The 144,179-nt window shown below is 40.9% G+C and overlaps 3 protein-coding genes and 1 non-coding gene across 9 annotated transcripts; 2 read left to right on the top strand and 2 right to left on the bottom strand.

Annotated features, from left to right (window-relative positions):
- The first annotated feature begins 8,625 nt into the window (after window positions 1–8,625).
- On the top strand, window positions 8,626–69,851 carry LRRC34 (leucine rich repeat containing 34). Its single transcript, XM_066241892.1, has 11 exons — window positions 8,626–8,698; window positions 46,770–46,890; window positions 47,387–47,505; window positions 47,603–47,667; window positions 48,634–48,717; window positions 52,485–52,613; window positions 54,844–54,939; window positions 66,047–66,201; window positions 66,590–66,745; window positions 67,348–67,474; window positions 69,586–69,851. Exons 2-11 carry the CDS (start codon window positions 46,817–46,819, stop codon window positions 69,787–69,789), a joined length of 1,209 nt encoding a protein of 402 aa, XP_066097989.1. The 5' UTR covers window positions 8,626–8,698; window positions 46,770–46,816; the 3' UTR covers window positions 69,790–69,851.
- A 10,850-nt stretch (window positions 69,852–80,701) lies between these two features.
- MYNN (myoneurin) lies at window positions 80,702–97,844 on the bottom strand. Of its 6 annotated transcripts, none has more exons than XM_066241818.1 (8): window positions 97,661–97,837; window positions 96,087–96,383; window positions 89,914–90,704; window positions 89,026–89,185; window positions 86,623–86,801; window positions 85,645–85,728; window positions 84,516–84,602; window positions 80,702–82,282 (listed from the first exon to the last, which is right to left on the bottom strand). In XM_066241818.1, the coding sequence occupies exons 1-8, from the start codon at window positions 97,705–97,707 to the stop codon at window positions 82,020–82,022; spliced, it is 1,908 nt and encodes a 635-aa protein (XP_066097915.1). In that variant the 5' UTR covers window positions 97,708–97,837; the 3' UTR covers window positions 80,702–82,019. The 6 variants fall into 6 exon arrangements, with proteins under 6 accessions (XP_066097915.1, XP_066097913.1, XP_066097912.1 ...); XM_066241816.1 differs by lacking the exon at window positions 97,661–97,837 and adding an exon at window positions 97,294–97,650; XM_066241815.1 differs by lacking the exon at window positions 97,661–97,837 and adding an exon at window positions 97,391–97,649.
- Window positions 97,845–99,245: 1,401 nt separating this feature from the next.
- Window positions 99,246–99,318, bottom strand: TRNAV-AAC (transfer RNA valine (anticodon AAC)). The gene has a single exon. It is a non-coding gene; the product is annotated as a tRNA-Val (tRNA).
- Window positions 99,319–100,627: 1,309 nt separating this feature from the next.
- On the top strand, window positions 100,628–102,494 carry ACTRT3 (actin related protein T3). The gene is made up of 2 exons (XM_066241709.1): window positions 100,628–100,944; window positions 101,511–102,494. The coding sequence occupies exons 1-2, from the start codon at window positions 100,745–100,747 to the stop codon at window positions 102,427–102,429; spliced, it is 1,119 nt and encodes a 372-aa protein (XP_066097806.1). The 5' UTR covers window positions 100,628–100,744; the 3' UTR covers window positions 102,430–102,494.
- Window positions 102,495–144,179: the final 41,685 nt, after the last annotated feature.

Below are 144,179 nucleotides of genomic sequence, written 5' to 3' on the forward strand. Positions count from 1 at the left end.
GAAACCTTTGATTCTAGGAAACTCAGGTAAGTCAGTAGCTTTGTGAGCACTGAATGAGTGGGTTTTGGAGTCCAGTGTGTGTTTTTACTTGCCCGCCGGGTGCAAGCTAGGATTAAAGATGATGGCCCACCAGTTCTTGACTCCGTTGTTTCATTACCAACTGTCTGAATCCAATGTGAACCTGCATTGGCCAGGCGGCTGTGATGGTAGTCATGGCTACTGGCTTTACACCTAGCCTGACCAGGTAGCACAGTGGATAGAGGGTTGAGTAGGGACACTGAGGACCCAGGTTCAAAACTCTGAGGTCATTGGCTTGAGTGTGGGCTCATCTGGTTTCAAAATAGACTCACTAGCTTGAGTGTGGGGTCGCTGCCTTAAGCATGACATCATAGCCATGGTTGCTGGCTTGAGCCAAAGGTCACTGGCTTGAGCAAGGGGTCACTGGCTCAGCTGGAGCTCCCCCTCCCCATCAAGGCATATATGAGAAGGCAATCAATGAACAACTAAGGTGCTGCAAGTATAAGTTGATGCTTCTCATCTCTTTCTCTCTCTCTCTCTCTCTTTTTGTGACAGATAGAGACAGACAGGAAGGGAGAGAGACAAGAAGCATCAACTCTTTGTTGCAGCACCTTAGCTATTCATTGACTGCTCTCACATATGTGCCTTGACCATGGGGCTACAGCAGACCGAGTGACCCCTTGCTTGAGCCAGAGACTTTGATCTCAAGCTGATGAGATATGCTCAAACCAGATGAGCCCGCGCTCAAGTTGGCGACGTTGGGGTCTCAAACCTGGGTCCTCTACATCCCAGTCCGATGCTCTATCCACTGTGCCACCGCCTGGTCAGGCCTCATCTCTCTTCCTTCCTGTCTCTCTCTCTCTTTCTCTCTGTCTCTCTCACTCTCACTAAAAAAATAAAATAAAATAAAAAATAAAAAAAAATGCAAAAGACCTAGAATTGCAAGAGACAATCTTGATTGATAAGAAAAATTGGCAGACTTACACTACTAGGTTTATAAAGCCTATAAATCTACAATGTTAATATTGTATTAAGGAAGATTAAGTCCTTGATCATTGAGACACACACTCAGTGCCTAAGGGAGAATGCAGAGAAGACACACGCATGGTGGTGGCCAAGTTAATTGCAGCATCTTTGACTTGACTGGTAGCTGGGGGGCTTTCCTGTTGGAGTACTGGGCTCTCATCCAGTACAGAGGCCCAGTCCCTAGATGGAAGGGATACATTTCTAGCCCCATACTTAATATTAACGATGCATACAATATAACAGTGTGTGGTTCAGGGTCATGTTACTATATACCTAACCTCAAAAAGAGCTCTGGGATGGTGTTTCTTTATGTTATTTAATGAAAGGAAAAGATTTGTCTGACCAGGCAGTGGCGCAGTGGATAGAGTGTCGGACTGGGATGTGGAGGACCCAGGTTCGAGACCTCGAGGTCACCAGCTTGAGCATGGGTTCACCTGGTTTGAGCAAAAGCTCACCAGCTTGGACCCAAGGTCGCTGGCTTGAGCAAGGGGTTACTCGGTCTGCTGTAGCCCTATGGTCAAGGCACATATGAGAAAGCAATCAATGAACAACTAGTGTCGCAACAAAAAACTGATGGTTGATGCTTTTCCTCTCTCTCCATTCCTATCTGTCTGTCCCTATCTATCCCTCTCTCTGCCTCTGTAAAAAAAAAAAAAAAAGAAAAAGAAAAAAAGATTTATCATTCATTAAATTGTCTAAAACTGCCTGATCAGGCAGTGGCGCAATGGATAGAGCGTTGGACTGGGATGTGGAAGGACCCAGGTTCGAGACCCTGAAGTCACCAGCTTGAGCGCAGGCTCATCTGGCTTGAGCAAAAAGCTCACCAGCTTGGACCCAGAGTTGCTGGCTCCAGCAAGGGGTTACTCAGTCTGCTGAAGGCCCGCAGTCAAGGCACATATGAGAATGCAATCAATGAACAACTAAGAAGTCGCAACGCGCAATGAAAAACTAATGATTGATGCTTCTCATCTCTCCGTTCCTGTCTGTCCCTGTCTATCCGTCTCTCTGACTCTCTCTCTGTCTCTGTAAAAAAAAAAAAAATTGTCTAAAACTATAAGTCTCCAGAATTTTTTTCATTTGGTCATCCAACAGATTAATACTATTCATTCCTATAGGATAAAAATCTTCAGTTTCCTCAATACAAACTACTAAAATGCACTTAGTTAATCTATAGTTTTCAGACTGTGGTGATAATATAAATAAAAATAAAGAACACCTAGTGTAACACACAGAAACTCAATTTCTTGAACATGACCCTTTCTTCTTTTTTGTTCATCCACTCCCTTCCTTAACCAGTAAGCCTTAGGACATCAGATTCTAGTCAGCATTAAACTATCTTGAGAACAAAGCCTCAGGTGTGTCGACCACTGAAATAGTTTCAGTCTAGCTAAAGATAACATCTTGACTTCAGATGTGTTTCAGCCCTTGCTCCTGGAAAGCAGAAAGACCCTAGGGACCACAACCTTATGATACCAGAGAGAACAATGAATGCCATGGCTGACATCAGGACCTGATAAAATGATCAACTACTCCCTATCCTAGCCCCAATCAATCAGTAGAGCCCACGACCTCATTTCATTAGCCACCAGGATTAATGATTTTCCCCTTATATATAACCCATCCTCTGAAAGCCATTGGTAGCTAGGTCTCTGAGCATTAGATTACCTGTAATTCCAGGTTTAGTGCCATTTCCTAAACCTTTTAAAAAATGTTTATTCTATTGTTTTAAGAGAGAGAGAGGAAGGGAGAGAGAGAGAGAGAGAAAGAGAGAGAGAGAGAGAGAGAAAGAGAGGAGACAGGAACATAGATCTGTTCCTGTAAGTGCCCTGGCTAAGGATAGAACTGGCAACCTCTGTGCTTCAGGATGGTGCTCCAACCAACTGTTATCAGGCCGGGCACAAACCTTACCTTCTGACTGCAAACTTCTGTTTGAGCTTTACTGGGCTTTGATGTGCACAAGCAAAAGGACACCTTTAGTCAGTAAACCAGGACGCTTATATGCTCTAGGCTTTACTTATATTAACTCATTTAATCCTCACCAGAACCCCAAGAAGGAGGCACCATTATGATTCCTATTTTACAGATAAACTAAATAACTAAAAGCGCTCTTCTCAGAACATTGTAGGAAGTTGGAGCAGAAGCAGAGAATCTGGCTTAACCTCACAAAGGTTCTTAGCATCATTTGTTCACATCAAGCCTGGTTTTTATTAGAATAATAATTCTTGGGTGTGAGATTTCAGGCTTGATTTTTCCTTCGCAGCCTGCCAGCAGTCACCTGGGGGAAATCCATGTGGACTAGCCATCCTGATTAGGGTTAACACAGTGTGTCTGGGCTTTCAGACACATAAAATAATTATTTATCCTAATATTCATCTTTCTACATGATGAAACCTGACTAGAATGTCTGAATGTGTGTGTATATATACTATCTCACCTAAATCAGATATTCCATATGTATCTGGAACCAATTTGATGACCCTCTGAAGGCTATTTGTATTGTATATCATTAGTGGACTTAATAAAAGGAGGTATGGGGACACTTTGTAAAGTATATGATTGTCTAACCACTATTCTGTACACCTGAAACTAATACAAAATAATATCTAAAATAAACAAATAAGTAAATAAATGGAGGTTGTATGACCAGGATTTGCAACAACTTTGCAGTAATGCAGCCACAGTGAATAAGAATGGGGAAGATTGATTCTTTATTGGCTATTTTTCTCCCTAGAAGTTGATACCTGGACCTCGTCAAAGTAATGTATTACAACCCAATATTACTGTGCTGTTTCTAAGTAGAATAATTTGTTGCATCATCATTGTGAGGAATCGTGATTGGACAGTTTAGTAATTAGCCCTACTTTATGTAACTTTAATGCCTGAGAAAACCATTTAAGAAAATTATCAACCCTTTCAAATTTACATCAAGTGTTGATATTTTTGTTTCCATGTCTAATTACACACATACAGGATTGTAAAGATTTGGGTCCTGGCCCTGGCCGGTTGGCTCAGTGGTAGAGCGTCGGCCTGGAGTGCGGGGGACCTGGGTTCGATTCCCGGCCAGGGCACATAAGAGAGGCACCCATTTGCTTCTCCACCCCCCACCCCCTCCTTCCTCTCTGTCTCTCTCTTCTCCTCCCGCAGCCAAGGCTCCACTGGAGCGGGGATGGCCCCGGCTCTGGGGATGGCTCCTTGGCCTTGCCCCAGGCGCTAGAGTGGCTCTGGTCACGGCAGAGCGACGCCCCGGAGGGGCAGAGCATCGCCCCCTGGTGGGCAGAGCGTCGCCCCTGGTGGGCGTGCCCGGTGGATCTCGGTCGGGCGCATGCGGGAGTCTGACTGTCTCTCCCCGTTTCTAGCTTAAACAAAAAAAAAAAAAAAAAAAGATTTGGGTCCTGAGGTTAATATGCTGTGTGACTCTCTTTGATTATATTTCTAGTTAAAATTCTTTTAAGATTTTGCTTAAAACTTCACCTGGAGCTTCTTTTCCTTTAATACAGACAAGCTAAAAGTATCCTTAATTGACCTAGGACTAGAAAATCATGTAATGATTAACAGTACCCTTTGCTTTGATAAAAATTTCTTGGAGACTATAAAATACCTTGAAAAAATTTTGTCTCGCCTGACCAGGTGGTGGTGCAGTGGATAGAGTGTCAGACTGGGATGTGGAGGACCCAGGTTTGAGACCCCAAGGTCGCCAGTGCGGGCTCATCTGGTTTGAGCAAAGCTCACCAGCTTGGACCCAAGGTTGCTGGCTCGAGCAAGGGGGTTACTCGATCTGCTGAAGGCCCGCGGTCGAGGCACATATGAGAGAGCAATCAATGAACAACTAAGGTGTCACAACGTGCAATGAAAAACTAATGATTGATGCTTCTCATCTCTCCGTTCCTGTCTGTCTATCCCTCTCTCTGACTCTCTCTCTGTCTTTGTAAAAAAAAATTAAAAAAAAAAAAGAGAAAAAATTTTGTCTCCTTTCAACCAATGCTGAACTGAAGTTCCATATAAACTTCAGAGATCAAAGAAAAACTATAAGCAAGCACCCAGGATATGTGCTTCCAGCCCCACTGTCACCAAATTATTGTTTTGAAATAGCTTCTCAGGACTCCTTTCCTTTAAATAGACTCAAAAGTTGCATCCTATCTGTTTTAAAAAATAGGCCCTGGCCGGTTGGCTCAGTAGTAGAGCGTCGGCCTGGCGTGCGGAAGTCCCAGGTTCGATTCTGGCCAGGGCACACAGGAGAAGCACCCATCTGCTTCTCCACCCCTCCCCCTCTCCTTCCTCTCTGTCTCTCTCTTCCCCTCCCGCAGCCGAGGCTCCATTGGAGCAAAGATGGCCCGGGCGCTGGGGATGGCTCCTTGGCCTCTGCCCCAGGCACTAGAGTGGCTCTGGTCGCAACAGAGCGACGCCCTGGAGGGGCAGAGCATCGCCCCCTGGTGGGCAGAGCATTGCCCCTGGTGGGCGTGCGGGGTGGATCCCGGTCAGGTGCATGCGGGAGTCTGTCTGACTGTCTCTCCTTATTTCCAGCTTCGGAAAAATACAAAAAAAAAAAAAAAAAAAGTTTCATCCTCAGTCCCTTGCCCCTACCATCAAACTGTACATCAAATAACTCTTTGACAAAACCTTTTTTTTTTCTTTTGTTTTTAGAATTTGTTTTGTTTTTCCAATGTTACTTGTATCATGAACAGGAAAGTTTTGGGTACTATTTCACTGTTAATCTCTGACATTATTTTCTCCTCTCATCAGAAAATAAAGAGTGTAAGCTTTTTCCACAACTCACTCTTTTATCAATGGGTCAAAATTATTTTTAATATAAAAAAATATTCACTTTTCCATCTGCATATTCAGCATCTAAATATTTATGCATGATCAACATCAAAAGTCAGCATTTCAAATACTCGTCAGAAAATCCAACCACCAATTTGTTCTGTTCCAGCACTTGCTAGCACCTCCGTTAAGCCATCTGATAGCTATTAAAAAAGAGAAGGTAATGGATATGTTAAATATTCCCCTGGATCTGCTGAGTTCTATCTCTATATTATTAGGAAACACCTTACCTAGACTCTGTTATCATAGTTGAACACCATGCTGTTAGCTTCCTAAATAGAGTTACAATAAAAGAAACAATTATTTGAAAAATATTTCTGTCCTAAATAAATTTAATTAAAACATATTTCGGCCCTGGCCGGTTGGCTCAGTGGTAGAGCGTTGGCCTGGCGTGCGGAAGTCCCGGTTCGATTCCTGGCCAGGGCACACAGGAGAAGCGCCCATCTGCTTCTCCACCCCTCCCCCTCTCCTTCCTCTCTGTCTCTCTCTTCCCCTCCCATAGCCAAGGCTCCATTGGAGCAAAGATGGCCCGGGCGCTGGGGATGGCTCCATGGCCTCTGCCTCAGGCGCTAGAATGGCTCTGGTCGCAACAGAGCGACGCACCAGATGGGCAGAGCATCGCCCCCTGGTGGGCATGCCGGGTGGATCCCGGTGGAGCGCATGTGGGAGTCTGTCTGCCTCCCTGTTTCCAGCTTCAGAAAAATACAAAAATAAATAAATAAATACCCCCCCCCCCATATTTCTGGAACTTCTCCAAAACTGAAGTCAAAGACATGTCTATTAAGTTACTTATATAAAGGTATATCCAGTAAACTTTCTTACTACAGGATGACAGAAAGAAATGGAAATGCTGCCTTTCATTAAAGCAAGGGGACTGCATATCCTCACATGTTCTCTTTGGTCTGACTTCCAGAAAGCTCAGATTCAAGTTAAACCTTTACACTGGGTTCCTGACACATAAGCACCCAATGAATCCACTTAAATTTCTTTGAAGTGAGCTCAGCAACATCTATCTACCCCTCAGTGATTTTCAAGGGGAGTCATTTTCCCCCATAACCACATCCTTCTTCCACCTGGAAGTCATTGTGGGTAATGAGAAATGTACTGATAGAAGTGAGTTTGTACAGGTGGTCTTTATCTTTTTGACCATCTGTTTAATATGCATTTTTGACACTGCAGGTTGTATTTCTGTGTAAATACAGTTTTTGTTTTGCTGAGGCAGCTAGGGAGAATAGTTCTATAGGTGCTGTTTGTCTGGTTAAAGCAGCCCTTTTCTCTTAATTCTGTTCTGACCTGTTCATTTGTCACTCTCTAAAACAAAAGTCTGATTCTGTACTTCTTATTCCCTTGGAAGACAATCCCTTTCTTCCCCTGAGAAGAAATTAATTAACTAATCTTCAACCTATCTTTATGCTCCCTATCTTCTTATCACAAAACACTGAGGCATGGGGAGGGCAGATGCTGCTGGACTGGACTGCACTCCTACTTGGGTATTTTAAGCCTTCTCTCAGTAGCAATTAAGGTAAATGAACACATAATCGTCTGTTTTCTATCATCATCATCATGTTTAACCTGAAGAAATGATATTTCAAGTGATGTTTAAAATTTGTGGCAACACAGTGTTTCAAGAGACCCTTGCCTTGCCCAGTATAATTCCTTGGCAGGGGAATGCTGGTCTGGACTTGCCTAGTGGGGCAGCATGAGGGAGAAAGGATTCAGACACTGTTTTTTACCTTGAATTGTGTTCATAAACAGCCTGATTTCACTTGGAGGACCTGTTTGGCTCCAGAGTCCTCTACAAAGCCCTGGATTTCCTTCTCTGGGGTCTTCGGCAACCCCAAACAGAAGGCCTGCCCTTCTCCCCTCCTTCCTATTCACCTTCCCATATCCAAGTACAAAATCCTCATCATGTTACCCTGTATCTATCTCTGGGTTTTGTCCCTTTCTCCTCATTCTCCCACGTCCAGTCTTAGCGGAGGCCTTATCAAACCTGTCCTGGGCTACTGCATCTGCTTCAGGTATCCATATACCCTGGATCGTGTCAAGTCCATACTCCATCTGCTGTTCCAGACCTGAGGGCTCCCAGTGCCCTGCTCCATAACAGATGGAGGATGCCTAGGGCTCCACGTGGACCTGGTCCTGCCTGTGCCCCCACTCTGTACTCATCTGGGCAATCCAAGTACCTACAAGTCTCCGGAACACATCCAGCAGTTCTGCCCTCTGGCAGGTTCACTCCACCAGTCAGGATGTTACCTCCTCCAAGAAGCCTTCCCTAACGTTCCTCACCCCTCTACAAGACTGATCTACATGCCTCTTTATACTCCCTTAGCTCCTCTGTACAGCCCTCTCTGTGCTGGTGCTACCATCTCTTTCTGCACTTGGCCTCCACAGATACGTGCACACTTCCTGGAGGGGACTGTGTCATAATCATCCTTGTAGTCCCAACCTGACATCAGTGCCCCCTAAACCTGGAAAACTTCTCCCTACAAAGTTGCCCCCCCCCTTGTGTGTCTTTAACCCTGGGGAAGGAGGGGCGGTGATCTGGACCCAGATGCGGGGACCAACAGCCTCCAATCTCACTGCAGTGCGCTCAGAGTCCTGGGGTCTACCAGAGCAGCCTCGGCCACACACCCCATCCCCGCACCGCGCCGCACTCCCGGCCAGAGCGCAGGCGTGTGGTCGTCATGACAACGCCACGGCTGCGGCCCTCAGGGTCAGGGAGGCATGCGGTCGGGCTCCGAGAAGGCCCCTGGGGCCAGCTCCCCGTCTTCGGCTCGAGTCCCCATTCGGAGCCCTATCCCTACTCTGGCCTGGACCCAGGCCTCCGGGAGCGGTAAGGAATAGGGTGTCCTTCGTCGCCTGAAACGCGCTAGGGACGCGGGAGCCAGAACTGTGAGGTCGCACAGGCGAAACGCGCAAGGGACGCGGGAGCCAAGCTGTGAGGTCGCACAGGCGAAACGCGCAAGGGACGCGGGAGCCAAGCTGTGAGGTCGCACAGGCTGACTGCTCTGAGCGGCTGCAGCCGGAGGCAGCTGGTGGGGGGCTGTGCGGAGAAGTGGGAGGAGAGCCCCCTGTCCCAACGACGGGTCTGCCCTTTGCGCTATAGGCTGTCCTGAAGGAGGTGTGTCTGTCGGGCTGTTGCTTTGCCCTTAGGCCTCCGGGAAGGGTGACTGTGTGCTCTTCTCTGGCCCCTTTTTGTGGAAGCTCCAGAGATCAGGGCCCAGGTGGGCAAGAGGTCTTGAGACCGCTCTGACGTGATACCTCTGTGCCACCTACGTTTTGAATATTTCTGAGCCCATGAATTATCCCATGCAAAGTAGAAACACCCTCTTCCTCCTCACAGTTTACATTTTGGACGCTTGCTTTAAAAACGAGTGCTTATATGTTTAGGACTATGCTAGAAGCCTTAAGAGATGAACATTGTTATGCTCTGACTTTAGCATAAGAAGGACATTTAAGCTTAGGGAGTTTATGTATTGCAATAATTCGTTCTAGCTCACAGCCGATTCTGCATAAGTGCCCAAGTCTGACTGCTTTTGACCCTTGGATTTCCCAGTAGTTGGCTGTTCCAGAATAGGAGGGTGTTGGACAGATAAAATATATTATGCTCACTTTGTTAAAGATGGTGCTGCCCATGTGGAAGTCCGTCGCCCAGGTGATGGTATTGGTTGCCCTTCTTGCTTGGGATGGGCGTGATTATATATATATAATTTTTTTTTTTCTATTTTTCCGAAGCTGGAAATGGGGAGAAACAGACAGACTCCTGCATGCGCCCGACCGGGATCCACCCGGCACGCCCACCAGGGGGCGACGCTCTGCCCACCAGGGGGCGATGTTCTGCCCCTCCGGGGCATTGCTCTGTTGCGACCAGAGCCACTCCAGCGCCTGGGGCAGAGGCCGAGGAGCCATCCCCAGCGCCAGGGCCATCTTTGCTCCAATGGAGCCTCGCTGTGGGAGGGGAAGAGAGAGACAGAGAGGAAGGAGAGGGGGAGGGGTGGAGAAGCAGATGGGCGCTTCTCCTGTGTGCCCTGGCCAGGAATCGAACCGGGACTTCCGCACGCCAGGCCGACGCTCTACCACTGAGCCAACCGGCCAGGGCCAACGGCGTGATTATATTAATGTGTGTTGGGGGTGGGCTGTGAGCGGGAGCTTGCTCTTTCTCCATTCCTGAGTTTAGCATTAGAGAGGAGAGCAGAGAAAGGCGATAGAGAACAGAGGTGAATAAGGCTGGTGAGGTACAAACCTTTGATTCTAGGAAACTCGGATAAGTCAGTAGCTTTTTTTTTTTTTTTTTCATTTTTCTGAAGCTGGAAACAGGGAGAGAAAGTCAGACAGACTCCCGCATGCGCCCGACCGGGATCCACCCGGCACGCCCACCAGGGGGCTATGCTCTGCCCATCCTGGGCGTCGCCATGTTGCGACCAGAGCCACTCTCGCGCCTGGGGCAGAGGCCACAGAGCCATCCCCAGCGCCCGGGCCATCTTTGCTCCAATGGAGCCTTGGCTGCGGGAGGGGAGGAAAGCGTGGCGGAGGGGTGGAAAAGCAAATGGGCGCTTCTCCTGTGTGCCCTGGCCGGGAATTGAACCCGGGTCCTCCGCACGCTAGGCCAATGCTCTACCGCTGAGCCAACCGGCCAGGGTAAGTCAGTAGCTTTGTGAGCACTGAATGAGTGGGTTTTGGAGCCCAGTGTGTGTTTTTACTTGCCCACCGGGTGCAAGCTAGAATTAAAGGTAGTGGCCCACCAGCCCTTGGCTCTGTTGTTTCATTAACTTCTGTCCGAATCTAATGCAAACCTGCATGGGCCAGGCAGCTGTGATGGTGGCCGTGGCTACTGGCTTTACAGAGGGCATAGAGGACCAACTCCAAAATGAGCTTTTGCTAGAAATTTTAAAACGTGCTTCCCAGTGAAAGTTGTTTGGAATTTAAGGCTTAGGCATGGATGAAAAATGAAATTTGGATTAGGTTCTTGACATTTTCCTGTGTAGCTGATTAATTCCTATTTTTGCTTTATAATTTGAAGGTTGATTTATTATTTTTCTTCTACAGTAAAGGAAATAAATTATTGGTGCCATAAAATCCTGACACACACTGCATAGGTGAATTTCCAATAAAAAAGAGTAGCTGAAAAATAGAACAGACTTTTAAATTCTTTCAATCCATGGCCAGGTAATTAAATAACTATGCTTGCAATTTAAGATTTCTTCATTCACAGAAACATAAGTCTTAAGTCTGGCTCATTTCTTCCTGTCCTGGGTGTGTTGTTGCGGCCAGCCAGGTGAGGACAGGCACTGAACCTCAGATCCTCAGGGCAATCCTTTCCAAATTTCAATACCCAGGAAGGTATAGCCAGGAGGGAGGAAAGAAGCTGAGTGGGAGCCCAGGTCCAAGTCAATCTGTTTGAGATCTACTGACTTTGTTTCCTGTCCAGGACATGAAGTGACAGTTTCTCGATTGCATGTGAATCATGGTCACATATGTCTGGGATATGTATCTTTATCATCCCCTCCAAGCTCAACAAACTGAAGAGTCTTTATGTACCTGCGTGTTTTAAATGTCCTGAGAAGTGTTCTGGATAAGGGCCTGTTTAGCTTTATTTAATTTAGTACTTCTCAAATTTATGTGACCATAAATAGCATTGTAACTAGAACATCTTTGATTATCTTGTAGGTTAAAATTCTTCAGAACACGGTTTAGGAAATATTGTGCTAAAATATTATTTAAATACATGAAAATTTCCTAAAATAAAGTGAAGGATTTTCTATGTACATCTATCCACAAGACAGAAATTATGCTGACATTAAATTTTTTTAGGGAGTACCTAATGATTAGGGAAAACTCATAATATGTTAACTGAAAACAAAAAGTGTTGGTCAAATAAGTTTGTAAATTGATATATATGTTTGCTCGCTTATAGTTTGCATTGTGTGTGAAGGACAGGTTGTAAGCAGGCCGGGTGTTATAGTCTGAGGCTTAATTTTAAGACTAAGCTTTTCCCCACACCCTTGACTGTTGCATGATGTGGGTAGTGCACTCTTATGAGGAATCCCATTATGCCTCAGATAAGTGACTTTATCAGAGACTTCTTTGTTTGTGTATTGGATTAAAGGTTTTGATTTTTATACTATAAAGTGAGTCAGACCGGGAGCTTGCTCTCTCTCAATTCCTGCTGTCACCATTGCAGGGGCCTCCCTGATCCCTTGCCCTTCATGGGAAAAGCAGGTTTTCTGCTTTTCCCTTGTCTTCTCTTGTGGCTTGCCTGTCTTGGTGAGACACCAATAAACAGAATGGCCCACCATGCATGTTTGCCTGAATCCAATAAGAACCTGCATGTGAATGGCCATGATGGAGGCTCCTGGCCATATAACTGGCATAGTTTGCGGCAGGATTCGGAAATTGGTGTGGGGCTGCCACCCTTGAGGGGTGGGGTAGAGCAGTGGTCCCCAAACTTTTTTGGGCCATGAACCGGTTTAATGTCAGAAAATATTTTCACGAACCAGCCTTTAGGGTGGGACGGATAAATGTATCACGTGATCAAGACAAGCATCAAGAGTGAGTCTGAGGATCCCATTGATCGCCAGGGTTGATTCGGCTGATCTGGCTGGCTAGGCGGGTGTCCCCATCCTCCGCTCCATGTGCGTCCCTCCTGAAGCTGTGCGCTCGGTCAAAGAGGACGACCTTCTCTGCTAGAGGAGAGGACTGTTCTTTGGTCAAGGGTATACGAGTAGCTGCGCTCCCCTGCTAGAACCTCCAAACAAGTCTCAAGAGTGAGTCTGAGACAAATGTAACAGAGGGAATTTGATCATCTTTTAAAAATAAAACATTGTTCAGACTTAAATATAAATAAAATGGAAATAATGTAAGTTATTTATTCTTTCTCTGCAGACCGGTACCAAATGGCCCACGGACTGGTACTGGTCCGGGGGTTGGGGACCACTGGGGTAGAGGACTAGTTGCTACTCTGGCTCCCCATGGCTGTCCTTTTAGGGGCTGGGGGTTGGGTGTTCTTTACACAAGATGAAACCAGGAGTTCTGTGCGAGAAGCTGCCCGAAGGTCAAAAGCTTCAGTATGAATTGCAAATCAAATGGGAGAAAAGGCTAGAATTGGAGTGAGCACTGGAGAAGGAATTACGGGTTCACAAGTTGCAGTTTGCCCTGGAAGCTGAATGTTTGCACTGGCTGTTGTTGGAGAAACAACTGCAGATTCAAGAGCTCGGGTTTCAGCTTCTGGCCAAAAGCCAGCAGCCACAGGAGCCTAAACGGTCACCAAAGGAGCAGCAGCATCCGTGCCGGTGGATTGGCTTTGAGTCAGCGGAGCAGGAGCTTGCAACTCCTCTTCTGAGGATGAGAAGGCTCAGGCTGAAGCTGCCATGTGCACACTCAGAGCCCGCGCAGTGGTCGCCAAGAAGGTAAAAACCCAGCAGCAAAGAGTCCCTCGGGGCAGCCACAGCCTCCTGCCCAGGTACTGGAACACTCTGTGGTCCGGCTCTATACCCAGGCAGAGCTGATGGAGTTGGGGGCACAATTTAGGCAGAAACCTACTGAATTCCTGGTAGCCTGGTTACTACGATTATGGGACATAGGGGTGGATGGCATCATGCTCTCCGGAACAGAGACGGAGAAATTGGCCGCCATTACCACACACTCCTCCTTGAGGTAGCATCTTCAGAACTGCCATGGCAACCCAGAAGACCATACCCCATTAGAATGGGTGATGGCCGCCATTCGTATGGTCTGGCAGAATGCTGGAGAATTGCCAGGGGCAATGAGTCGGTAGCAGTGCTACAGTGAGTTAGTAAAGGTCCTTCAGGAACTAGATATGAAGAATGCTGTTTTCAACCTTGGGTCCCGTGGGCCAGATGAGAAAGTGTTTACAGCAAAAATGAGGAAATTTGTCCTTGCTAGCACCCCGTCATCCCTTTTTGGGTCACTTGTGGCTATCTTGGACCCCTATGTGGGGCAGCCCATCAATGCAGTTACACAGATGGTAGCAGATTTGGGAGAGCTGGAGGCCACTCAGGATCATAAAGCTGTTGCCCCCCCAACTAACAAGGGAGACGGCCCTGTAAAGGTCACCTAAACACAGATGTGGGTAGATTTGATTGCGGCTGGAGCAGATAAGGGGAAATTGGATGGCCAGTCTAATAAAATTCTTTTGGAGCTTTGGCAGCAGCTTAAACCAGAACAGAAGTTCCAGCCACTGAAACAAAAGGCCCCAACAGCTACCAATAAAATTTTTTTTTTTTTTTTTATAATTTTATTTTTTTAATGGGGTGACATCAATAAATCAGGATACATATATTCAAAGATAACAAGTCCAGGTTATCTTGTCGTTCAATTATGTTGCATACCCACCACCCAAAGTCAGATTGTCCTCTGTCACCTTCTATCTTGTTTTCTTTGTGCCCCTCCCCACCCCCTATCCCTCTCCCATTCCCCCCTCCCCCCGTAACCACCACACTCTTATCAATGTCTCTTAGTTTCACTATTATGTCCCACCTACGTATGGAATAATACAGTTCCTGTTTTTTTCTGATTTACTTATTTCGCTTCGTATCATGTTATCAAGATCCCACCATTTTGCTGTAAATGTTCCGATGTCATCATTTCTTATGGCTGAGTAGTATTCCATAGTGTATATGTGCCACATCTTCTTTATCCAGTCATCTATTGATGGGCTTTTTGGTTGTTTCCATGTCCTGGCCACTGTGAACAATGCTGCAATAAACATGGGGCAGCATGTGTCTTTACGTATCAATGTTTCTGAGTTTTGGGGATATATACCCAGTAGAGGGATTGCTGGGTCATAAGGTAGTTCTATTTGCAGTTTTTTGAGGAACCACCATACTTTCTTCCATAATGGTTGTACTACTTTACATTCCCACCAACAGTGAATGAGGGTTCCTTTTTCTCCACAGCCTCTCCAACATTTGCTATTACCTGACTTGCTAATAACAGCTAATCGAACAGGTGTGAGGTGGTATCTCATTGCTGTTTTGATTTGCATTTCTCTAATAGCTAAAGAAGATGAGCATCTTTTCATATATCTGTTGGCCATTTGTATTTCTTCCTGGGAGAAGTGTCTATTCATATCCTCTTCCCATTTTTTTATTGGATTGTTTGTTTGTTTGTTGTTGAGTTTTATGAGTTCTTTGTATATTTTGGATATTAGGCCCTTATCTGAGCTGTTGTTTGAAAATATCATTTCCCATTTAGTTAGCTTTCTGTTTATTTTGTTATCAGTTTCCCTTGCTGAGCAAAAACTTCTTAGTCTGATGTAGTCCCATTCATTAATTTTTGCCTTCACTTCTCTTGCCATTGGAGTCAAATTCATAAAATGCTCTTTAAAACCCAGGTCCATGAGTTGAGTACCTATGTCTTCTTCTATGTACTTAATTGTTTCAGGTCTTATGTTTAGATCTTTGATCTATTTTGAGTTAATTCTTGTACAGGGGGAGAGACTGTAGTCGAGTTTCATTCTTTTGCATGTGGCTTTCCAGTTTTCCCAGCACCATTTATTGAAGAGGCTTTCTTTTCTCCATTGTGTGTTGTTGGCCCCTTTATCAAAAATTATTTGACTATATATATGTGGTTTTATTTCTGGACTTTCTATTCTGTTCCATTGGTCTGAGTGTCTATTTTTCTGCCAATACCATGCTGTTTTGATTGTCGTGGCCCTATAATAGAGTTTGAAGTCAGGTATTGTTATGCCCCCAGCTTCATTCTTTTTCTTTAGGATTGCTTTGGCTATTCGGGGTTTTTTATAGTTCCATATAAATCTGATGATTTTTTGCTCTATTTCTTTAAAAAATGTCATTGGAATTTTGATGGGAATTGCATTAAATTTGTATATTGCTTTGGGTAATATAGCCATCTTGATTATATTTATTCTTCCTAGCCAAGAACAAGGTATATTCTTCCATCTCATTATATCTTTTTCGATTTCCCTTAACAATGGTTTATAGTTTTCATTATATAAGTCCTTTACATTCTTTGTTATGTTTATTCCTAAGTATTTTATTTTTTTTGTTGCAATCGTGAAGGGGATTATTCTTTTCAGTTCCTTCTCAGTTGTTTCATTGTTGGCATATAGAAAGGCTATTGACTTCTGTATGTTAATTTTGTATCCTGCGACCTTACTGTATTGGCTTATTGTTTCTAGTAGTCTTTTTGTGGATTCTTTGGGGTTTTCGATGTATAGGATCATATCATCTGCAAAAAGTGATACCTTTACTTCTTCTTTTCCGATATGGATGCCTTTTATTTCTTTGTCTTGTCTGATTGCTCTGGCTAGAACCTCTAGTACCACATTAAATAAGAGTGGAGAGAGTGGACAACCCTGTCTTGTTCCTGATTTAAGGGGGAAAGCCTTCAGTTTAGTGCCATTTAATATGATGTTAGCTGATGGTTTATCATATATGGCCTTTATCATGTTGAGATATTTTCCTTCTATACCCATTTTGTTGAGAGTCTTAAACATAAAATTGTGTTGTATTTTATCGAAAGCCTTTTCTGCGTCTATTGATAAGATCATGTGGTTTTTGTTCTTTGTTTTGTTGATATGGTGTATTACATTAACCGTTTTACGTATGTTGAACCATCCTTGAGATTCTGGGATGAATCCCACTTGATCATGATGTATTATTTTTTTAATATGTTGTTGTATTCGATTTGCCAGTATTTTGTTTAGTATTTTAGCATCTGTATTCATTAGAGATATTGGTCTGTAGTTTTCTTTTTTTGTGCCATCCTTGCCTGGTTTTGGGATGAGGGTTATGTTAGCCTCATAAAATGTGTTTGGAAGTATTGCTTCTTCTTCAATTTTTTGGAAGACTTTGAGTAGAATAGGAACCAAGTCTTCTTTGAATGTTTGATAAAATTCGCTGGTATAGCCGTCAGGGCCTGGACTTTTATTTTTGGGGAGGTTTTTAATGGTTTTTTCTATTTCTTCTCTACTGATAGGTCTGTTTAGGCTTTCTGCTTCTTCTTGACTCAGTCTAGGAAGGTTGTATTGTTCTAGGAATTTATCCATTTCTTCTAGGTTGTTGAATTTAGTGGCATAAAGTTTTTCATAGTATTCTACAATAATTCTTTGTATATCTACGGTGTCCGTGGTGATTTCTCCTCTTTCATTTTGGATTTTGTTTATATGAGTTCTTTCTCTTTTTTCCTTGGTAAGTCTTGCCAAGGGTTTGTCAATTTTGTTGATCTTTTCAAAGAACCAGCTCTTTGTTCTATTAATTTTTTCTATAGTTTTTCTGTTCTCTAATTCATTTATTTCTGCTCTGATTTTTATTATCTCCTTTCTTCGGCTGGTTTTGGGTTGTCTTTGTTCTTCTTTTTCTAGTTCCTTAAGGTGGGAAGTTAAGTGGTTCACTTGGGCTCTCTCTTGTTTGTTCATATATGCCTGAAGCGATATGAACTTCCCTCTTATCACTGCTTTTGCTGCATCCCATAGATTCTGATATGTCGTATTGTCATTTTCATTAGTCTGTATATATCTTTTGATCTCTGCACTTATTTCTTCTTTGACCCATTCATTTTTTAAAAGTATGTTGTTTAGTTTCCACATTTTTGTGGGATTTTTTTCCTCTTTTTTGCAGTTGAATTCTAGTTTCAAGGCTTTATGATCAGAAAATATGCTTGGTACAACTTCAATTTTTCTGAATTTGCTGATGTTGTTTTTGTGGCCCAACATATGGTCAATTCTTGAGAATGATCCATGTACACTGGAGAAAAATGTATACTCAGTCACTTTGGGATGAAATGTCCTGTAGATGTCTATCATATCCAGGTGCTCTAGTGTTTTGTTTAAGGCCACTATGTCTTTGTTGATTCTCTGTTTGGATGACCGATCTAGAGCCGTCAGCGGTGTATTGAGGTCTCCAAGTATGATTGTATTTTTGTCAGTTTTTGTTTTAAGATCAATAAGTAGCTGTCTTATATATTTTGGTGCTCCTTGGTTTGGTGCATATATATTAAGAATTGTTATGTCTTCTTGATTCAGTGTCCCCTTAGCTATTATGAAATGGCCATTTTTGTCTCTGAGTACTTTTCCTGTCTTGTAGTCAGCATTATCCGATATGAGTATTGCTACACCTGCTTTTTTTTGGATGTTATTTGCTTGGAGTATTGTTTTCCAGCCTTTCACTTTGAATTTGTTTTTATCCTTGTTACTTAGATGAGTTTCCTGTAGGCAGCATACAGTTGGATTTTCTTTTTTAATCCATTCTGCTACTCTGTGCCTTTTTATTGGTGAGTTTAATCCGTTTACATTTAGTGTAATTATTGACACTTGTGAGTTCCCTATTGCCATTTTATATCTTGCTTTCTGTTAGTTTTGTGTCTTGTTTGATCCTTCTCTTTCGTTTTTCTATCTTTTGTTTTTATTTGGTTGTATTCCATACATCTCTCCTCTGTTGCTATCTTTTTTATCTCATGTGCTTCTGTGGTGGTTTTTTTCAATGGTGGTTACCTTTGAGTAATGAAAAGGGTCCCTACCCTGTTCATTGTAGCAAACTATTTTGTGAGTACTTTTGCACTCCATCGTCCTTTGCTACTGTTAATCTCCGTCTTCTCCCCCTCTTTCTTTTTGTTGTTGTCACAGTTTAAATTTGGTTTTATTGTGTTCTTCTTGGAGCTTTTACTTGTGGCTCTGTTTTTTTTTTGTTCTTTGTATCTGATTGGAGAACCCCCTTTAGTAATTCCTGGAGTGGGGGTTTTCTGATGATAAATTCCCTCATCTTTTCTGTATCTGTGAATGTTTTTATTTCTCCTTCGTATTTGAAGGATAGCTTGATGGGTATAGTATTCGTGGCTGAAAGTTCCTCTCTTTCAGGACTTTAAATATTGGGGTCCACTCTCTTCTAGCTTGTAGAGTTTCTGCTGAGAAATCTGATGATAATCTAATGGGCCTTCCTTTATATGTTGTATTCTTCTTTTCCCTGGCTGCCTTGAGAATTTTTTCTTTGCTGTTGGTTTGTATCAATTTCATTATGATATGCCTTGGAGTAGGTTTGTTGGGGTTAAGAAAACTTGGAGTTCTGTTTGCTTCTTGAACTTGAGGCTTTAGTTCTTTCCACAGGCTTGGGAAGTTCTCATCAATTATTTGTTTAAGTATGTTCTCCATTCCATTTTCTCTCTCTTCTCCCTCTGATATACCTATTATTCTTATGTTATTCTTTTTGATGGAGTCAGATAATTCTTGTAGGGCTATCTCATTTTTTTTAATTTTTGAGTCTCTTTCTTCTTCTCTCTGTTGTGCCTCAAGTTGCTTGTCTTCTATTTCACTAATCCTCTCTTCTATCTGACCTGTTCTATTAGCTAAGCTTGTTAGTTTGTTTTTCAGCTCGTGAATTGAGTTTTTCATCTCTGTTTGATTTGTTTTTATAGTTTCAATTTCCTTGGACATATATTCTTTGTGTTCATGGAGTTGTTTTCTGAGCTCCCTATATTGCCTTTCTGTGTTTTCTTGTATATCTCGGAGGATTTTTAGTATTTCTATCTTGAATTCTCTGTCATTTAGCTCCAAGGCTTCCAATATATTAAATTTTTTCTCCATAGATTTTTCCTCATCTAGCTGTGTTACCTCTCTTTCTTTTGTATCCATGATATTCGATTTTCTCTTCCTTAATGGCATCTGAGGGTGGTTTTGTTGATAGTATTAATGAGATTTAATAAAGAATAAAAAGTTAAAAAAAAATAAAAAAATAACAAATCGAAAAGAGTTGTTTTTTTTAAAAAAAAATTAATAATGAAATAAAGAAAAATAAAATAAAATAAAAATTTTTAAAAAATGGAAATTATTCCCCCCCCCTCCTTTTTTCCTCTCCTCTCCTCTCCTCTCCCCTCTTTCTTGAGAAAATCTTATGGTGGACTGTGAGTTATAACAAACAATGCCTGTGATGGAGGGCCTGAATTGGGGAAAAGTAATAAAGGGGCAAAAAAGAGAGAAAGAAAAAAAAAAAAAAAGGAAAAAAAAAAAAAAAAAAAAAAAAAAGAGCGTATGGACCCACAAAAAGCAAATAAGGAAAAAATTTGGGTCAAGAATAAAATGATTTGCTTTTAGGTGTTGGTTTTCTAAGAGTTATGATGAGAGGAATAAGAGGAAAACGGAAAAATGGGGGGACAAATTAAAAACTTACTATTATATTTAGTGGAACAAGAACTAGATAATATGGAGAGCCAGGGATGGGAGCACTGCTAGTGAGTTAAAAAGGTGAAGTAAAAACCCCCCAAAATGCCACAAACATAGGTTTGAGTCCCAGATAAGATAATTTGTTTGTTATTGAGGTTTGAATGAGAGGAGATGTAAAGGAGAAAGGAAGAAACTAATATAGAGGGAGAAAAGAAAGAGAGAGAGAGAAAAAAAGAGGGAACCACTAAAAGAAGAAAAAAGAAAGGAGAGAGAGAGAGAGTTAAGGGTTTTGGAGTGCAACCCTCATAGAGAGAAAGGAAGAGAAGAGAAATGATAATGGGAGATGTAACACTTATGGGTAGTGTAGTTCAAGGAGAGGAGAGAGTAAGACCGGTAGAGAGTTAATCGGCCAAATTGGAGGAGGAAAAAAAAGTCTCAAGAATGAAGATAAGAGAAACAAACGAACAAATATAATAAAATGGGATAGGTTATAAAGTCTGCAGATTATTCTTGATTTTGAGAGGTTATCTTCTTGCTTTTTCTTTTCTCTCCCTCTTCCTGGTCGGTGACTCTGTACCCCGGGTTCTGCCCCTTTGGCACGCTCAGGTAGAGGTTTGCAGTTGATAAGTCTCTATGGCAATGTCATATATTGTGCTTTAGTCTCGTTGGGAGTCGAGGCTCATTAGCATTTATAGGCTCTGACAGTGAGAGAGTCCGTGTTCCTGGAGCCTTTCTCCTAGTCTTTCCTTCCTCAATTAGTAGCCTGATAATCCAGCTATGGGGTTGCTGCTGCCTCTGCCTGGATAGTAAGCGGCTCAAAGAGCTGGCAACTCCCCACTCTATTTCCACTCAGCACAGGGCTCTGGGTAAGGCTCAGTCAGTCAGAGCTGCTAGCATAATCAGGCGGGCTTTCCGCCCACTCGAAGACCTCTGGCTCTGCCACTCTATCCGGTAACACAAGCGGGCGCCCACTTCCGGGGTGCTTGGAGGAAACTCTCACTCACTGTCTGCAACCAGGATATCCGGCCAGCAGTCTCACGCTCTGAGTGAAACCCCCAACCGCAGGGAAAAGTTGCAGCGTTGAAATTGAGTCTCGCTCCGTCCCCGTGCGCGGCTTTTGCAAGGCGCTGGGGCGGCCCGAGATTCTGCTTTGGCCACCACAAAGGCCCCTGACTCTGCCCCTCTGTGCGATAACACGGGCGCGCACTGCGGAGGCACTCGGAGGAATCGCTCACTCCTTATCTGCGTGCGCACACCAGGATATGAGGCCGGCCGCGGTTCCCTCTGAGTGAAACAGCCTCCAGCACGGAAAATCTCCACCTTTGGAATTAGTTCTCACTCCCTCCCGCGCGTGGCTCTCCCAGGGCGCTGGGGCTGCCCAGAGACGCTGCCCTCAGCCCACAGAAAGGCCTCTGACCCTGCCTCTCCGTGGGGCAACACGGGAACCCACTTCCAGGGCTTAGGAAGAAATCTCTCTCCCACTAACTGCGCACCGACCAGGAGACCGGGTAAAATGGCCGCTCCGCTTGTCTTTCTTTGTTTGGGTTTGGCGCGAGTGTTAGCTTGTATTGCCCGGGTTGCCACAGGATCAGATTTTCCTCGGCTTGGATCTCCGAGCCACAGTCTGGTTCGGCTGTTTGTGCTGCGGCGGCCTGGATCTATTCACCCCCTTTGCCCGCCTCAGTTTCTATATTCACAGTTACCAGAGAAAGCCGCCCTGTTTAGGTTAGTGAGGAAGGCGGAGCATTTCTTACTCCCTATTTCCTTCGGGGTTTGGTTATATATTTAGCCAATTTTTCACTCAATCATACCTTTGGGTGTATTGCGAAGAATCTGGAAGCTCCAAGTATAGGTTTTTCTGTTTCTGGTTGAAGATCTTGTTGAGTTTTGGGGGAGATTTATCGGTATTGCTTCCTACCCTGCCATTACTCTGACGTCATCTCCCCCAATAAAATTTTTGATGCGAGGGCAGCTTGGTTACAAGATTATATGATAGAGACGGCCGAGGGAGAGAACTCCCAAAACCCATTTTACCAGTTTGAATAGGAAAAGGGCTGAGGGACCCATCTAATGGGGATGGGCGGGGACCGGAGGCCACACCAGGCTATCCACTGGTCCCCTTCCAATGTACAATGGGTGTTGGCCTTGGTGGATACAAGTGCAGAATGTTCCATCCTCTGTGGGAACCCACAGCAGTTTGCTGGGACCCCAGTGACCATTGATGGTTATGGGGGCCAAACTATTCAAATGAAGTCAGTAACTATTCCATTGGGGATAGGAAGACTGCCTCCTAAGCCATATAAGGTGCATGTATCTCCTATTCCTGAATATATTTGAGGGTAGATGTCTTGCAAGGACTGTGGTTGGTTGGAAACTACAGCCTGGGAGTTCCAGCTGTGGATCAGGGTTGTGAAGGCAGTATTGCGGGACACGCATTACATTTCCCTTTGCAATTACCCATCCCTCAGCGTGTGACTAACACCAAGCAGTGCCACCTGCCACATGGTTATGAAGAAGTCACAGGGACAATCCTCGAACTAGAAAAGGTGGGGACCATCCGGCAGCACACAGTCCTTACAACTCCCCGGTATGGCCTGTGCGCAAACCAGACGGAACCTGGAGAATGACAGTGGATTACAGAGAACTTAATAATGTTGTTCCCCCTTTGCACACTGCTGTTCCCTCGATAGCTAACATGATGGATTGGGTAAGCCATGAGTTGGGAACATACCACTTTGTGGCAGATTTGGCCAATGCTTTTTTCTCTATTGATACAGCTGCAGAGATTCAAGACCAATTTGCCTTCAGCTGGGAAGGGAGACAGTGGACCTTTACATGTGTTACCCCAGGTCTATTTGCATAGCCCCACCTTGTGCCATGGGCTGGTGGCTGCTGACCTGGCTAAATGGAAACAGCCAGGAGCAGTTCACATGTACTATTATATTGATGACATTATGTTAACTAGTGACTGTCTTCCAGAATTGCAGCCAGCAGTCCCTACCCTGCTGTCCCATTTGAAAGCATGTGGCTGGGCAGTCAATGAGAACAAATTACAAGGACCTGGGTTCTCTGTTAAATTCTTGGGGGTTGTCTGGTCGGGTAAGACAAAAGTTATCCCTGACACAGTTAGATAAAATTCAAGCATACCCCATGCCCACTACGGTAAAACAGTTACAGGAATTCTTAGGTTTGTTGGGGTATTGGTGAGCATTTACACCCCATTTGGCTCAGTTACTATGCCTCTTGTACAATGTTATTTGGAAAGGGGTTCATTGAGATTGGACTGAGCAGGCACAAGGTTCATTTGCAGCAGCTAAGAGATCTGTCAAGGTGGCACAGGCCTTGAATGTGTTTGATCCTGCCAGGCCCTGTGAGCTGTATGTTCATGTAACCTCAGAGGGGTTTGGATGGGGCTTGTGGCAATGCACAGAATGCTTATGGCAACCTATTGGGTTTTGGTCCCAATTGTGGAAAGGCGCTGAAGTCCGTTACTCATTAGTGGAAAAGCAGCTGGCAGCTGTGTATGCTGCCCTCCTGGCCACTGAGAGTATTACAACCACAGCTCCAGTTACAGTAAAGACAACAGACCCTATTGCAGGATGGGTGAGAGATTGGGCAACCAAACCACATAGTGGCATGGCCCTATGTCAACCCTGGCCAAGCGGGGCGCCTACCTGCAACAACACTGTGCTCTTAGCACCAGCCCATTGAGGGCAGAACTGCAGGAAGTCTTGGGTCCAGTCACTATGCAATCTTAAGAGTCAGGTGCAGCTGGGGCTCAGGAGGCAGAACCCAAAGTCAGTCCCTACCAGGAGGGGCGGGTGCCCATCCCCGAGGATGCCTGGTATACTGATGGTTCCAGCAGGGGCCAACCTGCCAAATGGACGGCTATAATCTTCCATCCGGCCACTGAGACTATTTGGATGGACACGGGTACTGGCCAAAGCAGCCAATGGGCAGAATTAAGAGCTGTTTGGCTAGATGCTCATAATGAAACTTCACCTCTGGTGATCTGTACTGACAGCTGGGCTGTCTATTGTGGACTGACCCTTTGGATTGCTACTTGGCATATTAACCAGTTGGTGGTAATTCACCGTCCACTATGGGGTCAGGCCATGTGGCAGGACTTATGGGAAATAGGACACCAGAAGCAGGTGACAGTGTACCATGTCACGGGCATGCCCCTCTAGCCCATCCTGGGAATAATGAGGTAGATATGTTGGCAAGGGTGTGATGGTTGGAGACTGTACCTGCAGGTGATGTGGCACAGTGGCTCCACCAGCACCTGCTCCATGCGGGACAGAAAATTATGTGGGCTATGGTTAAGGCGTGGAACTTGCCTGTGTCCTATGCAGAGGTACTTGCAGCCTGTGAGCAATGTGCAGTATGTTCCAAAAAGCACCCTATGAGACCACTGGTGTCACCTGGACAGATCCAGAGGGGTCATGTTCCACTGACACGATGGCAGATAGACATCATTGGACCCTTACCAAAGTCAGAAGGGTACCAGTATGCAGTCACTTGTGTAGATACTGCCACCGGGCTGCTTGCTGCTTACCCCACCCGTAACCCTGACCAGAGGGCAGTCATACAGGCTCTGGACCACCTGAGTGCTGCATACGGGCAACCGCTGGTCCTTGAAAGTGACAATGGTACCCGCTTCACTGGTTCAATGGTGAGGCAATGGGCTCAAGAGCTGGGGGTGGACTGGAAGTACCATGTTCCCCACCACCCCCAGGCTGCTGGTATCATTGAGCAGAATAATGGACTCCTAAAGCAGGGACTATGACAGGAGGGGAACACCAGCTCCCTTACTGGATGGATATGCTGCTCCGGATTTTGAATGAGAGACCTGACGGGGAGCCCAGCTCCAGTAGAGGCTCTCCTTCATCAGGCAGCTGCCCTCATTCAGTTGCAGATACGCACCAAAGACATTTTACTCAAGCCAGGTTTTGGACAGCAGGGCAACGTGCTCTTTCCTGCCCCAACAGCACTTCTTAAAGGCCAACAGCTGCAAGGAACTTGGCCCTGGACTGTACATGCCCCCATCTGAGATGGGTGGCCTTGTTGGCACCATGGGGAAAGGGGCTAGAGATAGACTTCCAGTTAACTCCTTGGGCAACCAGCACCTGGCCACCTAAGTAAGATGTGTATTACCCCTTGAGTGCTCAGGGTGACAGCATTATGAAGGGCACCTTCATAATTTCTTTATGGCCAATAATGAGTTCTCCTATTTTACTACACATAGAACTGTTGGAATCCATGGGAACCTGAAAGACCAGAGTAACAGGCTTTATTGAAAGGAAGAAAGGAACCCTACCAGGCACTTCTCCCAGGGAGAAGAGCACCAGTTACAGACTAGGGGTGGATTATATAGTGTTTGGGAGAGCCTGAGGGGATACTGAAGCAAAAGTCCTGGTATGTTCGCTTTTACGGTTTGAAGATTTCAGCTTTCTGGAATGCTCCTTCTTGGGGCAGGTTGACCAGCATCTTGGAATTCTTCTGTCTCAGGGGCGATAGTCCAGTAAGGGTGACGGATGTCTGACAGATAAGCAGAACATCAAGAGGGCAGTTTGGAATACATGTATCTATCATTTCTCAACTCTGTGGTTACATATAAAAGAAAGACAGTTATTAATTTTATAATATAAGGTAAGGGGTGATGAGGAGAAAGGGGAGAAAAAATTGGAAAATTATTGCTTCTTCTGGAGAGAACTCAAGAAGAGAACTTTGCCAAGCCAAGTCCCCCATCCAGTTAAGGAGGTCAATTTTCATGCTGTGAGGTCTGAACCAGGCAATGTCTCCGAAAACCTGAGTGAGGAAGTAAAAAAAAAAATTACGAGGTAATAATTATTAGTTGCTTGCTGTCAGTGCCAAGTGAACAGAGTGACATGGTGATACATGGTCTCCTGGGTGAGCCTCATGAGACGTGCTGGTCTGGTTCCTCTCGAATGGGAGGACATGTGGAGATTTGTAAAGACAGGGAACCTGTTGGTGTAAGTATTTAGAAGGACTGAATATGTGTGGTTTAAAAGGAAGGGGGTTTGGAGAACATTCAGGAGGGAACTTCTTGGGCTGAGGGGCAGCTTCTTTCTGCTGACATCCCTACCTATTTGATATTTCCCTTGTGAAGTTCTCCTTGGAGTATTGGGGAATAGGAGTGTAGGAGCATTTGATTGTAGCTAATCCTAGGGATTTCTCCATCTGGGCCTGTAGGAACTTGATAAAGAAGGGGGCACATATTTGGAGATCAAGAATGCAGAGATAAGGAGGGTTGTATCTCTTATAAGGGGGTGACAGTTCTTCCATGGTAAAGTTAGAGATATTTTTTCTTGGCAGCCCTGGAGAGAGCAGTTAGCTTGAGCTAAATGTTTCATGTCCGTTTGTAGGCTCTTCTTCAGCCAAGAAGACCCAGCGATCTTGTCCCCTTACTATGTGAAGGGTAAAAAGACTGAGAAGCATTAAGAGGTGAATGCTATTCATTCTCCTAGTTCTTCTAGGGTATGGGAGAGCTTTAGGGTTAGGGGACCTGTAGGGGTTGAAAGATAGGATTTAGGAGGTTTGCTGATACAGGATTTCAGATTTTTCTGTTTTGCGAGGGTAGGTTTCAGGGTTGATGTGTAGGGTTAGGTAGATTTTTCCAATTTTCTGATTGGTGAAGGTCTGCATGTAATTCTATAAGAAACTAGTGAGCAAATGTAAGAGGCAGGGTCCAAAAGTTAGAAAAATAAATAGGAGAGTGAATGGACCAATGAAAGGCAATAGTCAAGACACCCAGTTTGTGTGAAACCACTGATTCCATGTTTACGAATTCGCTGGGCTTCAGAGAGAGAGAGAGAGAGAGAGAGAGCGCAAATAGGAATAAGACAGGGAAGTGGCCAGTCCCCCTGCCCCTAGACCTACTTCTGTAGAGATTCCTAAAGCAACCAGAAGAAGGATTACCTGTACAGCTCATTTGGTCCTTAGATTGATGGGTAGTGTACTAGGAATTGAAAAAGGCTCATGGAGTGGGATTAGGTTGATATTTAGGGTGAGATAGATTAGGGTACAGGTTTCTGTCCAATTAGTAGGGAGACATATAGGTGTTATGCTGTTTTTCTACTTTAGCAACAGTGGAAATTGTCAGGATCACGGTGTGTAGACCTGTACACATGAAAGTCAGTCCTTGGGTGATGTAATGCTGGAAGCGCCTCTTGGACAATCTTTAAATAGTTTGATGAATAACCTGTAAATTTTGCAAGTACTTAGGGAAAGGGTGGTTACATTCTACTACTTTGCAGTTAGAGTTTAAGTCCTAGTGGCCACTGCTTCTAGTTGGAATTAGCAGCAGGTCCCAGCCCACAATAGGCATGGGGCATTGAGACAAGAGGAATAAAAGAGATATTATACATTAAATAAAGTAACAAACTCAGACTGTCAATACCCACAGTAGAGATCTTTGAGGAATAAATAAAATTCAAATATTCAGGCAAGGCATAGTAGATGGCCCTTGTGTTTACAAGAAATGAGATCAGCTTATCTGCTACTTGGAAGAAATACCTTAGGCTCCTGAACGATGTCCTTGGGCATTCAGTGGCCATTTCCAGCATGCTGGGCAAGGTCAGGCCACAGGTAGCTGGAGCAGGGCTAGAAGAGACTGAACCCTCCCTCCATGGAGCAAGGGGGCAGCTTACCTTCTCGTGTCCCTCTTTCCACAGCACAGATGTGTAAACCAGTGGGGCTGGGAAGCCTGGCAGGCTTCAGTTCAACGACCTTTCATTCCACTCTGGAGCAGGGCCCTGATGCAATTCTATGAAACCCTTTAGGGTGCTGGAGCCTTTAAGAGCATATGCCAAAAGCTGGTATTTCCTGACTTCTTTTGGGCCTTATTTGCCTTTTCTGTTACTTCCTTGGCCATTATAGACCTTAAAAGCCATGCTCAGAAGATCTCACTGAGGGGCTTGACTAAGAGAGCAAAATTGGAAATCCAGTGTTTAAAGAAGCCTATTAGACTGAGGAAGGAAAGGATTTGATATGTGGTGGTAGGTGGTTGGAGACTACAGAGGATCTGAGTTAGAGCTAGGGTGAGACCTCAGGTAGTGGGGGTTAAAGTGATGCCCAGATAGACTACGAACTGAGAGTGAAGTTGATTCTTAGCAGAGAAGACATGATATTCCTTCACAGTGAGGAAGTTAGGAAGGGTGGAGGTGTGTCTCCTTGAGGCAGGCAGGGAAGGGCTGCAGGGGAGTAGGTTATCTACATATTGTAAGAGAGTACTAGTTTTGAGATTGCATACTGCTAAATTCTGAGCTAGTGCCTGCTGAAACAGGTGTGGGCTGTTTTTGATCCCCTGGGGTAAGACAGTCCATGTAAAGGTAAAACAGAAAGTAAGAGTCAGGGTGTTGAAGAATGGTTTTGAGGTCTAGGACCCTGAAGTGAGTGGTGTTTGAGGGAATGTGTGACAATAACTTGTAGAGATTAGGGACCACTGGATGGAGGGGAACTATCACCTCATTGATTAAATGTAAGGCTTGTACAAGGCAATAAGCCCCTAAAGGTTTTCAAATAGCAAGGATTGGGGTATTGCAGGGAGAGTCCATGGGATGAGTAAGCCTGGTTTAAGAGGCAGGTAATTATTGGTTTAAGGCCTTAGGAACAGACACAGTTACACATTAAACAAAGACTTCACATATTATGAATTAAGAAATTTAAATGAGCGTGCTTTACTTGTTTCAGTTTTAAATTATACTAGAGATATTTTCTGACAAAGAGACAAGACGGATTACTTATATAGCTTAATATACAATTCTGTTTTTTAAGTTTTTTGAGATGGCAGGGAGTTGCCAGCATAGAGGGGAGGAAGAGAGAAAGCAGACAGATGATAAATCAGAAAAAAACAAGAACTGCAGGATTCCATACATTGGTCGGACATAAAAAATGAGTCTAAGAGACATGGACAAGAGTGTGGTGGTTATGGGGGGCGGGGGGAGGGAAGGAGGGAGAGAGGGAGAGGGAGGGGGAGGGGTACAAAGAAAACTAGATAGAAGATGATGGAGGACAATCTCTCTTTGGGTGATGGGTATACAACAGAATTGAATGACAAGATAACCTGGACATGTTTTCTTTGAATATATGTACCCTGATTTATTTTTTTTTATTTTATTTTATTTTTTTTTACAAGGACAGAGAGAAAGAGTCAGAGAGAGGGACAGACAGGAACGAAGAGAGATGAGAAGCATCAATCATCAGATTTTCATTGTGACACCTTAGTTGCTCATTGATTGCTTTCTCATATGTGCCTTGACCGTGGGGCTACAGCAGACTGAGTAACCCCTTGCTGGAGCCAGGGACCTTGGGTTCAAGCTGGTGAGCTTTGCTCAAGCCAGATGAGCCCACGCTGAAGCTGGCAACCTCGGGGTCTCGAACCTGGGTCCTCCGCATCCCAGTCTGACACTCTATCCACTGCGCCACCGCCTGGTCAGGCTGTACCCTGATTTATTGATGTCACCCCATTAAAATAAAAATTTATTCATAAAAAAAAAGAAAGCAGACGGATGGACAGTGTGAGCAGCTGGATGGAAAAGAAGGAGGGTCAGAATCTGCAGGAGAAGGAGGAGGAGTGTAAAGTATTGGTGTGGTGCCACATGGTCAGAGAAGTCAAAAAAGATTTAGAGCTCTGAGGAGAGGGGAGAGGATGAGAAGTGTAAAGCCAGAAACCATGGCCACCATCACAGCAGCCTGGCCCATGCAGGTTCGCATTGGATTCGGATAGTCGGTAAAGAAACAACGGAGCCAAAAACTGGTGGGCCATTAGCTTTAATTCTAGCTTGCACTCAGTGGGCAAGTAAAAACACACACTGGGCTCCAAAACCCACTCACATTCAGTGCTCACAAAGCTACTGACTTATCCGAGTTTCCTAGAATCAAAGGTTTCTAGCTCACCAGACTTAATTCACCTCTGTTCCCCATCTCCTTCCTTCTCCCAGCACAAACTCTGCACAAACTGGCTTCTCACTCAACACTCCGCCATCTTGGCTGCTTCTTCTGGCCTCCTCCATGTGGCCTTTCTCTGCTCTCCTCTCTTTAATGCTAAGCTCAGGAATGGAGAAAGCAAGCCCCCCCATTCTGCCCCCATTTTATAGTGCAGAAATCAAAACCTTTAATCCAATATACAAAATAGGGAAGTCTCTAATACAAAGTCACTTATCTGAGGCATGATGGGATCGTACCACCCCACATCAAAAAGGGTGGGAAAGGCTTAATCCCAAAACCAAGCCCCAGGCTACAAGGATTCTGCTTGCCCACAGCCCACCCCCAACACACATTAATATCACCTGGGCGACAGCCTCCACGTGGGCAGCGCCATCTTTAACAAAGTGAGCATAATATATTTTATCTGCCCAACAAGGAGAAAAGAGGCACAGTCACAGTTTGTAAGAAGGGAGGAAGGGTCAGAGAAGAGACAGGCACTGCAGCGGGAGCCACAGCTTCTAAGGAGGGGGAAGGGGGATGAAAAACACAGTGGAGAAGGGAGGGGACTCTTGGAGGGAAGAGACTCGATTTGCATAGGGACCAGAGAAGGGTCCTGAGAGAGGGGTGCCCTCGGGAGTCAGGCAGGAGGGGGAGAGAGTTGGGAGTTCATGGGGAAGGAAAGATTAGGAGCAGAGGTTTTAGGTGAGGTTTCTTTGGCCAAAACAGCCTGCATGTAGAACAGAAGGCACAGAGATTAAGGACAGGAGCAAAGGGAGAAGAAAAGCCTACACATAAGGAATTTCTGATGCCCTCTCCGTCCAGTGGTAAAAGTTATCAAGATCTCTTAGGATATTGTAATGGTAGTAGAAAGCAACCTGGCTAGGTGCCTAGACTTTTAAGGTAGTCTGTAGAAACAGGCCGCTCGGAGCAGAAACCTCCCAAACTGTGAACCTCAGAGAGTAGGGTGAGTCCCAAGGGAGTAGAGGAGTAGTCTCTGAGACCTGAGATTGGGAGGAGCCCATGTTCTGAGGGGAGCCTGGCTGGATGGTTTGGACTGGGAGGAGCCCACAGTAGAGGAGACTGGTGAGAGAAGGAGGTGTCCCTGCCTCCAGTCACAGTTCCGAGAGGAGAAAATCTCTGTAGAAAGAGAGTCTCAGATAAGAGGTCATCACCGCAAGGCTGAGATCCCGGGACGTAGGAGAGGGGCCTGGCTAGGCGCGCCTAGACTTTCGTAGAAGTCCATAAAGGAGTAGAGGCAGACCACCCATAGATATGGGGTCCGAAGTCAAAACTGTCCGACCAGGAAGGGGTGTTTTTAGAGAGAAATTTGGAGGCCAACCGGGGAAGGGGAAGGAAGAAACTCCTTACCTTTCTGGTCCAGCAGGGGTTCGGGACAGGGTTAGACTGCCGGCCAATCGACCTACAATTACACGTCCAAACAGAATCAGGGAGTAAGCCCAGGACGAGCTGCTGCTGCCCATTGCTTCCCTGGTTGTAAGTTTGGACGGCAAAGAGGGATCGTCAGGCAGTTAGTACCTTGTCCCGGGTTTCAGCACCAAATGTTGGAATCCATGGGAGTCTGAAACACCAGAGTAACAGGCTTTATTGAAAGGAAGAAAGGAACCCTGCCAGGCACTTCTCCCAGGGAGAAGAGCACCAGTTTCAGACTAGGGGTGGATCATATAGTGTTTGGGAGAGCCTGAGGGGATACTGAGGCAAAAGTCCTGGTATGTTTGTGTTGGGCCAATAAAATGTATTATGCTCACTTTGTTAAAGATGCCATCGCCCAGGTGATATTAATGTGTGTTGGGGGCAGGCAGGATCATTGTAGCCTGGGGCTTGGTTTTGGGATTAAGCCTTTCCCACCCTTTCTGATGTGGAGTGGTACAATCCAATCATGCCTCAGAGAAGTGACTTCGTATTAGAGACTTCCCTATTTTGTATATTGGATTAGAGGTTGTGAAGCTACACTATAAAATAGGGGTAGAACGGGAACTTGCTCTCTTGGTTCCTGAGATTATGATTAGAAGAGAGAGCAGAGGAGAGCAGAGAAAGGCCACGTGGAGGAGGCCAGGAGAAGCAGCCAAGATGGCGGAGTGCTGAGTGAGATGCCAGTTTGTGTAGAGTTTGTATCTGGGATAAGGAAGGAGATGGGGACCTGAGGAGAATAAGGCTGGTGAGCTAGAAACCTTTGATTCTAGGAAACTCGGATAAATCAGTAGCTTTGTGAGCACTGAATGTGATTGGGTTTTGGAGCCCAGTGTGTGTTTTTACTTGCCCGCCAAGTGCAAGCTAGAATTAAAGACTATGGCCCATCAGCTTTTGGCTCCATTGTTTCTTTACCGACTGTCCGAATCCAATGCGAACCTGCATGGGCTGGGCTGCTCTGATGGTGGCCCTGGCCTTGGCTTCTGGCTTTACAGTTCGCTTTTACGGTTTGAGGATTTCAGCTTTCTGGAATGCTCATTTTTGAGGCAAGTTGACCAGGTTCTTGGAATTCTTCTGTTTCAGGGGCAATTGTCCAGTAAGGGTGACGGACGTCTGACAGATAAGCAGAACATCAAGAGGGCAGTTTGGAATACACGTATCTATCAAGAACCAGCAGATGCTGGTGTATTGGCCAATAAGGTTTGGTATGCCCACTCAGGGTGGCCTCTGGTGCCAGCTACAGTGCTATCTGCAGACAAAACTGTGGCCTGTATTCTGCCAGAGGGAAAGATTTGCCTCTCTTGGTGCCGCTGACAGCTCTCTCATTTCGCCCATAGCTTCTGATTTGTTAATCCTATTGCTGTAGTTGGTACTGTTTCTGTTTATGCAATGTACCCCACTCCTTGCCCAGTGACCATCATGGAAGATACCTGTAGTTTAGATTATGAAGTGAGCAAAAGGGGTGCAATGTTGGTCAAATAAGTTTGTAAGTTTGTATATATGTTTGCTCACTTATAGTTTGTATTGTGTGTGGGGGACAGGCTGTAAACAGGTCGGGTTGTTATAGCCTGAGGCTTAGTTTTAAGACTAAACTTTTTCCCACACCCTTGACTGATTGCGTAATGTGGGAGGTGCACTCTAATGAGGAATCCAATTATGCCTCAGATAAGTGACTTTGTATCAGAGACTTCCTTGTTTGTATATTGGATTAAAGGTTTTGATCTCTATACTATAAAGTGGGGCAGACCAGGAGCTTGCTCTCTTGGTTCCTGCTATCACCATTGCAGGGGCCTTTCTGATCCCTTACCCTTCATGAGAAAAGCGGGTTTTCTGCTTTTCCCTTGTCTTCTCTTGTGGCTTACCTGTCTTGGTGAGACACCAATAAACAGAATGGCCCAGCATCCTTCGATTCTGCCATTTCTTTACCATCTGCCCGAATCCAGTGGGAACCTGCATGTGAATGGCCACGATGGTGGCTTTTTGCCATACAAAAAGGATATAAAACTATACTGAAATGTTTCAATTTTGTTTAAAAATTCACATAAAAGAAAAACAATAGAGAAGAAATAGCCCTGGACCTCAGTCATGGTGGTTCTTTGGCAGTGGGATTGCTGATGAATGTTTCTTTTTTAAATAATTTTTTTATTATAGTTGACATATATAAGGCCAGTGGCTGTGGCTATGCAGGTTCACATTGAATTCAGGCTGACGGTAGAGAAACTGTGAAGCCAGAAAATGGTGGGCTGTTCTGTTTATTAGAGCCTCGCAACAGAACATAAGCAAGCAATCAGGGAAAACTGTTTCTGTTTATCTGGGCTGATGAGCAAACAGGCCCCGGGGTGGAGAGAACCCCTTGTCCTGCAAAGAGTAGCAAAAAATGGCCCTTCCCAATGGTGGCTGGCAATCCACAATCTACAATCTGCAGCTCTGAGGGCAAGCACCTGCATCCTCACATAAACTACACACACATGGTGCTGCTCTGTGCTCATGCACAAATCAGGCAAAGTACATACAAGCGAGCAAATCTAACACACTTGTTTGCCCAACAACATACAATAATATGTTAATTTTAGATGTACAACCTAGTGATCAGATATTTGTTAACCTACAGAGTTATCACTCCTATATTTCCAGAACCCACCTGGCACCATAAATTGTTATAAAGTACCATACCCCAGATTCTGAAAGGCACCATACCTCACTTAAGTGGTTTTACGTAGAGATACCCAGTCCAGATGAGTTTGAAGTGTTTCATTGAAGGAGGAGATTTGTTAAATATGCCGGCCGCATATGGCTGACCCGGGGCAGCAGACCCAAATCGTGTGTGCTGAGTACATTTCAGAGGTTGGTTATATACCCTTTGACTACATGCAGGTTGGGGGGGCATGACACAGTCATTAACAGGATTAACATTTGACATGATTTATGTTACATTAACAAGATTAACATTTGTCTAGGGGATTTTACAAAAAAACGCTAAAACTTTCAAGGTAATAACAATCAACATCATTCACAAATCCCTTTAGTATCTATCTCTCCTCCTTTGCCTAGAGCAGCGGTTCTCAACCTGTGGGTCGCGACCCCGGGGTCGAACAACCAAAACACAGGGTTGCCTAAAGCCATTGGAAAATACGTATTTTATTTGTATTGTATGGCTTTAGGCGACCTATATTTTGGTCCATCGACCCCTGCCAGGGTCACAACCCACAGGTTGAGAACTGCTGGCCTAGAGGTATACATTAATCTCAGGATTCCAGGAAGGGAGAGAGCTAAGATCAGTGTAGGGTGGTACGTTATTGAAAGTGAAAGGGAGTTCTTCAGGTAACCTTAATCCTTTCATAGAACTTAAAACCAATGATCCTAGTCGTCCTTGTAAGTCAGGAGACTTCTATATTCTTTTTCCTCCATTTTCCAAAGAAAGGACAGGAAAGCCTGACCTTTTCTTCCTAGAATATCAACATTAATTTTGCAGCTTTTTGGTACCTTACAACAAAATAGCCTGTTTATTAGCCTGTTTCTGTTTTGTGTATTTTGTTATTTAGATTCCTCATGTAAGTGAAATCATATGGTATTTGTCTTTGTCTGACTTGTTTTACTCAACACAATACCCTTTATGCCCATCCATTCTGTAGCAAATGGAAGATTTTATTCCTTTTTATGGTCAAGTAATATCCCATTGTATATGTGTACTACTATATTCATTCATCTATTAATGGGCACTTAGAATGAACATATGGGTGCATATGTCTTTTTTTTTTACAGAGACAGAGAGAGTCAGAGAGAGGGATAGATAGGGACAAACAGACAGAAACAGAGAGAGATGAGAAGCATCAATCATCAGTTTTTTGTTGTGACACCTTAGTTGTTCATTGATTGCTTTCTCATATGTGCCTTGACCGTTGGCCTTCAGCAGACCAAGTAACTCCTTGCTCGAACCAGTGACCTTGGGTCCAAGCTGGTGAGCTTTGCTCAAACCAGATGAGCTCCACTCAAGCTGGTGACCTCAGGGTCTTGAACCTGGGTCCTCTGCATCCCAGTCTGTTGCTCTACCACTGCGCCACTGCCTTGTCAGGTGCATATGTCTTTTCAAATTAGTGTTTTGAGTTTCTTTGGGTAAATGTCCAGAAGTGAAATTTCTGAGTCCTTCTTTGTTTCTTCATATAGGCTTTGATTAAAGTCAGTTTTGTTTGGTATAAGTATTGCTACCCCAGCTTACTTTCATGAAATATCTTTTTCCATCCCTTTACTTTCAGTCTGTGTATGTGTGTCTTTTAACTAAAGTGAGTCCCTTGTAAACAGTATTTGTATGGGTCTTTTTTTTTATTCAGCCACCCTGTGTCTTTTGATTGGAGCATTTACTCAGTTTGCATTTATAGTAATTGTTGGTAGATATGTACTTATTGCCATTTTACTACACATATATTTTTTTGTGTGACAGAGACAGAGAGAGAGATAGAGGGACAGACAGGGACAGACAGACAGGAAGGGAGAGAGATGAGAAGCATCAATTTTTTGTTGTAGCACCTACATTGTTTATTAATTACTTTTTCATATTTGCCTTGCCCGGGGGGCTACAGCAGAACGAGTGACCCCTTGCTCAAGCCAGTGCCCTTGGGCTCAAGCCAGCAACCCTGGGCTTCAAGCCAGCAACCTTTGGGCTCAAGCAAACAACTATGGGGCCATGTCTATGATCCCGTGCTCAAGCCAATGACCCCATGCACAAGCTGGTGAGCCCGCGCTCAAGCCAGATGAGCCTGCACTCAAGCTAGTTGAGCCCACTGCACTGAAGCCAGATGAGCTTGCACTCAAGCCTGCGATCTCAGAGTTTTGAACCTGGGTCCTCTGCATCCCAGTCTGATGCTCTATCCACTGCGCCATCACCTGGTCAGGCTATTACTTATATATTTTTTTATCTCCTCCCCCTTTCTTCTTCTTAGAGAAGTCCCTTAACATTTCTTGTAATGTTGTTTTGTTGGTGATGAACTCCTTTAGATTTTTCTTTTTTGAAAATTTTTCCATTGAGATAGAGAGAAAGGAAGAAAAAGAGAGCAGGGAAGGGAGAGAAGTATAGAGAAAAAAGCATCAGCTCTGTTTGTTCTGCTTAGTTGTTCCATTTAGTTGTACATTCATTGATTGCTTCTCATCTGTGCCCTAGCCAGGGATTAAACCTGCAACCTTGGCATACTGGAACAATGCTCTATCCACTTAGCACCTGGCCAGGACCTCCTTTAGCTTTTTCTTGTCTGGGAAGCTCTTTTCCTGTCCTTTAGTTCTACCTTTACTGGGTACAGTAATACTGGGTTTTGGTCCTTGCCTTTCATCATTTTAAATATTTCCTGCCAAGTCAGATGACAGTCTTATGGGATCTCCCTTGTAGGTAACTAACTGCTTTTCTCTTGACCAGAACTGTTCATTTTTTTCTTTTTGATACTGAAATTTCCAAGTTATCTGAAATAAGTGTGGATTATTAATTTATTTTTAAAGCTTATTTTTAAAAACTTTAAAGAACTGTTTTTGAGTGACATCAGAGAAATGGCAGCATGAGAGATACTACTGGTTTCTCCCCTTAAAATTTCAACAAATTGAGCAACTATAACGCAGTGAAGGAACCCTAGCTGGGCTCACAGCCATGCCTGAAAGGTCTGTGCACCAGAGGGACTGAAGGTGGGACAGGTTGAAAAGGGGGAGTGGAAGATAAAATGCTTTCATGGTGGACTCTGGAAAGGAGAGAAACCGAAGGACTGAATTTTTCTTTTTCCTTGCTGGACTGAGGGAGGAGGGCTTGTTTGGCTTGGGTTTTGTTTTGAGCCAGGCGAAGCAGAGAGGTTGAAGGGCAGTGGGGGGGGGGAGCTGAATTAAGGCAAGTGCAACCAAGTGCAGGGTCACAGCCCAGGTTCTGTGGTCTGCCTGCATCAGGAGGCTCACTTGCCATCAGCTGGTGCTCTGTGTCTGCACAGCCTGCAACACTCACTCTACCAGCATGCACTGGGTCTACAATGCTTGGCTCATGCAGTGCTTGACATGCAGTCGCTCAGAGTGTGCTTAGCCCATGAAGTTCAGCCTGCACAGTGCTTAAGCATGCTTGGCACATAGTGCACAGCCCACACTCTACCTGTAGCCTGCACTATGCACAGTGTCGGAGAGGACCAAAATGCAGCCCCACAGCCTCCCAGATCCTGCCTTCCTCCTCTCACGGTACAAAGAGTGGCTGTGGCAGACCCCCCACAGCTGAGTCTCTGGGGACACTCTCTCACCTGAGAGGCAGAGATATTCTACATCTGACCCCCTCCTCTATAGAGATGTGGGGAGGAGCATCTGGAGACCTAAAACCACCATTGCTAGAGCTTTACAACACAAAGCTATGAAGCTGCAAAGCCCTAAAACTGAAACTGTCCACCCACCACATGACTGCGGTCCTACCTACATCATTATGACAGCAACATCTCAGTGGAATTCTGCCTCAGAATTTCACAGAGCCAAAACTTGTAGTACAGTGACACCTACTGGAAAAAGAAAAAAGTAATTTCTCAAAACTGAAAAAAAAATTTTTCTTTTTCTTGTTTTTTTCTTCTTTCCCTTTTCTTCTTTCTCTTTTTCTCATTTGAATTTCATTATCCTTAGTTTTATATTTTTTGTTCTTATATTTTTGTATTTTATTTTTGATACTTTTACTTTTTTCTTCTCTTTTTTTCTTTTTCTTCAAATTTTTATGTTCTTTTCTTTTTCTGATTTATTTGGTTTTTATTTCATTTTCTCCCTTCTCTTAATTCTTGCTCTTTGTTGTTTATAGCTTTCATTTTCTACTTATCATTATTTTTTTAGAATTTTTATTTCTTCACTATTATTTTCAATTATTTTTTTATTTTTTAGTTATCTCTTGTTAGAGTTCTTAACAATACCACTCTCAAATATCATCAAGGAAAAAGAAATCAAATGTCACAGATACATAAGACAGAAATGTAGTTCAGAGAGGTAATGAAAAATGTCCAGAAAAAGAAATCTCAATTACATGGAAACCTTGGAGTTAAATGACAGAAAATTCAAAAGTGAAGTTCTAAAAATACTCAGTGGGATGTAGGAAAACACTGATAGGCAACTTAATGAGCTCTAAAAAACAAATTAAGCAAAAAAGAGTACTTCAACAAGGAGATTAAAACTATAAAAAAGAACCAAACAGAGATGAAGAAATCAATACATGAACTGAAAAATGAGGTAGCAAGTTTGGCTAATAGAACAGGCCAAATAGAGGAGAGAATCAATGACATTGAAGACCAGCAACTAGAGATACTACAGAGAGAAGAAGTGAGAGACTCATGAATTTAAAAAAATGAGAGCCTGACTAGGTGGTGGCGCAGTGGATAGAGCGTTGGACTGGAATGTGGAAGACCCAGGTTCGAGACCTCTGAAATCGCCAGCTTGAGCATGGGCTCATCTGGTTTGAGCAAAGCTCACTAGCTTGGACCCAAGTTCTCTGGCTCGAGCAAGGGGTTATTCAGTCTGCTGAAGGCCCATGGTCAAGGAACATATGAGAAAGTAATCAATGAACAACTAAGGTGTCACAATGAAAAATTGATGATTGATACTTCTCATTTCTCTTTGTTCCTGTCTGTCCATATCTGTCTGACTCTCTCTGTCTCTGTAAAAAAAAAATGAGAGAGTTCTACAAGAATTATATGACTCCATCAGAAAGAGCAATATAAGAATAATGGGTATATCAGAAGAAGACAGGGAAAACGGTATGGAAATCTTATTCAAACAAAAAATTGATGAGAACTTCCCAAGCCTGTGGAGTTAGAGCCTTGAATCCAAGAAGCAAACCGAACACAGTGTTACCTCAACCCAAACAGACCTACTCCAAGGCACATCATAATAAAATTGTCACAAATCAATGACAAAGAAAGAATCCTCGAAGTAGGCAGGGAAAAGAAGAATACAACATATAAAGGGAGGCCCATTAGGTTATCACCAGATTTCTTAGAAAAAACTCTACAATCCAGAAAAGAGTGGACCCCAACATTTAAAGTACCAGCTAAGAATACTATATCCATCAAAGCTATCCTTCTAATATGAAGGAGAAATAAAAACTTTTAGAGACATAGAGAAGGTGAGGGAATTTATCACCAGAAAACCCCCACTACAGGAAATACTAAAGGGGGTTATTTGACTAGATACAAAGAACAAAACTACAATTAAAAGTTCCAACAAGATCACAATAAAAACAGTTAATCTGTGACAACCATAACATAAAAGGGGAGTGAATAAAGATCAGCAGTAGCAAAGGAGAATGGAGTTCAGAAGCACTCATTAGATAATGGACTTTTGTAAATATGAAATTTTTTCTTTTATAACTTTATGATAACCACCCATGAAAATGCCACTACTGAACCACATAGCTTAAAAAAGAAGAAACACGGCCCTGGCCAGCTGGCTCAGCGGTAGAGCGTCGGCCTGGCATGCAGGGGACCCGGGTTCGATTCCCGGCCAGGGCACATAGGAGAGGCGCCCATTTGCTTCTCCACCCCCCTCCTTCCTCTCTGTCTCTCTCTTCCCCTCCTGCAGCCAAGGCTCCATTGGAGCAAAGATGGCCCGGGCGCTGGGGATGGCTTTTTGGCCACTGCATCAGGTGCTAGAGTGGCTGTGGCCTCGGCAGAGCGATGCCCTGGAGGGGCAGAGCATCGTCCCCTGGTGGGCAGAGCGTCGCCCCCTGGTGGGCGTGCCAGGTGGATCCCGGTCGGGTGCATGCGGGAGTCTGTCTGACTGTCTCTCCCCATTTCCAGCTTCAAAAAGAAAAAAAAAAAAAAAGAAGAAGAAACAGGAAAGAAGTATGGAATACCAACAAACAAAAACAACAGACAGGAAAGCAAAAGAGATGAGCCAAATGAGACACAGAGCTATCAGAAAGCAATATATAAAATGGCTATAGGAAATTCTCAAGTGTCAATAATTACCCTAAATGTAAATGGATTGAACTCACCAATAAAGAGACACAGCATAGCAGATTGGATCAAATAGCAAAACCCAACCATATGCTGTCTTCAAGAGACAAATACATCTAAGCTGCAAGGACAAAAGTGGACTCAAAGTGAAAGGTTGGAAAATGATTCTCCAAGCAAATAATACCCAAAGAAAAGCAGGTATAGCCATACTTATATTTGACAATGCTGACTTCAAGACAGCAAAGGTAACCAGAGACAAAGATGGGTCCTTTCATAACGATAAAGGGGACATTGTATCAAGAAGACATAACACTTCTTAATATATATGCACTAAACCAGGGAGCTCCAAAATATGTAAGATATCTACTAACTGATCTACAAATAGAAACAGACAAAAACACAATCATACTTTTAGATCTAAGTACACCATTGATGGTTCTAGATTGATCATCTAAACACTAAATCAATAAAGAAATGTCAGCCTTAAATGACACACTAGGCAAAATGGACATAATAGACATTTACAGGACATTCCATCCAGAACTTCAGAGTATACATTTTCTCCAGTGTACATGGAACATTCTCGAGAATAGACACTATTTTGGGCCACAAAACTAACATCAACAAATTCGGGAAGACTGAAATTATACCAAGTATACTCTCTGACCATAAGGCTTTGAAATTAGAATTCAACTGCAAAGAAGAAGTGAAGAAACCCACAAAAATATGGAAATTAAACAACATACTTCTAGAAAGTGACTGGGTCAAAGAGGAAATAAAAGCAGAGATCAAAAGATATATACAAACAAAAATGACATGACATATCCAAATTTCTGGGATGCAGCAAAAGCAGTCATAAGAGGGACGTTCATATCATTACAGGCTTATATGAAAAAGCAAGAGAGAGCCCAGGTAAACAATTTAATATCACTTCTTAAGGAACTAGGAAAAGAACAAAGGCAACCCAAAATCAGCAGAAGAATAGAAATAGTAAAAATGAGAGCAGAAATAAATGAAGTAGAGAACAGAAAAACTATAGAAAAAATTAATACAATAAAGAGCTGGTCCTTTGAAAAGATCAGTAAAATTGAAAAAAAAATCTTGCTAGAGTCACTAAAGAAAAAAGAGAAAGGACTCATATAAACAAAATCCAAAATGAAAGAGGAGAAATTAACACAGATATTGTAGCTATACAAAGGATCATTGTAGAACATGAAAAACTATATGCCACCAAATTCAATCATCTAGAAGAAATGGATAAATCCGTAGAACTTTACAATCTTCCTAGACTGTCATGAAGAAGTGAAAAAGCCTAAATAGACCCATAAGCAGGGAGAAAATAGAAATAACTATCAAAAATCTCCCTAAATAAGGCCCTGGCTGGTTGGCTTAGCGGTAGAGCGTCGGCCTGGCGTGTGGGGAACCTGGGTTCGATTCCCGGCCCGGGCACATAGGAGAAGCGCCCATTTGCTTCTCCACCCCCTCCCCCTTCCTCTCTGTCTCTCTCTTCCCCTCTCGCAGCCAAGGCTCCATTGGAGCAAAGATGGCCCGGGTTCTGGGGATGGCTCCTTGGCCTCTGCCCCAGGCGCTGGAGTGGCTCTGGTTGCGGCAGAGCAACGCCCCGGAGGGGCAGAGCATCGCCCCCTGGTGGGCAGAGCGTGGGCCCCTGGTGGGCGTGCCGGGTGGATTCCAGTCGGGTGCATGCGGGAGTCTGTCTGACTGTCTCTCCCCATTTCCAGTTTCAGAAAAATACAACAACAACAAAAAATCTCCCTAAATAAAAGTCCTGGGCCAGATGGTTACACTAGTGAATTCTACCAAACATTCATAGAAGGTTTGGTTCCTATCTTTTCAAAGTCTTCCAAAAAATTGAAGAAGAAGCAATACTTCTGAACACATTTTATGAGGCAAACCTAACCCTCATTCAAAAACCTGGCAAGGACAATACAAAAAAAGAAAACTACAGACCAATATCTCTAATGAATACAGATGCAAAAAATTTAAACAAAATACTAGCAAATTGAATACAACAACACATTAAAAAAATAATACATCATGATCAAGTGGGATTCATTCCAGGAGCACAAGGATAGTCCAACATATGTAAGTTGATTAATGTAATACACCATATCAACAAAACAAAGAACAGAAACCATATAATTCTATTAATAGATGCAGGGAAGGCATTCAATAAGATATAATATCCCTTTATATTTAAAACACTTAATAAAATGGGTATAGAAGGAAAATACCTCAACATAATAAAGACCATATATGACAAACCATCAGCTAATATACTAAATGGTGAAAAACTGAAAGCTTTTCCTCTAAAATCAGAAACAAGACAAGGCTACCCACTCTTTCTATTCAACATAGTTTTAGCCAGAGCAATCAGACAAGAGAAAGAAATAAAAGGCATTTATGTTGGAAAAGAAGTAAAGGTTTCATTTTTTGCAGAATACATGATTCTACATATTGGAAACCCAAAGACTCCACAGCAAGGGTCCCCAAACTTTTTACACAGGGGGCCAGTTCACTGTCCCTCAGACCATTGGAGGGCCGGACTATAAAAAAAACTATAAACAAATCCCTATGCACACTGCACATGTCTTATTTTAAAGTAAAAACACAAAACGGGAACAAATACAATATTTAAAATAAAGAACAAGTAAATTTAAATCCACAAACTGACCAGTATTTCAATGGGAACTATGCTCCTCTCACAGACCACCAATGAAAGGGGTGCCCCTTCCAGAAGTGCGGCGGGGGCCGGATAAATGGCCTCAGGGGGCTGCATGTGGCCCACGGGCTGTAGTTTGGGGACCCCTTCTCCACAGAAAGACTATTAGAAACAATAACAGTAAGGTTACATGATACAAAATCAGTATACAGAAGTCTATTGCTTTCATATATGCCAACAATGAAACTTTGGAAAATGAACTAAAAAAAATAATCTTTTTTACTGTTTCAGCAAAAAAAATAAAATACCTATAAATAAACTTAACAAAGAAGGTAAAGGATCTATATACTAAAAACTACAAAGCATTATTAAAGGAAGTTGAAAAAGACACAATGACATGGAAAAATATTCCATGTTCATGGATTGGAAGAATCAATATGGTTAAAATGGTCCTATTACCCAAAGCAATATTCAAATTTAATGCAATCCCCAACAAAATTCCAATGTTATTTTTTAAAGTAATGAACAAAAAATTACCAGGTTTGTATGGAATCTAAAAAAACCTCAAATAGCCAATACAATCCTGAGGAAAAAGAATGAAACCAGAAGTATCACACTACCTGACTTCAAATTATACTATAGAGCCACGATAATCAAAACAGCATGGTATTGGCAGAAAAACAGACATACAGACCTATGGAACAGAATCAAGAGCCCAGAAATAAAACCACATATATGTGGACAAATCATCTTTGACAAAGGAGCCAAAAACACACAATGGAGACAAGAAAGCCTCTTTAATAAATGGTGCTGGGAAAATTGGGAAGCCTCATGCAAAAGAATAAAACTTGACTACAGTTGGTCCCATGCACAAAAATTGATTAAAAATGGATCAAAGATCTAAATATAAGATCTGAAACAATAAAAAACATAGAAGAAAACATTGGTAATAAGCCAGTGGACCTTGGCCTTAGAGAACAATTTATGAATTTGACCCCAATGGCAAGGGAAGTAAAGGCAAAAATAAATGAATGGAACTACATCAAACTAAAAAACTCCTGCACAGCAAAAGAAAATTACAACAAAACAAATAGCCAGCCAACTAAATAAGAGATGATATTGACAAACAACAGCTCTGATAAGGGGTTAATATCCAAAATATATAAAAAGAACTCACAAAGCTCAGCAACACACAAATAAACAATCCAATTAAAGGGGAGGGTTAAGAACTGAGCAGACACTTCTCCCAAGAAGGAATACAAATGGCCAACAGATACATGAAAAAATGTTCATCTTCCCTAGCCATTCAAGAATTGCAAATCAAAACTACAATGAGATACCACCTCACACCTGTTAGATTAGCTATTGTCAACAAGAGAGGTAATTACAACTGTTGGAGAGGCTGCAGAGAAAAAGGAACCCTCATTCACTGTTGGTGGGAATGTAAATTAGTACAACCATTATGGAAGAAAGAATGGTGGTTCCTCAAAAAATTAAGAATAGCCTGACCTGTGGTGGCGCAGTGGATAAAGTGTCAACCTGGAAACGCTGAGGTTGCCGGTTCAAAACCCTGGGCTTGCCTGGTCAAGGCACATATGGGAGTTGATGCTTCCTGCTCCTCCCCCCTTCTCTTTCTCTCTTTCTCCCCTCTCTATAATGAATAAATAAAATCTTTAAAAAAAAAATTAAGAATGGAACTACCATATGACGCAGCAATCCCTCTACTGTATATACCTCCAAAACTCAAAAACACTGGTACATAAAGACACGTGCACCTGCATGTTCATCACAGCATTGTTCACTGTGGCCAAGACATGGAAACAACCAAAGTGCCCCTGGATAAGGAATTGATAAAGATGTGTTACATAAATATAATGGAATACTACTCAGCCATAAGAAATGATGATATAGTGACATTTATGACAATATGGATGGACATTGAGAACATTATACTGAGTGAAGTGAATAAATCAGAAAATGCTAAAAACTATGATTTCACACATAGGTGGGATACAAAACTGAGACTCATGGACATAGATAAGAGTGCAGTGGTTACCAGGGGGAGGGAGATGTGGGAAAGGGGGAGGGGATTGGAGGAAGGGTATAAAGAGAGACAAATATAAGGTGACAGAAAATGATTTGACTTTGGGTGATGAGTATACAACAATTGAATCTTCAAATGATGTGGAGATGTTTACCTGAAATCTTTGTACTCTTGTTGATCAATGTCACCCTGTTAAATTTAATTTTCTTTAAAAATCCAGAAAACAAAAAAACATACAAAACTTTAAGGAAAGTTTATTTGCTTTATTTTTAATATGTGTTCCTTTCTTAAATCTAGTTTTGCAAATTTGTTTTAGTAAACTCTTTACTTCACATAGTGCAGAATCCATTCAGTAAAGGACATCTTTGACTTAGAGAAGGTGGCTCTTAAAAACACTAGTTTGGCCCTGGCCGGTTGGCTCAGCGGTAGAGCGTCGGCCTAGCGTGCGGGGGACCCAGGTTCAATTCCCGGCCAGGGCACATAGGAGAAGCGCCCATTTGCTTCTCCACCCCCCCCCCTTCTCTGTCTCTTCCCCTCCCGCAGCCAAGGCTCCATTGGCCCCAGGCGCGATGGCTCCTTGGCCTCTGCCCCAGGCACTAGAGTGGCTCTGGTCGCGGCAGAGCGACGCCCCGGAGGGGCAGAGCATCGCCCCCTGGTGGGCAGAGCGTCGCCCCTGGTGGGCGTGCCAGGTGGATCCCGGTCGGGCGCATGCGGGAGTCTGTCTGACTATCTCTCCCCGTTTCCAGCTTCAGAAAAATACAAAAAACAAAACAAAACAAAAAAAACACTAGTTTGGTTGATAGTGAGATCTTTAAGCACAGAATTTTAATAGAGATTTTACACAAAAGGAGTACAGAAAACAGTCAGTGGTAGGTAGCTTCCACCTCAGAAGGCATGGGTCTTGAAAAAAGATGCTTTTAAAGTGATATCCAAGAGCATACAACCACAAAGGAAAGCTGCAGTACCTGTATAACAGAGGAAGGAGAGCTCAACTGCTGCTTTGTTTTTGTCTCCTTTATTTAGGACTGAAAGGGGGGAAGGTGGGGGTGGCGGGGGGGGGGGGGTCACATTTAGAAAGAGTAATTGGAAGGAAAGGTAGGTGAACCGCTTCTTTCTATGAGCCTGGCCTCAACTTAGTGTTAGGAAGAACTGGTGGAGCTTTGTTTAAAATTGCCTTCAACTTGCATAGTTTAGAGAGCATCTGAGAAGCATGAGGAACTTGATGATTTTTCTGATCCCTTTTGAAATTACTGTATATTCTCTAATAAAACTCTTTATTTGAAGCCATCATAAGAAACCTAGGGTTATCTTAATCCAATGTGGTAGAATGGAAAGAAGCTTTGGAGTTAGATTCTGTACTCTTTCCTTATTAACTGCATGAGTTTGGACAAAATATTTAATTTCTCTGACATTTTCTTCAGCTACCAGGCCTGTTACATACAGAGGTTAGTTCTCCTTTTATGTCACTCCCGTGTTAGTGTCTGCCCCACCATCAGTGGTGCTTCTATGGCTCTAGTTCCCCAAACAGCTTCTTTATTCTCTCCTGTTCCTTACTTGTATTTCTCTCCTCTTTCTCTGCTCTTAATTCTGTCTCCTTTTCTTCCTCACCTGATTCTGTACACATACATATATTTGAAAGAAGTGTAATTTTTCTGGGGGGTGAGTGGGACTCGTGGGATAATTCATATATGATGAAGAATAATGGTAATGTATTTATTTATTTTCCAAAAGCCCCAGAAGCTATTGGCAGTCTCCAGGAACATTATAATAATCTATGTATGGAAAATTCCCAGAAAAGTAATCCTTTTATATTGCATATACTCCAAGGAGTGGATGAAGAAATTAAAAAGGGGTAAGGAAGACAAATACTTGATTATATCAATAATATTCCTTGATATTCATCTATGTGAAAATCCTGGAGTGATTTCAAAGCCATTTACAAATGCTTGGTGAAATGGACATACCTTTTGAATCAGAGAAGTTGTTGCTTGACGGTTAATAGGTCTTGGAGGTGGTGGAATATACTGGGAAGAGCACTAGACCAGCAGTCTCCAAGTCTGGGCTCCAGATTTGTCCTTAACTGTTGTGAACTGGTTTTATTTAGACAAATCATTGAAGTATTCAATGTCATCATCTATCAAGTGGGGATATTTGTGTGTGAGAGAGAAATTAGATTATATAGTATATATTAAAGTGTTTAGCAAAATCTGTGGACTATTTTAGTAGTTTTAAGTTACTTGGTATAATCTATATTGTGGTACATAGCTGCTATCCATGATGTTCCTATTTACACATGAAGAAAAAAACCTTTTATATCTTTACTGAGTTTCTTATTTGTATTTTAACAGATTGGACAGAATCACATTAAACATTGCTGGTAACAATCACTCAATACCAGTGGAAAGAGTAACAGGTGAAGATTTTTGGATTCTTTCCAGAATTTTAGAGAGGACTCCATATATTAATGGTATGTCTCCTTAAGAATCATTACTCCTGCTTTTGTTTCCCTGATTTTAAGTATTCCTTACAAGGAATATCAGTTTCTGATCACCTGTGTTCTTCAGGTTTGGATGTTAGATATAACCTCGTAAGTGATGTTGGCGCATACTGCACTGCAAAACTGCTTCAGGTATTATTTTATTACAAAATATTTTATGTCTTTTTTTTTTCTTCCAGAGGCCAGTTGAGAACCAGTTCTTTATTTGGAATATGCAGGGTTTGAGCATGCTAAGTTAACCTTTTATTGCAAAGACACTTTGGGGACACCCAAACTGAAATGCTGCATTACGGTTGCATTTTATTTAAGAAAGCGTAGTCCACTAATCAGAAGGTGTATTTAAAGAGAAGGCCTTGTTTCAACCTCAGAAGATCAGCAAATACGTGTTTGTGCTTTCAGTTAAAATAAAATGTTTAAAGCAGCATATATCATTTTTTATTCCTCCTTTATATTGACATTTTAATTTTGTAATTGTCCCTCTGCCTCATCTTCTAAAAATGCTTTTTATGAGGTTAAAATGATCCTAATATTCTCATATCCATGAAATGGCATACAATGTAAGGGTGAAGATTAAACCAATGAAGAACCATGTTATTCTCAGCAGTCACAAATAAAAATGCTGCAAAATCATTAAAATGTTCTTAGTTCTGTTTACAGTGAGACTGCTAAGCCTAATGGCACATGCACAAAACACTAGTTTTGCAAAATGTCGAGTCCTGACTATGGTATATTTATAAACCTGAAATACTTGCAAACCCATTGGCATGTTTGGTCTCAGTAGGGCTGTAACTAGAGCTCTTGAGTCAGCTGTTACAAACTTTTGTACACTGTGGTTAAATATATAAAGCACAGCCAAAATTTGAATCATTGGTCAAAACTAATAATCTTTTTTTTCACTTATATTACAATTATATTTATGTTTAAATAAGAATAGTGATTTTTCCTCCTTAATGGTAGTTTCTTTTGCTAGACTTTAAGATTTTCTGGTTTATAAAGATTTTCTTCGGAGGTAAACACTTTTACTTAAAGTAGCTCGTATATTATTGATTGATTTCTAATAATACATGTGTAATAGCTTCTTTTCTTTCCTTATTATAGAAACAATACACTCTCATTTACTTAAACCTTATGTTTAATGATATTGGACCCAAAGGTGGAGAACTGATTGCTAAAGCACTACATGTAAGTATATACCTCAAACTAACATTGTATTTGGGAATTTTAACTTCTGATATCTTGGAACCTACAGAACCAAATGTTAATTTGAACTTACTTTAATATTGTGGGACTGTATATTTTTATTACACTTCAACTTATTAAAATGTGAACACTGTATGAGCACTTTTGAGCACATTTTAAAAAATAAATAGCTTCAAATGCATACATAAAATTTATCCTCTTAAAGTGTTCAGTTAGTTCAGTGGTTTTTAGTATAGTCACAGAGTTGTGCAACCATCACCACTATCAGTGCTGAACATTGTCTCCCAGAAAGAATCCTGTACCCATCAGCAATCCCTTTCCATGCTTCTCTTCCCAGCTCTCAGACACTAATCTACTTCCCACCTACATCTCGCCTATTCTCGACATTTCATATAAATGGAATCATAAAATATGTGGCCTTTTGTGATTGGCTTAATGTTTTCAAGATTCACCCATTTTATTGCCATTGTATGGATATATCACATTTTGTTCATCCATTCATTAATGGACATTTGGGTTTCTACTTTTTGTCTCTAATGAATAATGTCTCTACCGAATATTTGCATGTTTTTGTGTGTATATATATTTTTACTTTTCTTGGGTATAAACCTAGAAGTGGAATTGCTGGATTATTTGGTAACTCTGTTTAATATTTTGAGGAACTGCCAAACTGTTTTCCAAAGTAGCTGTTCCTTTTTACAATTTCACCAATAGTATGTGAGTGTTCCAATTTCTTCACATCCTCATCAGCATTTATTATCTTTTATTTTAGCCTTCTGGTGAGCATGAAGAGGTTTTGCAGTAGTTGATTTGCATTTCTCTAATAAATAGTGTCGTTGAGCATTTTTACATGTGCTTTTTATTTATTCTTTTTATTTTTATTTTTTTCCTTCTTTTTCAAGTGAGAGGCGGGGAGATAGAGAGACTCCCATATGCGCCCCGACCAGAATCCACCTGGCAACACCCATCTTGGGCCAATGCTCTGCCCATTTTGGGACATGCTCAAGTAACAAAGCTATTTTTAGTGCCTGTGGCATCCTCAGCGCCCAGGGCTGATGCACTCAAACCAATCGAGCCATGGCTGTGGGAGAGCAAGAGAAAGAGAGAAGAGGGGGAGGTGAAAGGGTGGAGAAGCAGATGGTCATTTCTCCTGTGTGCCTTGACAGGGAATCAAACCTGGGATATCCACACACCAGGCTGATGCTCTACCACTGAGCCAACTCTCCAAGGGTGCTTTTTAGTGATTTGTGTATTTTCTTTAGAGAAATGTTTGTTCAAATCCCTAGCCCATTTTTAATTTTTCTATTGATCTGAGAGTGAGAGAGGAAGGGAGAGATGGAGAAAGAGGATGAGAAGGGGTGGAGAGAGAAAGAGAGAGAGAAGCATCAACTCATTGTTCCACTTAGTTATTCCATTTTTAGTTGTACACTTATTGATTGCTTCTCATAAGTGTCCTGACAGGGGAATCTGTGACCTTAGTGCACCGATGACACTTTATACACTAAGCCACCTGCACAGGGCCCATTTTAAAATTAGATTATTTGTCCTTTTGAACTATAAGAGTCCTTTATATATTTTGGATGTAAGTCCCTTGTCAAATACATATTTTTGCAAACATTTTCTCATTCTGTAGGTTGCCTTTTCACCTTCTTAATGGTGTCCTTTGAAGCACAAAAGTTTTTAATTTTGATAAAGTTCAGTTAACCTATTGTTTCTCTTGTCATTTGTGCTTTTGGTGTTATATCTAAAAAGGCATTGCCTTACCTAGTCATGAAGATTTACACTTATTTTCTTTGAATGGTTTTATGTTTTAGCTTTTTCACTTAGTTCTTTGATACACTTTGAGTTAATTTTTGTATATGATTTGAGCTAGAAGACTAACTTCATCCTTTTACCTGAGGATATATCCAGTTGTCCAATGCCATTTGTTAAGACTTTCTTCCCTTATTGAATTTTCTTAATACCCTTGTTGAAAATCAATTGATTATAAATGTAAGGGTTTATTTCTGTACTCTCCACTCTGTTCTTTTAATCAAATGCCTATCCTTGTGCCAATCCCACACTATCATGACTACTGTAGTATTGTAGTAAGTTTTGAAGTCAGGATATGCGAGTGCTTTGTTCTTTTTTCAAATCATGTTGGCTTTTCTGTGTCCCTTGCATTTCCACATGAATTTTAAGATCAGTTTATCAATTTCTTCAAGAAAAGCAGCTAGAATTTTGAAAGGAATTGCTTTAAATCTTTAATCATTTTGTGGAGTATTGCCTTCTTCACAGTATTGTCTTCTGATCCATGAATATAGGATAGTTCCACTTATTTAGTTCTTTAATTTCTTTCAATGATGCTTTGTAGTTTCCAGTGTGCAATTCTTGCCTTTCTTTTGTTAAATTTATTCCTGTCTTATTCGTTTTAATGCTATTCCAATTTTCTTAATTTCTTCTTTGGATTGTTCTTTGCTAGTGTATAGAAATACAATAGATTTTTGTACATTGATCTATATCCTGCTGTCTTGCTGAACTTTGTGTGTGTGTGTGTGTGAATTCCTTAGGATTTTCTATATATAAGATTATATCCTATGCAGAAATGATTTTCTTTTCCAATTTGGATGGCTTTTTTTGTTTCTTTTTCTTGCCTCATACCCCTTATTAGAACCTTCAATACAAAGTTAAATAAAGGTGGTGAGTGGACATGCTTGGTATCTTCCTGCGCTTAGGGGAGTTGGAATTTGTTTTAAAGATAATTATTTGCACTTACTCATTAGAACAATGAAATGTCTGTAATTTGCTGTGTGAACGTTTATCCAAAGAGTGGAATGAGAAAAGGAATTAAACTTTGCAAATGTCTGCGAACTTTAAAAGTAACACAGTGAAGTGACTGCTCAGTGGGCACAGGGTCTCTTTAAGGGGTGATGAAATGTTTGGACCTGGCCAGAGGTCGTAGCTGCACAGCATTGTGAATATACTAAAAATCAGTGAATTGTACACTTTTAAATGGTTAATTTTGTGTTATATGAATTTCACCTCAATAAAAAAAAGTATAATTTTCTTAGAAGGTAAATTTATAAATTTTCCAAGGAAAGTAAAGTCTGCTTCATTTGCTGCCATTGTTTGGCATCTGTTTCCTGAACATTCTTCCTACTAAACTATATATTAAAGTGGATTTTTATCTATTATGGGAAATTGTCACTTTTAAGGAATATATCCTATTCTATCTCCATGAAAAACTGATGAGTTTGCAAATAGTAATATAGTCACCAAACTGATGTAATCTGAAGAGAATACTGTGGATTAAAAACTTAACCAAGGTAGGCCCTGGCCGGTTGGCTCAGCGGTAGAGCATCGGCCTAGCGTGCGGAGGACCCGGGTTCGATTCCCGGCCAGGGCACACAGGAGAAGCGCCCATTTGCTTCTCCACCCCTCCGCCGCGCTTTCCTCTCTGTCTCTCTCTTCCCCTCCCGCAGCCAAGGCTCCATTGGAGCAAAGATGGCCCGGGCGCTGGGGATGGCTCTGTGACCTCTCCCTCAGGCGCTAGAGTGGCTCTGGTCGCAACATGGTGACGCCCAGGATGGGCAGAGCATCGCCCCCTGGTGGGCAGAGCGTCGCCCCTGGTGGGCGTGCCGGGTGGATCCCGGTCGGGCGCATGCGGGAGTCTGTCTGACTGTCTCTCCCTGTTTCCAGCTTCAGAAAAATGGAAAAAAATAAATTAAAAAAAAAAAAAAAAAAAACTTAACCAAGGTTATTCTTTTCAGAAGAATACAACTCTGAAATACCTAAGAATGACTGGAAATAAGATTGAAAATAAAGGTGGAATGTGTTTTGCTGTAATGCTACAAATTAATTCTTCCTTAGAGAAGTTAGATCTGGGTGACTGTGATCTGGTGAGTAAATTGGTTATGAGAAAATCACCCGGGTAATGCATCATTTTCCCTGAAAACCAGCATAGAGACCAGCTAAATGACAGTGTTATGAATGATTAGGCTTGCCCCTATTAATATTAATATTAGAGAATATCAGATAAAAAGCTTTTTTTTTACCTAAGCATAATAGTCGTTACTTAATAAAATCAGATTGTAGTAAATAACAGTATAGAAGGATTCCCAAGTATAATAAAAATTTTCTTAAACTTTCATCCATAACCTTTCTTAACCTGTATGGTATTTTAATAGAAAAAGATTGTTTTCATTTTAATTAAACAAATACTACTATTACTTTATGAGTGTAATATAAATTTTTTTACTTCTGAAAACAATTTGAAGTGAGTAGTAATATTGTAGCATAAAAACCTAAAATGATTCTAAGAGTTGCTCTGGGCCTTAACTGGCCTGATAATGAGAAAGAAGTGTGTATTTTTTGTATATCTTTAAATTCCAGGCTTCATTTTCTCAACATGCCTTCAAACCTTGAGCAAATGTTGGGGACCTATTGTATAGATAGGTTTTTAATGAAAACCTATAGATTTTTTTTAATGAAAATCACTGTGGCACAAAAATACTAAGATGGGCCAAGAGGCTCTTTAGGATAATAGGTTCTGGAGCTTAACAAAGTAGTAGATGCAGCCAGTATATCTTGGGGAAAGCATTGATTCAACACATACCAGTCACAGTCCTAGATTCTAAGGATGCAAGTGTACATCGGATTTGGTTTCTTCCCTAATAAAGGTTGTATTTAGTTATCAATAAACAAATAGAGAAAAGTGCTATGAAGATTACCTAGTACTCCTGATAATGGGGAAGAGGTGGTTGATTTGCATAATTGGATGGTTGCCTAAGACCTGAGAAATAATGTTTAGGAATCATGAAGGATGAGAAAAACCCTGCCTTGAAGAGGGTTCATGGCAGCACATTCCAGGCAAGGGGTCCAGTACAGAGACTTTAATAGTGCTTCTCCAAGTGCGATAGAGGTAGTATTAGTATTACAGAGTGAGGTAATTTTAATACTCATTTATATATTTTGCAGATGATTTCTATTTCAAGGGATTATGGTTTTCCATTTATGGTAGTGATACAGAGTTTTAAAGTGAAAAAGAGTTGACTTAATGGAAAAGTATTAGGTAAATATAAAACTGATGTTTAGATAAGGCAGAAGTCATGAGGGAGCTACATGAATAGTGTAATATCAAGTCTGGCAGGTCTTAAGAACTGAAAAGCCAGTGGCTGGACAAAGGGAGTTAAAAGAGAGCCTCACAGTGAAGGTGCTGAGGGTTACAGAGCCCAGTGTCAGCAAAGATTGTGTGGGTTGTAGTGTGGTTCAGAGGAAGAAGAGTGTGTTTGATTATGAATGCAAATCATGGAAAGGCCTTATTGAGGAGTGACATGATCTGATTGGTACTTTCAAAGGATCATTCTGGTTTCTTTGTGGAGAATTACTGGGTGGCAAGAGGAAACCCACTGACCACTTAGGAAGTTACTCTAGGAATGAATCCACATGGTTGATGAGGCTGTGGGTAGGGTGTGGCCACAGAGATGGACTAATCTGAGACATCTTTTAGAGGCAGACTCTGTAAGACTTAACGATGAACTGGATGGGAAGGTAAGCGTTCTGGTGGAGTGAGAGGAGACATGGGTGTCATGGCATCCCAGCTGGGTGTGTGGTGGTGGTGTCCATCACTGAGATGGGGGATGGAGATCAGGGCCATCCAATAAGGTAGAGAAGGCAGCTTGTGGGAGTGGTGAAAATGTGATTAGTAACCCTTTCCCACCAAACACGCTTAGTATGAGTATGAATACAGAAGAATGCTGGCACAAGGACATATGCTCTTACTAGAGGAGAGCCCTAGCTGGCATTCACATCTGTGTCTGTGTAGCTGTGGTCTGCATCATATAGAAGTTTAAGGGCTTAGGAGTGAACCTAGAGGCAAACATTTTAGGAAATGGATACTGAAACTGCCCATACATGATGTCAATAGGTGTTAGGGCAGGGAGAACAGAGCCTAAAAATTCATTTCTGAATTTGATCAACCTATAATTCAAAGAGCAGGACATGCTTAAACATGTTAAAGCCACAATTTTGATTGATCAGATTCCAGATTACTAATCTGGAAATACTTATTTATAATGAGGCTAATTTATATACTTTGTCAGTTTCTCTAATGACTTTACCTGTTTTTAGGGAATGCAAAGTGTGATAGCATTTGCTACAGTCCTAACTCAAAACCAGTCAATTAAAGCAATAACCCTAAACCGACCTATACTGTACAGTGAACAGGTATGTATACAAAGTGATAGTAGTTAATATTACCACATGTGAATAAGAGAAGGTACTACTTACTGAATGTTATGTCACAGTTCACAAATGTCTTGTATTTTTTTGAATTGTAAAGTACTGTTTGTAGGGGGAAAAAACTTTTAAAGGAAAATTATTCTTTTTTCCCCCCCAAAGTTAGAAGCCGGGAGGCAGTCAGATAGACTCCCGCATGTGCCGGACAGGGATCCACCTGGCATGCCCACCAAGGGGCAATGCTCTGCCCACTGGGGCATTGCTCCATTGCTGCCAGAGCCATTCTAGTGCCTGAGGCAGAGTTCATGGAGCCATCCTCAGTGCGTGGGCCAACTTTGCTCCAGTGGAGCCTTGGCTGCAGGAGGGGAAGAGAGAGACAGAGAGAAAGGAAAGGGGGAAGGATGGAGAAGCAGATGGGTGCTTCTCCTGTCTGCTCTGACCCGGAATCGAATCCGGGACTTCCGCACGGCGGCCTGACGCTCTACCACTGAGCCAACTGGCCAGGGCCAGGAAAATTATTCTTGATAGAGTTATAAAACTGAATTTGATTTTAGATGTTGCTTATTTAAGCAGTAAACATCTTTTTCCTTGTAATCTCAAATTCTCAGTGAGTAAACCTGTGAGCAACAAAGTAGTTACAGTGAAAGAATAAGATTAAAATTTTAAAGACTAGATTTAAGTTCTGTTTGAACTGTTTTATGGTTGGTTTTGGTTTGTTATATTGCTGTGACTGAACCATTACCTCTTTGAAATCATCAGTAATAATGGCAAAGTGTGTGAGAATAGCAGCCTGAGAAGTCTGGACTTGACCCTCTAGGTGTGTGGCATGCTGGAGACAGGTGCATAGCAGGCAGCTCCTGCTTTCAAGGCTTCTCCTTGCTCCTGACTTTCTCTAGGTGCCTTTTGTGTCTAGTCAGTTGTAAAAAGCTAGGGAATAAGAACTAATTTTATTGTTGATCTAAATAAAAACAGAGTATCCACTAAAAAAATGTTCAAAGTACTTTATATAGTCTTGAAATTATCTATCCCACTGTTCCCCATTGGTATCCATGTCATTGAGAATTAACTATATTTTTTAAATATTTTTATATGCATAAGTGTTTTACATTCTTTGCATATATAGATATCTCTCTCTGAATTTTCTCTTCACTTTCTATATCAACATTTTTAGAATTTTACATGTTAATTACTTCATGTACATAAATCTAATCTGTTCAACAAGGCATCCAGAATTAAACAGCAAGCACCCTTGTCTAAGGATCAGCAGAATACCTGACTCACAGCAAGCATTCAGCGAATGATTCATTCACTTAATAAATATTTGAATACAACCCTAAACCAGATATAGCTGGGTGCTGGAGACAGAAGTCAAACAAAGCACATGGCCCTTGTGTTCAAGGAGCTTTCAAGGAGTGAAATCAAGTTATACTCAGGGTGCCACGCTTGGGAGCATGAGGAAGGACATCAGAAGCAATCCAGGGGTATAAAAGGTGGCTGAGAAGGCTCTCAGATTGACCTGACAGATCTGAGAGCTGAACATTTTCTGAACTAAAGAAAGCCCCAAGGAAATCAATATGCTAAACTATATGAAATCACATTAGAAGCACGATTCTTCTTATAAATATGTTGAGTGGCAAAAAAAAAAAAAGATTAAAGAAAAAAGATTATATGTAATATATATATATATATATATATATATATATATATATATATATATATATGTCAAGTGGTGTCATTATTCCCAAATCCACCCGAGAATAGTTATTGAAAGCCCAGGGCTCCCTTGCTCTCAGTCTGGAGGCTCAGGACAGTCAGCGAAACTCCAGCTGGACTTCTCTTCCTCTCCAAGACAGCCCCACCCTCTCTGTCACCGAGTACTGTCCCCTAAAATGACTTGTGGAGTAGAATCCTTCTGTGTTTCTTCATACTTTGCAGTTCTGAAAAGTGAGTCTGCAATCTTATTCCATTTAAAGGTTTTACTGTTCATTATCTGGGGAGCTTGGGAAAATATAAATGCCACCGTAGGCAAATTAAGTCACAAACTCAGTGAATGAGTCTTAACCCCCCCCCCAAACAAATAAACAAAAAACCTCTTCACTATTTCTGACACTATGTCTCTCCCTCTTTCAAACTTCTTGACCTAAAAATGTAGTCAAGCATAAAACACAAATATGTTTTGAGTACGTCCATTCCAGGCACCATGAAGAGCAATACTGGATTCCCTATGTGATCAGTCTGCATTTATTAAGATCACAGACTACAGCTTCCTCTTGAGTATACATTTTCATTGTCAAAGCAATAATTTAAACAAATTAAATACAGGATTATGGAATATTGAACAGTAATAAAGTAATAAATGCTTTGCATTTTTCTGTAGAATTATTTTGCGTAGTTACTTTATTTTTTTATTTTTTTCTGTGTGAGCAAGGATGGACAGACAGGGAGAGAGATGAGAAGCATCAACTCATAGTTGCAGCACTTTTAGTTGTTCATTGATTGTTTCTCATACGTGCCTGGACTGGGGGGCTGCAAGCAGAGCGAGTGACCCCTTGCTCAAGCTAGTGACCTTGGACTCAAGCCAGCGACCTTGGGCTTCAAACCAGCAACCTTTAGGTTCAAGCCAGTGACCAAGGGGCCATGTCTCTGATCCCACACTCAAGCTGGCGACCTCGGATTTTGAACCTAGATCCCCAGCATCCCAGATCAACACTCTATCTGCTATACCACTACCTGGTTGTGTACTTTAATTCTTTGTGGGAAGTATAATTTCACCTATTTTACAGAAAAGGAAACAGACTCAGATGAAATTATTTCCCCAGACATAGAGCCTACTAAAAGGTAAAGCTAGCAAAAAAATAAAAATAAAATAAAATAAAAGGTAAAGCTAGCATTTGGACAGTTTTATTATAAAGCTCATGTTCTATCTGATATTGCTGTGTGGTTTCATTTAACTTTTAACATTTTTCTTACAGCACTTTTACATAATTAAAACATATATATATAGTTATCCATATTGTAATCATCATTTCTATTGACTATGAAACTTACTATAAGCCCTGGCCGGGTAGCTCAGTTGGTTAGAGCATCATCCTGGTAACAGCAGGTTTGAAGTTGTTTTTTTTTTTAAATTTATTTATTAAATTTAATGCAGTGACATTGATAAATCAGGTTACATATGTTGAGAGAAAACATCTCTAGATTATTTTGACATTTGATTGTGCTGTATACCCCTCCCCCAATGTTAAATTGTCTTCTGTCACCTTCTACCTGGTTTTCTTTGTGCCCCTCCCCTCCCCCAACCCCTCTCTCCTTCGCCCCCTCCCCCCTCCCCCCATCCCCCACCCCTGTTGCCATCACATTCTTGTTCATGTCTCTGAGTCTCATTTTTATGTCCTTTCTATGTATGGATTCATATAGTTCTTATATGATTTACTTATTTCACTCCATATACTGTTATCAAGGTCCATCCATGTTATTGTAAATGATCCGATGTCATCATTTCTTATGGCTGAGTAGTATTCTATAGTATATATGTACCAAAGCTTTTTAATCCATTTGTCCTCTGATGAACACTTGGGCTATTTCCAGATCTTCGCTATTGTGAACAATGCTGCCACAAACATGGGGGTGCATTTCTCCTTTTGGAGTTGTTCAATGGTGTCCTTGGGGTATATTCCTAAAAGTGGGATAGCTGGGTCAAAAGGCAGTTCGATTTTCAGTTTTTTGAGGAATCTCCATACTGTTTTCCACAGTGGCTGCACCAGTCTGCATTCCCACCAGCAGTGCAGGAGGGTTCCCTTTTCTCCACATCCTCACCAGCACTTATTCTGTGTTGTTTTGTTGATGAGCGCCATTCTGGCTGGTGTGAAGTGATATCTCATTGTGATTTTAATTTGCATTTCTCTAATGATGAGTGATGTTGAGCATTTTTTCATATGCCTATTGGCCATCTGTATGTCCTCTTTGGAGAAGTGTCTATTCATCTCTTTTGCCCATTTTTGGATTGGATTTTCTTGGTGTTGAGATGTACAAGTTCTTTATAAATTTTGGTTATTAACCCCTTATCAGATGTATTGTCAAATATGTTCTCCCATTGTGTAGTTTGTCTTTTTATTCTGTTCTTGTTGTCTTTAGCTGTGCAAATCTTTTTAGTTTGATAGAGTCCCATTTGTTTATCCTGTCTTTTATTTCACTTCCCCGTGGAGATAAATCAGCAAATATATTGCTCCAAGAGATGTCCGAGAGCTTACTGCCTATGTTTTCTTCTAAGATGCTTATGGTTTCACGGCCTACATTCAAGTCTTTTATCCATTTTGAGTTTATTTTTGTGAGTGGTGTAAGCTGGTGATCTAGTTTCATTTTTTTGCAGGTAGCTGTCCAATTTTCCCAACACCATTTGTTAAAGAGGCTGTCTTTACTCCATTGTATTTCCTTACCGCCTTTGTCAAATATCAGTTGTCCATAGAACTGTGGGTTTATTTCTGGTTTCTCTGTTCTGTTCCATTGATCTATATGCCTGTTCTTATGCCAGTACCAGGCTGTTTTGAGTACAATGGCCTTGTAGTATAACTTGATATCAGGAAGTGTGATACCTCCCACTTTCTTCTTCTTTTTTAAGATTGCTGAGGCTATTCGTGTTCTCTTTTGGTTCCATATAAATTTTTGGAATATGTGGTCTATATCTTTGAAGTGTGTCATTGGTATTTTAATTGGTATTGCATTAAATTTATAGATTGCTTTGGGTAATATAGACATTTTAATGATGTTTATTCTTCCTAACCATGAGCACGGTATATGCTTCCACTTGTTTGTATCTTCCTTGATTTCTTTTATCAATGCTTTGTAATTTTCCGAGTACAAGTCTTTAGTCTCCTTGGTTAAGTTTACTCCTAGGTACTTTATTTTTTTGGTTGTAATTGTGAAGGGGATTGTTTCCTTAATTTCTCTTTCTGACTGTTCATTGTTGGTGTATAAAAATGCCTCTGATTTCTGAATATTGATTTTATATCCTGCCACTTTGCTGAATTCATTTATCAGGTCTGGTAGCTTTTTGACTGAGACTTTAGGGTTTTCTATATACAATATCATATCATCTGCAAATAATGATAGTTTTACTTCTTCTTTTCCAACTTGAATGCCTTTTATTTCTTCTTCTTGTCTGATTGCTGTTGCTAGGACTTCCAGGACCATGTTAAATAAGAGTGTGAAAGGGGGCACCCCTGCCTTGTTCCTGATCTTAAGGGGATTGCTTTTAATTTTTGCCCATTGAGTATGATGTTGGCTGTGGGTTTGTCATAGATGGCTTTTATCATGTTGAGGTATATTCCCTGTATTCCCACTTTGCTGAGAGTTTTGATCATGAATGGGTGCTGGATTTTATCAAATGCTTTTTCTGCATCTATGGAAATTATCATATGGTTTTTCTCCTTCCTTTTGTTTATGTGATGAATCACATTGATTGATTTACGAATATTGTACCATCCTTGCCTCCCCAGAATAAATCCCACTTGATCATGGTGTATGATTTTTTCCATATATTGTTGGATCCGGTTTGCTAATATATTGTTGAGGATTTTAGCATTTATATTCATCAGAGATATTGGACTTTAATTTTCTTTCTTTGTTTTGTCTTTGCCTGGTTTTGGAATCAGAATTATGCTCACCTCATAAAAGGAGCTTGGAAGTCTTCCTTCGTCTTGAATTTTTTGAAATAGTTTGAGAAGGATAGGAGTTAGTTCTTTTTTTTTTTTTTTTGATTTTTATGAAGCTGGAAACGGGGAGAGACAGTCAGACAGACTCCCGCAGGCGCCCGACCGGGATCCACCTGGCACGCCCACCAGGGGGCAATGCTCTGCCCACCAGGGGGCGATGCTCTGCCCATCCTGGGCGTCGCCATATTGTGACGTCGCCTCAGAGCCACTCTAGCGCCTGAGGCAGAGGCCACAGAGCCATCCCCAGCGCCCGGGCCATCTTTGCTCCAATGGAGCGTTGGCTGCGGGAGGGGAAGAGAGAGACAGAGAGGAAAGCGCGGCGGAGGGGTGGAGAAGCAAATGGGCGCTTCTCCTGTGTGCCCTGGCCGGGAATCGAACCCGGGTCCTCCGCACGCTAGGCCGACGCTCTACCACTGAGCCAACCGGCCAGGGCTAGGAGTTAGTTCTTCTTTGAATATTTGGTAGAATTCTGTTGTGAAGCCATCGGGACACGGACTTTTCTTTGTTTGGAGTTTTTTGATAACTGTTTTGATCTCATTTGGTGTAATCGGTCTGTTTAGGTTTTCTGATTCTTCCAGATTGATTTTTGGAAGATTGTATGTTTCAAGGAATTTGTCCATTTCATTTCGGTTGTGTAGTTTTTTGGCATACAGTTTTTCATAGTATTTTCTTACAATATTTTGTATTTCTGTTGTGTCAGTTGTTATTTCTCCTCTCTCATTTCTAATTTTATTTATTTGAGTCCTCTCTCTTTTTTACTTGGTGAGTCTAGTTAAAGGTTCATCAATCTTGTTTACCTTTTCAAAGAACCAGCTCCTAGTTTCATTGATCCTCTGTATTGTTTCTTTAACCTCTATGTCATTTATTTCTGCTCTTACCTTTATTATTTTCTTCCTTCTACTACATTTAGGCTGTACTTGCTGTTCTTTTTTAAATTCTTTTAGATGCAGGGTTAAGTTGTTTATTTGAGCTTTTTCTAGCTTCTGAAAGTGTATCTGTAGTGCTATGAACTTTCCTCTCAGTACTGCTTTTGCTGTGTCCCATAAATTTTGAGTTGTTCTATGCTCATTGTCATTCATTTCTAGGAATTTTTTATTTCTTCTTTGATCTCATTCTTAATCCATTTGTTATTTAACTACCTGCTATTTAGTTTCCATGTGTTTGAGAATTTTTGAGCTTTTCTGTTTTGGTTCATTTCTAGTTTCATGTCGTTGTGATCAGAGAAAGTGCTTGATATGACTTCAGTCTTCTTAAATTTGTTGAGAGCACTTTTGTGCCCTAACATGTGGTCTATCCTAAAGAATGTACCATGAGCACTTGAAAAGAATGTATATTCTGCTGCTTTAGGGTGAAAGTTCTGAAAATATCTATTAAATCGAGTTGATCTAGTGTTTCCAATAAGTCTGCTGTTTCTTTGTTAATTTTCTTTCTTGAGGATCTATCTAGTAATGTTAGTGGGGTATTGAAATCCCCTACTATTATAGTATTGCTGGTCATCTCACCCTTTAAATCCATCAAAGTCTGCTTTATATATTTGGGTGCTTCTATATTAGGTGCATAGATATTTATAATAGTTATATCTTCCTGTTGGATTACTCCCTTTATCATTATGTAGTGGCCTTCTTTATCTCTTACTATACCCTTTTGTTTTAAAGTCCAATTTGTCTAATATAAGTATCGCTACCCCAGCTTTTTTTTCATTTCCATTTGCATGAAATGTTTTTTTCCATCCTTTTACCTTCAAACTATGTGTATCTTTTGTTCTAAGGTGTGTCTCTTGTAGACAACATATGTATGGGTCCTGTTTTCTTATCCACGCAGCTACCCTATGTCTTTTGATTGGATCATTTAATCCATTTACATTTAAGTTTATTATTGATATGTAGTTGTTTATTGCCATTTTCTTCTTTAAAGGTGTATTCCTTTTTTGCTATATTTTTTTCCCAGTTTGATCTGTTTACAACAGGCCCCTTCACATTTCCTGCAGCATTGGTTTGGTTGTAATGAATTCCTTGAGTTGTTTTTTGTCTGGGAAGCTTTTTATTTCTCCTTTGATTTAAAACGATAGCCTTGCTGGATAAAGTAGTCTTGGTTGTAGGTTCTTGTTCTGCATTACTTTGAATATTTCTTGCCATTCCCTTCTGGCCTCACGTGTTTCTGTTGAGAAGTCGGATGTCATTCTTATGGGGCTCCTTTGTAGGTGATAACCTTTTTTTCTCTTGCAGCTTTTAATATTTTCTCTTTATCGCTTAGCTTTGGTATTTTAATTATGATGTGTCTTGGTGTAGGTTTCTTTGGGTTTCTCTTTAATGGAGTCCTCTGTGCTTTTTGGACTTGTGAGAGTTTCTCTTGCATTAATTTAGGGAAGTTTTCAGCTATGATATGATTGAACAAAGTCTCTATCCCTTGTTCTTTTTCTTCTTCTCCAGGAACCCCTATGATGCGGATGTTATTTCTCTTCATGTTGTCACAGAGCTCTCTAAGAGTTTCCTCTGACTTTTTGAGTCTCTTTTCTCTTTTCTTCTCTGCTTTCATGCCTTCATTCCAGTTGTCCTCCAACTCGCTGATTCGATCCTCAGCTCTATCTATCCTATTTTTAATTCCTTCCATTGTGGTCTTTATTTCTGATATTGTGTTTGTCATCTCCGACTCATTCTTTTTTATACTTCCTATTTCTTTATTTAGGTGTTCATAATGACCATCCATTGTTGTTCTAAGATCCCTAAGCATCCTTACAATCATTATTTTTAATTCCGCATCTGGAAGTTTGATTATTTCCATATCACTCAGTTCATCTCCTGAAGGTTTTTCTTGTGGTTTCATTTGGATTGCACTTCTTTGTCTTCTCATTGTCTGTTTTTGGGTGTTTTATTTGTAGAGTTGGTTTTGTCTAGGCTTGGTGTTGTCTGCCTCCAGTTTTTGATTGTGTTATTTCTAGGTCTTCTTGGGTTGGTATCAGCTGTTATCTGTAATCCACTTTCGGATTTGGGCAGCTTTGAAGTCTTGATTTGTTTGTTTTCTTAACAGGTGATAGTCTTGTTTACTGATCTCAGCAGGGGGTTTCCTTGAAACTGTATCCAGGAATGCGATGGGTGTAACCTGAGACTCTGAAGGCCTCTTTAGCCAACTAATCTCTCTGAGGGCAGGGTTTTTTTCTCAGCTTCAGTAGGGGGAGGTGTATCTCAGATCTCCATGGAGACCTGAGTTACTGCCCCTCCTCCCCACTTCTTGTTTTCAGCTGTGTCTTGTTGTGCTGATTGGAGCTGGATAGATGTCCGGAGATCTCTGATCCAGAAGCAATTCAGCTCTGTTTTATGAAACAGAGCTATGGCCGCCTCCAGCATGGATGAGTCAGTTCTTTTAGGTCATCTCCTTCACTCCTTAGCCCCTCACAGTCTGTCCCTCTCTCTCTCCTTTCCACTTGGTAGATAAGCTGGTCTTTTTAACACACCTCACTCCCTGGTCACCAGTCAAGTGGCTGTGAGCAGTAGTTTCTGCTCTTTTCCCTTGTGTGAGATCCCCTCTGGGCTCTCAGCCTCACCCCCTCCTTCCATTCCTGTAAGCAAGGGAGATTCAGGTGCTCCCTACCAGGTTTGTTGTGGCTTCTTCTTTGTTCCTTGGTTTTTGAGAGCTGTTCTTGTAGTTCAGAGTTGGTTTTTCATGCTGATATTTCCTAAATTGATTTGTATTCCAGTTTGGTGGTGAGAGCTGGGCATCTGTGCATCTGCCTACTCCACTGCCATCTTTTTTCATAGGTTTGAAGTTTTTATGCCTGGTCAGGGCACATAGAAGAATCAACCAGAGAATGCATAAATAAAGTAGAACAACAAATCGATGTTTCTCTCTCTCTTCCTTCCTCTCTCTCTAAAATCAATAATTAAAACAAAATAAAAGACTACAAATGCAACAAGCATGCAAGAGGACCACAAAATACTTTGACCCGTTTAGGACACATTTTGATTTTGTTAAAAATTTGAGGTATTTGGCATGCAAATCCTCATTGAGGTTATGTACCTTTTACCTAGAAGCAACTAGATTTTGGAATTTAAAAAAAGTTTCCACTGACCATAAAAAGAGTAAAACATATTTAGCCATTTGATTATAAAAGGGAGAAATTGGATATATCAATTGATTAAAATGAATGGATTTTAAAAATAGAATCGAGACCAGGAAATGTCTTTGTATTTTCTTTACTAAGAGTGGAGATCAAGAATAAAGTTTAGGAATACCTGGAGGGTCCAGAATGCTTTAAAGACTCGAGAGGATGGCGGGTAGGAAGCTTATATGCTCAGTACATCATGGGACCAATTTTTTTTTATTGTTTTTCCTTCTGGTATGATTATTTTTCTAATAACTATGATTTTTTAACTAGCCTCTTTTATATCGCCTCTTTTATATCACTTTGTAACTACATTTTATAAGTACTTGCTGCCTGTTTCTTTCTTTCTTTCTTTTTTTTTTTTTTTGTATTTTTCTGAAGCTGGAAACGGGGAGAGACAGTCAGACAGACTCCTGCATGCACCCGACTGGGATCCACCCGGCACGCCCACCAGGGGCGACGCTCTGCCCCTCCGGGGCGTCACTCTGCCGAGACCAGAGCCACTCTAGAGCCTGGGGCAGAGGCCAAGGAGCCATCCCCAGCGCCCGGGCCATCTTTGCTCCAATGGAGCCTTGGCTGCAGGAGGGAAAGAGAGAGACAGAGAGGAAGGGGGGGGTGGAGAAGCAAATGGGTGCTTCTCCTATGTGCCCTGGCCCGGAATTGAACCTGGGTCCCCCGCACGCCAGGCTGACGCTCTACCGCTGATCCAACCGGCCAGGGCCTCCTGCCTGTTTCTAAGACAGTAAAGATATCATTTGTGGCAAGAATAGTAAAGATGATCGTTTAAGGCAAAAATGGCTTTAAAAGAGCCCAGCCACCTAACCAGGCGGTGGAGCAGTGGACAGAGTGGACCTGGGACGGGGAAGACCCAGGTTTGAAACCCTAAGGTCACTGGCTTGAGCACAGGCTCATAAGGCTTATGCGTGGGCTCACCAGCTTGAGTGTGGGATTACTGGCTTAAAAGTGTGGATCATAGACATGACTCCATGGTCACTGGCTTGCCTGGAGCCCCCGGTCAAGGCATGTCTGCAAAAGCAATCCATGAACGACTCAAGTGCAACAATGAGCTGATGCTTCTTATCTCTCTCCCTTCCTGTCTGTCCCTCCATCTCTCTCACTGCTTAAAAAAAAAAAAAAATTCCAGGCTAAACAAATGCAAATTGTAGACTGAGTCTTAACTGATATAATATTTTAAAAAAGAGAATTTAATTGACAGCATATGTTTGAAATAAACATCTACTGCTTCAAAATTATACTTTAGAAAAAAGACTTTATCTTTTTTCAGGAAGAGTCCACAGTTCATTTAGGCCACATGTTAAAAGAAAATCACTACCTTGTTGAGCTACACGTGAGTAAGCATGATATAAGGAACCATGGTCTAAAACAGTTATGTGATGCGCTGTATCAGAACCAAAGCCTGCGCTACCTTGATGTCAGCTGGTAGGTGATAATTTATCCAATAAATAATTCATCAGAAGTCAAGTTATGGGAATAATCTATGTAAATATTCATAGTACATAGGATATTTTGTTAGACACTTAATTCCAAAGATTAGAAACTATGTTGTCAACATTTTGTCCTAAACCTTAGAATTTAGTTTATACTATTAATCACCTAATAACTTGAGTGAGCAATTTAATTATGTAAACCATAATAAGAGTAACATTTTATGGCAAATTTTCATTAACTTTTTTGGAAAGTGAATGATTAAAATAAATCTTTACTAAAATGGGAAGTGTTTATTATTATAAGAAATCTTAAGCATGTTATCTCTATAGATATATAACTTCATGTCTTCAAAAATAACTACATATTTTTCCTTTCCCAGCAATAAAATAACTCGTGATGGAATGGTGTTTTTGGCTGATGTACTGAAAAGCAATACTACCCTGGAAGTAATAGATCTTTCTTTTAACAGAATAGAAAATGCAGGAGCAAAGAATCTCAGTGAAACTCTTGCTTCACGTAACAGGAGTCTGAAAGCGTTAGTATGGCTTTATATTTAATCAAAATAAGAGAAAAACTTAAATGTAACCTGAAACCACTTAGCTTTGAAGGTTCATGATGAAATATGTAAATTCATTTTCTAAACTGACATAAAGTTTACTGTAAACATTTCATCTATTTCTCAAAAGTATGCTTAAAAATTAAATTGTTTTATTCTAATTGCTTATAATTAATGAGAAAATTCTTACTGCTTAAACCATTTATCCTGAATTCTAACAGAAAAATCATAATCATTCAATATGGCCAACTAAAATTGGAGAATGAATCAAAGAAAATATTACTTGGATGACTTTATGTTGGAAAATATATCTGTGATCCATTCCTAAATATTTACTGAATAATATTATAAAATGATTTCTAAAATGTAGGTAGGTCTACTAGGTACATGAAGCATACAACTAGAAAACTGAGTTTCTTGGATATTAGCAATTGCATGGTCAATATTTTGACTACTACATAAATATATTTAATAATAATTAATTTTACACAACCTGTTTGTAATAAATGTTGTTGCTAACTTATGTGTTCTTTTTGTGAAAACACTGGGCTTCAGGGTTATTACTTTTTGTTTTTCCACAGGCTGTCAGTAGTCAGCAACAGCATAGAAGGAGAAGGACTTGTTGCACTTTCACAATCAATGAAAACAAATCCCACACTCTCTCATATCTACATTTGGGGAAACAAATTTGATGAGGCTACATGTGTGGTAAGCTTTTTTCTTTACTGAAGGTTTTTCTGGGGTCTTCTCTAGAACATCAGACATTATTTGTAATTATTTACCTTGTTTGCAAGTGCATTAGAAATGACTACAAAGTATAGTGAGGCTACAGTTTTGATAGTTTTTTTTTTTAATTAAGTGAGAGGTGGGAGGCAGGGAAGCAGAGACAGACTCCCACATTCACCCAGACTGGGATCCACCCAGGAAGCCCCCCACAGGGTGATACTCTGCTCATCTGGTGCCGCTGCACCAGATTGTTGATTCACTGATCTATTGCTCGAGAACCAAGCTATTTCAGCGCCTGAGGTGAGGCCATGGAGCCATCCTCAGAGCCTGGGGCCAGATTGCTTGAACCGTTCCCATTCAAGCCATGGGTGCAGGGGGGGGGGCAGGGAGAGGGGGGGGAGAGAAAGAAAGAAAAGGGGGAAAGGGCGGAGAAGCAGATGGTCACTTCTCCTGTGTGCTCTGACTGGGATTCAAACCAGGGACTTCCACATGCAAGCCAATACTCTACTGCTGAGCCAACCGGCCAGGGCCAGGTTTGATAAATTTTAAGTCCTAAAATTTAGCTACTGTAAAGTTTTGTGGTTGAAATAGTATAGGATATCAAATACTACATATGTATATAAAGGTCACATACTAGAAGCTAAATTGAGTTTAGAACTAATAATGACAAGCAGAAAGCAACTAGACTTGGAAATCTTTTACCGTCTATAAATCTTTGCCTTTCTTTAAAATCACAACCAGAATGACAAACCAGTTTAGTGTGTTTGTATGACACCCTTACACAGATACCAACAATCCACAAGAGATAGATGAAGTAATTTCTACAATGAAGAAATAATTAGGCCCTGGCCAGTTGGCTCAGTGGTAAAGCGTTGACCTGGCGTGTGGAGGTCCCGGGTTTGATTCCTGGCTGGGGCACACAGGAGAAACACCCATCTGCTTCTCCACCCTTCCCCTTCTCCTTTCTCTCCATCTCTCTCTTCCCCTCCTGCAGCCACGGCTCCATGGGAGCAAAGTTGGCCCGGGCACTGAGGATGGCTCTATAGCGTCTGCTTCAGGCACTAGAATGGCTCCAATTGCAGCGGAGCAACGCCCCAGAGGGGCCGAGCATCGCCCCCTGGTGGGCATGCCAGGTGGATCCCGGTGGGCCGCATGGGGGAGTCAGTTTGTCTCTCTGACTCGCCCCCTATTCTTTGGAAAAAAATAAATAAAAATAAAAAAGAAATATTTAAGCAGCCAGCCAGGCCAGCATCTAATACCATGGAGATTATCTCTCTTGGCCTAAATCTGTAGCAAGCGGGTTCATAAATCCCATATAGTTGTGTAACAAAATCTGCTTGTCTCCTCTTCTGAGAAATGGCTCCCTGGTTATCATCAATCTTCCAGGGCACTTACAATAGCCTTCCCCTCTCACGTAAGAACCTCTGAGAGACTTGAGAATTTTGACCATAGGACCTTTGGTCCAAAAAATTGGTGATATAGAGGATTGTTAACTCTGAGAGTCATTAAAAAAAGCCTAATATTTTATTTTATTATTATTTTTTTTTTGCATTTTTCTAAAGCTGGAAATGGGGAGAGACAGCCAGACAGACTCCCGCATGCGCCCGACCGGGATCCTCTGGGCACGCCCACCAGGGGGCGATGCTCTGCCCATCCTGGGCATCGCTATGTTGTGACCAGAGCCACTCTAGCGCCTGAGGCAGAGGCCACAGAGCCATCCCCAGCGCCTGGGCCATCTTTGCTCCAATGGAGCCTTGGCTGCGGGAGGGGAAGAGAGAGACAGAGAGGAAGGAAAGGGGGAGGGGTGAAGAAGCAGATGAGCGCCTCTCCTGTGTGCCCTGGCCGGGAATCGAACCCGGGACTTCCGCACGCCAGGCCGACGTTCTACCACTGAGCCAACCGGCCAGGGCCAAGCCTAATATTTTATATATTTTCCAAATTAGTTTCAGTGTGTAAAATTAAATGGGTAAAAACCTATCCACAGTACCTGGAAAATACTAAAATTCAGCAATGTGACTCAAAATATTTATTATAAACTGCAAAGCTCATTTGTTTAAAATGAATAAACTATTTTCTTTTTTAAAAAATTGTAGGCATATTCAGACTTAATTCAAACAGGCCATCTAAAACCAGACAATACAGATGTGGAGTCATTTGTGGTAGATGGACATGTGTATCTTGCAGAAGTTTCCAATGGCCTTAAAAATCACTATTACTGGACACCAAGTTATGGAGAAGCTTACAGCCACTCATCTAATGCAGGTTTTGCTCTTGTACCAGTAGGTCAACAACTCTAAAATAATTTTCACACATTTGTCTTTTATGTTCACAGAGATTAATATTTTATTGCCTATTAAACCTTTTTCATAAATTAGAATGTTATTTTTGTCAATTATGTAAAAGATATGACTATTAAACTTTGTACAACTATCCATTATGAAAAACTGAGTAGTGAATTTTTTACAAGAAATATTACAAAATAGACTAAAATTTTAACCCTGGAGAAAGAAATCAAGGAATTATTTTTTATAAAGAAAATTTAACTAAGTAGTAAAACAGCATTCAAAGAAAGGTTATTATTGATATGCTTACTGAAAGTTGTCATGAACTGACAAAGAGCCTTCAGGCAGCAGATTCTTAGGGAATTTCTCAAGAGGTTCAGCGTTTGAAAAAGTATTTTCAGGCCCTGGCCGGTTGGCTCAGCGGTAGAGCGTCGGCCTGGCGTGCGGGGGACCCGGGTTCGATTCTCGGCCAGGGCACATAGGAGAAGCGCCCATTTGCTTCTCCAACCCCACCTCTTCCTTCCTCTCTGTCTCTCTCTTCCCCTCCCGCAGCCAAGGCTCCATTGGAGCAAAGATGGCCTGGGCGCTGGGGATGGCTCCTTGGCCTCTGCCCCAGGCGCTAGAGTGGCTCTGGTCGCGGCAGAGCGACGCCCCCTGCTGGGCAGAGCGTCGCCCCTGGTGGGTGTGCCGGGTGGATCCCGGTCGGGCGCATGCATGCGGGAGTCTGTCTGACTGTCTCTCCCTGTTTCCAGCTTCAGAAAAATACACAAAAAAAACAAAAACAAAAAGTATTTTTATATGTCTTATTTAGGTATTACAGATGGGTGTTGATACACTCTCACAAATGCAGACGATTATATATAAACATACGCATACAAATACATATATAAGTATACTTGTATACTTTCCCAACAAGTTAGCACTGCCAGTGAGCTTTTAAAGATAGTTCTCTCTTTTGGAGGATGCCAGTAACATTTTAATTATTTGATGGCAAATAAAGACTTGCATGTGGCCAATCTTTTTTGCAAATTAAGGTTCCTATGAAGAAGCAATTGACACTATGATCCTTTAATTACAGACCTATATTCAAAAATACCAATTTATACATACCAAGAAGAGGCTGCTTTATCTGAATGATTTATTACTGCTCAAACCAGGCAAAGTGTGAAATGACTGTGTGAACAGTTTTTTTTTCTTAATTAATTTTAATGGGGTGACATTGATAAATCAGGGTACATATGTTCAGAGAAAACATCTCTAGGTTATTTTGACATTTGATTATGCTGCATTCCCATCACCCAAAGACCAATTGTCTTCTGTCACCTTCTAACTCGTTTTCTTTGTGCCCCTCCCCTCCCCCAACCCTCTCCCTCTCCTGTCCCCCACCCCTTAACTCCCCCACCCTTGTCCATGTCTCTGAGTCTCATTTTTATGTCCTACCTATGTATGGAATCATATAGTTCTTAGTTTTTTCTGATTTACTTATTTCGTTCATATAATGTTATCAAGGTCCATCCATGTTGTTAACAGTAAATGATCCGATGTCATCATTTCTTATGGCTGAGTAGTATTTCATAGTATATATGTACCAAAGATTTTTAATCCACTTGTCCACTGATGGACACTTGGCTGTTTCCAGATCTTTGCTATTGTGAACAATGCTGCCATAAACAATGGGGGTACATTTCTTCTTTTCAAACAGTGCTATGGTGTTCTTGGGGTATATTCCTAAAAGTGGGATAACTGGGTCAAAAGGCAGTTCGATTTTTAATTTCTTGAGGAATATCCATACTGTTTTCCACAGTGGCTGCACCAGTCTGCATTCCCACCAGCAGTGCAAGAGGGTTCCCTTTTCTCCACATCCTCACCAGCACTTATTTTGTTGATGAGCGCCATTCTGACTGGTGTGAGGGGATATCTCATTGTGGTTTTAATTTGCATTTCTCTAATAATTAGTGATGTTGAGCATTTTTTCATATGCCTATTGGCCATCTGTATGTCCTCTTTGGAGAAGTGTCTATTCATTTCTTTTGCCCATTTTTGGATTGGATTGTTTGTTTTCCTGGTATTGAGTTTTACAAGTTCTTTATAAATTTTGGTTATTAACCCCTTATCAGACATATTGTCAAATATATTCTCCCATTGTGTAGTTTGTCTTTTTATTCTGTTCTTATTGTCTTTAGCTGTGCAGAAGTTTTTTAGTTTGATATAGTCCCATTTGTTTATCCTGTCTTTTATTTCACTTGCCCGTGGAGATAAATCGGCAAATATAAATATATTGCTGCGAGAGATGTCGGAGAGCTTACTGCCTATGTTTTCTTCTAAGATGCTTATGGTTTTACGTCTTACATTTAAGTCTTTTATCCATTTTGAGTTTATTTTTGTGAGTGGTGTAAGTTGGTGGTCTAGTTTTATTTTTTTGCAGGTAGCTGTCCAATTTTCCCAACATCATTTGTTGAAGAAAACAACAATTTTTTGTTGTTACTCCAATGTATGCTCTTACCTCCTTTGTCAAATGTCAGTTGTCCATAAAAGTGTGGCTTTATTTCTGGGTTCTCAGTTCTGTTCCATTGATCTATATGTCTGTTCTTATGCCAGTACCAGGCTGTTTTGAGTACAATGGCCTTGTAGTATAACTTCATATCTGGAAGTGTGATACCTCCCACTATATTCTTCCTTTTCAAGATTGCTGAGGCTATTCGTGTTCTCTTTTGGTTCCATATAAATTTTTAAATATGTATTCTATATCTTTAAAGTAAGTCATTGGTATTTTAATCGGCATTGCATTGAATTTACAAATTGCTTTGGGTAATACAGACATTTTAATGATGTTTATTCTTCCTAACCATGAGCACGGTATATGCTTTCACTTGTTTGTATCTTCCCTGATTTCTTTTATCAATGCTTTATAATTTTCCAAATAAAAGTCTTTAATTTCCCTGGTTAAATTTATTCCTAGGTACTTTTTTGTTGTTGTTGCAATGGTGAAGGGGATTGCTTCTTAATTCTGTGACAGTTCATTGTTAGTGTATAAAAATGCCTCTGATTTCTGTTTATTAATTTTATATCCTGCCACCTTGTTGAATTCATTTATCAGAATCAGTAGTTTTTTTACTGAAACTTTAGGGTTTTCTATATACAATATCATATCATCTGCAAATAATGTGTGAACAGTTTTTAAAAGGTACTTTAAGTTGAGATGTTGCAGTTTTTTTGTTTGTTTGTTTTGTATTTTTCTGAAGTTGGAAATGGGGAGGCAGTCAGACAGACTCCCGCATGCACCCAATCAGGATCCACCGGGCATGCCCACCAGGGGGCGATGCCCATCTGGGGCGTCGCTCTGCCGCAATCAGAGCCATTCTAGCGCCTGAGGCAGAGGCCACAGAGCCACCCTCAGTGCCCAGGCAAACCCTGCTCCAGTGGAGCCTTGGCTGCGGGAGGGGAAGAGAGAGACAGAGAGAAAGGAGAGGAGGAGGGGTGGAGCAGTTGGGCGCTTCTCCTGTGTGCCCTGGCCGAGAATCAAACCCAGGACTCCCGCACGCCAGGCCAACGCTCTACCACTGAGCCAACCGGCCAGGGCCAAGGTTTTGCAGTTTTAAAAAATAAACTCTAAATGTTGAGAAAGGAGATAGAATGAAGGCGGTGGTCAACTTTACAGTTGTCAAAGTATTGACATTCACTTAAAGTACTGTGAACTCCTCAAATTATACTTGTATTTATTCTAAAAGTTGAACAAAAGAAAACCAAACATATCTGCCACCACCCATTCCTTTAGTAGATTAAACAACTATGATAAATATTCTCTACTATTTCATTATTTTTAAAGTCTAAATAGTTTTTCCTTTATATGCAGCACCTAATACCAGCCCTCCATACTCCCTGGGAAACAGGGGCAAGGAGAGGAGCGTGGAGATGGCAGTGGTGGCTATGAAATGGGGAGACATTTCAAAAACTTGTATCAGGGGCCCTGGCCGATTGGCTCAGTGGTAGAGCATCGGCCTGGCGTGCGGAAGTCCCGGGTTCGATTCCTGGCCAGGGCACACAGGAGAGGTGCCCATCTGCTTCTCCACCCCTCCCCCTCTCCTTCCTCTCTGCCTCTCTCTTCCCCTCCTGCAGCCGAGGCTCCATTGGAGCAAAAGATGGCCTGGGCACTGGGGATGGCTCCTTGGCCTCTGCCCCAGGAGCTAGAATGGCTCTGGTTGCGACGGAGCGACGCCCCCTGGTGGGCGTGCCAGGTGGATCCCAGTCTGGCGCATGCGGGAGTCTGCCTCCCCGTTTCCTGCTTCAGAAAAATACAAAACAAACAAACAAAAACTTGTATCAGGCATTTACATTTGATGTTACAGTCACTGAGCCAGAAAAGACCTAAATGCCTTAACAAATCCCTTCTCATGCTTTCAGAGATGAATTTTTTTTATTGTATTTATTTTTAATGGGGTGACATCAGTAAATCAAGATACATATATTCAAAGATAACATGTCCAAGTTATCTTAAAGTTCAATTATGTTGCATACCCATCACCCAAAGTCAGATTGTCCTGTCACCCTCTATCTAGTTCTCTTTGTGCCCCTCCCCCTGCCCCTTCCCTCTCCCTTTCCCCCCTCCCCCCGTAACCACCACACAGAGATGAATTTGAATCATCCAGAAGAGATGGTTGCTTTCAGATTGAGTCTTGCTGCCAAAATAAAATCTTAAAACATCTGTAACTGGTTGAAAAATACACATTTGCCTTGGCCAGTTGTCTCAGCAGTAGAGCTTCGGCCTGGCATGTGGAGGTCCCAGGTTCGATTCCCGGCCAGGGCACACAGGAGAAGCACCCATCTGCTTCTCCACCCTTCCCCCTCTTCTTTCTATCTCTCTCTCTCTCTTCCCCTCCCACAGCCAAGGCTCCATTGGAGCAAAGCTGGCTCGGGCACTGAGGATGGCTCCGTGGCCTCCACCTCAGGTGCTAGAATGGCTCCAGTTGCAACAGAGCATCGCCCCCTAGTGGGCTTGCTGGGTGGATCCCAGTTGGGCGCATGCTGGAGTCTGTCTCTCTGCCTCCTGGCTTCTCACTTCAGAAAAAAAATAATAATAAATAGGCTTGACCTGTGGTGGTGCAGTGGATAAAGCATCAACCTGGAAATGCTGAGGTCACCAGTTCGAAGTCCTGGGCTTGCCTGGTCAAGGCACATATGGGAGTTGATGCTTCCAGCTCCTCCCCCCCTTCTCTCTGTCTCTTCTCTCTCTCTCTCTCTCTCTCTCTGTTTCTCCCTCTCCTCTCTAAAATGAATATAAAAAAATAAAAAATAATAAATAAAAATACACACTCAATAGTTCATGTTAGTAACAAAATGTGTTACTTCACATTTTGAAAAAAATCAACTTCTAGGTTTTTTTCTTCTTTTTAAGATAATGTTTATAAGTTATATTATAGAAAACTACCACATCTGGTAATGGAATTGTAAATTTTATATGACTTCCACTGATGCAAGAAAACACTTATTGAAGATTTTCTGTCAACAAATGTTTACAATGGAATAAAACTGAATAGACCACAGAATGTATTTTAACATTTATACTGACTGGTTTTACTATTATTGATTTTACTTTTTGTTATTGTTTTATCAAACCTTAGTTGGCAATGTTCTCTCCATGTTTCAAACCCTTTCCTTCTATTTTAAGATCTCTCCTCTGCAGATATAAAGACTAGGTTTTCCTTTACAAAGTTCTATATTATTACATGCTGAATATATCTGGAACTAAGTATCTGTATCTAAAAACTGTATCTCCCAGGAAAGTCAAGGTGTCTCTGTAATAATTAAAAATGCAATAGGAAATGAGTAAACTTTTTGTTTATAAACCAAATTTGAAAAACTGCAAAATTCAAGGGGTACAAAACCATGCTTTAGGAAAAAATATAAACATTTTAAACAACTGTCTTTATATTTGGAAAACATTAAGCTGGTGATGAAATGCTACTCCTAGCAATTAAATATCTAATAAACTCAAGCTTGAATGACATTTAATATGACAAATTTCTTACACCTGCACTCTGTCCAGAGAATTATCAGTTTGTCAAACAACAGATACTAAACCAGCATTTTTTAAAATGTGGAGCATCAGAATCAACTGCGCAAATATTTACAGTTTTAGTCAGACCTACTGAATCAAAATTTCTAGGCAGCCTGTGGAATCTGTATTTTTACAATCTAGGTCACTTTTAATCGCATTCAAGTTTAAGAACTAACGCTCTGGTTTTCTCATTCAAAAAAAAAATTTAAACACATTCTTCTTTTAAATAGAAGTATAGCAATCACACAGAAGAGTACAAAACTCTTAAGAAAACAGCTAGATGATTTATCACAAAGCTCCCTGCTTAAGTTAACTAGACACAGACAGTAAATGCCACACCTTCCCTGAAGCTCCTCCAACCCTCTCCCTTAGACAACCACTATCCTGACTTCTAACACCAGAGCAGTTTTGCCTGTTTCTGAATTTTATATAAATGGAATCAAACAGTATGTTTTATTATCTGACTTCTTTTGCTCGACAGTAGCGTGATTCATTTATGTTGTTTAATATAGCAGGAGTCCATCTTTTATTGCTTTGAAATATTGTATAATATGCTGGGTAATAGAGGAGTTTAAAGCATTCCGGAAAGAGCATCTCAGACTTGGGCAAAGTCCCATCAAAGTAATGTGGTTGCTTTTCAAGTAATGTTCTTTCTGTTCTTGGGTGCCATGGTGTGGTCCCACAAGTTCCCATATTTTCTCAAGAGGAGACTCAGAAAGTAAGGAGGTTTCCCTCGAGCCTACAGTGGGGTGGTATGTGCTAAACCTGCAATCTGACCTACACTGGACTGCTTGAGACAGCTGCAGAAGTCTCAGAGTTCTCCCCACCTACGGGAACCAAGGTGAAGCCAGTTCAGCCAAGAACTGCTGGGACTCTGACCAGACTAGGAAACACCCAGTCACATACTGTACAAGCTGCTGCCCAGCACAAAATGGAAGAGGTAGAGAATGAAGAGCTGAAGATACGGACTTCCCGGTTGCCACTGTGTCATGTAAGCTCTCTCCTTCATATAACTGGACTCCATTTTAGAGCAAAGACAAAAAAAGGGCAAAAATAGGAGCATGTTAGGACTAAAAGTTAATTTTCTCCCAATTTTCCACTGTGGGAGCTCAAGAGGAAGAATAGGCAGGTTTTGTAATAAAACTCCACTTCCTTTGCACATGTGAATTGTAATGAGTAAACCTGAAATCATATAGGTGTTTTTAAGTTTCCTTCCATTTACCTCTTAGCAATCCTTTAAGATCCCGCTCAGATACAGCCATGTATTATACTGCTGCAAATTATGCTCATTTTATATTTCAAATTTGAAAGCAAAGATACAAGAAACAAAGTGATTTATGCTTTTGAGATATTTGATAATGATATTGTCTGTACCACATGCTCTGCTTTCAAACTAAATAGTATTCATTGTCTTACTGACTATGCAAACCACATCCACCTGGCTTCTACTCCCAATTTCGCAGCCCAATGTTGTCTTCGACAGGCATCCCATTTAATTTCTCTGTACCACGTGACCAGCACAAAGCCACTTTTGTCTTTGCGAAATTTGTACCATTTTATTTTTTCCTGTTATTACTTTCCATCTCCTTTTCTGCCTTTGGCTTATTCTTCAAATGCATTTCCCCAAGATTTTGTTCTCATCTTTTTTCTTCTGTACCATCTCCCAGGCCTGCCTTAGTCATTTCTATCACAATAATTATTAGTCTTATACTGCAAGATCTGTATCTTTAGTTTTAGCCTCTCCTGGGTTTCAGACCCCATTTCCAATTACTGCTGGATAGTTTCACATGGACATCTCACCACCAATCAAATTCAGTACATCCAAAATAAAGTCTTCTCTTTGCTAAACATCCTTGGCATCGCCATCTCAATCATTACGGATCAAAACAGGTGTCGTAAGTCAGGCTAACTGCAAGGAACAGAAACTGGCTCAAACCTGTATAGGAAAAAGGGGACTTACTGTGTAGGGATGTAACAGGCAAAAATCACTGGCATCCAGGGACAAGGAAATAAAGCAGAGCTGTGTCACCTCAATGGGACTGAGAAGCTGCAAACCAGGCCACTCCTCTCACATGGCCTCAGTTACTTGGTTCTACAAACCTATTTCATTTCCTTGCTTTGCTCTACAATCAACTTTCTCTTGCCTGTTCAGTTTCCTTTAGACTTTGGCTTCCTTTCCCAACTCTGGGACAGTTGTAAACGATCTTTTCATTTATATGTATATGTAAATAGTCTCATAATTTCATAGTTCAAATATATTGCTCACAAAAATTAGGGGATATTTTATCGTTTCATATTCATTTTGAAATATCCCCTAATTTTTGTGAGTATATATGAGAAAGAACCTAACTATCTCAGTCTGGCCCAAGAATTGTTGCTCCCCAGTATGGTGTTCAGTCTGCTGTGGTCCTAAGTATGGAATCAAATGTTACAAGTGGAGCTGTCTAATCCCTGCCCTTCAGCATGCAATTGTGGTTCAGTGTGTGAGAACATGGGTTATAAACTTGGCTGTCTAATCCCATTCCTTCAGCATGGGCTAAGGGTAGAAGACTATTGCAAGCACTATGATAAAATAGAACTGGACATGTCTTGGACTTCTATCCTCTGAACTTCATACTCTCTCTCCATTCTGCCTGTCTAGGTCAACTGTGTGCACTGGCCATCTCGTTTGCAGAGCCAAGGAGCAATGGCTTTCTCCATCCATTCAACTCCCTTTGACTGGTCAACATTTCCTTTCTTGCCTTCCTCCCCTGTAAAACTTGACATTCTGATTTGTTTTATTGCTACTTATATTCAGGCTTGTATTTTCCATTTCATTATAAACTTAAGGGTGGAGTTTATCTTATTTATCATTGTAGCTTTATGTATTCTGATTTCAATAGTTTTTCAGCACTTGAAATACTAGCCCAGTGGTCAGCAAACTCATTATCAACAGTACAACGATTAAAATTTCTTTTGAGAGCCAAAATTTTTAAACTGAAACTATATAGGTAGGCACATTCCTTATCGAGGGAGCGCCTGCACGTGGCATTTTGTGGAAGAGCCACACTCAAGGGGCCAAAGAGCTGCATGTGGCTTGCGAGCTGCAGTTTGCCAGCCAGGTCACATCCAGTGTTTTAGTCTTTTCTTCTTGAAAACTGAGTACCCTATTTCTGGATGATTACTATTTGTATATTTCTTTAATTGCTTAAACAGATACATCAAATCTCTCTTGAATGAACAGAGGCAGAGGCTGCAAAAAGACAAAAGAGTAAGCCATATCATTGTCTCAAGAAATTAATGCTCCAATAAGCAAATCTCAATATGGTTCATAAATAATGAGTAAAAATTTAGAATGTACAGATACTGCATTAAAATACAATTTCTTTTTACTTGGTGGTAAATGAAGCTAAGTCCTGTAGACTCAAAATCTCTGAGTAATAGATGGAAAGTTAATCAAGAACTTTACTTACAAATGCTTCTCAAAAGAAGAACATAAAGAAATATTTAGGATAATAGTTCTCAATGTGTAGTATACATGAACATAACCCGGGGGCTTTGCCAACACACATATCTCCTGAAGATTGTCTGACTGAGCAAGCCTAAAGTCAGATGAGGCTTGGATATCATTATTCCATAAACATGTTACTGATATGCATCCATATTACAACTACTACTCTTGGATATTTTAAAAAATGAATACATGTATACTGTCTTTATATAAATACATTTCAACTAATTTGCACAATTTCTATAGAATTAAAACAAAGTGATAAACTTCTGTTGCAAGAGAACTGATAGAACCATTTCTTTTGAAAAAAATAAAATCATTTCCTAGTATTTGTCCATAAAATACTTCTTTGAAATCAAACAAAAGCAGTACCACTTAAAAACAGCAAAAAATCATTTAAATATATATAATCTATGGTTTCTTCTTAAAAAGTCTGATCTCTAACAATACAGTAGGAAATATCTAATACAAATATAAAGCAAAATTTAGAAAATTCTCAGTAAGATCTTCAGCATCCTGAACACCTCCAAAAAACTAGTAATACTTAAATAAAAATAAACCTTTCTCAGAATACTGCATTATAATAAACCTACTTGAAGATAAACCTAACATGATAATTATGAGTTTTAGAATATGAGATAGAACTACATCTATGCATATTATGACAGGATGGCATGAGAAGAATGACAAGACAGGACATTCAGTCTCGAATCTTTCTTTACCTGTCATCATTCTGTAAGAGCATCAAGCTATCCCAATTTAAAATAAAATTATTTAAGAAGCAGATAACATGATGAAAAAAAAGCACAGTAAATCAACCGTACCCACTCCAAACTAGTAATACTAAAAATAATAAATTTGAAGGCTAATCTATGCAAAAGCAAAATGCTAATTATCATCATGTTAGAGGAAATTTGTGTACTGCCCTCACAGAACTCTGACATAACTGTAGTGTTTTTAGAAAGAAATTTTGTTCATTAGATGCTTAGATTAATGAAGATATGAATTAAATATAACCTCTCCATTTCAGATTTCTTAAAGAGACTGAGTCTTTTAATTTTCTTTAAAATCTTATTTCAACAAATTCCCTTTGAATTTAAACCAGAATAAATTAGCTGGACATTTTTTAACTTTATAAATTGTATATACACATGCATGATAAGAGTTCTTAAATAATTAAATATTTTATGGAAATGTAAGGCAGTATTTCAAATTCATTTCAATTAAGTCAATCCCACTGGTGGCTATTTATTGTGAAAATGCTGAGTGTGCTGTGAAATGGTGACAATTTCTACAGTTTACAAGAATTAAGCAATTTTATTATGTCCTCTAGTTGTTTCCTATGACCAGGACCCCAGAGAAAATACAATTAAAGAAATCAATACCAACAAAAACACATTAACTTTATTACAGGTGTAGTTTAAAACCAAAAACAAGCCACAACTAATGAATGGCAGAAATAAAATATGTCACCATGATGATCAGCAGTATAGGAACTGACTTTGTGAAACTGGTAATTTAATGTCCAAGGAACAGACAGTAAAATAAATCAGTATGTGGAAAAAGCAGGAAGAGTGTTAGCAAATACCACATACTGAATTTTCTGTTCATTAGGAAGGAAAAGGACTGCTATGAAGCTACAATCACCATCAAATGTGGGTTATTATAAAGTTTTAAGACTCAAAACTAACTGGACAAATATAAAATGTTTAATAAACTGGCTTTCTGATAATTCAAATGTTTACTTGTAATTGAAGTTAATTTCTTAAATCTGTGTAATATAATGTATCAAATTCAGAAGCCAAGTGATTTACAGTATGCATTGTTTATATTTAGAAAATTCTTTTTAGAATTTAATATTTTAAAAAGTGCTTAACAGGTATAAGAGAGGCTTATCAAAAATTTTAAAACCTCAGTTTATTTTTGTCATCTTCAGTAATCTAAAAATCTATTAAAACATAACCTGAATCAAATTTTGAAACTGTCTTTTAACAAGAAAAAAACCCTCAAATATCTAAATTCTTTTTATAAATGTAATTTCAGGTAACTAAAATGAAAGGTACTGACCACTGTTTTCTCCAGAATACCGAGTTCTAAAATGAATAAAAATTTATATAGTCTTCCAGCTTTTAAGAGGAATACTCTTTTTATTTCATTTGAAAAGTTACCTCCAATGGGATATATTAATAGAGAAATAGCACAATTCTTATTCAGTATCTAAATTTTCTTAGGCGGAAATATGCAATTTTATTTTTTCCCTCATTTTATATATCAACCCATGGGGCTTAGTAACAGCAACACTCTTGGCTGATACCATCATAGCTTTTGCTTAAATTTTGAGGGGAAGAAAAAATTTAAATCCCTCTGACAGATTCCACTTCAACAAAAGAAAGGCAATCCTTAACGGCAAAAAATAAAATAAAATTAAGGCAGCTCTAAAAGAAAATGAAACTTAACCACCCAAAATAGTGCTACTATAGTATAATTCATTTCTTAAAAAGATGCATGTATAATCTAGACATAAAAGCCAAAAATAAAACAGGCATTGCAGTTATGATGCAGCATCAAGTGCCTTTACTTCAGTGAATGAATAATAATGGCCAAAACTCAAAATGATCATTTAAGATGAATATATGCACCTTACCAAAGATCTTTGTTTACTACCAGAGATGTTTTAGCAACCCCATATTCCTCACAAAGTCAGTATAATTGTTGTAAAAAAATCAACTGTGGTTCTGAATACCCATTCACAGTTGACCTCAACAATGTATCTGATGTGGGAGACTGATTATCTGTGACAGGCAGCAGCATGTGGTGGTCCTCAGTCTCAAGTGGAAGGGCTAGTGGTAAAGTCATATCAGAAGGCTTCACATCCAAAGTTTCTGATAAAGGACTTTTTTGTACAGAATCTTGTTCACTTAAGGGATGATCCTCCATACTAGAATCTAGAATTTTATCTGTCCCTGAAATGGAAGGGGAAAACATTGTATTATCTTTAAAAACAAAACCCTCACCACTCCCCAGACTTGCATTCCAACTACACTTTTATACAGGCTACTTCTCTTTGCTGAATTGCCTCTTATCTATGTAAATCCAACATGGGCATCAAGACGAGGTTTGAACACCAACTCCATGATAAAAATGAGCTTAATTGCCCTGGCCGGTTGGCTCAGCGGTAGAGCGTCGGCCTGGCGTGCGGGGGACCCAGGTTCGATTCCAGGCCAGGGTACAGAAGAGAAGCGCCCATTTGCTTCTCCACCCCCCCCCTTCCTCTCTATCTCTCTCTTCCCCTCCCGCCGCCGAGGCTCCATTGGAGCAAAGATGGCCCAGGCGCTGGGGATGGCTCCTTGGCCTCTGCCCCAGGCGCTGGAGTGGCTCTGGTCACGGCAGAGCATCGCCCCCTGGTGGGCAGAGTGTCGCCCCTGGTGGGTGTGCCAGGTGGATCGGGAGTCTGTCTGACTGTCTCTCCCCGTTTCCAGCTTCAGAAAAATACAAAAAAAAAAAAAAAAAAAAATGAGCTTAATTGTTCTAGTACAGGGTGAGCTGTTTCTTATCTATTTTATCACTCATTTATCAATGTTTCCTATATTGTCGTCACATCCCCTCTCGTTATTTAACACTTAATAGTATGTCTTGAAACCTCCACCAACGTAGCTAATAGTGCTATACACATAATACATACTGTAATTGTTCACTGACCATATTAATGTTCATTCATACTAGTCTGTAAATTGAAGTTCAGAGATATGGCACTTCCATGTATTTTCAAAGGTGAGAAATTCTGCTCTTCTCAAGGGAAAACACTGACTGAAGATACATTTTGCCTTCAAATTTTCCACTAGCTTTACCATGCTCCTGACAATCCAAAGTACTGACATGATGTCAATTGCACTGTCCTCATTAGACAGAACTTTGCTTTTATAAAGGTGTAAGCTGGTTCTTGCAGACTACTCGCCAGCTCATCCAGCCAAGAACATAGCCTGCACTTTCTTGTCCCAGGGACTCTCTTCACAATGCTGCCTGGAACAAGCCCTTCCTTTCCCATTTCTATCCTCTGAACTCTTCTCCATCCTGCCAGAAATACTTACTCTCTTCTTCAGCACTTCTCTCTAGTGTAGCCTACATTTTGTCTTATAATCATATTTATTTAGATTTATGATCTCCCATACCAGATTTTAAATTCTTGAAAGATTAGACTACACCTTGTTCAACTTCAGATACCCTGGAGCTATGAGTATTTAGAAGTATTTATTAAATTTTTGTTGAATTAAAGACTCAATGCAGTTTTCAGATGTTACTAACTAAATCCTTATGCTTATGTTTACTAACAGAGACTCAATATCATTTCTATACACTGAAGAAACCTGGTGTTTTATTTCTAATTATGACAGAAGAAAACAGTAAGCACAGTGTAACTTTTTCAATAACTCATTTTAAGCAATAAATTTAAAATGCTGTAGTCTTGCCTGACCAGGTGGTGGCGCAGTGGATAGAGCATTGGACTGGGATGTGAAGGACCCAGGTTCAAGACCCCGAGGTCGTCAGCTTGAGCGCAGGCTCATCTGGTTTGAGCAAAGCTCACCAGCTTGGACCCAAGGTCGCTGGCTCGAGCAAGGGGTTACTCGGTCTGCTGAAGGCCCACAGTCAAAGCACATATGAGAAAGCAATCAATGAACAACTAAGGTGCTGCAACGAAAAACTGATGATTGATGCTTCTCATCTCTCTGTTCCTGTCTGTCCCTGTCTATCCCTCTCTCTGTCTCTGTAAAAAATAAATAAATAAAATAAAATGCTGTAGTCTAGCCTTTTGTTTTTCTATATAATTACACGCTGGGGTTTCCCATTTCCTTATTTTCTTTTATAGATACATCTCTTGATTAGTGTTCATTATGACCCCTTCTTCATATAACTACAGTAAGCTCTAGACAACCCAGACTCTAGTCTGGGGAATAGTGATATACAGTTTACTTATATATTCCTTCATTTCTAAAACTGTCGGTAGAAAATATTATTTATTAGAAGGTCAATATGAAAAATTCAGAGTGAACTTATATGCAAATCATAAAGCTACCTTCTTTATGTGTTATCTAGTTTTTATTAAAAACTCTGTTTTGCACTGTTATAATGCACATCTCAGCATTTTAAGAGGTGGCACCAAAATAAGAGCACCAAATTTTATAAAACATAAACATTTACCAGAATGAACTTTTGCTTTGTGCTTCTTTAAATTTTTAATATCTGTGTAAGAATTTCCACATAATTCGCAGATAAATGGTCTTTCTCCTGAAAAACAAGTTAACAGTTGAAAACCTCAATATTTTAGAAGCTAAAACAAAATATCAATGTTTATGAATACAAAAGCAAACATTACTACACTGTTTAAATTTAGTTTAAAATTACCATTTTAATCTCTTGATTCTAATACAATGAAATAAAAACTTCTATACATATAGGCACTCCTTTAAGTAAAGCATCACCATTTTAGGTAAAAGTGAGCATTTCATTAATAAAAATTTTAACCAAAAAGAAACAAACAAAAAAAGTACTCTTTTATTTCTATCAAGACATTTACTGAGTGCAATTATATGCCAGACTGTGACTAAGAGATGTAGTGGGGAGAGAGAAAAAGCAGAGTTATCGTTTCTGTTCTCAGGTAGATTACAAATTAGAAAGTCCTTTAAAAAAACAAAACCTGACAATCAAATCCTACCAAATCATAATTATTTTCAAAGAAGAACTGTTGGATGCTTTATGTTGCAAACTAAACAGCATGAGAATATAGAAGTTGTCATAAATGTATTAAATGTCTCTTAGGTGCTCACACTATTCTAAACAGTACTTATGAGGGACAATTTTTTAAAAAGAAAAGCTCAGAACAGCACATATTCAAAGGACTCTTGTTTAAATTTTTTTTATATTCAACACTTTTTTCATATAACTTACATATTACCTTTTACAATAAACATGTCAGTATTAAAATTTATTCCTAAAACTTGCATACTGAACAGTTTAATAAGAAAATCTAGTATCTTATTACTGATTCCTTTTCATTTCTTGGTATATCTGTGCAATTGAATCCCAATCATTTAAAAATCTATTATCTGGCAATACCTCTTAAAAAATCTATACAATTCTCGACCAAATTTAACTCCCACTCCAAACTAAAAAAGCAAAATAAGCAAATGGAAGATTGATATTTATGCATTAAATTATTACTATAAAATATAACTAAATACCATATAGTCCATAATGGTTTAAAAGTCAAGGTTTATATAAAAAGAAATTAGAGAGAACAAAAAGTAACACGTTCTCCCTAAACACAGACCTGTATGGGATCGAAAGTGTTTGTTGAGCTCTCCTGAGGAAATAAAACTTTTCCCACAAATACCACATATGTATGGTTTTTCACCTAGATGGAAAATAAAAGATAGCGAAGTGGTGTACTATACCAATATAATATTTATCAATTACAATAATCTAAAGTAAGCTGTTCTAAAATATTATTTAAATTAAAACCTCTTTATATTGTATTTTAGAGGTATTTTCAGTGTTATCCAACTGAAATGAATATTAGTACAGGTAATTATTTTATACTACTCATGTAACCTGATGCTTTTCATATATAAAACTATTTCTGCTAATGTCCTTTTAGTACACTAGAGTTGGACAAGAAATTAGATTTTATATGATTAAAAACATATAAGTTCATCAATCCATACTTTAATTCTTGCATCTACTATATTAAAATCAATGAAATTAATTAGAAAAGATCTATTAAGAAATATACCCTATAAAAAAATGAAAATCTTTGAACAGAATTTGTTTCAAAACTGATACTTTGCATTTAAAGTATCTGTTTTAATTTGCAAATCTTAGAATGTGTGTGTAGGAAAAGTCCTAAGTAGTTATAAAATCCATGTTCTACCCAAACCTACCTCTACCCCTTAATTTCACTCTACAGTTTTATCCAAGGGAAATGAAACTTCAAGAGGCGAAGGAGTTTTTCTAAGGTTATAAAATATGTCAAGTTTATATATTGTCAAAATTATACGATTTTAATGTATATGTTACATGATAAAAAATTGCACCCATGCTGTATTATTCTAGAAAATACGTATTTTATATCTAATATTTATCTAAAAATCATAAATGTAAAAAGCTTCAGAAAGCACAAACATAACAGATATATATATATATATATATAAATACAAAGTCTGTAATCTACTCTCTGTAAAGCCTCAATTTTCCCTTTTCTTTCACTTACAACTTTATTTTGAGCAGTCTCTTCACATCAAATTCTTACCTGTATGTTTTCGAGAATGAGTGATAAGAGAACTAGAGACAGCAAATGCCTTCCCACATGTATCGCACACATAAGGCTTTTCTCCAGTATGTCTGCGAACATGATAGGTCAGAGTGCTGGCCTGGGCAAATCTCTGTCCACACCTATCACAGACATATGGCTTCTCTCCACTATGCTTCCTATTAGTAAATAAATACAAAGTTAAGTAAGACAATTTGGAAGTCAATTTATATAGCAAACATTTTTCATACAGTAGTTTATTTCATCTCATTTTAATAAACCAATTAAATGTATTTAAAGCCAACGGTTTCAATGTTTTGGTTATCAAACATCAGTTCTGAAGACATTTGAAAAAGTATTGCCATCATTTTTATATGATTGTCAAGCACACCTCTAAAAATGCAGGCAACTATTATTGCTTGTCTATTCATTTATTTTTTTTATTAATTTATTGTGTTTACATAGATTCTAGTTTCCCATCCTCCCCTCCTCTGTGTTCCCCAGTACATTCATTTACTTTTCAAACTCTTTCCTTCAAACGTCCAGCACCTCTCTTCACCTATCTTCATTCTTAACTGATTACTCTGCTTCCTATTTCACTGAGAAAAATTTAAGCAATCAGAAATATCCACCATCACAACTCTCCACCTATAATCTATACTTATATAAATATAATCTGCTTTCCTTCTTGTTGACTGAGTGTGACAGTTCATCTGAAGCCCACTACTCCCATTTGTATACTTAACAAACTGTCCTCCCAACCCCCTTGCCTACTCCCTATCACTCCTGGATTTTCCTCCATCCTACATCATCTATTTTCCCACCCCACTGGACTGTAGCATATGAAAATACTGATGTCCCTCATATTAAAAAAGACCCTTGACTTCACTTGCTCCTCCATTTCTCTGCTCCCGCTTAGCAAAAAGTTGAGTTTCCAACTGTCCTATTTTTGTTTCTTCTCTACTAATCTCTCTCCACTATCCTCTATTAATACTGCTTTTGTCAAAAGCACTGCTGACCTCTCACTTTGCTAAGTTCAAGTCAATTCTGTCTTCATCTACCTATCACCAGAATTTGACAAAGCTAACCACTCCTTGTGGAATCAGTTTCTTCCCCAGGGTTCTGGGGCAGCCCACTCTTCTGGTTTTCCTCCTGTATTTGCCCCTCCTTCCTAGTCACCTTTGCTGGTTCTTCCCCAGAACTCTTAGAATGTCTGATGACTTCAGACCTTTGATCCCTTTTCTATGCACATTCATCTCTTGGTGACTTCATCCAGTGTTATGACTTAAAATAACTAACTACATGTTGAAAACTCCCAAAGTTCTTTCTTCAGATCAAATCAGTCTCCTGAATTTTAGGCTTAGACAACCAACTTAGCTACCATTCAGATGTCTAATAGTTATCTAAAATTTAACATGTTTAGAATTCTACTCCGACAACTCCTGTACTCATGCCTAAATGGCTCTAACTACAATTTTGCCCCACATTTCAGTTAATGAATTCCATCCTTTCAAGTGGTCAGGCTCAAAATGTTAAAATCATCTGATTCTACTTTTCTTCCTTTCTCTTGTTCTCTTCTCTCTTTCTTTCTTTCTTACCCCACATCCAATCTGCAGCAAGTTGTTTTCCTACATTTATAAATATATCCAGAATCTGACAACCATTTGTTTCCCACTGCTACCACTCTAGCCAAATCAGCATCACTCTCACCCAGATCTTCCTAAGTGCTACATTTGCTTCCATTCTTATAATTCTACAATCTATTCTGAATATAGGAGCCAGAGTGATCCTCTTAGGCAAGCAACATCACAACAGTTATTTCTCACTCTCAAGAATAAAAGCTTTATAATGGCCTATAAAACCTAGACACGCCTGACTGGGTGGTGGCGCAGTGGATAGAGCCTCGGACTGGGCTGTAGAAGACCCAGGTTCGAGACACCAAGCTTGTCAGCTTGAGCGAGGGCTCATTTGGTTTGAGCAAAAGCTCACCAGCTTGGACTCAAGGTCACTGGCTCGAGCAAAGGGTTACCTGGTCTGCTGAAGGCCCGCGGTCAAGGCACATATGAGAAGGCAATCAATGAACAATTAAGGTGTTGCAATGCGCAACGAAAAACTAATAATTGATGCTTCTCATCTCTCCGTTCCTGTCTGTCTGTCCCTGTCTATCCCTCTCTCTGACATTGTCTCTGTAAAAAAACAAAACAAAACAAAAATAACCTAGACGCCTTATTACCATTCTCAGCTTATTTCCCTCCAGCCATTACTTCCTTGACTTTGCTAAGAATATTGTACGGTAGAACCACAATTAAACTCTACTGTCCTGAACCCTAATATAGTAGTCTATTCACAAGACTATGGTGAAGGATAGACTCTAAGATCAAACAACTTTTTTTTGTTTTTTACCTTGCATGAATCTTGAGATTGCTAGAAGTTGCAAATTGTAAATTGCACACATCACATTTATAGGGTTTTTCCTCACCATGATGCATTCGACTATGGAAGACTAGCTGGCATTTCTGAGCAAATCCTTTATCACACAATTCACATTTGTACGGCTTCTCACCTAAAAGTAAATAAAATCTATATTTAGGAAAAAGTATTGTTTTAATTATTTAAGTCATAAAAGCTTTCAAGAGTCTATCAACGATACTAGTTTCAGTATTCAGAAAATGTTAATTGCTAGAAGTAAAAAGAATAGGAGCTCTCCTTCCAGATTGACTCCTGAAAATACCAGTGGAGTTAAAAGAAATTAGTGTTTCTTAATTCATAATAATAAAAAGTGATCAGTGAGAGAAATATATAATGCATCTTCAAAAATAAAAATCTAAGTATACCAATAAAGGTAAATGCAGAAGCTGAGAAAGGAATATTGCATAATGCTAAAAGACGTTCAGAGGTTGACAAAATCCTAGGAGCAGGTGGTGAGATGTGTTGGCAAAATCTCAGAATTGGCCTGAGTTGTAATTACTTTATTCTCTTTATCCATTTTAATATCTTTTTGTTAAATACCTAAATTTATGCTTATTTTAACTATGAGGGGAAATGGTATAAAGAGCTCAGGTATTACAGCTACGAGTGACAGTTATAATAAAACAAATAGCCATTAAACACTTGCTCACAATTACGAAGAAATTTTCAATAGTTTAGCATGCTAAATACTTTTATAAATACAAATATCTATCAAATTTGGGCCACAAGCAGTTAATACTGTATATTAAAAGATTCACTATAAAAAGTATTATTTCAGTCACAGTATAAAAGGAGCTATATCTCCCACAAAACCAGTCTTACCTGTATGAGTTCTTACATGTGTTTTCAGCTGATTACACTGGGTAAATGCCTTTCCACACAAGTGGCAAACATAAGGTTTGACTCCTTTATGTATCCTCATGTGCCTTCTCAAGCTGCTGGCTTCTGAAAACACTTTCCCACATGTGTTACACATAGGCTTGGCCTTGGAATACCTCTGATCCAGCTCTTCCCCAGAGCTCTCCAGTTCATAAGAGTTCTTGACACTATCTATATTAGACATAGAGTGTTCTTTGAGAGCACAGTTTGGCTGTGATTTTCCACGTTTCCGTTTCACTGTCACAGTTTGCACAATATCTTGTGCTGGAAAAGTATTTTCCACAACTGATGTCAACTCAAGTTCTGAATTATCATTTCTTTGTGCAACCTGTTCTATTACAGGTGTGGATAATTTATTTGCATCTAGGAATAATTCAACAGATGCATTCTCTAAAATGTCACTAGGATATTGCACTGTTTTATTCTGCCCTGTTTTCTGGGAGTTGAAGGCCTTCTTCTTTTTAGTTTGAGATGTCTTCTTTGCTAAAGCCCCTTGTTTAGAATTTGCCTGAACTACAGCTGTAGACATTTCTGACTTCTCTCGATTGTTATAATCTCGTAGAGTAAGAAGACAAGTCTGTTGATTCAATTCAATATTTCCAGTAATACTAGATATCTCTGTAGAAGAGGGATTAGCAATAAAAGCAAAATCTTCCATCTTTATTTTACATTTAGTGACCACCTCTTCCACTTTGAGATAGTCAGCAGCCTGATGAATTTCTTTAACATTCCAACTGTAAGGAAACAAGGCTAAATGACAATATTCTGATCAAAGGAAAACTGTTTTTGAAACAGAGCTGCACATATATTTCAATGTCTTTTAAAGACCTAATGAAGCAGAATGCTACGAAAGGCACAAAGAGAACAAATCTATAAAATTCATTCATTCACTCAGAGTAATGTTTAGACAAAATCTCTAGCTTTACAGAACTTGAAAAGATAATGGTTATTCAAAGCTATCTATGTACCACTACAGAAAAAAAAAAAGCATTAAATTTTCTACCCGTTTAAAAATAAAAACACTTGGAACATAAAAGTAACTTTGGCAACTTCCTGCCTCCTCCCGTTCAACCCAAGACCTTTTCAGCTAGCAACTAACTTTTCTGGATAGACAATAGGGTCCTATTACCTTCCTCAGCTCTCTTCCTTCTAAAAGGGACTTTAATGGTGCTTTTCAAATTTTCTTTTGCATGTGAATCACCAAAGGAACTTATTAAATGTAGATTCAGATTCAGTAGGTCTGTGGTGGGGCCTGCGAGTCTGCATTTCTAACACACTCCTGGTGATGGCCAATGCTGCTGGTCCATCGATCACAATTGGAGGAACAGGTTTTAGAATGTGGTTCCTTTTGTAAGTCTTCCACTTTGTATGTGTGTGTGATACCAACACAAGTTAGCTAGAGAGGTTGTCATACTAGGATTATATACAAAAGTGAAATTACTCTGTTCAACATTCCAGTCCACATTTATTGAGCAACCACCGTGTGTGGTACTAACAGGGCTATTAAGAAATATCAGTTTCTTCCCTCCAAAAGTTTACAATGTAGTAAAAGGTTGTTAGATTATTCTAGTACTGGCTCTGAAATTATTAAACTGAGTTAATTCAAGTTAAGTTAGTACCTTTGGGTACTCCAATTTTCTCAGCTGTAAAATCAGAACTGAGTTGGTATTAACACTAAAAATGTGAACCTTTTAATTATTTGAGGAGACAACACACACACATCCCTACCCACCTTCCTCAAGTAACCTTTCTACTTGCCATTTTTCCCAAATATTATTTAACTCTCCAGGAAAAAAAATAACTCTTTTCCTTATTCATTACATGTGTGAGCCAGAAAAGGGTTTTAGTCATAGCCAATAATATAAATATAGCACTCTTAATACATCTTTCTTTTATTAAAAAAAAGTAAAATTTGAAATGCTGTAATACCTAGTGTCATGAAACTCTCAAATCACTAAAAGTATACGTACTACAGCATATACATATCTCTACCCATTTTCTCATAACCTAATTAAGCCTGCTTTGCTTCAGGTGCCACTGGTATGTTTTGGAAATTATTGCATTACAACAGCTTTTAAAAACTTGTCCTTTATTAAACACATAATCATTTTTCAGCTGATTATAAACTAGAGTTATAGGCTAGTTTGGAAACCTAGTAACCAGTTTAAGGAACATTTTACTCTCTGGGAAAATCCATTCTAAGTTCCTAAACATACTTACTATAAATACACTTTTGGAACATAATCTGTTTGCAAATTCAGACTTTCCCTTAAATAAGAAAACAACACTTAGGTTATTCTTATGGCTCTTGGCTATAATTCCAGAATGTGTATAATCAGTAATCTTTATACTCAAGGTAATTCTTTATTTGCAAAGATACAACACAAATGCCCCAGATACAAATATAAGCTTATTCATCTTTTATAATGAACTGTTTTTTCCATATGTATAGCATTGTCATTCTCTAAAAACATGACGTTTCTTCTTAAGCATTTCTACTGATGTTACATAATCTATTATTAAGTTACAATAAATGAGAGACACCACTAAAATGAAAGCCAAATTTACTCTATTACTTTTTATACTGTGGTCTCATATTATAATTGTGCTTCCTGCTCCATAAAATGAAACACCATACAGATAACAACAAGGTCAGAAAGTCTTTGTGACCAATATGAAGTAGCACTAAGTCACACTAAAACATCAATACATACATATTCATATAAATTATTAGCTCTTTCACAGGCAGCCTGTAATCTCAATTACCATTAAGAGAACCAATCAATATTTGTTCATGTCAACAACTGATGTGCTTTTGCTTAAAAGCATGAAGTTTCAGTGCTTGAAATTTTGCTTTCACTTTTTGAACAGTCATTGAAAGTCATTTAATTACATATTGCAGGTATCTGGCTAAATGCTTTTTATGAGTAGTTCATTCAATCCTCAGAACATGCCTATGAAATCTACTGTAATCCCCATTTTGCATACAAGTGAAGGATCAAAGGTCCAAAGCAATAACTTTTCTCCGTTATTCTGGGTTTCTTTTATCATTAAATTATACAGACTTTCTATTTTTGGTAAAGTCTTCTTTTACATTTGTGGCTGGGCTCAAACAATTGGCTCCCCGGAAAAGATATGTACCAAAAAAGATTGAGCAAAACATCTGGCTCTTCTTCACACTGGTTCTTTGCATGAGAGTGCAAAGTCAGATGCTCTTCAGTGTATTCAGATCAACTCAAGATTTTGTCAGCAAAGTTAAGTGAGAAAGAGAAAATGTTAAATTTGAAGAGCAATAAAAATTCACTGGTTTTTATGGTTATTTTATATTAAATATTCTAAATTTTAATCAGAGGCTCTGTGGAGTCAATTATTTAGCAAATTTTACTAACTTATCATGAGATTAAAATGTGACACTGCTGTTCATTTATTAAACTTAAACAGAACTGATTTAAAGATTTCATTACACCAACATTTAAAAAATAATTCCCAAAGAGCATGAATGTTTCTTTTTCAAAAGTATTAAGGAACATCATGATTCTAGTTTTTTGAACAGATTTATTTCCAGGCCCTGGCTGGGTACTAAGTTGGTTAGAACATTGTCCTGATATGCCAAGGTTGTGGGTTCGACTGGGGGTATGGCACATTCAAGAATCAACCAATGAATGCATAAGTAGAACAACAAACCAATGTTGCTCTCTCTTCTTCCTCCACACCCCTTTCCTCTCTTTCTAAGTGAACAACAAAAAATAAAAAGGTGTATTTCCACGATAAGCTGCGATATGAAAGAGAAGGAAAGATTTTGCTTAATGTGTGTATGTGCTTCTATCTATAGACATCATCTGGAAAAGAATGAAAGAATATTTTTCAAGATGTTAATGGTAATTATCAGTGAATGGCAGAATCAGTTGTTTCATTCTACCTTTTCTCCAAGAAATGTTAAATTAAAGGGGGAGAGGAGGGTAGAGAAGAGAAAATCAAGGAAAGCAATGTTCACTGGGAGATGCACCTTCAGGTAAATCTTTAATCTTTATAGTAACACCAAGACAGTTATTACCATCTAATTTTCACCAGTGGGAATACTGAGACCTAGAGAGACTGTGTCTTGCTCAGGGACATAGGGACTTGCAGGCAAGATCTAATTCTAAAGCCCATAATCTATGTCACACTTTCAGAAGAGATAGAAGAAAGATGATAAAGGTGATTTGGATTCTCTTTCCTTTAATCTGCTCCACCTTTCCCCCCCATAAACTAATAAATGTATTGGTATTAAGCTAATTATATAGATCATTATGTTCTGAAGTCATAGTGCCTACATTATCGAAGTCCTCAGTACTTACTTGTTAGTGCAGTGATAGCATTAAGCATATCAGAAAACTGTTTAGCACCTTCGAACTAACTCAAGCATCAGTATTGATAACTTTATAGAAATTATATTCCAATGAAGTTATTTTCCTGAAGCAATATCATGAAGAGGTCCTGCACATTGCTATTTGTAGTTGGAAATGGGAGTACTTCTAAACCAGGGGTAGTCAACCTTTTTATACCTACCGCCCATTTTTGTATCGCTGTTAGTAGTAAAATTTTCTAACCGCCCACTGGTTCCACAGTCATGGTGATTTATAAAGTAGGGAAGTAACTTTACTTTGTAAAATTTATAAAGCAGAGTTATAGGAAGTTAAAGCATATAACAATAATTACTTACCAAGTACTTCATGTCAGATCTTTGCTAAGTTTGGCAGAATAAATCTTTATAAAACAACTTATTATAATTAAATCTATCTTTTTATTTATACTTTGGTTGCTCTGCTACTGCCCACCATGAAAGCTGGAACGCCCACTAGTGGGCGGTAGGGACCATGTTGACCACCACTGTGCTAGATGAACAGAGGTTCTTCCTTCTTTCTCCATCTATATTCCTTCACCCCAAACACCTTAAGAGGTAGGGGATAGAAAGTGAGGGATAAGGAAGACCAGAGGAACATGAAAACCAAAAAGCAAGGTGAAACTAGAATTCACTTAGAATGCATTGTTTGATCCTCCAGTTACATACTGAAACCATAGGCTTATTTCAGTAATTAAGTCAAATGTGTCAGAAACAAGGTTTTACTCATATTAACATCTGTACTTTTTGTGCTTAAAAATATAGTCTGGCCTGACCAGGTGGTGGCGCAGTGGATAGAGCGTCGGACTGGGATGCGGAAGGACCCAGGTTCGAGACCCAGAGGTTGCCAGCTTGAGCGCGGGCTCATCTGGCTTGAGCAAAGAGCTCACCAGCTTGGACCCAAGGTTGCTGGCTCCAGCAGGGGGTTACTCGGTCTGCTGAAGGCCCACGGTCAAGGCACATGTGAGAAAGCAATCAATGAACAACTAAGAAGTTGCAACGCGCAAGGAGAAACTGATGATTGATGCTTCTCATCTCTCTCCGTTCCTGTCTGTCTGTCCCTGTCTATCTCTGCCTCTGTAAAAAAAAAAAAAAAAAAAAAAAAAAAAAATATATATATATATATATATATATATATAGAGAGAGAGAGAGAGAGAGAGAGAGAGAGAGAGACAGAGATAGTCTGAACACTAGCCGGTTGGCTCAGTGGTAGAGCGTCAGCCTGGCATGCAGGAGTCCCGGGTTCAATTCCCAGCCAGGGCACACAGGAGAAGCGCCCATCTGCTTCTCTACCCCTCCCCCTCTCCTTCCTCTCTGTCTCTCTCTTCCCCTCCTGCAGCCAAGGCTCCACTGGAGCAAAGTTGGCCCGGGCGCTGAGGATGGCTCCATGGCCTCTGCCTCAGGTGCTAGAATGGCTCTGGTTGCAACAGAGCGATGCCCCAGATGGGCAGAGCATCGCCCCCTGGTGGGCGTGCCGGGTGGATCCTGGTCGGACGCATGCGGGAGTCTGTCTGCTTCCCTGTTTCCAACTTCAGAAAAATACAAAAATATATATATATATATAGTCTGTCCATCAAAATCAATGATAATGACTTATTTCAAAAACAAACAGAAAATAACATTGTGCACACCAATATCTGAAGATTCCAAGTTCAGGAACTGTAAAAAATACAAATCCACCTTAGCTCTTATGACTATTGATAAGCATTATAAAGGAAATAAAATGTGTACTTACCTGTCAAGGTTTAAGGTTCCTGTGTATATAAACTCCAACAGTTTCTTAAATCCATCTGCCTTCACCTGACTCTGATCAAGAAAGACATTGTTCTCAGAAGTGCTTCTGTAGATGGCACCAAAATACTCACTAAATGAGGCAAGCACATTCCTATGAGCTTTAAACTGGAATTCCCCAATCACTATGGTGCAGTCACAAAGAAAACCTGCTTCCCGTTGTTTGTTCAGTCTCTCTAAAAGGTGCTCACAGTGGTGCGAATACTGCATTTTGATACCAGAATGGAATTTTACCCTTGTTCTAAAAGACAAAAAGAAATAGTGAATTAGTAATCCTAAATTTTCATCAAACGTTTCACCCAAGCAATTGGTAATGGAAGAAGAGACAGAGAACAGGAATAAAGCCAGTTCCCGTGTTATCCTGCCCCACCACCACAAAAGTTTTTTTATCAAACAGATCTGGTAAAAATGCTGAAGGGGCCTGACCTGTGATGGTTCAGTGGATAAAGCGACGACGTGGCATGCTGAAGTTGAGGGTTCGAAACTGAGGATTGCCCGTTCAAGCCCCATACAAAAAACAACTACTACGAGTTGATGCTTCCTGCTCCTCTTCCCCACCCTCTCTCTCTCTCTCCTCTAAAATCAATAAAAATCTCTTTTTTTTTTAATGCTGAAGGGATAAGTCCTTTCTACCTTTGTTTCATTTTAGCCAACACTTGCACAAGCTGAAGAAAAATAGCACCACAAAATTGCTCGCTTTCGCAACAATTGAACCTTCAGACTTTCAAGCTCAAGACATACGTAGGTTAAGGAGAAAGAGAACAATTCAGAAATGACTTCTGGGGATAAATGAGGAAAAGACAGGGTACAAGTTGTTTAAAACTGCTCTCAAATCACCGAAACCTGTCAGCATCCGAGTGCACACAGTTGCTTCAAAGCGCGCCGCGCGAGTCCACGGGGTGCGACGCCAGACCCGGGCCGGAGCAGTCACAGGCTCCGTCCCTCCGCGGAAGAGGCCACGCCCCTCCCTCCGCCGACTCACTCAAGGTGGCAACAGAGTGACAACCGCCGCCGGTCTCTCCCCGCTCTGTCACCCCGTCCTTCGCCCGGCTCCCACTCCCCCAAATTATTTACCACAGCAGAAGTTGCAGCCAAGGCCGACACTGGGCTGCCTCGCCCAAGATTCTCACGTTGACAAATTTCATCCCCACCTGAGCTGGAACTCCAAGATGCCTGCCCCGCAGGGACCCAGGGTCTGGAGAGAGCGGACAGTGAGCTGGGGCGGGGGCTGGCGACGAGAGAACTCACCTACAGCCACCCGACAGGGACCACTCTCCCTTCACCCTCTCCCCGCCATCTTGGGAGAACGTCACCACGCCACGCTCCGCCTCGCCCTGCGTCCTCCCCGGCAATGTCACGTCCGGGTCGGGCGTCCCTCGGCCACTCCGGCGGCTCTAGGACCGTGGAGGTCCAGTGCAGGCCTGGGCTGAACTGGCTGGCCCGCAAAGTACCCCTCAGACACGCACACACGCCTAACGTGCCAGGGTTCCCCCAAGAGAGTGAGCGTCAAAAATAGACCTCAGGGCTCGCTCACAGCACCCGCCTGTTTTCCTCATTCTCAGCATTCTGATCGGCCGACAGTTGGCGTCTCGTGATCCTCCTGCATCTAGACCGAGGCCTGGCAGAGATGCACCGTAGGCTTCTTTCCATAAGCCACGCTGCGCACTGCATGCTGGGGCTTGTAGGTGCTTGTCTTCTCCCATCATCCTTCCCTTCCTCTGGAACAGCTGCTTTGTGTACTGGGCTCTCGGCCCTGGAGAACTTTTGAGCTGAGACGGATCAACGCTTTTCAATTTACATAACCGAAAGCTGTTGGGAACCCCTGGGTTTTGTTTTTGTTAGTTAGCATCAGCCAACTGAGCCCAGTTTCCTGGACACCCTTATCTAGAGACAAATCTGATGCACGAAAACGGAGCAAAGCGGTAGGCACACTGGGCATGTGCAACATTGGAGGAAGATGGGCGTTATACCAGAAAAGGTTCTGAATCTAGGCTGGAAATAATTTTAATACAGTTATTTACATCGAATTCAGGCTTTGTGTGGTGAAGGAAAGGGATGCCAGTTTGTATAACATACAAGAAGTGCAGAAACAATAAGATAGGTCATGTTACCGTAGATTATTCTCTAGAACCCACGGACATCATAAAACTCAGAAAACCAAAACTTACACATTTTTGTTAAAAGTTGTGTCAGGACCATAGGAAATTTACTCGCAACTTTATTTTAAAGGACGTTTTCAACTAGAATTTAATTGTGTCTTCTCTCCTAGTATTTTTCCAACCAGGTTCTGTTGGCTGTTTTTGTAAGTTAGTTCTGTCTACTCAGAATCATATTTGTGCATAAAACCACAACTGTTATGTTTATAAGCAAAATAATTGAGGCTGATTTTCTTGTTTTTGTTACTGAACTCAAGAGGTTCACCACCTGGGGTGCTGCATTAAAAAAGGAGAGGTGGTTATTGCAAGGTAGTTTTATTTATTTGCAGCAAGAAAAAGATGGGGTTCGTACCAAAGCTCTGTTTCCCATAACGGAGGCTTAGCCCTTGCTTATATTCACTATTTGGTCAAGTGCACATTTCTTTGCAATTGGCTACACTTAACTAGTTAAGATCCTGCCAAGCTCATCCTATTTACACCTGGTATGTAAAATATTGTTATATTTTAAAATTTAGCAAGAGTAACTAACATTTAGTGAGTGATCCAAACCTGGAGACCCTTGTCCCATCTAACCTAACAATTTTATCTTTCGGAGTATACTTTTCTTTCTGATTACTTTTATTTTTGTCAGAACCCTTTTTGATGATTTATTAATTCAGGAATTGTTATGAGTCTCTCCTAGGTGCCAAGCATGACACAAAGTACATAGAGTAAGAATAAAGCACGGTCTCTGACATTTAGAAAAAAATCTAATCCTCAAGGAAAAGTAATAGAAAACCAAATGACTTACAATACAAAATATGCTCTGGAGGCGACAGGGCTGTTTTCACATGGCTCTCCTCTTCTAGGCTGTACAGTACATTATTTTTCTAGTATCAGCTTGTGAATTGAAATTTTTTTAAAAGTCTAGAGCACAACTTAACTGTCCTCTAAAGATGGAGAAAAGTTGTTTCCGCCCGGTTTCGAACCGGGGACCTTTCGCGTGTTAGGCGAACGTGATAACCACTACACTACGGAAACTAAGCTTCTTTATACTGTTCTTGAAGTCTAGATATAGATACTCTACCTTGCAGTTCACTTGCTACTAAAGCTAATTAAGCAAAATTAATGTAAATTTCAATAGAAAAATAAAAAAGAAAACCGGAAAAGGGAAAATAAGTATATGTCCAATTGAACACCAATTGAATAGTGCTATTATTTCAAAAGTTGGAATTTGCATGAACTTTTTTTTAAAGGCCACGCCCCACCCGTCCGCTAGGTCCCCTTCCTTTACCGGAAAGAAGTGTTTACTACATATCTTTTTCCAATATCGCGCTGTTGAGAGTTTCCAGGCTTTGCTAACCTGGAAGGGCGCACCCTCACGGATCCCAGTTACCTGACCCAGCAAGATGGGCATTAGCAAACCCCAACGCTGGAATTTAGCCAGAGAGAAAGCGACTCTTCTAAGCCCCTAGTGGAGAAACGTGTAAATAGCTTTTGAATTTCCTTCTCTGCTTCTGTAGACCAGAACTTCTAAATTGCGTACTAATTTTAAAATCTTCTACAGGATTTGCAAAATTGAATGGGGAAACAAAACAGGCATCAAGATGCACTTTTTGGCACTCAAGGTATTGAAATATTTTTAAGCCTGAGCTCATATGACTTAAGTAATACTTCTTTTCCTGCAAAGAGGCAGACACATTCTTAGGCCTAAAAACCCATAATTTTTCAGAATAAGAGCTTCCATATTATCTCCAGGAGATAACCTGATGAGACTGCTCAAATAAATAATAAATAGTGAGATTCTATAATTTTGGTTTTGAGTACATTATGCTTACAAACCAACTATTGCCCAGTATATAGAAACAATAATAAAAGTTTTTAAAACCCACTTTAAATCTAGCATTCCCTTCCCCCCACCCCCCCTTTTCAGAAGTTGATGAGGTTTCAAAGCAGGCGCAACTGCCTCCCCTGCTGAGACAACTGCCTCCTGTCTAGTATCTCCAACTTTCCAGTTTCAACATATTCCAGAGCATCCCCCAGGTCCCTGTTCAGACACTTAAGCAAAATTCCACGGTTTGGGGAAATAAAACTGTTTTTATAGCTCATTGAAGTATTAGAAAAAGCCACTTGTGAAGGGTTAGAGTGCATCTTTGGAGAGGAAAATCAGTTTTTCCTGATCATTGTATTCTGGGATTCCCGGGGTTAATTAAGGAGTGAAGCCACGAGGGAGACCCAATGGCAAGCGCACTGCGCACGGAGAGTCTATGGGCATGGCTCCAGCCCCCCACCAGCTAGCAGGCCTCCGGCGCCTAGGGCCTTTGAGAGGCCTCTGTGATGCGGCGTTCTGGCCGTCTGCTCCCGCGCATCACTGGAACCCTGGAAGGCCGCCCACGGGCTGCGCCCAGCACGTTCCGTTCTCCCGGCTGGGCCCGCAGGCACAGCAGCGGGAGCGTCCGTCCGCAGTATGAGCAAATACCAGCCCCCCGTGGTGATCGACAACGGCTCAGGAGTAATCAAGGCGGGACTGGCTGGGGCTCGGGAGCCTCAGTTTATCTACCCGAACATTATCGGCCGTGCCAAAGGCCAGAGCTGGGCAGCCAAGGGCGATCCGGAGCTGTGTGTGGGTGATCAAGCGCAGGCGCGGAGAAGCGCGCTGTCCATTAGGTACCGCCTCTTTCTGGGAGGCAGGACCCACAGGAGGGGAAGGAAAGAGAGCCGAGATGAAGTGCACAAGGGAAGGGAAGGAAGCCAGGAGGGTCTCGGCTAGCCGGCGTTATTGCAAGTGCCTAGGCCAGGCCACAAATCTCCGAGAATACCAAGCACTGAAGTAGTGACTATTACTTGCGCTCTGTATGTATAGAAATGCACTCAAATGTATAGTTATCATTCATAAAATACAAGTTCATTTAAGAACGTTACTTAACTCATGGTACATTTGTCATTTGGGTTATTTTCAATTAATTGATGGTAAAACAGAACTATTACGTGAATATTCCACACCACCCCCGCACCAACTTTTTTAAGTTACAAAGGGTCTTACAAAGTACATGAGGGGAATAGAAAGCAAAAGAAATTGCAGAGGAAGGTAGTTGTTCTCCTTTTGCTGGTAGTTACCTTCTCTGAGAGGCTCTGGCAGTCACTGCCTATAAAGGGGTATTGGTGATAAACATGGGGATTAGCCCAGGTTCAAAGAGTAGAAACTTACATTTATGCTATTGTCCTTCCTACAGCTACCCGGTGGAGCGTGGTCTCATTACTTCCTGGGGGGACATGGAGATCACATGGAAGCATATCTATGACCATAACCTGAAGCTAAAGCCGTGTGATGGCCCAGTCTTAATTACTGAGCCAGCTCTGAACCCACTGGCTAAACGACAACAGATCACTGAAGTGTTTTTTGAGCATCTGGGGGTTCCTGCCTTCTATATGTCCACCCAGGGGGTGCTGGCTCTCTTTTCTGTTGGTTTCACAACTGGCTTTGTGCTGAATTCAGGTGCTGGAATTACCCAGTGTGTCCCCATTTTTGAAGGTCACTGTCTCCCTCATGGTGTCCAGCAGCTACAACTGGCTGGCCTTGACCTCACCAACTACCTCATGAGGCTGCTGAAGGACCATGGCATCATGCTGCTTAGCGCTGCAGACAGAAGGATTGTTGCAGACATTAAGGAAAACTGTTGTTATGTGGCAATGAACTACGAAGAGGAAATGGCCAAGAAACCTAGAGATATAGAGAAAGTTTACCAACTACCTGATGGGAAGATGCTCAAGCTCCATGACCAGCTCTTTCAATGTCCAGAGGCTCTCTTCTGTCCATCTCTCCTGAACGTTGAGACGCCTGGCATTGACAAGATGTGCTTCAGCAGCATAATGAAATGTGACACAGATTTGAGGAATTCCTTTTTCTCCAATATTATTCTTGCTGGGGGATCAACCTTATTCCCTTGTTTAAACAAGCGGCTAGTTAAAAATATAGCAGATGTGGCACCTGCCAATACCCCTGTGCAGGTTACAGCTCCCCAAGAAAGGAAAATATCCGTGTGGATGGGAGGCTCTATTCTTGCATCCCTGTCTGCCTTCCAGGACATGTGGGTCACTGCCGCAGAGTTTAAAGAAGTCGGTCCCAACGTAGTGCACCAGAGATGCTTCTGAATATAGATAAAATGGTTGGAAGAAAATGTTTTGAGTGTGTGGGACAGGAAACTTTGGACATTATGTTTCTGGGAGAAAAGAAAAATATTTCAATTACTGGAATGTCTTTGTTGCATTTTTATAAGGGGGGTGGGGGAAATAATGGTGAAGCAGTCAAACAACAATGTTTATTGAGTAGAACCAAATTAAATGTGAAAGGAAACTTTCTTTTTTACTTTGGAGATCTTACATTTCCCTTGGAGAGAGAGCAATTTGGTGCAACGCGCTATGTACCAAATGAGTGATACTGATTTAAGTTTGATGAAATTTAAGGGAAGAAGGTTGCTATGAGGAAAGACTTCATAGCAGAAGTATGCCATCAATGATGTAGTGGCATTAGGATGGGTAGAGGCAGAGGGGAAGAGGGACGATATCCAGAAAAGCATAATGGAAACGAGCTAGAGATGAAAACAAACAAAGCATTATTCAAACAAAATGAACATATTCAAGGCATTCAATAGAATGGTTTTGTTAAAATTAAGAAAGCTCATGTAGAGCAGCCTAAGAGCAACACCAGAAACAAAAATTAAAGCCAGGGGCTAGAAGGCTTTGTGTTCAATGTTGTATATATAAGCAAAGGGAAACAATGAGAGGTTTAAAAGCAGAAGACATAAGGACATTAAAATGAATGTGGCAATAATTTAGAGAGTAAATTGCACTGGGAAGGCCCTGGAGATTTGATGATCAGTTAAAAACTAGACACAAAGTAGCTAAGTCTTGTACTCAAGACTATAGGCAATAGTAATTAAAAAGAAGAAATTAAACCTGACTAGGCAGTGGCTAGAGCGTCAGACTGGGACACAGGACCTAGGTTCAAAACCCCGAGGTCGTGGGCTTGAATATGGGCTCATCTGGTTTGAGCAAGGCTCACCAGCTTGAGCCCAAGGTCGCTGGCTTGAGTGGGGGGTCACTTGCTCTGCTGTAGCCCCCCCCATCAAGGCACATATGAGAAAGCAATCAATGAACAACTAAGAAGTTGCAATGAAGAATTGATGCTTCTCATCTCTCTTCCTGTCTGTAGGTCCCTATCTATCCTCTGTCTCTGTCACACACACACACACAAAAATTATAGGTCCTGGCTGGTTGGCTCACTAGTAGAGCATTGGCCCAGCGTGTGGAAGTCCTGGATTTGATTCCTGATCAGGGCACACAGAAGCAACCATCTGCTTTTCCACTTCCCACCCCATTCCATCACTAGAATGGTTGGCTCCAGGTGCTGAGGATGGCTCCATGGCCTTGCCTCAGGTGCTAAAATAGCTCAATTGCCAAGGAACAGAGCAGTGGCCCAGAAGGGCAGAGCATTGCCTGGTAGGGGGCTTGCTGGGTGGATCCAGGTCAAAGAATGAGGACAGTATTGATAATTGAAAATATTTAGTATCTGCTCTATGCAAATCACTGTATTAAATCAGGAGTCGGATCCTGTCCCAAGGAAGCCAGTAGTCTAGTATAAGAGGAGAATCTATCCCTAACATGAGGTGGAAAGTAATTTGCTATCTTAAGAGAAGTATAAAATACTGTGATGTTTCACAGAAGGGAAAATACATGGTAGAACTGAATTTGGAGCTGGGCTTGAAGGACAGCTGAAAGTTAAGTGTATTGGAGCGTCCTGCCCTCTGAATTTAGGGGCAACATATGTATGTTTGGGTACAGATCCTTCCACCTACCAGCTCTGTGACTTAAGCATATTGTTTAAACATATTTTGTTTTAACATTGACTTTAGAGAGAGAGAAAGAGAGGGCAAAGCATTCATTTGTTGTTCCACTTAGTTGTGCATTCATTGGTCACACCTGATATGTGCCCTGACTGGGGATCAAACCCAGAACCTTAGTGTTTCAGGAGGATACTCTAATGACGGAACTAACTAGCCAGGGCTGTTTAGACATCTGTGTGTGTGTGTGTGTGTGTGTGTGTGTGTGTGTGTGTGTCAGAGACAGAGTCAGGGAGAGGGACAGATAGGGACAGACAGACAGGAAAGGAGAGAGATGAGAAGCATCAATTCTTCATTACGCCACTTTAGTTGTTCATTGATTGCTTTCTCATGTGCCTTGACTAGGGGGTTCAGCAGAGCGAATGACCCCTTCCTTGCTCAAGCCAGAGACCTTGGGCTTCAAGCCAACAACCTTTGGGCTCAAACCAATGACCATGGGGTCATGTCTATGATCCCACGCTCAAGCCAGCAACCCCATGCTCAAACTGGTGAGCCCATGCTCAAACCAGCGACCTCAGGGTTTTGAACCTGGGTCCTCTGCATCCCAGTCTGAACTCTATCCACTGTACCACCACCTGGTCAGGCCTGTTTAAACATCTTGAAGATCAAGTTTCTCAGCTATAAAGTGGGGTTGCTAATTTCAGTCTGTCTCACAGGGTCATTGTGAGGTTTGAATGAGATTAATGTCCCTATGAGAAAGTTTTTAGAGAATTTATAGTTCCAGTTCAGATGCTACTCCTCCATGGAGTCTGAATTTATTATTTCTATCTCCCACCACAGTTGATCATGTGTACATCTATAGATCACTTTACTTATGCAGTCTTATTGTTTGGTTTGCTTGTTTTTTTGTTTTGTTTTGTTTTTGGTATTTTCCTGAAGTTGGAAATGGGGAGGCAGTCAGACTCCTGAATGTGCCCGACCAGGATCCAACCAGAATGCCCACCAGGGGGCGATGCTCTGCCCATCTGGGGCATCACTCTGATGCAACCAGAGCCATTCTAGCACCTGAGGCAGAGGCCATAGAGCCAGCTCCAGCTCCAGCGCCTGGGCCAACTTTGCTCCAATGGAGCCTTGGCTGCAGGAGGGGAAGAGAGAGACAGAGAGGAAGGAGAGGGGAAGGGGTGGAGAAGCAAATGGGCACTTCTTCTGTGTGCCCTGGCCGGGAATCGAACCCGGGACTCCTGCATGCCAGGCCGACGCTCTACCACTGAGCCAACTGGCCAGGGCCTTGGTTTGCTTGATTTTCTTCTTCACTAGATATGTTCTTATAAGACAGGTGTTGAGGCCTTTCTCTTTTCATCTCTGTCCCCTTGCCTAATGCCTTCTATGGTGGACTCCAAATAGGTATATAGATATAGAGAATTGACCAGGAGTACATTCCTGGAAGAGGGAACATTAGGGAAAAGGCTCCAAGGTATAAAAATGATATACATGCACAAGTAGCAGTAACTCAGTCAGCTTGGCTATAGAGTCAAGCATCTGTGAAGAGGCGATTTCAATTTTTGGTATGTGTCTTTCACTTTAGTGACTGTAAGCAAGTCTAGATGGGATAAAGTGTAGAAACAGAGGGCAGTATAAACAACTAATGCTGCACTCAATAGATTCACAAGCACTAAAGAGTTTGATTACAACTGTCCACTTTAGATACCTTTTTTTTTTAAATAAATTTTTATTTTAATGGGGTGACATCAATAAATCAGGGTACATACATTCAAAGAAAACATTTCCAGGTTATCTTGTCATTTAGTTCTGTTGCATACCCATCACCCGAAAAGAGATCATCCTCTGCCACCCTCCATCCAGTTCTCTCTGTACCCCTCCCCCTCCCCCTCTCCCTCCTTCCCTCCCCCCACCCCCCATAGCCACCACACTCCTGTCCATGCCTCCTAGTCTCGCTTTTATGTCCCCCCAATGTATGGAATCCTGCAGTTCCTGTTTCTTTCTGATTCGCTTATTTCACCCCGCACAATGCTACCAAGAGTCCACCATTCCGCTATAAGTGATCCGATGTCACCATTTCTCCTAGCTGAATAGTATACCATGGTGTATATGTGCCCCATCTTCTTCATCCAGTCCTCTATTTTTTTTTTACAGTGATTAAAAGCCTTTAAGCAAACCCTTGGCCCATACAGCAAGAATCCCTAAAAGAGTAGTGTCCTTAACATGTTCCCCAAGTCCAAGATGGCCCCATCACCATGCCAAATCCCTGAAAAATGCAACCCAACCACAGTTCAGTCTGTTAGGAGCTGTCACAGGGAGCAGGAGTCCAGGAAAGTTCCCCACAGGAAAAGTCCGCATGGCACTGGAATTGTTGTCACCATTCTATACTTTGCAGCTCATGTCCAAGTCCCAATGACCGCTGCTTCTAGCTGGTAATGATTCAGGTAGACTGGAAAAAGCCATTTGCAGCATGCGTGGATATGGAGCTTCTGTTCTCCTCTGCCTGGAGAGATGAGACCAGGTTGCTTTTCCCTGGAGCTCTGTGACTGTGGCCTGGTAAAGAGAACCTTGGGATACACTAAGCTGGGTGGCAAAGGTAAATTCATAATACAAGTTGGCAAAAGGAGGAAAGAGAGCTCTAAATTAGGAGTAGGTCCCAGTCTGAAATATGAGTGGGGCATTGAGGTAGGAGGGATAAAGGAAACACTATATATTAAGCAAAGCAGCAGAAAATAGGACTATCAACACCCACAACAGAGATCTTTGAGGGAAGAATAAAAAACCTGACTATTCAGGCAAAATATAGTTAAGTGGCCCTTGTGCGAATGAGATCAGTTTACCTGCTTCTTGGAAGAAATACCCTAGGCCCATCCACAGTATCGTAGATGGGGCCCACGGCCCTGGGCACCTTCAGCCTTCAGTGGCAAACCCCAGCTTTCTGGGCAAGGTTAGGTCATTGGTGGCTGGAGCAGGGCTGGAAGAGACTGAACCCTCCCTTAGAGGAGCGAGGGGGAAGCCCACCTTCCAGTGTCCCTGTTTCCTCACAGCAGAGGTGTGTAAGCCTGGCAGGCTTTAGCTCAATGACCTTCCTTTCCACTATTGAAGCAGGACCCAGATGGCATCCTATGAGACCCCTTTGGGGTGTTGGAGCCTTTAAGGGTGTATCCTAAAAGCTGGTAGTTCCCCTGATCTCTATTGGGCTTTTTCTGCCTCTAGGTATCTTAAAAGCCATTCTCAGAAGATCTCGCTGAGGGGTTTGAGGATCCCCATATGCCTATATAAATCTTTTCCATATATCTGGAGCTATTTGGAAAAAAGACAGAACAGTGTTATTAGCTAGATCTAATAAAGAAGGTAGTAGTTTGCAGGAGAAAAAGATTTGGTGTCTCCTGTTCAAAAGAAATGTAATTTTTTTTTTTTTAAGTAAAAAGCATGATATGGAGGATGATGTCAGAGTAATGGCGGGGTAGGAAGCGATACCGATAAATCTCCCCCAAAACTCAACAAGATCTTCAACCAGAAACAGAAAAACCTATACTTGGAGCTTCCAGATGCTTTGCAATACACCCAAAGGTATGATTGAGTGAAAAATTGGCTAAATATATAACCAAACCCCGAAGGAAATAGGGAGTAAGAAATGCTCCGCCTTCCTCACTAACCTAAACAGGGCGGCTTTCTCTGGTAACTGTGAATATAGAAACTGAGGCGGGCAAAAGGGGTGAATAGATCCAGGCCGCCGCGGCACAAACGGCCGAACCAGGCTGTGACATGGAGATCCAAGCCGAGGAAAATCTGATCCTGTGGCAACCCGGGCAATACAAGCTAACACTCGCGCCAAACCCAAACAAAGAAAGACAAGCAGAGCGGCCATTTTACCCGGTCTCCTGGTTGGTGTGCAGTTAGTGGGCGAGAATTTCTTCCTAGGCCCCGAGAGTGGGTGCCCGTGTTGCCCCACGGATAGGCAGGGTCAGAGGCCTTTCTGTGGGCCGAGGGCAGAGTCTCTGGGCAGCCCCAGCGCCCTGGGAAAGCCACGCACGGGAGGGAGTGAGAACTAATTCCAACGGTGGAGATTTTCTGTGCTGGAGGGTGTTTCACTCAGAGGGAACTGCGGCCGGCCCCATATCCTGGTGTGCGCGCGCAGATAAGAAGTGAGCGATTCCTCCGAGTGCCTCGGCAGTGCGCGCCCCTGTTATCGCACAGAGGGGCAGAGTCAGGGGCCTTTGTGTGGGCCAAAGCGGAATCTCGAGCCGCCCCAGTGCCTTGCAAAAGCCGCGCACGGGGACGGAGTGAGACTCAATTCCAACGCTGCAACTTTTCCCTGTGGTTGGGGGTTTCACTCAGAGCGTGAGACTGCTGGCCGGATATCCTGGTCACAGACAGTGAGTGAGAGTTTCCTCCAAGCGCCCTGGAAGTGGGCGCCCGCTTGTGTTACCGGACAGAGTGGCAGAGCCAGAGGTCTTTGAGTGGGCGGAAAGCCTGCCTGATTATGCTAGCAGCTCTGACTGACTGAGCCTTACCCAGAGCCCTGTGCTGAGTGGAAATAGAGTGGGGAGTTGCCAGCTCTTTGAGCCGCTTACTATCCAGGCAGAGGCAGCAGCAACCCCATAGCTGGATTATCAGGCTACTAATTGAGGAAGGAAAGACTAGGAGAAAGGCTCCAGGAACACGGACTCTCTCACTGTCGGAGCCTATAAATGCTAATGAGCTTCGACTGCCAACGAGACTAAAGCACAATATATGACATTGCCATAGAGACTTATCAACTGCAAACCTCTACCTGAGCGTGCCAAAGGGGCAGAACCAAGGGTACAGAGTCACCGACCAGGAAGAGGGAGAGAAAAGAAAAAGCAAGAAGATAACCTCTAAAAATCAAGAATAATCTGCAGACTTTATAACCTATCCCATTTTATTATATTTGTTCGTTTGTTTCTCTTATCTTCATTCTTGATACTTTTTTTTTCCTCCTCCAATTTGGCCGATTAACTCTCTACCAGTCTTACTCTCTCCTCTCCTTGAACTACACTACCCATAAGTGTTACATCTCCCATTATCTTTTCTCTTCTCTTCCTTTCTCTCTATGAGGGTTGCACTCCAAAACCCTTAACTCTCTCTCTCTCTCTCCTTTCTTTTTTGTTCTTTTAGTGGTTCCCTTTTTTTTCTCTCTCTCTCTTTCTTTTCTCCCTCTATATTAGTTTCTTCCCTTCTCCTTTACATCTCCTCTCATTCAAACCTCAATAACAAACAAATTATCTTATCTGGGACTCAAACCTATGTTTGTGGCATTTTGGGGGGTTTTTACTTCACTTTTTTAACTCACTAGCAGTGCTCCCATCCCTGGCTCTCCATATTATCTAGTTCTTGTTCCACTAAATACAATAGTAATTTTTTAATTTGTCCCCCCATTTTTCCATTTTCCTCTTATTCCTCTCATCATAACTCTTAGACAATCAAAACCTAAAAGCAAATCATTTTATTCTTGACCAAAATTTTTTCCTTATTTGCTTTTTGTGGGTCCACATGCTCTTTTTTTTCTTTTTCTTTTTTTTTTTTTTTTTGCCCCTTTATTACTTTTCCCCAATTCAGGCCCTCCATCACAGGCATTGTTTGTTATAATTCACAGTCCACCACAAGATTTTCTCAAGAAAGAGGGGAGAGGAGAGGAGAGGAAAAAAGGAATGGGGGGGAATAATTTCCTTTGTTTTTAAATTTTTATTTTATTTTATTTTTCTTTATTTAATTATTAATTTTTTTTAAAAAAACAACTCTTTTCGATTTTTTATTTTTTTTATTTTTTTTAACTTTTTATTCTTTATTAAATCTCATAATACTATCAACAAAACCACCCTCAGATGCCATTAAGGAAGAGAAAATCGAATATCATGGATACAAAAGAAAGAGAGGTAACACAGCTAGATGAGGAAAAATCTATGGAGAAAAAATTTAATATGTTGGAAACCTTGGAGCTAAATGACAGAGAATTCAAGATAGAAATCCTAAAAATCCTCTGAGATATACAAGAAAACACAGAAAGGCAATTTAGGGAGCTCAGAAAACAACTCAATGAACACAAAGAATATATGTCCAAGGAAATTGAAACTATAAAAACAAATCAAAGAGAGATGAAAAACTCAATTCACGAGCTGAAAAACGAAGTAACAAGCTTAGCTAATAGAACAGGTCAGATAGAAGAGAGGATTAGTGAAACAGAAGACAAGCAACTTGAGGCACAACAGAGAGAAGAAGAAAGAGACTCAAAAATTAAAAAAAATGAGATAGCCCTACAAGAATTATCTGACTCCATCAAAAAGAATAACATAAGAATAATAGGTATATCAGAGGGAGAAGAGAGAGAAAATGGAATGGAGAACATACTCAAACAAATAATAGATGAGAACTTCCCAAGCCTGTGGAAAGAACTAAAGCCTCAAGTTCAAGAAGCAAACAGAACTCCAAGTTTTCTTAACCCCAACAAACCTACTCCAAGGCATATCATAATGAAATTGACACAAACCAACAGCAAAGAAAAAATTCTCAAGGCAGCCAGGGAAAAGAAGAGTACAACATATAAAGGAAGGCCCATTAGACTATCATCAGATTTCTCAGCAGAAACTCTATAAGGTAGAAGAGAGTGGACCCCAATATTTAAAGTCCTGAAAGAGAGGAACTTTCAGCCACGAATACTATACCCATAAAAGCTATCCTTCAAATACGAAGGAGAAATAAAAACATTCACAGATACAGAAAAGATGAGGGAATTTATCATCAGAAAACCCCCACTCCAGGAATTACTAAAGGGGGTTCTCCAATCAGATACAAAGAACAAAAAAAAAAACAGAGCCACAAGTAAAAGCTCCAAGAAGAACACAATAAAACCAAATTTAAACTGTGACAACAACAAAAGGAAAGAGGGGGAGAAGATGGAGATTAACAGTAGCAAAGGACGATGGAGTGCAAAAGTACTCACAAAATAGTTCGCTACAATGAACAGGGTAGGGACCCTTTTCATTACTTAAAGGTAACCACCGTTGAAAAAACCACCACAGAAGCACATGAGATAAAAAAGATAGCAACAGAGGAAAGATGTATGGAATACAACCAAATAAAAACAAAAGATAGAAAAACGAAAGAGAAGGATCAAACAAGACACAAAACTAACAGAAAGCAAGATATAAAATGGCAATAGGGAACTCACAAGTATCAATAATTACACTAAATGTAAACGGATTAAACTCACCAATAAAAAGGCACAGAGTAGCAGAATGGATTAAAAAAGAAAATCCAACTGTATGCTGCCTACAGGAAACTCATCTAAGTAACAAGGATAAAAACAAATTCAAAGTGAAAGGCTGGAAAACAATACTCCAAGCAAATAACATCCAAAAAAAAAGCAGGTGTAGCAATACTCATATCGGATAATGCTGACTATAAGACAGGAAAAGTACTCAGAGACAAAAATGGCCATTTCATAATGGCTAAGGGGACACTGAATCAAGAAGACATAACAATTCTTAATATATATGCACCAAACCAAGGAGCACCAAAATATATAAGACAGCTACTTATTGATCTTAAAACAAAAACTGACAAAAATACAATCATACTTGGAGACCTCAATACACCGCTGACGGCTCTAGATCGGTCATCCAAACAGAGAATCAACAAAGACATAGTGGCCTTAAACAAAACACTAGAGCACCTGGATATGATAGACATCTACAGGACATTTCATCCCAAAGTGACTGAGTATACATTTTTCTCCAGTGTACATGGATCATTCTCAAGAATTGACCATATGTTGGGCCACAAAAACAACAACAGCAAATTCAGAAAAATTGAAGTTGTACCAAGCATATTTTCTGATCATAAAGCCTTGAAGCTAGAATTCAACTGCAAAAAAGAGGAAAAATTCCCACAAAAATGTGGAAACTAAACAACATACTTTTAAAAAATGAATGGGTCAAAGAAGAAATAAGTGCAGAGGTCAAAAGATATATACAGACTAATGAAAATGACAATACGACATATCAGAATCTATGGGATGCAGCAAAAGCAGTGATAAGAGGGAAGTTCATATCGCTTCAGGCATATATGAACAAACAAGAGAGAGCCCAAGTGAACCACTTAACTTCTCACCTTAAGGAACTAGAAAAAGAAGAACAAAGACAACCCAAAACCAGCCGAAGAAAGGAGATAATAAAAATCAGAGCAGAAATAAATGAATTAGAGAACAGAAAAACTATAGAAAAAATTAATAGAACAAGGAGCTGGTTCTTTGAAAAGATCAACAAAATTGACAAACCCCTGGCAAGACTTACCAAGGAAAAAAGAGAAAGAACTCATATAAGCAAAATCCAAAATGAAAGAGGAGAAATCACCACGGACACCGTAGATATACAAAGAATTATTGTAGATTACTATGAAAAACTTTATGCCACTAAATTCAACAACCTAGAAGAAATGGATAAATTCCTAGAAAAATACAACCTTCCTAGACTGAGTCAAGAAGAAGCAGAAAGCCTAAACAGGCCTATCAGTAGAGAAGAAATAGAAAAAACCATTAAAAACCTCCCCAAAAAGAAAAGTCCAGGCCCTGACGGCTATACCAGCGAATTTTATCAAACATTCAAAGAAGACTTGGTTCCTATTCTACTCAAAGTCTTCCAAAAAATTGAAGAAGAAGCAATACTTCCAAACACATTTTATGAGGCCAACATAACCCTCATACCAAAACCAGGCAAGGATGGCACAAAAAAAGAAAACTACAGACCAATATCTCTAATGAATACAGATGCTAAAATGCTAAACAAAATACTAGCAAATCGAATACAACAACATATTAAAAAAATAATACATCATGATCAAGTGGGATTCATCCCAGAATCTCAAGGATGGTTCAACATATGTAAAACGGTTAATGTAATACACCATATCAACAAAACAAAGAACAAAAACCACATGATCTTATCAATAGACGCAGAAAAGGCTTTTGATAAAATACAACACAATTTTATGTTTAAGACTCTCAACAAAATGGGTATAGAAGGAAAATATCTCAACATGATAAAGGCCATATATGATAAACCATCAGCTAACATCATATTAAATGGCACTAAACTGAAGGCTTTCCCCCTTAAATCAGGAACAAGACAGGGTTGTCCACTCTCTCCACTCTTATTTAATGTGGTACTAGAGGTTCTAGCCAGAGCAATCAGACAAGACAAAGAAATAAAAGGCATCCATATCAGAAAAGAAGAAGTAAAGGTATCACTTTTTGCAGATGATATGATCCTATACATCCAAAACCCCAAAGAATCCACAAAAAGACTACTAGAAACAATAAGCCAATACAGTAAGGTCGCAGGATACAAAATTAACATACAGAAGTCAATAGCCTTTCTATATGCCAACAATGAAACAACTGAGAAGGAACTCAAAAGAATAATCCCCTTCACGATTGCAACAAAAAAAATAAAATACTTAGGAATAAACATAACAAAGAATGTAAAGGACTTATATAATGAAAACTATAAACCATTGTTAAGGGAAATCGAAAAAGATATAATGAGATGGAAGAATATACCTTGTTCTTGGCTAGGAAGAATAAATATAATCAAGATGGCTATATTACCCAAAGCAATATACAAATTTAATGCAATTCTCATCGAACTTCCAATGACATTTTTTAAAAAAATAGAGCAAAAAATCATCAGATTTATATGGAACTATAAAAAACCCCGAATAGCCAAAGCAATCCTAAAGAAAAAGAATGAAGCTGGGGGCATAACAATACCTGACTTCAAACTCTATTATAGGGCCACGACAATCAAAACAGCATGGTATTGGCAGAAAAATAGACACTCAGACCAATGGAACAGAATAGAAAGTCCAGAAATAAAACCACATATATATAGTCAAATAATTTTTGATAAAGGGGCCAACAACACACAATGGAGAAAAGAAAGCCTCTTCAACAAATGGTGTTGGGAAAACTGGAATGCCACATGCAAAAGAATGAAACTGGACTACAGTCTCTACCCCTCTACAAAAATTAACTCAAAATGGATCAAAGATCTAAACATAAAACCTGAAACAATTAAGTACATAGAAGAAGACATAGGTACTCAACTCATGGACCTGCGTTTTAAAGAGCATTTTATGAATTTGACTCCAATGGCAAGAGAAGTGAAGGCAAAAATTAATGAATGGGACTACATCAGACTAAGAAGTTTTTGCTCAGCAAGAGAAACTGATAACAAAATAAACAGAAAGCCAACTAAATGGGAAATGATATTTTCAAACAACAGCTCAGATAAGGGCCTAATATCCAAAATATACAAAGAACTCATAAAACTCAACAACAAACAAACAAACAATCCAATAAAAAAATGGGAAGAGGATATGAATAGACACTTCTCCCAGGAAGAAATACAAATGGCCAACAGATATATGAAAAGATGCTCATCTTCTTTAGCTATTAGAGAAATGCAAATCAAAACGGCAATGAGATACCACCTCACACCTGTTCGATTAGCTGTTATTAGCAAGTCAGGTAATAGCAAATGTTGGAGAGGCTGTGGAGAAAAAGGAACCCTCATACACTGTTGGTGGGAATGTAAAGTAGTACAACCATTATGGAAGAAAGTATGGTGGTTCCTCAAAAAACTGCAAATAGAACTACCTTATGACCCAGCAATCCCTCTACTGGGTATATATCCCCAAAACTCAGAAACATTGATACGTAAAGACACATGCAGCCCCATGTTTATTGCAGCATTGTTCACAGTGGCCAGGACATGGAAACAACCAAAAAGCCCATCAATAGATGACTGGATAAAGAAGATGTGGCACATATACACTATGGAATACTACTCAGCCATAAGAAATGATGACATCGGAACATTTACAGCAAAATGGTGGGATCTTGATAACATGATACGAAGTGAAATAAGTAAATCAGAAAAAAACAGGAACTGTATTATTCCATACGTAGGTGGGACATAATAGTGAAACTAAGAGACATTGATAAGAGTGTGGTGGTTACGGGGTGGGGAGGGGGGAATGGGAGAGGGATAGGGGGTGGGGAGGGGCACAAAGAAAACTAGATAGAAGGTGACAGAGGACAATCTGACTTTGGGTGGTGGGTATGCTATATAATTGAACGACAAGATAACCTGGACTTGTTATCTTTGAATATATGTATCCTGATTTATTGATGTCACCCCAGTAAAAAAATAAAATTATAAAAAAAAAAAAAAAAAAAAAAGCATGATATGATAGACCCGTCAGAGTCATTGGCCTGGTGTGCAGGATTCCCGGGTTAGATTCCTGGCCAGAGCACACAGGAGAAGCGCCCATCTACCTCTCCACTCCTCCCCCTCTCCTTCCTCTTCGTCTCTCTTTTCCGGCCCACAGCCAAGGCTCCACTGGAGCAAATCCACCCTGGGCACTAAGGATAGCCCCATGACCTCTGCCCCAGTCACTAGAATGGCTCCAGTCCTAACAGAGAAACACCCCAGATGGGCAGAGCATTCCCCCCGGTAGGCATGCCAGGTGGATCCCAGTCAGGCGCATGCAGGAGTCTGTCTGACTGCCTCCCCATCCGCATCCTCAGAAATATACAAAAAATAAATAAATAAAAGAAAAAATACTCAAAAAAAAAGGGGGGGGGCATTCCCTTTTGCTTAAGCTCCAGGGAGCATGGAGTGAGCTTGAGTATGTCCTATGAAACATGGAGCTCTATGTTGACATATAAGTCTTTGAAGAAGGAGGAACTGCTGAAATAGTTTATCAGCATTTGTCCCTAAGACAGCAGTCTTTATAGTGGGAACACCATATGTAAATATTTGCTGTCTGTCTATAGATTAAGGGGGGAATATGGCAAATGCTGAAAAGCCATGATCTTTGTGCCCCTCCCCTCCCCCCAACCCCCTCCCTCTCCTCCCCCCACCCTGTAACCCCAACACTGTTGTTCATGTCTCTGAGTCTCATCTTTATGTCCCACCTATGTATGGAAACGTATAGTTCTTAGTTTTTTCTGATTTACTTCTTTCACTCAGTATAATGTTATCAAGGCCCATCCATGTTGTTGTAAAAGATCCTATGTCATCATTCCTTATGGCTGAGTAGTATTCCATAGTATATATATACCAAAGCTTTTTAATCCACTCGTCCTCTGATGGACACTTGGGCTGTTTCCAAATCTTTGCTATTGTGAACAATGCTGCCATAAACATGGGGGTGCATTTCTTCTTTTCAAACAGTGCTATGGTGTTCTTGGGATATATTCCTAACAGTAGTATAGCTGAGTCAAAAGGCAGTTCGATTTTTAATTTCTTGAGGAATCTCCATACTGTTTTCCACAGTGGCTGCACCAGTCTGCATTCCCACCAGCAGTGCAGGAGGGTTCCCTTTTCTCCACATCCTCACCAGCACTTATTCTGTGTTGTTTTGTTGATGAGCGCCATTCTGACTGGTGTGAGGTGATATCTCATTGTGGTTTTAATTTGCATTTCTCTAATCATTAGTGATGTTGAACATTTTTTCATATGCCTATTGGCCATCTGTGTGTCCTCTTTGGAGAAGTGTCTATTCATTTCTTTTGCCCATTTTTGGATTGGATTGTTTGTCTTCCTGGTATTAAGTTTTACAAGTTCTTTATAAATTTTGGTTATTAACCCCTTATCAGACGCTATGTCAAATACATTCTCCCATTGTGTAGTTTGTCTTTTTATTCTGTTCTTATTGTCCTTAGCTGTGCAGAAGCTTTTTAGTTTGATAAAGTCCCATTTGTTTATCCTGTCTTTTATTTGACTTGCCTGTGGAGACAAATCAGCAAATATATTGCTGCGAGAGATGTCAGAGAGCTTACTGCCTATGTTTTCTTCTAAAATGCTTATGGTTTCACGGCTTACATTCAAGTCTTTTATCCATTTTGAGTTTATTTTTGTGAGTGGAGTAAGTTGGTGGTCTAGTTTCGTTTTTTTGCAGGTAGCTGTCCAGTTTTCCCAACACCATTTGTTGAAGAGGCTGTCTTTACTCCATTGTATTGTCTTACCTCCTTTGTCAAATATCAGTTGTCCATAGAGCTGTGGGTTTATTTCTGAGTTCTCTGTTCTGTTCCATTGATCTATATGCCTGTTCTTATGCCAGTACCATGCTGTTTTGAGTACAATGGCCTTATAATATAACTTGATATCTGGAAGTGTGATACCTCCCGCTTTTTTCTTCCTTTTCAGGATTGCTGAGGCTATTCGTGTTCTTTTTTGGTTCCATATAAATTTTTGGAATATGTGTTCTATGTCTTTGAAGTAAGTCATTGGTATTTTCATTGGTATTGCATTGAATTTATAAATTGCTTTGGGTAATATAGACATTTTAATGATGTTTATTCTTCCTAACCATGAGCACGGTATATGCCTCCACTTATTCGTATCTTCCCTGATTTCTTTTATCAATGTTTTATAATTTTCCGAGTACAAGTCTTTAATCTCCTTGGTTAGATTTATTCTAGGTACTTTATTTTTTTGGTTGCAATGGTAAAGGGGATTGATTCCCTGATTTCTCTTTCTGACAGTTCATTATTAGTGTATAAAAATGCCTCTGATTTCTGAGTATTGATTTTATATCCTGCCACCTTGCCAAATTCTTTGATCAGGTCTAGTAGTTTTTTGACTGAGACTTTAGGGTTTTCTATATACAATATCATGTCATCTGCAAATAATGATAGTTTTACTTCTTCTTTTCCAATTTGGATGCCTTTTATTTCTTTTTCTTGTCTGATTGCTGTGGCGAGGACTTCCAGAACTATGTTGAATTAGAGTGGTGAAAGGGGGCACCCCTGCCTTGTTCCTGATCTTAAGGGGATTGCTTTTAATTTTTGCCCATTGAGTATGATGTTGGCTGTGGGTTTGTCATAGATGGCCTTTATCATGTTGAGGTATGTTCCCTGTATTCCCACTTTGCTGAGAGTTTTGATCATGAATGGGTGCTGGACTTTATCAAATGCTTTTTCTGCATCTATTGAAATTATCATGTGGTTTTTCTCCTTTCTTTTGTTTATGTGGTGAATCACATTGATTGATTTGCGAATATTGTACCAGCCTTGCCTCCCAAGAATAAATCCTACTTGATCATGGTGTATGATTTTTTCCATATATTGCTGGATCCGGTTTGCTAATATTTTATTGAGGATTTTTGCATCTAAGTTCATCAGGGATATTGGCCTATAATTTTCTTTTTTTGTGTTGTCTTTGCCTGGTTTTGGAATCAGAATTATGCTCGCCTCCTAAAAGGAGTTTGGAAGTCTTCCTTCTTCTTGAATTTTTTGAAATAGCTTGAGAAGGATAGGAGTTAGTTCTTCTTTGAATATTTGGTAGAATTCACTTGTGAAGCCATCAGGCCCAGGACTTTTCTTTTTTGGGAGTTTTTTGATAGCTGTTTCAATCTCATTTGTTGTAATTGGTCTGTTTAGGTTTTCTGATTCTTCCAGATTGATTTTTGGAAGATTATATGATTCAAGGAATTTGTCCATTTCATCTACGTTGTCTAGTTTTTTGGCATACAGTTCTTCATAGTATTTTCTTACAATATTTTGTATTTCTGTTGTGTCAGTTGTTATTTCTCCACTCTCGTTTTTAATTTTATTTATTTGAGTCCTCTCTCTTTTTTTCTTGGTGAGTCTTGTTAAAGGTTCATCAATCTCTTTACCTTTTCAAAGAACCAGCTCCTGGTTTCATTGATCCTCTGCATTGTTTCTTTAGCCTCTATGTCATTTATTTCTGCTCTGATCTTTATTATTTCCTTCCTTCTACTAGCTCTGGGCTTTACTTGCTGTTCTTTTTCTAGTTCTTTTAGATGCAGGGTTAAGTTGTTTATTTGAGCTTTTTCTAGCTTCTTGAGTTATGCCTGTAATGCTATAAACGTCCCTCTCAGGACTGCTTTTGCTGTGTCCCATAAATTTTGAGTTGATGTATGCTCATTATTGTTTGTTTCTAGGAATTTTTTAATTTCTTCTTTGATCTCCATTTTAACCCATTCATTGTTTAATAACGTGCTATTTAGTTTCCAAGTGTTTGAATGTTTTTCAATTTTTCTATTGTGGTTGATTTCTATTTTAATGCCATTGTGATCAGAGAAAGTGCTCGATATGATTTCAATCTTCTTAAATTTGTTGAGCCCGCTTTTGTGCCCTAACATGTGGTCTATTCTAGAGAATGTACCATGAGCGCTTGAAAAGAATGTATATTCTGCTGTTTTAGGGTGAAAGGTTCTGAAGATATCTATTAAATCGAGTTGATCGAGTATGTCCTTTAAGTCTGCTGTTTCTTTGTTAATTTTCTTTCTTGAGGATCTATCTAATGATGTTAAAGGGGTATTGAAATCTCCTACTATTATAGTATTGCTGTTGATCTCGCCCTTTAAGTCTATCAAAGTCTGCTTTATATATTTAGGTGCTCCTGTATTAGGTGCGTAGATATTTATAATGGCTATATCTTCCTTTTGGATTGCTCCCTTTATCATTATGTAGTGACCTTCTTTATCTCTAACTATGGTCTTTGTTCTAAAGTCCATTTTGTCTGATATAAGTATTGCTACCCCAGCTTTTTTTTCATTTCCATTTGCGTGAAATATTTTTTTCCATCCTTTTATCTTCAGTCTGTGTCCATCTTTTGATTTAAGGTGTGTCTCTTGTAGACAGCATATGCATGGGTCCTGTTTTCTTATCCATGCAGCTACCCTATGTCTCTTGATCGGATCATTTAATCCATTAACATTTAAGGTTATTACTGATATGTAATTGTTTATTGCCATTTTTTTTCTTTAATACTGTTTTTCTCTTTTGCTATATTCTTTTTTTCCTTTGATCTGTTTACAACAGGTCCCTTAGCATTTCTTGCAGCCTTGGTTTGGTTGCAGTGAAATCCTTGAGTTTTTTTTTGTCTGTAAAGCTTTTTATTTCTCCTTCAATTTTAAATGATAGCCTTGCTGGATAAAGTAGTCTTGGTTGTAGGTTCTTGTTCTGCATTACTTTGAATATTTCTTGGCATTCCCTTCTGGCCTCAAGCATTTCTGTTGAGAAGTCAGAAGTCATCCTTATGGGGGCTCCTTTGTAGATGATAGTCTTTTTTTCTCTAGCAGCTTTTAATATTTTCTCTTTATCATTTAGCTTTGGTAATTTAAATATGATGTGTCTTGGAGTTGGTTTCTTTGGGTTTCTCCTTAATGGAGTTCTCTGTGCTTCCTGAACATGTGAAATGTTTTCCTGCCTTAATTGGGGGAAGTTTTCCGCTATAATATGTTTGAACAAAGTCTCTATCCCTTGTTCTTTCTCTTCTTCTTCAGGAACCCCTATGATGTGCATGTTATTTCTCTTCATGTTGTCACAGAGCTCTCTTAGAGTTTCCTCAGACTTTTTGAGTCTCTTTTCTTTTTTCTGCTCTGCTTCTGTGCCTTTATTTATTGTGTCCTCTAACTCACTGATTCGATTCTCTGCTTCATCCATCCTGCTTTTAATTCCTTCCATTGTATTCTTTATTTCAGATATTGTATTTTTCATTTCTGTCTGATTCTTTTTTATTATTTCAATGTCCTCTTTTATATTTGTTATCTCTTTATTTAGGTTTTCGTAATGGCCATCTATGGTGGTTCTAATATCTTTGAGCATCCTAACAATCGTTATTTTAAACTCTGCATCTGGTAATTTGGTTATATCTGATTCACTTAGGTCCTTTTCTGGGGATTTCTCTTGGTTTATTTGTGTTGTATTTCTCTGCCTCCGCATTTTCTCTTCACGGGAGTGGCTGTGATCACGTGCTTGGGTGCACAAGGGTTGGTGGCCTTGGCCTTTGCCCCGCCCCCGTGTGTGACGTTATGCTCGTTCCTGAGGGCACTGGCGAGCACCTTTGTTCAGCTGCGGGTCTCTGCCTGTTTCCGAGCTTTCGCCCTGCCTTTGCAGGATGATCCCACTCAAGGAACAGCTGCTAGCCTTGGCTCTACTGTCCGGCAGGGCTGCGTGCTCAAGCTCAACTTCGTAGCGGAACTCCGCCTCTTCTAGGTTTTTGGCTCCACCTCCACGGGAGGAGCTGGCTACCAAGTCAGACCGCAAGCCTGGGTTGCACGGGTGGGGCAGGGATGTGCTCCTCTGCCCTTGCTCCGGGGCTGGTTTCTACCCTTTCTGGGTTTCCTGCCCTTCTCCTGGAGGCTGGATTACAGGCTGCCGGCAGCTGAGCTTGGCCGCTTTTGCACGCCCCCTTCTCCCTAGCTGGACAAGATTGAGCTCACACCTGAGCCCACTGGTGGCCAGCCGGCTTCCAACCCTGCCAGCAGAACCGCGCTTTTGTCTCCCGCTGCCGCCCGCTCTCCGGTGCGCCCTCAGCCACGTGGGTGGGGGCGTTGCAGCTCGAACCCTAAGACTCACTACTGTAGACCCGAAAGCTCCCTCCTTCTATGCTACTCTGCTCTGAATGCTGCGGAAGAGCTTGTTTGGCTGCTCTCCTGCTTCCCTTTGCTGGTATTGCTGTTTCCGGGGGAAATCTTCACTTCAGCTTTGGGGAGTGACTCGTCCCAGGGGTTAGGGTGTCTATCTCCCAAAATGTTTCTCCCTATGCCTCCTAGATTGCACTCTCTTCCTGTTACTGTGGTTCTCTCCCCTCTCCTTCCGTCCCCAGGAGCCCCGGGTTAGTGTTTGTGAGAGAGATGTTCTGCGCGGTCCCTTTAAGAAGGATCCTGGGTCTGAGAAATCAGACTCTCTCTCAAATAGTATCCTGACTTGTTTCCAGCTAAATACTGTCCTTACGCTTCTTCTGGGGTCTGGGGCTGCAGGCTGGGGCTTTGTTCCTGGGGCTCAGGACCCTTCCCCCTCTGCTAAATTCACTTCCCGCTACGCGAGCCTCTCCCTGCTGCCGTTCGCTCCGAGAAGCTGGGCAGCCCTCTCCGCGTTTCCGCTTTTCCCACCAGTCTGTGTGGCTTCTTCAGCGTTCCTTGGTTGAAGAGTCCTTTTAGTTTAGTCCAAAGTTGGTTTTTCCAGCTGATAGTTCATAAAATTAGTTTTTAATCCACTTTGGTTCTGGGAGGTAGATGCTGGTACGTCCACCTACTCCAGCGCCATCTTGTCTCTCCTCGATACCTTTTTAAAATTACTTAGTGAGAGGATGGGGAGGCAGAGACAGACTCCCGCATGTGCCTAACCTGGATCCACCAGGCAAGCCCACTAGGAGGGTGATGCTCTGCCCATCCGGGACCCTTGCTCCATTGCAGCTGGAGCCATGTTTTTAGCGCCTGGGGTGGAGGCCATGGAGACAACCTCAGTGCCCAGGGCTGCAGGAGGGGAGGAGAAGGAGAAAAAGAGAGAGAAGTGAGAGGGGGGAGGGGTGGAGAAGCAGATGGATACTGTTCCTGTGTGCCCTGATGGGGAATCAAACATCCACAGGCCTCCAGTGCTCTACCACTGAGCCAACTGACCCAGTGTTAGTCAAATAAGTTTGTAAATTGATATATATGTTTGCTCGCTTATAGTTTGCATTGGATGTGGGGGACAGGCTATAAGCAGGCAGGGTCCTTAAGGCCTAAGGCTTAGTTTTAAGCCTCAGATAAGTGACTTTGTATCAGAAACTTCTTTGTATATTGGATTAAAGGTTTTGATTTCTATACTATAAAATGGGGCAGAGGAGCTCATCATAGAGAACAGAGAAAGGCCACGTGGAGGAGAGGAGAAGCAGCCAAGATGGTGGACTGTTGAAGGAGAAGCCAGTTTGTGTAGAGTTTGTACAGAGAGAAGATGGGGAACAGAGGTGAATAAGGCTGGTGAGGTAGAAACCTTTGATTCTAGGAAACTCAGATAAGTCAGTGGCTTTGGGAGCCCTGAATGGAAAGGGAAGTGTTTTCCCACTGTTTATTTCTTGCCTGCTGGGTGCAAGCTAGGCTTAAAGCTAATGGTTCACCAGTTCTTGGCTCCGTTGTTTCATTACTGTCTGTCCAAATCAAATTCAAACCTGCACAGGCCAGGTGGCTGTGATGGTGGCCGTGGCTACTGGCCATACACCCAGGCTCACTTCAGGTTCTTAAAAGTGCTTTTTATTTTTCTAAAAGAAAATAGAGCTAATCATACATTTATTTAATTTAAATTTCAACATCCCATAAAGACAGACAAGTATTATCCCTATTTTACAAATTAAGAAATTGAGATTAAGTTTAAAGTGATCCCAAAGTAACTTGCCAGGGTAGGGAGGCACACAGTCCTTAATCCTAGTCTCTTAGGTAGTTAACCCAACAACCAGCCTGGAATATTCTATACTTCAGTCTCTACCATAAGGTCTTAAGTGATCCTTATCAGGCAATCTAGTAATAGGGAATAAAATGTGAAAACTCCATTTATATTTTCCCTGCCCTTAAAATCATTTGGAACCGACCCCCCTAACATTTTACTTTTTTTCTGATTGGAGCACTGGTAGCAACTCCCGGGAGTTCACCTAACTGAGAACAAGTTAAATTAAGATCTGACAGTTACATGTAAAACATCACTATACCGACCATTATAAATTCTCCTCCACTATTTATGGTGGATTGCTCCTTTTGTTTTAACCTAATCACAACACAGCATTAAAGGAAAATCAATGCTTGAAATCCCTTCCAAAAAAAAAAAAGTAGACTCAGTCCTTACTGTCAAGATTAAAAATGAAGTGTTACACTGAATAAAACTCATCCTCTCCTCATGACGTTCAAGATAGCGCATTCAAAGCAGAAGGGACCAGAGTAGGAAATTAGCAGAAACCCAACAAATTCAGCCAAGACTCGGATTTAATTAGTGCTGCCGAGAATCTAAGTTCTCTAAGAGCGACGATGGGAACTGAGAGGCACTTCAAATTTTTCCTGTGAACTCTTTATTTATTTATCTATTTATTTATTTTATTTTTTTTGTATTTTTCTGAAGTTGAAAATAGGGAGGCAGTCGGACAGACTCCTGCATGCGTCCGACCAGGATCCACCCGGCACGCCCACCAGGGGGCGATGCTCTGCCCATCTGGGGTGTCGCTCTGTTGCATCCAGAGCCACTCTAGCGCCTGAGGCAGAGGCCAAGGAGCCATCCCCAGCGCCAGGGCCATCTTTGCTCCAGTGGAGCCTTGGCTGCTGGAGGGGAAGAGAGAGACAGAGAGGAAGGAGAGGGGGAGGGGTGGAGAAGCAGATGGGCGCTTCTCCTGTGTGTCCTGGCCAGGAATCGAACCCGAGACTCCTGCACGCCAGGCCGAGGCTCTACCACTGAGACAACCGGCCAGGGCCCCAACATTTTTTTAAAGCAGTCGAGTGCACCGCACCTAGTCCGCAGCGGAGGGAAAACGGTACTGTGAGTCACAAATTAATTTTCACCTTTACAGTCCGTCGGAAGAAAAGACCCAAAATTTCTCCTAAGAACCCGGGGAAAGCAGGCGAGTGACCTCATGACCAGAAATAGAACTTTTGAAAAAAACTTTTTATTTTTGCGACGTCGTATCTCGCGAGAGCTGCCGCGGGCCGCGGCCAATGGACGCAGGCGGCGCGGGTCCTTTATAAGGAGGGCGGCGGCGCGGCGCTGCGGAGGCGGGCCCGGCCGGGTGATGGCCGCTCTCTGACTAACCCTATTCGAGTCGGGCGTGGGCGCCGTGCTTTTGCTTCCCGCGCGCTGTTTTTCTCGCTGGCTTTCAGCGGGCGGAAAAGCCTTGGCCTACCGCCATCCACCATCTAGTTTATTGCAAAAAACAAAACAACAACAACAAAAAAAAAAACCCAGCGGCTGGCTATCTCACCCCTCCCGGGAGCCTGCGGCGTGCGCCGCCCAGCCCCGCGCCCGCTTGGAGGCCGCGGTTGGCCTGGGCCTTCTGCGGAGGTGCCCATTGCCGCCGCGAAGAGTTGGGCTCTGTCAGCCGCGGGCGTCTGGTGGGCCAAGGGCGACGACTCCTAACGCAGGGAGAGAAACGGAGCGGGAGCCCGCGCGGTGCGCTTCCCTGAGCAGTGGGACTTGCATCCGGGACTGGGCTCGACACATGCAGCCCGCAGAGGGCTGTGGGTGGAGGGGAATTTGCTTTCCCACCGGGGGTGGGGAGGGTTCGGCTGTGCGCGTGCCTCTCTTTGCTGTCAGTGGGGGCCTGTGGACCTCCAGACCTGCTGATTGGACCTGGGTGCTTGCAAATCGCCGAAGGACACGTGAAGCACCTCTAAAATTGGCCCAGGTGCATGGGCAGTGTGTTCAGCGAGCCAGCTTGTCCTGGGTGAGGCTTTTGGTCCTAATCCCCCACGTGGTTTTGTTGCTCTTTATCATTGGAGCACACAGGAGTTCATGCTTGGGAATTTTTTTTTTTTAAAGATATATTTTATTTATTTTAGAGAGGGGAAAGGGGGAAAGAGGGATCAAGAAGCATCAACTCCCATATATGCCTTGACCAGGCAAGCCTGGGGTTTTCAACCAGTGATCTCAGCATCCCAGGTTGACACTTTATCCACTGCGCCACTACAGGTCAGGCCATGCTTGGGAATTTTATTGAGGTTCCTGCTGCTCCCCAAAAAGATCTTGACTAGTCTCGATCGGGTGTGGAAGAGCAATGTGTGTGATATTACTAAACATTTTGTAATATTCTATAACTAGAAGAGATTGCGTGTTCTCAGAGTGAAAGCTATGTTACTTAATCGTCATTGCTTTTCACCCTTACCTCTCTCTGCATTTGGGTGTAAAGTATTAAGTGGTGTCAGAAAATAAGTTCACAAGGGAATAATATACCCGCGCCCCATTCCCCAAAGAAGTGGGTCTGGTTTCTTTTCAGAGAAGTAAAGCTGATGGCCCACTAGGTTAAAGGAAACAACCTACAGGCCATTCTGTGCACTCATCCCCCAAACCTCACTCTAGGCTCAAGTGTGGATTCAGTGAGTTCACCTCCTTAAGGCAGCTTTTCTGGGGGCAGTAGTTGAGAGATAGTAAGTAGCCAGTGGCCTGTATAAAGGCAAATTAACCAAGCCTGAATCCTAACCTGATGGTACACAGGCCTAGAGAGGAGGACCATGTCAGTAAAATTTTAAATGGGTAGGTCTAGAGCATCTCAGTCTATAACCTAAAATAGGTCTGTAGGTGTTGTACAATACAATTTTTATTTTATTTTATTTTTTTGAGTGAGAGAGGGACAGATAAGGACAGACAGGAAGGGAGAGAGATGAGAAGCATCATTTCTTCCTTGTGGCACCTTTGTTGTTCATTGATTGCTTTCTCATGTGCCTTGCTGGGGTGGGGGGTGGCTGGGCTACAGCAGAGCAAGTGACCCCTTGCTCAAGCCAGCGGCCATGGGGTCATGTCTATGATCCCACGCTCAAGCCCGCAATCTCAAGGTTTTGAACCTGGATCCTCTGTGTCCCAGTCGGACGCTCTATCCACTGCGCCACTGACTGGTCATGCTGTCCAATACAATTCTTAGCTTTATGCAATTAAGAAATATGAGAAAACAAATGCACTTTTGCTGGTAATGTTGTCAAGTAAGAAGGAAGAAAAATTTTCCCCAGTCAGCATGGTTTTATGGAAAGAACTCAGGGTAAGTGAATGAAGCTCTAGTTCTCATTTTCTAGATTCTTTTTTATTTTTAAATTTTTCTAGATTCTTGAAAGTAGCTTCCCCAAGCTTTCTTTTTCTCAGAAAGTGATCTTAAGACCTTTGAGGACTGCCAGGGCTCCCGGAACTATTGTACAAATAGATGTCTTTTGTTCCGGCTCCACCTAGTGGTGCTTTTGCTTTCTCACATTTACAACGTTGGTGTTGGGCCTGAGGCAGATGATGGTTATCTACTGGGAATACTTTTCTTATTCTTATAAATAAATAGTGATTTAACAAATAACAATTAAAAAGTGGGCCCACAGTTGTCTAGTTCTTATATTTGAAAGCCTCCCTCTGTCTTATAAACATTTAATATTTTTTTGTTTTGGCAAAATGGTCTTAGGTTACGCAATTCTGATGTAAGACAGGGCCATCAAGTTCTCCCAATGAGATCATTTACATAACCTTTTGTAGAAAATAAATTATGGCAAATATGACTTAGTGCTACAAGATTTAAATCCCTCTACAAGATTTGAATCCCTCTAACAGATATAGACACTGATGCTTAGAGGGGTTTAACTTACTTGCCTAAGTTAATTGCAGAGTTGGAACAGCAACAAGGCCTCCTAAATTCAAGTCCAGTGTTCCATTTACTATGTGGCACCTTAATGCTACTTTGGTTTGCCTGGGAAGATGACTGACATTAACCCCATCATCACTTACTGGTTTAAAATAACATCCTTTCTTGGTTACTTGCCTGTGAGCTTAGTTTCAACACCCCCCCCCCCCACTTCTACTTTCCTCCACAACTTCTTTGATGTGATTTATGCTGGAAAGTCCAATATATGTTTCACTATTTTACAAAGTTAGTTGATCCTTCTTATTTGTATTAGTTACATTTAAAAAGTCACCGTAGGATCCCTGGTTGGATAGCTTAGTTGGTTAGCATCCGCCTGATGCACAGAGGTTGCCGGTTCAGTCCCAGGTCAGAACAGATTGATGTTTCTGTCTCTTTCCCTTCCTTCCCTACTCTAAAATCAATAAATTAAAAAAAAAATGTTTTTAAAGATACTTTGTTAAAAACAAAAGGTTACTGTAAACACAGAATTAGTGAATACCAAACCATTTCTCTTAGGAGAAATATGGAATGAGGTTCCTGTAAGCCACTGGTCACATTTTATCGAGTAACCAATGCATAATCTATGTGTTTCTGTTTACAAACCCTTTAATATATATTATTGATTCATTAACTGAACTTAATCCAGCAACACTAGTGCCTGTACAAAGCTTATCTAACAAGCATTTTCTCTGTAAGATATAATAGCTTTCTTGCACTTAGGATCACCAGGCAGCACTTCAGCACTATGCTTGGGGGCCAATTTAAACAGCAAATCATCAACAAGAAGCACAAAAATGGAAAAAAAAGTGTCACTAAATACACCATAAAAGGGCACTTGTTTATAGTGTTCTTTTGAGAACAAGTCGAGTGTCAACTTGTTTGACCTTACCTGTGAACCTTAATATTAGGTGGCTCAAATTTTTCACTGCTCTGCATATGTCCATGAATGACTTAAAACATTGCAGATAATTGATTTTGAGGTTACAAATAAATTTTAGTAGATGAACACACACATATGGAATTTGTGAATAGTGAGTATCTACTGTACTTCACGGTTTATATGACACCTGTACCTGAGAGAATCTGTAGGTGTCCACATGGTCCCTGAAATTTTGGGGCATCTTTTCATGCCTTTTATATTATTTAAACAAGTAATTTGCAAAGGGGTGTAATGTGAGAATGTATATGAAATTTTGAAAATAACAGTATTTGTCCCATTTATTTTCCATTACTTATTTTGAATTTCAAATAATAAAGGAGGAGGATGGGAGTATTTTATGCTCACGAAGAAAGCTACAGCTCTAAAAGTGACAAACAGGATTTGTTTTGTCTTTAGAGCAAGAGGCTTCCTTTCGAAAGTTCTGGGTTGGCTGTAGTTCTTCACTCTGACCATGACATGAGTTTTAATTCAGCTTGTCTTGGTTGTGTGGTCAAAAGTTCTCCGTTAGCCTGGCTCAGGACTTAAGATAGAAGTAGATAGCACAGCGTACCTATGTGCCCACATGTGTCCCACTCACACAAAGGGTAGACAGGAAAAGGAGTTTAAAACCAAGGTGCGATTGAAAGGACAAAGGTAATTGTCATTCTTCCCCACTTATTTTTTAAGGTAGTATTGTGTGACTGGAAGTAAAAATAGCAAAAATACCCATGGCTTAGGCCAGAGTTTGTAAATTTAAATGTCTGCAATGGACATGAAGGAGACAAAGGAATGAATCATTCCAAGAATAAGGAAATAGAAACTATGGAGATAGTGGGGAGAATGAATGTCCTTTTATTTATTTTATTTTATTTTATTTTATTTTTGTATTTTTCTGAAGCTGGAAATGGGGAGAGACAGACAGACTCCCGCATGTGCCCGACCGGGATCCACCTGGCACGCCCACCAGGGGCGATGCTCTGCCGCAACCAGAGCCACTCTAGCGCCTGGGGCAGAGGCCAAGGAGCCATCCCCAGCGCCCGGGCCATCTTTGCTCCTTGCTCCAATGGAGCCTTGGCTGCGGGAGGGGAAGAGAGAGACAGAGAGGAAGGGGGGGGGTGGAGAAGCAAATGGGCGCTTCTCCTGTGTGCCCTGGCCGGGAATCGAAATCGGGTCCCCCGCACACCAGGCCGACGCTCTACTGCTGAGCCAACCGGCCAGGACCTGAATGTCCTTTTAAAGGGGGAAGCAGCCTATTGGGAATAGAGTCCCAAAATTGTCAATACTTTAGTGGAGGACAAAAATAAATTAGATTTTTATGTAAGCACTGATTTTTAAATGTTGGTAGCTAGTATCAAGTAAAATTTAAATATTGTCTGTGTGTTTAATAAAGAATTTAGCTGGTCTTTGTTCTTGAGGCCTGGGAGGTGGCCTCTACTCTCTTGGAATTTCCTGAGTGGTAGGAGTACCTTTCATAATCATGGTGGGCCCCTCAGACTACATGTCATAGTTTATGTGATGATTCAAATGAGGCTGGTCACATGGAATTATCAATCTGCCTCCCTGAGAGGGAAAGGGGGCCTGAGACTGAGTTGTGTGATTCAACCAATGATTCAACCAATTATCCCAGTGTAATGAAGCCCCAATAAAAATTCTGGACACCCTGAAGCTTGGACAAACTTCCTTGATTGGCTATATCAGGGAATTGATTTGTGTTACCACATATCGATTCATTGGGAGGATAATATGTCCCTAAAGACAGAACAATGGAAGCTTCACATTTGAGACTATCCCAGAGCTCACCCTGTGTATGTCTCTCACTTTGGCTGGTTTTCATTTGAATCCTTTTGCTATAATAAAACTGTATTATACTTTCCCAAGTTCTGTGAGTCTTTGAAGCAAATTAGCAAACCTGAAGGGCTAGTGGGAACTTCTGAATGTGTATTCAGCTGTTCAGAAGCAAAGGTGGCCTGGGGACTCCTGGAGTTGGACTGGTATCTGAAGTAAGGGCAGTCTTGTAGAGGACTGTACTCTTCACCTGTGAAGTTTGGTCTACCTCTGTTGCTGTCAGAAGTCAGTACAATGGGCTAGTCAAAAACCTTTTGAGATAAAAATCTGCCCCATTACAGGCTACTAATTTATGACCTTTGGCCTAGGCAAATTCAATGATAACCAGAAGTTAGGAATGCCTTCCTCAGAAGTGTGTGAGTTTGGACCATTCTGCCAGTTCAAGGCCCACCCAAGATAATTGTATGTGAGAAAAGGCTATGTTGTTGGCATCTTTTATAGGTTCCTGGGAAAATTCCTTAAGATAGAAATTTCAAAATTAAATTTTAATAATATTCTGAAACAGTAGTGCTATTCCTTCCCCACATAAAGGAACTAGGAACTTTATTCCAGTGTTTTTGCCTGAGGGATAAGCTTGTACTTCAGTGTCCATTCTCTCAGATATGGTGGGCCTGTGTGAAAGCTTCTACCATCACCTGGTAGAACTAAAAGAGTTTCCTCCGCAGCCTTCCTCTATCCTGGTTTAGATTTCCCCTACAAGAAAAATATCAAACTATGCAGTATTTTCATTTGTGTTGCCTCCATTCTCATTTCTTCCTTAAGAGAAAAGGGAAACAGGAAGAAATGGTATTGAGGTATCCTTGTGGGCAAGCACATTTAGCCTGTGTTCTGACCTCGCTGGGGATCTTCTGTAAGTGGCCCAACTTCAGAATCCACATCTGTCACATAGGTATACGGAGATTTACCTGGAAGGGTGTTATAAAAGAGAGGACAGGTAGGTCTTACTCTCTTTGCAAGGAAAGCTTTTACAGCACTCTGATGGGAGTCCTGTGGCTGCTCCAACAGGAAAGTCCTGATTTGTTTTGGGTGAGGATGGACTTGCTAATGGTTTGTGAATCTTTTTATAACATTAATTATTAACTTGATATACATTCATAATATAAAATGTTCTAGATGATGTTTACTATTTTGTATTTTCAATTTTTTTTTTTTTTTGTATTTTTCTGAAGCTGGAAACGGGGGGAGACAGACAGACTCCCGCATGCGCCCGACCGGGATCCACCCGGCACACCCACCAGGGGCGAAGCTCTGCCCATCAGGGGGCGATGCTCTGCCCCTCCGGGACATCGTTCTGCTGCGACCAGAGCCACTCTAGCGCCTGGGGCAGAGGCCAAAGAGCCATCCCCAGCGCCCGGGCCATCTTTGCTCCAATGGAGCCTTGGCTGCGGGAGGGGAAGAGAGAGACAGAGAGGAAGGGGGGGGGTGGAGAAGCAAATGGGCGCTTCTCCTATGTACCCTGGCCGGGAATTGAACCCTGGTCCCCTGCACGCCAGGCCGACGCTCTACAGCTGAGCCAACCGGCCAGGGCCTGTATTTTCTATTTTTTAAGCCAGAATTTATTTCTATTAAAAAAATACTCAAGAGCCTGACCAGGCGGTGGTACAGTGGATAGAGTATCGCACTGGGATGCGGAAGGACCCAGGTTCGAGACCCCGAGGTCGCCAGCTTAAGCGCAGGCTCATCTGGTTTGAGCAAAGCTCACCAGCTTGGACCCAAGGTCATTGGCTTGAGCAAGGGGTTACTCAGTCTGCTGTAGCCCCACGGTCAAGGCACATATGAGAAAGCAATCAATGAACAACGAAGGTGTTGCAACGATAACTAATGATTGATGCTTCTCATCTCTCTCTGTTCCTGTCTGTCTGTCCCCATCTGTCCCTCTCTCTGACTCTCTCTGTAAAAAAAAAAAAAATACACACACACACACACACACACACACACACACACAAATAAATAAAAAATACTCAAGAGACTTTACAAAGGCCCAAAGTTGTCCAGGTTTAATATATGATCATGGTGCCTTGACTGGTGATCAAACCCAACCAAGCCATCCAGTCAGGGCTGTATTATGTCTTGAAGGTTGTAGGTTTTTACTTTGGTGATATATATGTGTGTGTGTGTGTGTACCATGGTTGTCTATATTAGTAATGCATAATTACAGCTATTAAAAGCAATTTTAAGAAAACCCATCAGAAAAAATATATCAATGAAGAAATCAGATTTTTATATCAATTTTTGAATTAGGTTATAGCTAAAATGAAAAAACCATTATTTATACATATCACTTGCAGAAAATAGTTATTTACTTACAATTATTTATTAGAATGCAAGTAGCTTACTAACGTAAATCAAGTGACTTACTTTCAACCTTGGAAGAAAAACTCAATTAAAGCAGCAATTGAACTGTAATGGCACCAAGGAGTTCAACTTGACCTCATATGCCAGATGATAATCATCTTTCAAGTGTACAAACAAGGAAGCGTAGTTATCAAAGAATGAGAAATACATTTGTTCAAAGACCATTTACTGCTTTAACAAGAGGTGAAAGCTTGCCAGAAATGTATAAACACCTAACAAGGTGCTTTTCACTGGCTTAACGTGTTCAAAGAATTGGGGGGCAATTTTAAAATATCTTTGAAGTTGTGGGTATTCATCATATCTAATAATACTTACTTTCTTGAGTCCCTCTTCAAGTAGGGCAAAGCAATTTATCTGACTTATTTTCATGACATCCTTGTGAGATAAGGCAACTACCATTATCTCTCTTTTGCAGATGGAGAAACTGAAACACTGGGAGGTAAAATCACTTGAACAAGATCAGTAGCAGGTCCAAGAATTTAAACACACACATTAAAGCTTTTAACTTCCATTTTAGTTTAATTGCAGAAAACTAAACAAACAATTCAAAAATAAAGAATCTTTTACTTTTTTCCCCCTTTTAAGTTAAAGAATAATTAATGGTCAATCAAGTTTTCCTTGTCTGCTTTGGTAAAGAAAACTGTCTAAAACTAGGCTTTTCACAATAACTAAAATCTTATTAAATTGAAATGAAAGAAATATTTGCAAAGCCGTGATATTTATTTAACAAACACTAAATGTCTGGTCTGTAACTTGTGCATTGTTTAGGATGTTGAGACTTCAAAGGTGAAAAAAAACGTATTCCCTATCCTTAAAGCTCTTCTTGGAGAGGATTATATAAACATTTTATATTACAGTTTTTTAAAATTTAACGGGATTTTTTATTTTATCCCCCAAATCTATTCCTCACTTTCCCCATCTCTATAAATGTTCCTGCCATACATGCAATTGCTCAAACTGGTAATCTGGGCATTGTCCTTGACTCACTCTCCCCTTCCCCCACCATAGCCAATGGTCTAGGTTGAAAATAACCCCCGAAATCTTTCAGTCTACTTCATCTCCATTGCCACCACCCTAAGCCAGTTCACTATGTCTTGCAAAGACTTTCTGACTTCTTTCTGCTTATCTTGTCCCCTTCACCACCAAATCATTCAACATAATGCAACCTGAGTGATCCTATCATAATGCAAATTACTCTGGGGGTGTGTATGGCTCAGTTAGTTAGAGTGTTGTCCCCATACACCAAGACTGCAGGTGAGATCCCTGGTCAGAACACAAACAAGAATCAACCAATGAATGCATAAGTAATTGGAACAACAAATTAATGTCTCTTTCTCCTTCCCTTTCTAAAATCAATAAATTAAAAAGAAAAAATCTGGGATATTCCTTTTAAAAATACAAATAAACAATGTTTTCTTTATATATCACTTTAGTGATTTCACAGTGCACTTGGAATAAAATACAAGACGATTTAATCAAGGTTTTGTATGAACTCGTCCAATCTCATTTTAAGCCCTCTTCCTTGCATTGTGCTCCAGCAACATGGTCTCCTTTCAGTTCCCAGGACTTCCCAAACTGTTTTTCACCTTGGGTCCCCGCTTAAATTCCTCTCTTTCAGTCCTTGAAGTTTCTGGCACCTTCTCACTCTAATAGCACTTGCTGAACAGCTTCTCTGATCCCTTTTTTAAAAACAGGTTTTTCTTTGCCCTGGCTGAGCCCGTTGGTTAGAGCATCGTCCTAATACACAAAGGTTGTGGGTTTGAACTGCAGTCAGGGCACAAACAGGAACATATTGGTATTTCTGTCTTTGTTGGGCAAATGAGTTGTAAAATCTGTATTTTTTGGTTTTGCTCACTCAATTGTTAAAAATAGCCGCTGCTCACATGATGATGCGCTCACGTAATACAGCTGATTGCTTTCATGCTTGGGGAGGAGCTTGGTTATGCTAATGTGCATTGGGGGAGGACTTTCACGCTGAAAAGTTTTAAAAGAAGGAGCTAGGAGGCCATTTTGGGAGAGAGACCATGTTGTAGAGAGGAGGAGACCACGTGGTTGGAGAGGAGACAGTCAAGATGGCCGAGTTCTGAAGGAGAAGCCAGTTTGTGCAGAGAGGAGAAGGGAGATGAGGAACCAGAGGGGATAAGACTGGTGGGGACCTTTGATTCTAGGAAACTCGGATGTGTCAGTAGCTTTGTGAGCACTGAAGGAGTGGGTTTTGGAGCCCAGTGTGTTTGTGTTTACTCGCTTGTGGAGTGCGAGCTAGGAATAAAGGTAATGGCCCACCAGTTCTTGGCTCCGCAGTTTCATTACCGTCTGCCCGAATTAAATGCGAACTTGCAAAAGCCAGGCAGCTGTGATGGTGGCCACGGCTACTGGCTTTACACCCTTCCTCTCTAAAATCAATAAATAAAGTAAAAAATACAGTGAAATAGGTTCTCCTTCTATTAGGATATTGTGTTAGTTACTTTTATACCATATTTTCCTAATTTGTAATTATTTGCTTATCACTTATCTTCTTCACTGAGCTGTAAAGAGAGGAGTAGGAACCATATGATTTATCTTACTGATATATCTTTGGTGCCTAGGATAGAATAGGTGCTCAATAATTATTTCTTGAGTAAATGAATGAGTGCATTTGGGACAGAGGACAGACCACCTAATTGTAATTGCTGTTTTACTAGTACAGAGGCAAACTGCTAAATAGACATCCGCTAAGTAATAGTGTTTTATTGTTTTGTTTTGTTTTTTTGGGTTTTTTTTGAGAGAGGCAGGGACAGAGAGGGACAGGAACATCAAGCTGCCCCTGTATATGCCCTGATGGAAGCAGAGTCCGCATTCTGAGACTATGCTCCAACAAACTGAGCTATCCTGCCAGGGTTAATTTTTATTGATTTTTAGAAAGACAAAGAGAGGAAGAAGGGGTGGGGAAGGGAAGAATTTGTTGTTTGGTTGCTTTCTGTGTGTGCTCTGACCAGGGATTGAACCAGCAACCTTGTTATTTCCAGATGACACTCTTAACCAACTGAGTTAACCAGCCAGGGCCAGTAATAGTGTTTTCTAATTTTTTTCAGTTATAAAATTAATGTAACAATATCACAATATAAGTTGAGAAATTGAAAACAATCACATTTCAGTAAAACTCAAATATCATTTGGAATATTTCTTTCCAGTCTATTTTTACATGTATATTTTATATAATTATACCTGATATGTACATAATTATTTTTTAAATTCTCTTCAAATTCTGTTTTTCACTTAGTAATAAATCATAAGTATTATTTTGTGATATTGTAGATCCTTCAGAACCATAATTTAATATCGTTGCCTCATGTTTCATTGAATGGTTGTATGGTAATATATATAACACTTGCCTACTGATGGGTACTTAGGTTGTTTTCAAATTTTTCCTGGGAATTATGAATAAGTATTATGTACAACATTTACTAAATCATTATTTCTTTACTTAATTACTAAGAGTTTTTCAAACTTTGTATTGAAATATGTTGTATTTCACACATATATACAAGAAGGTAAAAAAATAAATTGTAAGTAGTATACCAAAAAAAAAAAAAAAGAGTTCATGACTAACACAAGGGGTAGTACAGTCATCCTTGAAGAATTGAAGGATTGTTTCCTTGGGGATTTGGTATCCCTCTGATATCAAAATCCTGAAATGCTCAAGTGCCTTATATAAAACAGTGTAGTATTTATGGATAGCCTATATTTGCATGTGAACTACAGCAGGGTTACCTATACATCATTTCATTCCTGTGGATTCAGCACAGTGTTTGGCATGTGGTACATTTAAGTGGTTTGCTTTTGGGAACCTCCTGGGATTTTTGTTTTGAATATTTTGATCTGTAGTTAGTTGAATCTGGGTTTCAATAATTGTCCAGACTTGTATAATACCTCTGGGTAATCAACCTATTTTGCTTTCTCTTCTAAAATTTCTCCAAATAGAATTTTTCTGGATCACCACATACATCTACTTATCTAAAGCACTAGACCTGGCCACAGCTGCAGACCTTGGGTATCTGTGCAGATTTCATCTCTGCATCTTTCCCAGAGTCCTCCTACTAAAATGAAAAACATTGTATCTTCCCTGCCTATCTTTCCCCATCCTGTTTTCTATCTTGCTTTCACTGCCAATCAGTTTTAACAAAGCAGGAGGTAAAGATTTCAAGGAGAATGAGAGAGAAAGAGAAGGGGAGGCAGAGGGGGAGGAAGAAAGGAGAAGAAGGAGGAGGAGAAGAAGAAGGAGAAGAAAAGGGGGAGGGAGAGAAAAAGAATGGCCCAAAACATTGAGTGAGTCTATTTCTCAGCGAGGTTTGTGGTTCCAATTCACAAGGACTAAGAAAATCAGTACAGAGGCTGGGTATGGACAGGACGGTGCCTCTGCCACATCATACCCCTTTTCATCCGATTGCAGCCATGCACTGCATGTAGGTGGAATGGATTGACCCTTGCTATATCCAGGATGGTTCTAAGCCCATCTCACTTGCCATCATGATCTGTTCTGGGGTTGTCCAACTGAAACAAGTCTCAAACTTCAGGTTAATGGTTGAGTGAAATAAAGGTCTTGCTCCTAGAATGGAATGAAGAAACAAGAAACCAATGTTGTTGCTATAAGCAGCTAAAAGGGAAGCCAGTCTGAGGACAGAGGCAACACATAAAAAAGGCAGAATCCAGGGAAGCAGAGAGAGAAGAGAACCCTAAATGGACCATATTTAAAAGCTTTCCTTACTCTGGACTTTTTAAATACATACATTGAAGTGTAGAAAAGAAAGGCTCTTAACATTAATAATTTTTGGCAAAACTTACTTTATTTAAAACAAAGAGACTTTTAGCAGAACTTATTTTTTCTGAAAAGACTCCCTATTCTTGGCCTTGGGGCCAGTTTCCCAGACTGTGACCTTGGGCTAGCTTTGCAAAGTTGCAGGTGTTCTCAGAATGTTTCTCCCTGAATTAACTTTATAGATAAACATTGTAAGAAAGCTGTTTCACTGCTTTGTTTTACTGCTATGCTTCCTCTCCTTCCCATTCCTCAGTCAGTATGTAATTTCTCTTTAAAAGCCAGCCCATTGATTTGAACAACTTAGGTCTCCATGTGGTCCGCAGCTGGTTAATTAAAAGACTGGTTAATTTGGCTAATTGATTGATTGTGTGGCAAGATGTCTTAGCTCACTGTTCTGATATAACATGAACTGATAAATTACTTTGATTGTTTAAGCCAGTTAGCGTTAGGTTTTTGTTGTTTCTACTTAAAAGTACCTTAACTGATGCAGGAGGATTGGCATGATGATAATATGACTACTATCTTGCTAAGTAATCATATTGTAACCCTGTCCTAGAAGAGGGGTTAAGATGGCTTTTGTCCTAGAAGGAAATGTTCTCTACAACACAGGAGGCCTGCCTCAGAAAATTCTGGCATCTACTCTTCTCCCACTTTGTATTCCCAGGCTCTGGGTACAATGATAGGTGGCGTTGTTATTTCTAAAAACAGGACTTGCAACTTTCAGATAAGTAAATTTTCTCCTATTACAGATGTTTTGAAATTGAAAATACCATGGATGTAGTTTGTGATCTTTATATATATTATATATTCATTATACATATATATTTTATATATATAATATATACATATATATATTTAGTGAGAAAGAGAGAGGGGGGGGGGAGAGATGAGAAACCAACCCATAGTTGCAGCACCTTAGTTGTTCATTGATTGCTTTCAGATGTGCCTTGACTGGGGGTCTCTAGCCAAGCCAGTGACCCCTTGCTCATGCCAGCAACCGTGGGTCAATTAGGGTCATTTCTATGATCCCACACTCAAGTCGTGACCCTCACTCAAGCTGGTGAACCTGTGCTCAAACCAGAGACCTTGGGGTTTCAAACCTGGGTTCTCAGTGTCCCAGGTCGATGCTCTATCCACTTCACCACCGCCTGGTCAGGCTAGTTTGTGATTATTTATAACATCAAATAGGAGAGGTAGAGAAACTAATTTTAAGGGAAAGCCAATGTTGACAGCAGCGCTATGCTTTTCAGGGATGTAGGCCTAAAGGTTAGGAAGCTGGAACTACAGAGAATGCTTGGAATGTTTATTCTTAGAGGTGAAAGACAATTCTATTGTGTGTGTATGTTGGTATGTAGCTTTTCAAGAATGAGATAAACAATCATGGCAAGTACCGACTCTCCAGCCCTTCTCCATCTCTCTCCCATTCTGTCTTTTTCCCAGTACTAGCCCTCACCTTATTTGATTGGTTGGTTATTACAGAGAGGTTCTTATGAATGATGTTATAACTGAAGTGAGAATATTTCTGTTTAATTTTTGTATCAAAGTTAATATTTAAAAGGAATTAATACTTTTGGATGTTGGATGGCCATCCAATATGTTATTCCTGTTATGGAATAAGTCTTTCTTTGGTATTTATTGCAATAACCAAACAATAGCAAAAAAAAAAAAAAAAAAAAAAAAAAGCAAAGAAACCTCCCCTCCCCACAAAACAGCACTGTGCTGATAATGCTTCTGAATGGTTGACTTCCACTGTAAGAGGCCTCCCCTTCTCTGTCAGACAGTAGGGTGTTCCTGTGGGGGATACAAGAAAATTAATACTTTTACTTCTATCTTCTAAGTTCTTCTTGCTGGGCTGATTATCAAATTAACAGAGACAGATTCACAGGAGAAAATCATATTTTGACAGCATGCACATGGAAATTTACATATACATGAAAATTCCCAAAGACAGTGAGGCAATATTAGGTATATGTGACATTTTGGACACAGGAGAGAAAGGAGGGTAATGGGATCTAAGCTTTCAGAAGTGGTAGTGGGGGTTTACAGGTCGTTGAGGGGATTGGAGCACACAGCTGGCACATTCTAGCCAGGCAGCCCAGAAACAATGGGATGCAGGGGTTTTCTAGCTAACAGGCCCCTGCCTAAAACTTCCCCATTTACTATAGTTAATTTAAATTAAGCTAAGGCACCATCCTAAAATTCTCTTCCTGGAGTAGGCCTTTTCATAAGAATCACTTAAGCGGGAAGGAGAGGGTCAAAAGTTCTTTCTGAGTTTTAATAAAAAAACAGCTTAAAATCAATATCCCAAAAAGCAGCTTCAGGGTGGCAAAACTTTGGTCCCCTTTATTCCTTAACCAGAAAGAATGTTTTTTACCAGTTCATTAATGTAATTTTCTCAGTTATTGCAAGATTAGAATGAAAAGAAAGTTATGCAGAAAGCAAATGAGAAGAACAGAGGAAATGCTTTGAATTCACCAGTTCTCTACTTTTCTCCACGTCTGTCTTTTATTCTTGTCTTTTCCCAGCATTAACTCTGACCTACTTGTCTCTTTGTCTCAGAGTTTCAGATGCTGATTTTTTAATAGAGTCACAAGTATATTTATTGTATATTATTCTCACAGGTATATTATTCTCAATTTCATACTGTTTACACCGTATTTCCCAAAGGTGTTCTGCAGGCTGTTTGCTTATTTTTTTCATCTGCTTATTCATGTGCTCATTCATCCAATAAACTTTTACTGAGTGTAGCAGAGTGTGTTGGCATTATGCTAGGTGTTAGGAGGGCTAAGCATTGGGTGACCAAACCTCAGGGTCCTTAGCAGTAAACTAGATAAGCTATACAGTGACAAGTCAACTAGCAAGTATAAAATATATAATTACTATCAAAGTAAGAAATGCCCAAACCTGTAGAAAATGTTATGAGTTTATTTGAGCCAAACTGACAACATGTGCCAGGGAGCAGCATCTCAGATGCTCTTCAGAGTGACAGTTTTGCAGTTTCCTTTATGTATTTGAGATTAAGGAGGAAACATACGGAAGATGACATGGAGGTTGGAGAAAGCAAGGTGGGGATTGGATTAGCTCGCAAGACTATGTGCTGTCGTGAGGATGATTGGAAGGTGAGGTAGGCAGTTTGAAGGTGTGTATGTACGCACAGAAACAATGGACAGGGCTTGCTCCAGGCAAATATAAACTTTTCAGTGAAAAGTTACATGCTTGGGGCGTGACTCCCCACCACAACCTGCCCAGTTAGGAGGTTCTGATTTGTTGCGCCATCTCCTTTTCATCCACGTTGTAGAGTGTGAAGGAAGTGAACAGGGTGCTGTGCTGGAATACAACGGATGGGGGAGAAGGACCCAAGTAGTAGAGGGAAGAGAAGAGAAGTGTATATATTTCAATTATACTCTGCAGCTAATTATATGGTAAAGAGTTATAAAATGGATGTGAGAGAGGGGAAGAGAAAACTGGGCATGATTCCCAGGTTTCTGGCTTGAGAAAATATAGGATGAATACATATGGGATTAAATAATATGAGGAAAAACAGATTTTGTAGGAAAATCAATGATTTGGTGTTTTTATGTTGAGTAAGATTCAAAACACCTAATGGAAATATTTTAGAGTTTCCATAAGTCCCAGTTTGTATGTAGGACAAGCCCTGTTTGTGCCTATCATTCCACTGTAATTGTCAATTGTGTTCTCTTTCATTCTCAAGAGTCCTGGTTTTATAATACATTACATGGTCATATTGCATATTGGTTAGAGTGGTTTTGTTGGATTGGGAAGGTGTGATGTTATTTATAATATTTATAATAAGAGATATATATTTGGTGTTCCTCCATTTCTGGCACAGAGCTCCTAAACTCTTAGAATTTCCTAGGTAACAAGAGTGATAAAGATGTCTCGATATTCGTAACAAACCCCTTTGAGCCTCACAGGAGTTTATGTTAATAAGATGACTTTGGAAAGCATGTGAGGGTGGGGGCTGGTTGCTAGAGAATCAACAAGGTGTTCAGAGGGTTGGAAATTTTATTCACCCCCATATGAAGTTAGAACCCAGGTCATGTATGTGCCAGAAATCCTTCATTCTCCTAATAAACAACCCTTTGCTGATTAAAAAAAATGATCATTTTATTTTATTAATACAAAAATAGTATGTTATAGCTACTATTATCTGGATTTTACATAGGATAAAACTGAGGATAAGCAAGGTCTGTTATTCAACTTGTATCCAATCTGTATCTGTACTTCCAATGTATCCATGCCCCATGTTACTTATTCACCTTTTCTCCTTTCCACTCTGGTGGGTGAAATGGAAGGGGATAAAAGTTAGTCATCTTTTCATTGCACTAAAATTTAGAGTGTCTGGCCTGATCCTCCCTTTGAGGCCTTACCACAGTTCTGATTATAGTGCTTTGTGTTTTGGTTGTTTTTTTTTTTATCAAATTATAAGAGAAAGTTTATTTAGAAAGTCACAGAGATGGGCTCAGGAAACACATTACAGAGGTCAAAGGAGGGTCCTTGGAGCTTAGCAGAAAGAAAGGCAAAGGTAATGCACCTGGGGGGAGAAGGAGGGGGAAGAAAAAGGCACGGGCATGCTCCCAAGAGTGCAGTGACGGGAGGCTGCTTCACGTGTAAAATCTGGAGTGGCCCAGAGAAATCAGACTCATCATCCTTGAAAATAGAAAGAGCACCAAACCGAGAGATAAAATAACCGGGTTTAAATCTCAGTGTTGCCGTGTAGATTCTCAATGACCTTGGGAAATTCACTGAAACCTGATCCTGTTTCCTCATCTCAAAAGGAGGTTATTAATATCTATGCTTTCTAACCCACAGGGATTTGTCAAGATTAGATTAGACAAACCATGTGAAAGTACACTGCTCTGCAAATTGAAGTACCCAGCTTCCTTCCCTCAAAGAAATAGTTTGAGTCATCTCTTCATGTCCTAAGAATGAGAATAAAGGAGATTCATTTGAACCCATGAAAGTGGCCTAATCCTGATGTTAGAGAGAAATCTTGGGCAAGGTATAAGATATAAAGAATGATCTAAGGAAGACTTTCAGTCAATTAGAATTCAACTGACCAAAGTCTTTAATTAATCAGGATTAGCTTTTGTTTTGTTTGTTTGTTGTTTTTTTGTTTGTTTGTTTTTTACAGAGACAGAGAGAGAGTCAGAGAGAGGGATAGTTAGGGACAGACAGATGGGAACGGAGAGGGATGAGAAGCATCAATCATTAGTTTTTCACTGCGACACCTTAGTTGTTCATTGATTGCTTTCTCATATGTGTCTTGACCATGGGGCTACTGCAGACCAAGTAACCCCTTGCTAGAGCCAGCGACCTTGGGTCCAAGCTGGTGAGCTTTGCTCAAACCAGATGAGCCCTAGTTCAAACTGGCGACCTTGGGGTCTCGAATCTGGGTCTTTCGCATCCCAGTCCGACACCCTATCCACTGTGCCACCGCCTGGTCAGGCCAATCAGGATTAGTTTTTAAATGTTCTGATTCTAAGTTGCTAAAAGAAATTTTTTGGATTTAGCCTGGGATTAATACATTGTTCACCCATCTACATTTTGTGGCCACAGGTGGTAAGTGTGAAGATGACAGCAGAATAGAATGAGTGGAGTCCTTGATGACATTGTTGTGCTCCGATTTTGACTTACTCTGGGACCTCCTGCTTTTGGACTCTGTGAGATTATGATTTTCTTTGTTGTGTGAGGCTCCTTCAGTTGGGTTTAATTGTTATTTGCAACCAAAAGCATCCTAATAATTCAGCTCTGCTAAAACATAGGCAGGTTTTTTATCTCTTCCTACTAGACTAATGCTCCAAAACACAACGGCTTCACAGAAGCAGCACACTGCAGAAAACAAATAAAAAGCAAAAGGTTTTGGTATAGAATTAGAAATTTATTCACCTTACTTCCTTCATCTATTCTGCTGAACTCCTGATAGCTGACTGTGGTTGACTGAACTTCGGTATGTTTCTGTCTTCTAATGCCTCTGCTGGTCTCCTTGAACTTGGCCGTACATTGTCTAAATCCCTGCTTTTCTTTGATCTTTCCTGCTTATCTAGACTTCCACCCAGATCTGGCTTCTCTTAAACCACCTATAATGCCAACCCCACCCAGACAAGATACACCTTTGTTTTTTAGCTTAAACCTATTTATGGAACATGAGTCATAATATCTGCTGATTTGATGTTACAAATGTTTGTATGTAACGTTTTTCTAATAGCTTCCATCCCTGAGTCCCTCACAGCCCCTGCAGCTTGGAAAACTGCCAGCAACCGGACCCTGCTAAACTGAGTCTTTTTATCAAATTGCACACCCCATTTCTTTTGCTGTGTCATCCTTGGGACTGGCATATTGTCCTTCAGCTGCCCAGTTATAAACCTTCATCAATTTTTTTCTTTCTCCTGTCTCATCTCAACCTCTAATACTATATAATCCCTGACCATCTTAACCTAAGTATAAACTGCCTCATCATCTACATTCTTGATTCATTCAGCCCAGCTTCTCTTTTCCTTACTCGGTAACAGGCATAATTATACATTTCATACCTCGGAATCCTACTTGTCCTGTATTCAAGAAAAGCAGGAAATTGTCATTCTGGTGCTATTCTGATGCCATCGACAAGTTATAGAAAGTTACCCATGAGAAAAAGTGACATATAACAGGGTTAATTAATTTACCAAGTCTCACAATTGATGCTGGTAGTGCGTGCCAGATCCAAGCCCAAGTCTATTCATCTCCAAGGCCTGGACTGCTAATCACCATACTTCTGATTTCTTACTTTCAAAACAGGAATAAAGAGCTAGCTGGTTAGCTTAGTTTGTTAGAGTGTTGTCCTGATACGCCAAAGTTGTGGGTTTGGCCCTTGTCAGGACACATAAAAGACTCAACCAATGAATGCAGAAGTAAGTGGAACAACATATTGATATTTCTCTCTTCCTCCCTCTAAAATCAATACATGAAAAAAATCATACTTAACT

This window comes from Saccopteryx bilineata, chromosome 8 (genome assembly GCF_036850765.1).
Source record: "Saccopteryx bilineata isolate mSacBil1 chromosome 8, mSacBil1_pri_phased_curated, whole genome shotgun sequence".
NCBI classification, from domain to species: Eukaryota; Metazoa; Chordata; class Mammalia; order Chiroptera; family Emballonuridae; genus Saccopteryx; species Saccopteryx bilineata.

What these genes read in the sequence shown, in the direction of transcription:
- LRRC34 (XM_066241892.1), top strand. Translation starts at nt 46,817, where the DNA reads ATGGAAAATTCCCAGAAAAGTAATCCTTTTATATTGCATATACTCCAA. An exon ending in CTATACTGTACAGTGAACAG is followed by an intron (nt 54,940 to 66,046) that starts GTATGTATACAA and finishes ATCTTTTTTCAG; the next exon opens with GAAGAGTCCACAGTTCATTT. An exon ending in TTGATGAGGCTACATGTGTG is followed by an intron (nt 67,475 to 69,585) that starts GTAAGCTTTTTT and finishes AAAAAATTGTAG; the next exon opens with GCATATTCAGACTTAATTCA.
- MYNN (XM_066241818.1), bottom strand. Translation starts at nt 97,707, where the DNA reads ATGCTGAGAATGAGGAAAACAGGCGGGTGCTGTGAGCGAGCCCTGAG. An exon ending in TCATTCTCGAAAACATACAG is followed by an intron (nt 85,729 to 86,622) that starts GTAAGAATTTGA and finishes TTTTCCATCTAG; the next exon opens with GTGAAAAACCATACATATGT. An exon ending in ACACTTTCGATCCCATACAG is followed by an intron (nt 84,603 to 85,644) that starts GTCTGTGTTTAG and finishes CTTGTTTTTCAG; the next exon opens with GAGAAAGACCATTTATCTGC.
- ACTRT3 (XM_066241709.1), top strand. Translation starts at nt 100,745, where the DNA reads ATGAGCAAATACCAGCCCCCCGTGGTGATCGACAACGGCTCAGGAGTA. An exon ending in AGAAGCGCGCTGTCCATTAG is followed by an intron (nt 100,945 to 101,510) that starts GTACCGCCTCTT and finishes TCCTTCCTACAG; the next exon opens with CTACCCGGTGGAGCGTGGTC.